The 119989-nt window shown below is 37.5% G+C and overlaps 16 protein-coding genes and 2 long non-coding RNA genes across 35 annotated transcripts; 10 read left to right on the plus strand and 8 right to left on the minus strand.

The window, feature by feature from the left end:
- Positions 1–1251: 1251 nt before the first annotated feature.
- On the minus strand, positions 1252–9838 carry LOC125499820. 6 transcript variants are annotated; one of them, XR_007276817.1, is made up of 4 exons: positions 9695–9836; positions 6571–9301; positions 2771–3037; positions 1252–2689 (listed from the first exon to the last, which is right to left on the minus strand). It is a non-coding gene; the product is annotated as an uncharacterized LOC125499820 (long non-coding RNA). The 6 variants fall into 6 exon arrangements; XR_007276816.1 differs by having other exon boundaries at positions 5198–9301; XR_007276813.1 differs by having other exon boundaries at positions 3454–9301.
- LOC105685763 (facilitated trehalose transporter Tret1-like) lies at positions 9808–19777 on the plus strand. The gene is made up of 2 exons (XM_012400148.3): positions 9808–10252; positions 17355–19777. Exon 2 carries the CDS (start codon positions 17400–17402, stop codon positions 18837–18839), a length of 1440 nt encoding a protein of 479 aa, XP_012255571.1. The 5' UTR covers positions 9808–10252; positions 17355–17399; the 3' UTR covers positions 18840–19777.
- On the plus strand, positions 11574–16716 carry LOC105685762 (facilitated trehalose transporter Tret1-like). The gene is made up of 2 exons (XM_012400146.3): positions 11574–12065; positions 14698–16716. The coding sequence occupies exon 2, from the start codon at positions 14758–14760 to the stop codon at positions 16207–16209; it is 1452 nt and encodes a 483-aa protein (XP_012255569.2). The 5' UTR covers positions 11574–12065; positions 14698–14757; the 3' UTR covers positions 16210–16716.
- On the minus strand, positions 19575–23325 carry LOC105685761 (sorting nexin-14-like). 2 transcript variants are annotated; one of them, XM_012400145.3, is made up of 9 exons: positions 23074–23325; positions 22751–22985; positions 22305–22688; positions 21920–22232; positions 21680–21835; positions 21473–21597; positions 21346–21410; positions 20417–21267; positions 19575–20341 (listed from the first exon to the last, which is right to left on the minus strand). In XM_012400145.3, the coding sequence occupies exons 1-9, from the start codon at positions 23157–23159 to the stop codon at positions 19920–19922; spliced, it is 2637 nt and encodes an 878-aa protein (XP_012255568.2). In that variant the 5' UTR covers positions 23160–23325; the 3' UTR covers positions 19575–19919. The 2 variants fall into 2 exon arrangements, with proteins under 2 accessions (XP_012255568.2, XP_048505459.1); XM_048649502.1 differs by lacking the exon at positions 23074–23325 and having other exon boundaries at positions 22305–22552; positions 22751–22941.
- A 99-nt stretch (positions 23326–23424) lies between these two features.
- Positions 23425–26125, plus strand: LOC105685820 (drebrin-like protein). Its single transcript, XM_012400251.3, has 6 exons — positions 23425–23688; positions 23905–24073; positions 24391–24623; positions 24717–24894; positions 24979–25791; positions 25866–26125. The coding sequence occupies exons 1-5, from the start codon at positions 23606–23608 to the stop codon at positions 25768–25770; spliced, it is 1455 nt and encodes a 484-aa protein (XP_012255674.1). The 5' UTR covers positions 23425–23605; the 3' UTR covers positions 25771–25791; positions 25866–26125.
- On the minus strand, positions 26035–27710 carry LOC105685821 (cleavage and polyadenylation specificity factor subunit 4). Its single transcript, XM_012400252.3, has 4 exons — positions 27466–27710; positions 26901–27104; positions 26621–26810; positions 26035–26526 (listed from the first exon to the last, which is right to left on the minus strand). The coding sequence occupies exons 1-4, from the start codon at positions 27566–27568 to the stop codon at positions 26145–26147; spliced, it is 879 nt and encodes a 292-aa protein (XP_012255675.1). The 5' UTR covers positions 27569–27710; the 3' UTR covers positions 26035–26144.
- Positions 27711–27831: 121 nt separating this feature from the next.
- Positions 27832–62462, plus strand: LOC105685750 (F-actin-monooxygenase Mical). Of its 7 annotated transcripts, none has more exons than XR_007276818.1 (27): positions 27832–28049; positions 43147–43500; positions 43563–43887; positions 43986–44344; positions 44435–44692; positions 44796–44995; positions 45086–45219; positions 45558–45805; positions 45893–46015; positions 46793–47026; positions 47695–47934; positions 48310–48451; positions 48518–48639; positions 48755–48958; positions 49365–49524; positions 49617–49780; positions 49836–50038; positions 50119–50300; positions 50383–50507; positions 53569–57144; positions 57232–57261; positions 58087–58231; positions 58397–58544; positions 58619–58728; positions 58818–58991; positions 59076–60659; positions 60991–62462. XR_007276818.1 is itself a non-coding variant. In XM_012400109.3 (27 exons), the coding sequence occupies exons 2-27, from the start codon at positions 43219–43221 to the stop codon at positions 61076–61078; spliced, it is 8091 nt and encodes a 2696-aa protein (XP_012255532.2). In that variant the 5' UTR covers positions 27833–28049; positions 43147–43218; the 3' UTR covers positions 61079–62462. The 7 variants fall into 7 exon arrangements, 2 of the variants coding, with proteins under 2 accessions (XP_048505471.1, XP_012255532.2); XR_007276819.1 differs by having other exon boundaries at positions 45570–45805; XM_012400109.3 differs by having other exon boundaries at positions 27833–28049; positions 59076–59190.
- A 63-nt stretch (positions 62463–62525) lies between these two features.
- On the minus strand, positions 62526–65120 carry LOC105685752 (integrator complex subunit 11). Its single transcript, XM_012400116.3, has 2 exons — positions 63142–65120; positions 62526–63067 (listed from the first exon to the last, which is right to left on the minus strand). Exons 1-2 carry the CDS (start codon positions 64636–64638, stop codon positions 62777–62779), a joined length of 1788 nt encoding a protein of 595 aa, XP_012255539.2. The 5' UTR covers positions 64639–65120; the 3' UTR covers positions 62526–62776.
- On the plus strand, positions 65050–71947 carry LOC105685751 (DNA repair protein RAD50). Of its 4 annotated transcripts, XM_012400115.3 has the most exons (20): positions 65158–65200; positions 65532–65589; positions 65804–66058; positions 66138–66287; positions 66369–66810; positions 66883–67037; positions 67139–67337; positions 67461–67684; positions 67853–68118; positions 68200–68299; positions 68380–68500; positions 68578–68947; positions 69038–69243; positions 69341–69672; positions 69762–70181; positions 70262–70387; positions 70511–70786; positions 70871–71004; positions 71099–71230; positions 71351–71947. In XM_012400115.3, exons 3-20 carry the CDS (start codon positions 65813–65815, stop codon positions 71550–71552), a joined length of 4101 nt encoding a protein of 1366 aa, XP_012255538.2. In that variant the 5' UTR covers positions 65158–65200; positions 65532–65589; positions 65804–65812; the 3' UTR covers positions 71553–71947. The 4 variants fall into 4 exon arrangements, with proteins under 4 accessions (XP_012255537.2, XP_012255538.2, XP_048505472.1 ...); XM_012400114.3 differs by lacking the exon at positions 65532–65589 and having other exon boundaries at positions 65050–65200; XM_048649515.1 differs by lacking the exon at positions 65158–65200 and having other exon boundaries at positions 65255–65589.
- Positions 71883–72338, minus strand: LOC125499821. The gene is made up of 2 exons (XR_007276823.1): positions 72204–72338; positions 71883–72115 (listed from the first exon to the last, which is right to left on the minus strand). It is a non-coding gene; the product is annotated as an uncharacterized LOC125499821 (long non-coding RNA).
- LOC105685753 (protein Tube) lies at positions 72240–74536 on the plus strand. 2 transcript variants are annotated; one of them, XM_012400117.3, is made up of 4 exons: positions 72240–72388; positions 72473–72746; positions 72829–72998; positions 73100–74536. In XM_012400117.3, the coding sequence occupies exons 2-4, from the start codon at positions 72583–72585 to the stop codon at positions 74320–74322; spliced, it is 1557 nt and encodes a 518-aa protein (XP_012255540.2). In that variant the 5' UTR covers positions 72240–72388; positions 72473–72582; the 3' UTR covers positions 74323–74536. The 2 variants fall into 2 exon arrangements, with proteins under 2 accessions (XP_012255540.2, XP_048505475.1); XM_048649518.1 differs by having other exon boundaries at positions 72258–72388; positions 72456–72746.
- LOC105685754 (rabenosyn-5) lies at positions 74440–77123 on the minus strand. 2 transcript variants are annotated; one of them, XM_012400118.3, is made up of 7 exons: positions 76849–77123; positions 76631–76765; positions 76365–76505; positions 76095–76256; positions 75664–76018; positions 75193–75586; positions 74440–75119 (listed from the first exon to the last, which is right to left on the minus strand). In XM_012400118.3, exons 1-7 carry the CDS (start codon positions 76982–76984, stop codon positions 74898–74900), a joined length of 1545 nt encoding a protein of 514 aa, XP_012255541.2. In that variant the 5' UTR covers positions 76985–77123; the 3' UTR covers positions 74440–74897. The 2 variants fall into 2 exon arrangements, with proteins under 2 accessions (XP_012255541.2, XP_048505474.1); XM_048649517.1 differs by having other exon boundaries at positions 76338–76505.
- Positions 77124–77617: 494 nt separating this feature from the next.
- On the plus strand, positions 77618–80340 carry LOC105685689 (radial spoke head 14 homolog). Its single transcript, XM_012400042.2, has 8 exons — positions 77618–77705; positions 77803–77942; positions 78043–78161; positions 78586–78797; positions 79048–79124; positions 79203–79433; positions 79515–79670; positions 80191–80340. The coding sequence occupies exons 1-8, from the start codon at positions 77618–77620 to the stop codon at positions 80338–80340; spliced, it is 1173 nt and encodes a 390-aa protein (XP_012255465.2).
- On the plus strand, positions 79530–82956 carry LOC125499682. Its single transcript, XM_048651242.1, has 5 exons — positions 79530–79670; positions 80191–81564; positions 82261–82324; positions 82420–82523; positions 82585–82956. The coding sequence occupies exons 2-5, from the start codon at positions 81524–81526 to the stop codon at positions 82832–82834; spliced, it is 459 nt and encodes a 152-aa protein (XP_048507199.1). The 5' UTR covers positions 79530–79670; positions 80191–81523; the 3' UTR covers positions 82835–82956.
- On the plus strand, positions 82874–86084 carry LOC105685742. Its single transcript, XM_048651241.1, has 3 exons — positions 82874–83152; positions 84371–84660; positions 84889–86084. The coding sequence occupies exons 1-3, from the start codon at positions 83003–83005 to the stop codon at positions 85922–85924; spliced, it is 1476 nt and encodes a 491-aa protein (XP_048507198.1). The 5' UTR covers positions 82874–83002; the 3' UTR covers positions 85925–86084.
- A 7564-nt stretch (positions 86085–93648) lies between these two features.
- On the plus strand, positions 93649–105660 carry LOC105685793 (leukocyte elastase inhibitor-like). The gene is made up of 6 exons (XM_012400208.3): positions 93649–94133; positions 101991–102262; positions 102664–102996; positions 103084–103340; positions 103480–103609; positions 103684–105660. Exons 2-6 carry the CDS (start codon positions 101993–101995, stop codon positions 104617–104619), a joined length of 1926 nt encoding a protein of 641 aa, XP_012255631.2. The 5' UTR covers positions 93649–94133; positions 101991–101992; the 3' UTR covers positions 104620–105660.
- Positions 105661–106260: 600 nt separating this feature from the next.
- LOC105685794 (MAM and LDL-receptor class A domain-containing protein 1-like) lies at positions 106261–109390 on the minus strand. Its single transcript, XM_048651376.1, has 8 exons — positions 109291–109390; positions 108971–109195; positions 108733–108903; positions 108515–108623; positions 108245–108401; positions 107971–108103; positions 106683–107012; positions 106261–106532 (listed from the first exon to the last, which is right to left on the minus strand). The coding sequence occupies exons 1-8, from the start codon at positions 109388–109390 to the stop codon at positions 106261–106263; spliced, it is 1497 nt and encodes a 498-aa protein (XP_048507333.1).
- Positions 109308–118981, minus strand: LOC105685738. The gene is made up of 12 exons (XM_012400097.2): positions 118377–118981; positions 118162–118245; positions 117883–117957; positions 117544–117604; positions 117053–117140; positions 116806–116970; positions 115906–116172; positions 115574–115806; positions 113052–115474; positions 112646–112690; positions 109694–112498; positions 109308–109449 (listed from the first exon to the last, which is right to left on the minus strand). The coding sequence occupies exons 1-11, from the start codon at positions 118503–118505 to the stop codon at positions 112409–112411; spliced, it is 3660 nt and encodes a 1219-aa protein (XP_012255520.2). The 5' UTR covers positions 118506–118981; the 3' UTR covers positions 109308–109449; positions 109694–112408.
- Between the last annotated feature and the right edge of the window lie 1008 nt (positions 118982–119989).

Raw genomic sequence — 119989 nt, forward strand, 5'->3', positions numbered from 1 at the left:
GTAGGTACGTACGTGCATGACATAGGTATTATACCCTACAGTAAATTGATAAAACCATATCATTTATTAATTATACTCGAAGAACCGCCAATCGGACAAAATTAAAAAAAAATATGTACATAAAAAACAATACCAAATAATATTATAAACCCATGAAAAAAAATGAAAAAATTCAATAACAGCGAAAAATTCATGGAGAATTATAATAATTGAGTTTGAGGGGGGCGGGGGACGCAGTACACGTATTAACGTATATCAGATTGTGGGTAAATATGTATCAATACGTGTATCACGTGTACACAATTCAATTACTTGCAATCATCCAAGATGAATGATTAAAATTATTCCATTACGTGTTGCGACACAAGCACACCTTATCACGTAATTGAAAATGAATGAAATTTGCAAACAAATAGAACAAACGTGGATGAAATAAAAGTCGTCAAAAAATAACACACAAAATATTCAAACTTGATCGCTGTATATAGAGCGCGTCGGAAATGGAAAACGAAAAAAAAACGGAAACCGATGAAACAATGATAAATAAAATGTGAACCGGAAGTAACTCAATGTCTTTCCTCATATAACTATAAAATTGGAAATTGATTTGAAGTAACACGAAAAATAAAATCTATACAAATACGCGCGGCGATCAACCGTTGAAATAAAAATGACATTGACACTAATTAGCTATCACGCGTTTAAATATTTAAATAAATATCGATATAAAAATACAGTGACGGATAAAAAAAATGAGATTTCTTGTTTTATCTACTTGTGAACGACTCTGATGAAGTTTCAAAATTTCGACAATAATCCCCCAGACAGGATGCGATGTATTAGAACAATGATAATCGCTATCCCGATCACAAATATCTGTTTCTCATATACGTATACAGATATCGTTATATATCATTACTTTTTATCTGGATCACTTGTCGTAAAGATTCTAAAAAAAAAAAAAAAAATCGAGATATCAACCGATACAAACTTATGCAATCAAATATCACGTGTTCACATACAACCCTTATATAATTTACATACAGTTATCCTTATTAATAGTAATAAATATCATAGATTATCAATGATCAATTAAAACGACGATAATTGAGAGATGAAGAAGAAAAACAATGGCACTTCAATCGCTCGCTAACGCCTCAGGAGCGTCAACCGGATAAACATATAAAATAAAAAAATAATAATATATATTACGTCTTAGATCGGTGAGGAATTACGTTATGGCTAGTAAAGGTAGATTAGACGGATTTATTCATAAAGTTAAACGAGCGAGCAAGCTGTCGACGACTTTACAAACTGCTCTCAGAGGACGGCTGTATAATAAGAGAAACGTGTTTAAGATTTGAGGTCACTGCAGTAATAGCCCCTATAACAGAGATCGGTAACAAGAGTAAACCTGCTATGGTTAAAATATGTAAAGATACGTACATTATATCGTAAAGATTCGACGAATAGGTGATAAATGAATTCATTTTTTGCCATCTTACTTAATCAACAGCTAAACTCAATGATTATAAGCTGCAAACCTATTCTTCATTCGTTTTTGTCCTATTTGTTTGTTTTTTGTTGTGTTAAATTTTTATCAATATCTATGAACGCGACCCTTCGAGAATTAATTTTTCCAGAAAAAAAGTAGGTCAGTGTCAAAAGTGAGAATATAGGCATGCATTTATATACGCATGAAAGAGAATATCTTAACGCATACTAGAGACACAGAGTTTTAATACCTATGAATGCCTACAACTACACAGTCAAGGCTTGATCTCTTGGTACGTACCTATACCATCTGTATAGTAAATGTGACATCGCCACTTTGCATATTAATTAATTACCTACATTTGTTACAATAGCATCCAGATTCCAACCATATAAGAACTTGTATCTTGTAAGATGAAGAAAAAAAAACATTATAATAATAACTAGAATAATGATGACAATAATTACAACAATCATGGTTACGCCAAGTGATTTTCCAGGGACATACGAACGTTGGAATCCCATGAAAGAATTAAATTCACCTCATTCATGATCTCCGGTAGTTGACCAGAGGAGAAATAATTAAATATAATTAATGAGTAACAACAATGACAAGTAAGATCTTGCCCCTTATTGTCAAGAATCTGAGACTATATCTAATTAATTGTATTCAAATCAAACTTTGATGTAGGAAAAAACAAATGTCTCATCGCTTATAAAATTTGCATATCACAGGTAGTATTTGCTTTAATTATTTTATTTATATTGTTTACTCTTCCGAATGTTGTGCCGGTTGTACCTCAATTCTGAGGGTCATTTCCGGTTAAATCGAACGGATAAATGATCTCTCCAGACAGCGCAAGAACGACCTTCGATGTCTTCGGTCTTTTGAGAAGAAGGAAAAAGCAGTTAAAAAAATGATAAACAAGATTTACGTATAGCCACCCATACATGAGCGTGAAATTGCGGAAGGGTATTTCGTACTTGAATAATTATAAACGGAAACTGGGTCGTCTCTCGACTTCCGGAATATTAATCGATAATAATAATATCAATAATAATAATCGGTCCTTAGAGGTCATTCTATTTATAAGTCGAAAACCTCACAATGCAGAATATACGTCTCATTTCATACTTCGAGTCAAGGTGGCGTCCAATTCATCTCCTTCTTCATCGGCATCCGGCAGCCTTTGATCTGTCGAAGGACGAAGAAACAAAAAAAAATTTAATTGATAGGCAAATTAAAATATCGACTAATTAATTCATGTAAGCGTACCTACGAATACATTGTTGCTGTAACGTACGTATATAGTTCTCAGTTTTTTTTTCTTCCATCGATATCAACGTTCCATAAGCGGATGCAAATTTAAAGTTGTTCGATAATACTGTTTCTTTTTTTTTTTCTTTTTTTGTCGTATTTTCTATTCCTTTGCCCAAATGAGTATATCGGAGAATTCTTTTTTTGCCTCCAAACAACTCCATTAGGCGCGCTGGCTCATTACGTTACATTTAAGATAATAGAGATCCCACTCATTGAACGTACCTGAAACGAATAGAGAACAAAATATACCTAACATATTACCAAATATTCTGGTTCACGTCAATATTGTGAGAACAATTATTATTCTAGTCTACTTCGTCTTGTTCCATTCTTCCTCCCGTATCCCATTATACCTTTGCACGGTTTAGTTATACAAATTACCGATTATTTTAATTACTACACATACTATTACATTTATTTTTTTTTTCGTTTTTTTGTTCTGCGGTAAATCATGATATAGCCACAATCGTCGTCATCATTACTGTTGGTACAATTGTTTTAAAATATCGAAATATTATTCTAGTAATTGTACGGTTCTATCGACAAACAATATGAAGTTATGTACTACGAGTAGGCGTGACAAGAGTCACAAAACTAAATGATTTATATTAAGTTTTTAACATGCATGCAACAATTACCGTTATCACATTCTGTCGCGGTATAAGACGAGATGAATTGATGATTTTATTAGTCTCGTACCAGTTCTTTGTACCCTTTAATTTGAAGTTCTAAAAATAAACTTAAGGAAAAATTTAAATAGATCTCTTTGTGTAATGTACGTAGCTGAAATTGCAAAACGTTGCCAGACGAATGCAAAATTTTATCATCATTTCGTCATCTCTGTATTTGAAATGCCTGTTTTGTATCCTTATGTACGAATTTTTCAAAACGAGTAACAAAAAAATTACGGATCTTTGCAAGTCGGTGAGCGTGTAGATCAATCGCCTAATAATCGACGTGACTTAAGTGGTCTTGTACGGTCATCAAAAAAGTGTTATCCGGCAGGATACAATTGGGCGATTCATTCGAATTCGAGAAGGCAACAAAATATTTCAGATGAATATCGCCGCACGAGCACCGAGGTACCTGTAAAAAAGTGCCACTAATTTTCGAATCGCATGATGATGAAAATTGCGCATTTCTAAAGGGAATTTTCAAGCTACAAAACCATTACGACGCCATTTTTGCGCAATTGTTTCGACGCAAGGTGCACATATGGTAGAAGAAAAGAAGGAGAACGCAAAATTGCTGCATTCATCGCTGCAAAGCTGTAAAACTGCAGAAAAAAACTGCGCAAAATTCAAATTCCGGATGACAGTTTCAAAGTCAAAGATTCAAGCTTCAAAACGCATTTTTTTCATCGCGATCCGTTCATTCTCGACGAAGTTACACTCGTTTGAAAATAGGTCTTTATTACGACCAAATTCGAGCGATCCTTCAATTGGTGCGAGCGCAGTGTAGGTATGTGGTTGATTTGACGTAAAATGTCCGACAGATGCACAGGTGTGAGAAATCGTTCGTACACGTAGATATGTAACGTATAGAAATATAAAACAATATTATTCACATCTTGATAAAAAGGTAATGAAATAGCCGACGTTTCTCGTATACAGTTCAAATAATTTACACCTACGACAACGAAATGTTTTTTGCGCGTCTCGACGTTTTACAAAATAACAGTAACAATAGTAATAATGTTGATAATAATGACAAATACAATAAAATAAAATCTCGAACACTCAAATTTTTATCATTTTTCATCAACAACCATTAGCATATCATTATTATCACATGTTTTCGATCATCAATCATTTTGATTTGATCATTTACTTTGATATTATTATACGTATAGGTAGTACAGGTGAATGTAATCCGTACGTGGATTATAATATATTTTATCTTATATTGCAACGACGTCGATATCTGTGTCAGTTCTAATTCCACTCTAAATAATTTAAAACGCAATGAGCTGCAGCATGAACGACGTATTCATATGTAGTTAGAATGCGGTTTTGCATTCCGAACAGAGTATATATGATCACTATACCTATATGTTACACGTATGTACATACGTATAAATACATTTATGTAGATCGTTATTGCTCGATTACAACATTCGACTAGTGAAGAAATATTATGGATAGGAAATTTGAAATTAGGTATATGATTTGCTACATTGGTATATAATTTGTACATGATTTTGATTATATTTATAACTTGAATATTAAATAATCGAAGTGAGGGGTGGGGGGCAAGGAAGAGAAGAATATATCAAGCGTTTGTGTTATACATATATTAAGATATAGTGAAAATATGGCAAACCAGGTTCGTCGCTATACGTAATAAGCAAGGTGTGAAAATATATTAATATATCTTTGAAACCTTGGACATCGATGGATAGAATATAATCGTCGTCGAATGCCCTGATCGATATAATTGTTTTCTCGATCAAAAGACACCGTGTAATGTTATATAATCTCGATCAATAAGAACGAAATGATTGCGGCTGATTATATTCTTCACTTTTCGCCAGCAAACTTTTTTTTGAATTCTTTGTTAAAAAAAAATATTTTTTACTAAAAGTACAGCGCAGAATCAATAATGTTAGATCGCGCTTATCGTCTGTACGTATCATCGAACAGCTCATCATTTACGAATTCTTTTATTTCAATTTGGTTTTTTCCTTCCCTTTTTTTCTCTACTTATTCAAGATAACATGTGAAAGAGAAAAATTCGATCGAGTAGGAAATTGCGCTTACTGGAAAATAAACATCTCAAGTATTGAGTCAACAAATCGAAGAATTATTTATCGACTATTGGATTAGTTTTTTAGAATATGTTTATTTTATTTAATTTTATTAACTGAATTCATTTATTTCTTTATTTATTTCTTTTTGTTCGTTGAAATACCGCAGAGATTTTATAAATCAATAATGATTTTTTCTTCATTTATCTCTATAGCTTCACTATTCAATCGCCTATCTCAATTTCATCTTTGATAGAAATACAGAAATAACGCGGAGTCGCGTCTGAACGTTTAAAATCGTACTGCTTTTTCTCTTTCTTCTCATACTCAAATCCGAGTATAAAATAAAATTTTTTTCCAACGAATTTTCTTTAGCGATGATAAGCATATCGCATAGCACTGGGGTGTAAATACATATAGGAGATACACAGTAGGTATCCCCATATAGATCTAGTTAAAATATTTGTTTGTAAACACGATTTCTTAAAATAGAATTTTTTTCACCGCAAATTTCCCGCGTGATGTTATGAAAGATTTGCATAGGTTTGATGTAAGTGACGGTAATTACGGTTTATTGGTGGCATATACGCGTGTGTCTTACAATATTTTTATGACTACGATTCATGTTATCACGTTATACTTTTTTGAAGATAAAGACAATAAAGAAATTGTAGATTAAATCTATCACGCAAGTATACACTCATGTTGTATCTATCAATATTATCGAAAGAGGATATCACAGTTAATGTCACAAGTTCATTTATCGGGTTAATAAAAAATTGAATTGCGTATAGCAAAGTCGCGGTCATCGGCGAACTATGTGATGATCGTGCAATCGATTTGAATCAAATATTATCCAGATAATAAGAACTGACTATAGAAAATTTACAAGGATTTGGATTTAATAATCCCAAGTGCTTAAAATTTCGGATAAGCCCAACACCAACCCACCGAAAACTCATAATCAGTACTTCTTTTTTGACTAATAGTATCTGCATTTTGGACATACACGTATCAGTACACGAGATAATGTTAAAGATCTTCAATCCTGCATAGAACTTCGGATTATGATTTTATCCTACTTCGCCTTCTGCTCTCGCAGTGGGTATACGATACGGTAAAAAGATGAATAAATGAAAACGGAAAATTATCAATATTATATGATAAAATTGCCAATTCACAATCATATGATCGCCTGGCAATCGTTACATCTTCGATACACAATTCAAAAAATTAGTTCAATTTCACGTATCGTTAATTGATTATAAAATAGGTAATTTGAAATCATAATCTCCGAGCAATCGTTCCGTATTAAACAAACAATTTTTAAAATTAGTTTAATTTCACGCATTGTTAATTAAATAATCATCCATTCATGCCATCTGTGTACATAATTATAAAATCCAAGGCAAGATTTATCCATTCCGTTTCAACGATCTATAATAATACTATAAGGTAAGTCGTAGGTATACGTAACTATAAGAGAAGTTAATCCTTACAGAAGTTCGAGTTTCCAATAGTAGGACGCGATATAGGTATACACATAATGCATGGACACGTGTTCCAGAGTTGAGGTCAACAGCTTTTAACGCGTAAGACTTTGTAAAAATGAATGAATAAATGAATAAATAAATCAAACAACATTCATAATAATGAGCAAATAATTATTATAACGAAACGTTGTAATCATTAATAATGTACGCTCCACATATCAGGAAGTCAAAGAAAATTGTTCCTGAATCACCCTGGAAGTAATGTACCTGTAATTAAAAAACACGGTATAAAATAATGGATGTACTGGTAAAAACAGGAAACGAATAAGAGAATAAACATCTGAATAGTAAGATTGCACTTGGGAAAAACATACCTTGAACATGATATTTGAGTGGCAAAAAAAAAAGGATGGGGTGAAATCGTGTGAACCACGAAAAAAAAAAAACAAGAAATAACGAAGATAAATAAATAAATAAATAAATAAATATTGATTGAATAAAAAACGAATTCTTTCCAATCTTCGTTTGAAATGTGCGTACGGGTAATAAGGACTTTGTTCTGTAGAGCAGTATGTTACATAACTAACTATCGCTACGCAAAAAGAAGCCATATTGTATACACAGATGTGAATCAATTTGTTCAATTAAAATTGTCAATTATTTCAAAACCTAGCATGTTTAAACTCCTATGTACATACATGTATGTACCAGACGTATTAGCAATTTATGTTTTTATGTGAATTGTGGTAATAGTCGAATATTCGAATCGGTAAAGTTACTTATCACAAATATCAATTGCAATATTGTTCAATGCGCTGCTGAGATTGTATAAACGCAATATCGTATCCTAGTTGAAATATCAACGTAAAAATTTCCACGATGATTAATGCATTAAGGAACTAAGTAGTCGTCGGACAAAAAGTTGAAGTGAATTTGAACAAACAGAAACTCATATAATAACAACAAAACCGACTACACGAGTCGATGCAGCAGCAACTTTAACTTTGGCATTAGTCTTTTTATTTAATAACTTTATTTTTTTCTTTTGGTTACATCGAAGTTTCTAGGTATGCGTCCCAATCATGTAAAGTCGATATATTGATAAATATTCTCGTGATTGATAACTATTATTCAGAAAAAAAAAACCAACACATCGGTTGTAGATGTACTCGTATGATATTATAGAAAAAAAAAATAAAAAATTGAATTTTTCAAAATCAATCAAAGCAAAAGTATAGAGAGAGTGAGCAAGTGCGACCTCTGACAAAGATAATCAATCTCAATAAGTCACGATGGTATTGCATTATTTTAATTATTATAATCCGAAGCATCTTGTCTTTTATTTTTCGAATATATCATTTGATCACTTCGAATTGTCTGGTTAGTCCGGCTGATAATTGTAGTATATAATAAATAATAAAATACGTTTTTTTTATTATGAAAAAATGTTGTAAAAAATAATTTTTCCAAACGATTTGCATACCTACAGGTTTTTCAACATTATATGCAAGAAATCTGATCGTACATGATCGAAGTCGATGGAATATCTGGTGTAGTACCATATCACGTATAGGTATACGTCACCATAGATGCATAAACTTTTATGATCTATACAACAATCACACGTGGTATGAGTATGTAACCATATACAGTACGTACATACCTGTAAGTACATAGAAATGGCACGCGACCGTGTAAACTTATCGATACAAAGATATAAGCCTTGATAAGAATATAAGCCGTGATAAGTTTGAAATGACGATCGATATATCAGCGTGTAATAATCATCATTTACTGATATGATACACTTGTACGAAAGGACGCAAAAAAAAAAAAATCAAAAAAGAATAAATCACCTTCCGTACGTATTGTAATAAATATAATTGATATTACTGTATCCTGAGACCTCAGAGTATGTTTGCAAAAATGAACGAAAGTACAAAAATTTGAAAATTCACCTCATAGAACCTTAATAACGACGATAAAAAATTTCAATTGTTCAAATTCATATCATCGTTATTGAAAATAATTATTTAACAGGCAACTTATTATCTTCACAAAAGGTATATCGATATGGAATAACGATAAATTTTTTCTTCGTTGTGTAATTACTGTAGTTATACAAGTATACCACTCCATATTTGAATAACCCACTACCAATTGAACATGAGCTTTGCGCACAGTCCGGCCTTCAACTTGTCAGTAATCGTTTGCTTGTATTTGCATTTATCGTATCTGGTGGAATACCTGAAATAAAAGAAAAAAAAAAGTGTTATCAAAATATCATATCTATATTTACTATAAATAAAGAAAGTTGCAATATATCTCGCCGTAATCCATTAGACATAAATAATCAACCATAAATATTCAATCTCCAAATCATTTGAAACAAGAACCAAATAAAAAAAAAAGGAAATAACACGAAGCATGCAATAAAATATGCAGATTATACCTATATGCGTTATAACTGAGCTAGATAATGTATGAAAAAAGAAAGAAAAAGCAATTTTTCACTATCTACGGCATAATTCTATAATGATCGAAATTATTGCCCCTACTTAGATAGTTCGTAATTATGCATTATAATATCGTTCAAGTAAGATGAGACAATGTCAGTTATATAAAACACACGTATCGTACCTCCCTACCATGCATATATTAATACTGCTTCCTGGAGGCCATTTGCGGGACACCAAGAGAGTTTTAAACTCCGCTCTTAAGACTATATTCCAGTCTTTAAACACCTCGCAATCCATCCGTTGACCACTGTCAGTTCGCACGGGTGTTCTCGTAGCAAAACGTACATAGGCATATACATACTTATATAGTACATACCTATATCGGTACGTCCCGCGTATAACTACACAGAGATAATTCATTTGAGTACTTATTAAAATTTCACGCTAAAAATTAATATCAATTAAAAATTATAATATTCAATATACTTTTTTTATACCTGTACCAAAGCTATGTACAGGATTCTTATATCTACGCGGAGTTTATACCTGTTATAATTACTTTGCACATATTAGATGTAAAAAATGAAAAAATAAATCGTGAAGCCAAAATACAAAACATTTAAAAAAGAAAAAAGCAAATTTGGATAATTTTGGATTAAATGAATGTAAAAAAACTGTTCGAAAGATAAACAAAAAAAAGAAATAAAAGGAAAAACATTCGGTGAAGTGACAATTGAACGTAAGATAAATATTATTACTACTACATCCAAAATGTTTTTAATATATTATTTTGTCCTCGGAAAAAAATGATAACGAAAATAGAAGATAGAAAATTTTATTCCCATACTTATACCATAGATATATTGTTCAATATATCTATGCTTATAATCTATAATAAGGTGTACAAAATACATGCTGCTTATGTACTCACCAATAATTCCCAGTATCCCTAATCAGGATATTTTGAATTTTTTTTATCATTAGGGTTTTCCATTCCTTCCCTTGTATGATAATAAAAAGAATTATTATAATTACGATAATAATGATGACAATTCAATACCCCGAAGAGTTGACCAAATGAGACTACATATCGGCATTGATGTGATATTAAGTTATTCGTCAGTACATGCAGATATGAGCGAACGCACTACCTCTCGAAAGTGCGAAAAAAATGAATAAATAAATGAGCGAATGAAAATACTGAAATGCATTTTTGCATTGAACATCATCGTCTTAGTTCTTGCAGGAAATCCGCGGGTGCGAGGAATTGCGATAATTACTCGAGCGAAATATAATCCATACATTTTTTTCTCTCAATTATCATTACTACCCCTTCGATACCACACTTTTTTTGTGCCCACTTGTTGCACACAGGCCTCCGATGCGTATTCGCACCTGTGTAATGGTACAATTTTCATTATTATTTGCTGTTGTTGTTATCAATAGTTTGTTTCAGTAAGATATGAGTCGATGTATGATAGATGATCGCGGGCTGGTATCCAACTATGCATATGAACCTATACTGGGGACTGGGGAGTGGGGGAGTGTAAGATATTTTATCAACAAATAGAGCAAATTGAATTGAAAAAAAAAAAAAAATCAACAAGAAAAATTCTTGTAGACGGATAAAGTATCAAGTATATTAAGAATATACATTAAGATATGATGTGACGTCATTATAATGGGTAGTTTGTGTTCTACAACTTTTTAACAGCGGCGCTTTTCTTTTAAATTATTTATTTTATTTCATTCTATTCAACTTTTCAGTTTACTTGATTTATTAATTTTTTCTCACTCGGTTCTTTATATCTTTTCATAATCTTCAGATCTGCAGCACTCGATCATTGGTATGTATGTACATATGTATATAACAATGTACCTATATAGTATGTACATGTATAGATAGGTAGTATAATATAGAGTAGATAGGGAATAACGAGGCAGACAAGCGCAATATAACATTATTATGTGGCTTGTGCATGCAGCAAAAGTTGAAGGTGGGGATCGAGAGATTTAAAACCAAGCGGAACACTGCGAATACAGCACAGTCCTCAAAACGCGCAATCTTCCCCATCAGCTCTAATAACTATTATGTATAATTAGTTCGCAAACGCAATCAAAAATATTTGTATTCGTTCGTTTTACTTATTTATTATTTTATTATTTATTTTTTATTTTTTTAAATTTATTTTTGCTACGGACAATGTTATTCTCAATGCAGAATGAAAAATAATAATAATAATTATAACAATAATAATAATAATAATATGCCCAAAAAGTTCCAGTATAAATCTTGTTTTCTTTTTATTTATTTATTTTTTTGTACATAATTTTACTGTGAGTACATGAAATAATTCACAACTCTGACGCGAAAAGGATAGAAAAAGAAAAAACTAAGAGAATCACCCCGTCTTTCTAAACAAACAAGAAAACAAAATAACAATAACGAAATATTAGTAAAAATAAAAAAGAACAAGTGGGCCTTCTGTCATCGACAGCTGAAATTCTTCCCAAACTGGTGACTTTGTGCTTTTACGCCTGTGAGCAAGCCTGTGAGTATGATGAAAGAATAAGTAAATAGGTAAATAATGAGATTCCGCTATTATAGAAAAAAGAGGAAAAAAACGTAACAAATGGAACATGACATTTTTTCTCTATCTATCGGAATGTTGTTTTTTTTTTTTTTTTTTTTTTTTCTTTTTGTTATGTTTCGTTCTAAATTGTGCTTATTCATTTTTTTTGCTCAATCGTAGTCTAGACATCATATTGGCAAATGTTGGTCTAGAGCCTTCGAATTAATTTTCAGCCTCGAGCTGTAAAATGTAAAAAAATTATAGTAATAATTCGATGTCGGTTTACCTATAGACTTCTATTGGATCAACATTTGTAGATTAAAAAAAGAAAATAAATTATTTTTGAATAGCAAATTTTGAAAGAGCTGCAACGTTTGGGAAAAAGAATTACGTTCAAATATCGTTTCACCACATATAATTAATTGTTACCGCATGATAATCAGTCAGGTATCTCATTCATTCATCAACTTCGTGCTTATATAATATGTTCAATATATCTATGCTTATACCTATTGTATTATAAATCTATGCGACAAAAACTATGGAACGCAAATGAACAAGAATTGCGAATCAATCCGAAAACAGAAAAGACAAATTTTTCATTTACCCCAGAGGTAAAAAAACCAAACAAACTCAAGATGGTTACCGTGATGTTATATCTATTTTTTACTCGTTGTTTAATTATTTCAGCAGCAATTTATATGTAATTTCAGTTACATATCTTGTAATAATATAGAAGTTGATCAAAATGATGTTACGAGTTACGTAAGTAACTGCGATAATTGACTGGTACTATAGATGTATTGAACTCTATGCTGGTAGCTACAGGATTGTATTAAAACCGGAAATAGGTGAACATGTGTGCTGCAAGAATGAAAATTTATCTTAATCGCTATCCGTACATCATCAACATCAGTATTATGTAAAAAAATCTGATGAATGACAACGTCATGTAATCGAATTGGTTGTTTGTTTGTTTTTTTTTACCGCACTAATGTCAGTATTCTAGACTGATTGCAGTTTTGTATCAATATCTTTTCAACGAAATATCCTTTTTTTAACGGTTGGAATAGTTACGTTAATTAATTTATATATACATATTTTTTGAATCATTTTTCATCTTTTGTAGTATGAAATGACACATTCGATAATGTTTCAAAGGAGGAATGGAGTTGAAAGATAATAGAATAAACATTCAGGATTTCTAAACTATCGGTAACTCAGATATGAGATGCGGACGTTAGTAAAGACAGTAAATTCTTCAAATATCATATAGCTGCCATAATGAAAAGAACAGAATTACAATTGCTGAAGAAAAAGAAAAAAGACGCTAGAACCCGAGAATGAATTTTTATGAATCCCTGATTATAATAGTTTTTTGATTATTGTCTAAACTACTGCATTACATCTGGATTCTTCGATTATTTCTACTGAAAAACCTCGTTAGAATTTTTTTGCTGCGAGCGCCTGATTATACGAAACTGGAATTGCATTGGAGGCTTCTGGCCTGCTGCATTTTATATGCATTTTATTTACGCGGTCGGTAATGCATTGCGCTATTATCGAGTGATTGCTGTTTACCTAAGGATGAAGAAATACTCCCTGGTCATTTCGGAAGTGACCGCAAGTTTTGTCAGACATGTAAATTGGAAGTCCTGACTCTGCGCCCAGGCTCGCAGCTGTTTAAAATTTCGAATACTACCGTGAAAACTGCTTATAAAAAACTATACACATGTGACAGCTGCTAGTTCTTGGAATAGACATCAGAGACTAATTTCGAATGGGTAATTAACGCGCGAAACACATACACCCATACCGAGTGAAGTTTATTTTGTTTTTGGATGCATAAAGAATATGAAGTCAAACGTATCTGAGGAAAAATAAGAAGTCTGCTGAAGAGATGAAAGAATGAACTGAAAGAAACGACAAACCGACTGTTCTCTTCTACCACTTGTTGAGACAAGTATTAAACTACATATCAGCTTCCACCGAATACTCAACTAGTTCACAACATAATATTCACTACGATATACAATTTTATAGTTTAACAGAATATAAGACAATACACCAACTTTAAAACATGGATCGTTATTATGATAGTGAAGACATGGCCACATCCAGCCAGGCCAATAACTGGGCGGTAGGTACAATTTGATACAAAGAAAAGGAATAGCTCTTCAAACGATTCCAATAATGGTGATAAGTGTACTAACTTTAACAAGGCACAATGGACTCTATTGCACCCGTCTGTGCAGCACAGACAAAAATCATACGCCCATTGCTATAATTATTATCATCATATTTGATAGCGTAGCTAATGGTTGTTTGATAAAAATTTATAAATATGATTTCGGTAATAATATTGAAAACTCTTCAAAATAATAATTCGTCTGAAAAATGAAAGTATTATCTCAATGGGTCAAACACAAACTATATCCAGTACCCGTGTACATAACTGTACTAAAAATGATTCATACTGTCTACATTCATGATTTGTTTGTGTCTAACATCGATTTAATTCTTTTGCTCATCCAATTCTGATACTTGGATCTTCTTTACTAAAATCTATGCTAAAATCAAACCGACATTGATTGAAATTTTTATCTTTCAGGCATCAGACAGAACTCCGTTACTAGGAGCGAGCCGTGGCAGCGGAAATATTATCAGCAATATGGGAGAAAAGAAAATAGGAATTTCTCAGCAGACCCTTGTCTCAACAGGAGGGTACAGCACCTCTGGTAAAAAACTTCCTCAATATATAGCAGCATTAGCAGCAACTCTTGGAGCCGTAGCATTCGGTACTGTTTTGGGATGGTCTAATGCAGCAGGAAAAGATGGTGTAACTTTAGCAGCTGAATACAAAATTCCGATAAGTACATCAGAGTTTTCATGGATTGGTTCAATAACTAACCTTGGAGCTGCGGCGATCTGTATTCCAATTGGTCTTCTGAGCGATATATTTGGCAGAAAGCCTAGCATGCTTATGTTGGTAGTTCCATTCACAATTGGCTGGGGTTTAACGATATGGGCAAACTCAGTGGTGATGTTTTACATTGGAAGATTTCTGGTTGGTGTAAGTGGAGGAGCATTTTGCGTTGCTGCACCCAATTACACATCTGAAATAGCAGAGACTGATGTCAGAGGAAAGTTAGGATCGTATTTTCAGCTGATGTTGACAATTGGTATATTATTATCGTACATCCTAGGGTCCTTTGTAAATATATTTACGCTGAGTTTGATCTCAGCTATATTTCCACTGATATTTTTTGCCGCGTTTATCTTCATGCCTGAAACACCAGGATATTATTTAATGAAAGATAAAGAAGATCAGGCAAAGGCGAGTCTCCTAAGACTTCGAGGTCCCAAATATGACGTTGATCAGGAGATACGGTTAAAAAAAGAAGCTATTGAAGAAAAGCGGAATAACCAAGGGTCTTTCATTTCCATTCTCAGATCAAAAGCTTCTATCAAAGCATTGATTATAGGATTTGGTTTGATGCTGTTTCAGCAACTGAGTGGAGTTAACGCCATAATATTCTATGTTGGTACACTATTTGGCAGTGGAAGCAGTATTCCTCCTGAGGTTTCAACAATCATTGTTGGAGTCATACAAGTTACTGCTGTGTTCTTTAGTACGCTTGTAGTAGACAGACTAGGGCGAAAAATCCTGCTTATTGCATCAAGTGTTTCAATGGCGATTGGCACGTTTACGCTAGGTATATATTTTTGCTTGAAGGAAAGAATGCACCTAGACGTATCCGCAATTACATGGCTCCCACTGGTAGCAACTTGTTTATTCCTCCTCATGTTCAACTTTGGTTTTGGTCCGCTACCATGGATGATGATGGGAGAGTTGTTTTCTCCACAGATAAAAGGCGTAGCCGCTAGTAGTGCGTGTCTTTTTAACTGGGTGATGGCTTTTTTGGTAACTCGATTTTACAGCGACCTTACGTTAAGTTTTGGAGTGGACGTTACATTTTGGATCTTCAGTGTGATTTGTGCACTAGCTTGCGTATTTGTAGTTTTCGTAGTTCCAGAAACGAAGGGAAAATCACTTGAGCAGATTCAAATAGAATTGGGCGGAAACCGATCCTCATCAACTGCAAGCACTGAAAAAGCTTAAGTTCTGTAAATTGTAAATAGCATTTATATTTCTCACTCAATGTCCAATAAAGAGAATGGCCTAATCTTCATGGATAACGGATAGTTTAGATAATTTTCCAATCGCGATAAAAGTAAGCGTATGTTATCTGAAGAAGCGCTCCTCCACCCTGTTATTCCGTCACAGAAAATCGAATGTATAGAACATAGAATGGAATAATTAATCGTCTTCAACGGTCTAGAGGAGTAACAATCGTTTTTTTGGAAATAGATTTAGGGATTATTAGCGCTTCAAATTTAATTTCGGCGTTTTTAAAATTGGAGTACTTAATAGTCTGAATATCAATCCTCCTATAAGACTGATTCTTTAGTAGATAATTAACCAGTCTCAGTTAAATGATACCATCCTGTTAAATTTAGTTCCGTGGCTCGTAATGTATTTTACTATTATATGTATAAAGAAAAACCTGTATCATAAATTGTTATGAGTATTGTAAATAAATTATTATTATAATTATTATTATCTTAACTATTATGTGTGTACGCATTATCTTCCTAGTCTCTAATTTATCCTCTATCAACATTCATATCGTTCCTAATATTTTTATTGCCCAAATAATGATATCCATCAGTTATTCCACACAGTATATAGCTCGACTCACGTCTCTTATCAGCCCCCAAAAAAAGTAAGATTATTGAAATAACTGAATATTGGCTTTGCGTAGAAGTAGAATGAAAAACAGAAATGCAGAAAAATAAATTACAGCAGAGGAAGATTAACGCGAGACTGGAGATTATATTATCATGCATTGCTATACTCGAAAAACCGAACCAATGTTTCTTAACAACAATAACGCAGCTGCCCTATCAATTAGTTTTGAACATAGATAGAAGGGTGATAGCCATAAATTGTTGGGGGCAAAGGAGTATCGCAAATAATTTTGGTTTCAATGAAATCAAAACTGAGTAACTGTTCTTTCATGCTGATCGTTACAAATGAAAAGTGTATATTATGGCTAGTCGAATAATTAAAGTACGTATAGAACCGCTAAAAAAAATATAAAAATATTTCCATGTACAAAATATTATGAAGCAAATGTTCGAGAATTCCCTGGAGTGTCATTTTTCAAAGTTTCATATTAAATAATTGTATTTCTCACCTTTCAGGTAACGGAGAGTACTCCGCTACTGCGAGAAGAAGAAGAGGGTGAGATGGATCAGCAAAAGAAGATTGCAGTATTTCCGCCGTCAACGGAAAGCTTCACCAAAGAGGGAAGAAAGCTGCCCCAATACTGTGCAGCTTTATCTGCTACACTCGGAGCTCTAGCATTTGGTTCAGCTCTTGGTTGGTCAACGGCTGCAGGTGACAATGGTGTAGATCTGATAGCAGAATATGGGGTTCCCATGAGCATTTCAGAGTTCTCATGGATGGGCTCAATAACAAACGTAGGAGCAGCATTGATGTGTCTTCCAATTGGGACTGTGATGGACCATCTAGGCCGCCGACCAAGCATGCTTCTTTTGGTAATTCCATTCACCATTGGCTGGGCATTGCTAATCTGGTCAAACTCAGTAGCGATGTTTTGCATTGGGAGGTTTTTGGTGGGTGTTGGCGGTGGAGCCTTCTGTGTCGCAATTCCAGTTTACACTGCAGAAATAGGTGAGACTAGTATCCGCGGAAGTCTCGGATCATACGTAGAGCTGATGCTTTGTGCAGGTGTTGTAATATCCTACTCATTGGGTGCTTTTGCAACAATATACCAGCTGTCACTGGTCTGTGCAATGATTCCACTGATATTCCTGGTTGTTTTTTACTTCATGCCGGAAAGTCCTATCTATTGTTTGATGAAGAACAGGGAAGACCTCGCAAGAGCAAGCCTCTTGTGGTTGCGAGGCCCTAACTATGACATAGAAAAAGAAATTAATATCCACAAAACAGCCTTGGAGGAAGAAGCAAGGAACAAGGGTTCATTCTTGGAAGGTATCAGGTCAAAAGCCGCCCAAAAAGGAATAGTAATTGCCTATGGTCTAATGATATTCCAGCAGCTGAGTGGCATAAATGCGATCGTATTTTACACTGGAACAGTATTCGGTAAAACCGGTAGTATATCCCCAGAAATATCGACGATTATTGTTGGCGCCTTGCAAGTACCGGCGGTCTTTATAAGTACTCTGCTAGTGGATAGAGCCGGTCGTAAGATCCTGCTTCTAATTTCCATAATTTCAATGAGTATTGGGACATTTGCAGTCGGCATTTATTTCTACCTAGAGCATATTAAGGCTGACGTGTCACAAATATGGTGGCTTCCGTTGATTGCAGTCAGCTTTTACATCTTCATGATCAGTATTGGTATTGGTCCGATCCCCTGGATGATGGTTGGAGAAATATTTAGCCCACAGATAAAAGGCATAGCTGGAAGTAGTGCTGGTTTTTTGAATTGGATGATGGCGTTTATCGTAACAAGGTTTTACAATGACCTTCTAGCAATTTTTGGGCAACACACAATGTTTTGGATCTTCAGTGTAATTTGTGCCATGGGTGCGGTGTTCGTTGTATTCATAGTACCAGAAACAAAAGGAAAATCTCTGGAACAGATTCAAATAGAACTAAGTGGAAAGCCTGTACCAGAGTGTGAAATAACAAAGGCTTGAATATGAAAAGTGACAACACAAAGACCAAACTTATTCCATTAATTGACTAGCAACGTGATAATCTGTTTTAATGTACTGTGCCAAATTTTACGGAGTGTACAGAAGTGCGGTCAGACGAGACATGTGATAATAAGTTTTTAATTTTTGAAGTATCGACGCTAATACCGCCATTTCTGCTCAGTAAAACCCTGAACTTTTCATCTAAGATAAAGTTTAGTCATGAAATAAATTTGTCTGCTTTTAAAATATAAACCATTAGAAAAAGAGTTGCACTATGCAATAACATAAACTAATGTCTCTGATAAACACATTGTTTATCATATGACATAATAACAACCCGAAGACTCGCCTTTCATACCATTGTCGTCGAATATTTCGTGCATTTAGAATAAAACTGTTGAGATGTTTTCGCAAAGCCTTTGGAACAAAAAAAATATTTGTGACTGAAAGTTGTCTCGTAAAAAGTTTTAGATTAGTATTTCTAGTGCAGCAAGGATCGTGACCAATAGGATAACAGATTAATGACGATAAGCCAAAAGTGCTCATATTGAAAAACTGATTGACGTTTATCAAACAGCAATGCAACTAATTAAGTCTTTTAATATTTCTTGTACGTAGCATACTTAAACGTCTGGGCCAAATATCGCAAGTAATACCATTTGCTCTCTCTTTGAAATGACAAGGAGAATATTAATTATAAGTTAAACTGCAAAAACTGGTTTGCTATTGCCTACATTTAAGATTATCAAATAAATACGTTTTATGCAATAATTTAATACAACGATCCTATCCCAGGAATAAAACGATATGTACAATGTGAGATTTGTACCATTCTTGTGATGAAACAGTGCCACACAGCATTATAAATATTGAGTATACACGATGATTGTATACATGTAAATTATGTACAATAAATACAACTATCCCCTCTGAAACAACCTGCTGCTGCTTATAGAAAGATTATTATTTTGCGTATAAACATCCCAACTAAGCATCTGTCAATATTTCAATAATTCTCTCATCTCAATGGTTGAAATTCTGATTCATCAAACTCGATCAGCCTTCATAATCTAGATCGCTTTATTGCTGAGGGATCTCAGGAAACAGATCAGCAACAATTTGATCTATAAGAGAATACGCCAAGTGTTTATTGAAGGCAGCATTTTGCAGCGGTTCGAACAACGACCGCATTAATTTATGCCAGGTCGAATGAAGTCCGAAAATCCACCAGGGAATCAGCGAACTTAAGCCCTCTAAAGCTCGCTCGCGTTTCTCACTCTCCGAAATCTCACTTTCAGAAATATCTTTTTCGTTTACTTTTGCTTCCATAATCGTTGCTTGCAATAACTTTACCACAAGAGCAGCTCTTCCGCCACTCAAAAGTTTTACCAGCGTTTCATTCAACACTTTATTCATTAACGGATCTAAACTCTGATAAGATAGAGAAGCTGCAAGCCAGTAAACACGTGCCAATGACGGAGGTACCTCCAGCAAACTGTCGACTACAGAAAACGATAATATTTTCAAGTCAACGGTAATAAACTTGATCAATGAAATAAAAGTTACTCAGAACTTACCAGCCTCGATGATACAATGAGTGGCGCCTGTGACATGTTGGGGTTGATTTGTCAGGACGAATTGAAAGTTCTGTAGTTTTGGTGGCAGATCAAGGTTGTTTTCAAATGGTCCTATATGGATCAAGTCCCGTCCTTTTTTTTGGGGGAGGCTCAGACTGTGTTCACTAGAAGGTTCAACTCCGACATCGGTGTGCTCATGTTTGATGATAACAGAGGTGAGGAAAGTATTCATGAATTTATCTAAATGCTGTCCCCGTTCTTTCCTCAATTTATGCGCAACATTTTGATAAAGCAGTCCAATATCAGGCGTGCTATAGCTGGAGTAGTGAGGCTCCATATCAGGAGCAGTAAGAAATGCGTGGAGCAATTCACTGCTCCTTAATTTTGGTTTAGCAAGTAGTTTCTGCAAAAAGTCTTGATACCTCTGTCTGTTCGTATTAAGAGATGGATGTTGATTTTTCCGAGCAGGGAGAGGTGAGTCGTTTAATTCTCTGTCACCGTGGAATTCAGCAAGTCGAGTTCTGAGATTATAAAAGTCAATATCTCTTCTTAAAACTGTCCAAGATTTTTCCTGGGACACGCTGTGAATCGCAATCATATAAAGAGGTTGAGCTCCACCCCCGTCGACATGTGGGACTGTAACTCGCCAAGCAGTGAGGTCTCGGCTGCCTCCTTCTTCACAAGAATTTGTAAGGCTGTGAAGTCTAGAAGAGCAATCAACTTCTTCGGCTTGGTACACGTTATCCGTTTGATAGGGAGATCCGTCTACTGCAGATGAACGTAATACTCTCTGAATTTTTCCTATTTGAGAGCTCAATCTACTACCTACACCTGTGGCAGCACCTTGAACACTTGAATATGAAAAAAGAAATATAGAAAATTTGTATCCAAAATACAAATGAGATTTTGGAGCCGAAATAGACACTTACTTATTCTGTTGAATTGACTTTGGCAAATGAGCCGGCACCTGTTGGCCACAGAGCAATGTGTACATCTGAAAATACCCAAGGAGTTTTTATTATTTCATTATAGCGGCAGGTAACAAAAATTCATTACCTGATAACTATGATGAAATGTCGGCAGACAAATTATTTCTAGAAGTGTATGAGCTTCCTGATGGGCCTGGTAAAGTGGACGTGAAGTTCTGAGTTCTTGAATTTTTCCTGGCCCCCCCTCAAGGACTTTTAATAAAAATAAAATATTTCTTGAAAGGATGATTAAGATTCATTAACATATGTTGATCAAGCATCAAAGTCTACTTACTTTTTTGTAATCCCTTCGATATGTGTAAAGGCAGGTATAAATAATTGGGACTATTTGGTATCAAGTAAGATGAATACAAACTCTGCGCAGCTGTATATAAATTTTCTTCAGTTTCAACTGTCATGTCTGGATTCAACATACGCTTGCTAAGGTCATCTGAAATAAATTATTTCCTATCATTGAGCAGACTGAACAAACCTATGAATTGAGCATCGAATTAATTATCTATGTATTACTGACCGATATCTAAGCAGAATTGTAGTAAATGGACTGGTCCAGTTTCTTTGATGTGTTGCATGAATAAGTACAGAAGCTGTGGGTTATTCAAGATTTCTTCCAAAGAGGGTTTCAAAGAATTAGGAAGCTTGTCGAAAAGTAGAGGAGGCATAGCCCAGGAATGTAATAGTGGAACGTTTACGGAATCTGTAGTCTGTGTAAACTCGCCTTCGTGATAAGTGGAAAGAATAATCAACGTATTTATATTATCCGGATCTGCAAGTGCATCGAGTGCAGGCAGCAAAACCCAGTTTGCTAAAATCTCTCTGAGAATAATCTATAAGAAAATTTTGAAAGTTTGTGGAAAAGAATAGAATCAACCATAGCTTTTTGGAAATAATGAAAATACCTTGTTATTGATGGAAAAATGAGTATTAGGTAGTAAATGTGGCATGAGTGTAGTAACCAAGCCTCTTAAATAGTTCAATTCTGCCTCTCGCGAATAAGCAGCAGGATGAATTCTGGAGCCAAGATAATCGGCAGCATAATCTGTTGGTCTTCCACCTTGATCTCGGGCGCGATTAACCAATACTCGCCAGTCCTGAGCATGTTGCAATGCTATAGGTACCAAGTGGTCAAAGATAACAGCTGCTGTATCTAAACGAAAAAGTCTTTGTGCTATGTTTCCAGTTGCTGTGGCTATAGAAGTTCTAAACTGATGAACAAAAGTTTCATCCACGGAGAATTCCGAGTACCAAGCAGAAACATATGTTTGTAAGAGTTGCTCGAGTAGCTGAAATGATGTAATAAACGAATCTAAGAGAGTTCTGATTATGAGTGAATATAATCACTCACATTTTCCAAGGCATCGTCGAAATCTTTTGGGACATTGACGCATGCAAAGTTCTTAGAAGGCCGATGACGTTTGCAGGCATTGCCTCCACACACCCCACAAGACTGTGGATCAACTGCTCTGGGACTCGACAAGCATGGAGCTTTATTGAAATTCAAACCCATATATCCCAGTGCTTTCAAACCCCATGACACACTGATGAAATATATTCCGCTTATCGTAACGATCCACGTTATGCTGTAAGAATTCATAATTAGCATTAAATCAAGCATTTGACAAATGAGTATTTACAAAAACCTATGTTGAGAATAACCTAGTATTTTACCTATCAAAAACTGCTAAAATTGCCGCAAATGTAAGCGCAATCAATGCCAGAGAACATTCGACTTTATCTCCAGACAATAATATCATTGTTCAAAGATTATTATTCAAATAATTGACCAAAAAATGATGCACCAAAAAAAAATTGCGGACATATTATATTTACGTAAAACAAGTTAAAATACACACAATCTGAATTGACAGTTCGCGCAGAGATTAGTTCGCGGTTGCAAACTGTCGAACAATTTCTTCGTCCATCGACTAATGCTCTAAGATCGACTACAAGACATGGGAGAGAGATGGGAGAGAGACTTCTTCCTGCGACCCCTAGGGACTGCATTTTTACCATACTGGTAGAATTCGGGCGTTGACATTCCGCTGACAGATGTAAAAAAGCACTTGTGTCAGAGATTCTGCTTGTGTACGCAATCTTCGTCCCTTGGTCGGTGTTGTATAAGGAAAATATAAATTGTTCTCAACGAGTTCTTATCATTGTTTATATATATTGTTGCTGTTGTTATGTGTTAATTATCAATATGTCAGTTAATCTGACCAAAAATAAAGACTCGCTTGTTGCCGCATGGCGAAGCGTCGTCGACGACAAATCATCCACCGATTGGTAAGCCATAAGTAATCGCTTACTTATCTTCTCAAAAGTTGATAATTTGAATTCATTGCCAAGATACTGACATTCCACCAACAGGCTCACATTTTCCTACAAACGATAACAATCTCGCAATTTCTTGTCTCATACAAACCATATATCTCTGGCTAGTTTGTATAAAATCTCTTGTTTATTCTAGGCTATAAAACTTTTTAAACAAATACATTTCAGGGCTGTATTCAGCTACGAAGGGCAGAGCAATGATTTGAAGGTAGTTGCTACAGGAGATGGAGGGCTTGAAGAAATGATTGAGGAACTTAACAGTGGAAAAATAATGTATGCCTTTTGTCGAGTCATCGACAAGAAAACAAGCCTTCCGAAATGTGTTCTAATCAATTGGGTGAGGTGTTAAACGAACGAATTGATCATATTACAATAAACTTCATATGATTAATGACAAACTCTAATTTCTAATCAATTACTGACAGAGATTTTATCTTGAAAAGGTTCTATTATTAAATCTCTTATCTTGTGTGGAACAAAGTGCTCAGAGAGGATGAGAGGAAACTCTCACATCCTGTGTAGACATGTAACTTCGTTATCTCAAATGTAATTCATTTGAAACCTCAGATAAAATGTTGTCAATGCAAGCAATGTTCGTTCAAATATTATTAGACTAATTTTTTGATTGCCTTTTTTTATTCTCCAATTCAACAGCAAGGTGAAGGGGCGCCGATAGTCAGAAAAGGAACATGTGCTAACCACATCAGGGATATAGAGAAATTGCTGAAAGGGGCTCACGTTACTGTAAATGCACGTACGGACGAGGAAGTCGAAGTTGACCTAATAATGGATAAATTAGCACGTGCCACAGGTTCTAGTTACAAGTTCAACGAACCAAGAGGTGAGAATGGTGGACAAATCGGCCCAGTGGGGACTACATACCGCAGGTTTGTTGATCTTTTATTTAAAATCAGTCGTTTTTATTTGTGTTCTGCCTTTTTTCTGATTTGATGGATTTATTATTCTTTTCCATTTTTCAGGGTAATACCTGAGCAAGAGATAAATGCCAGTGAGAGAGATCAGTTCTGGCAGCGAGAGGAACAGGAAGAAAAACTAAGATTGAAAGAAGAACGTTCGCGGCGAGAGCAAGAACGTCAAAAACTTGAACTTGAACGCCGTTCTAGAGAGGAAAAAGAGAGCCAATTCAGAGATGCCCAGGTGAATTGATTTCATTTGTATGATTTCATTTCGTTCCTTATTTTTGTTCAAAAGTTCTAAATAATTCATTTTGGTTGGGTGCAGGTCACGGCAAAGGAAAGTATGGTCTCAAAACACCGGCAGGCAGAATTGCGAGCTCAAGAGATAACGAATCTACGTAACCAGCAAAACACAGTGGTACAACAGAGCACGGATTCAGATGAAGAACGAAAATCACGTAGTGAGGAATTGCGTAGACAACGTAGTAAAGAAACTCAGCAGCTCATTGCTCAACGAACAATAAATGCAAGAGCTGTTTTTGAGCAAAACACCGCTGCCGGTCAAATGAAGAATTCGTTTGCTCAACAATCAGGACCGCAAAAGACGAACGATCCTGAAGTACCACTAGCAGAGTCTAATGGCAGTATTCAAGGGAACGAAACTTTGGCCAAAGTAAAAATCGAGCCGCAAATATCTGTCGAAGCTCCGAAAGAACAAGTCAAAGAAGAGGAATCGAAGATTGAGGATTCACAAGTCGATGCTCCTTCAACAGAATCTATTTCCTCTTCCCTGCAAAGTCAATCTAACAAAGAAAGTAAATCCAACACAGCTGAAGAATACCCTGCAGAAATCGCAGCACTAAACGACCAGGAGACTGAAAATGAACTTTACAATCAGCTTGAAGAAGGTTCCTACGTTTATTTTGACCCCAATAACGAGGGAATGAAAGCCCGGGCTCTGTACGATTACCAAGCTGCTGATAATACCGAAATTACTTTCGATCCTGGGGATATAATAACGCATATTGATGCAATAGATGAGGGTTGGTGGCAAGGCTTAGGACCCGATGGAACATATGGTCTATTTCCCGCGAATTATGTAGAAGTTATTGAGTAACTTTTCAGTTCGATTAAACGCGTAAGTAAGGCGTTAGCTTCTAACCTTACAGCTGTTCGGCAAAAAAACTTAACTCATGTATATTTATGCTTCAGGTATATTGAAGCCCGTTAGCAGCCTGCTGTCTCGAACAACCAGGCGTTGGTCGAGACGTAATAATTTTAAAATTATGTGGAGATAATTTGTCCCTCAGAGGTCTTGATTTCTCTAATGACATCTCTAGAGACAATTTGGTCTTTGGAGTGGATCATCGGTTACTACCAATATTATAATATAATTGTTTTATTCTTATTGTATTAATAGTATGATACCCAAGTGATTTTAAAGAATAAAATAATCATATTTCCAAACGAAAGACCTACTCAACAAAAAATTTATCGTCTGTAGCTAGGATTTTGACCAGCACCGGCCGCGGCTCCTCCTCCGGTGTGACTCAGGAATGCGAGATGTCCTTTCGGACATTTATTCGCATAATGACCTTTTGTTCCACATTTATAACACGTAACTTCTTCCAAAGGTTTTTGTGGCCCTCGTGGCGGGGGCCCACTATGTGAGTTCATGTGGTGATGTGGAGGGTGCGCTCCAGGCCCCCCACCCTCCAATTCCTGCCTTGCTTGCGCCTCTCGAATATCCGGTGGCATTTTGTTACAATAAATTGCCTTGTGACCCCCTTCGCCACAGAAATGACAAGTTATCATTACTTTCTTACCCTCCTTTGGCTGCATATCTTGGACGGCTGGAAGCTCAAACCTGGGGCTGCAATTAGTCGGAAATCGAGTGTTTTAAAGAATCTAATTTTCCATTGGGATAATAAATATGATAACATGCTGATATAGATTTGTAAACTTACTGCATGAATTTACAGATAGATCCGTCAGGACAAAATCCTGCGAGATATGCCATGCATAAAACTCTGCGAACGTGTCTATGCCTACAGAGTGGTCCATGTCTGCAAAATCCACGATCATACCATGGACAATCTCGAACTTTTGTTTCAGGGTCTATGTGGAGGAAAGGACACTCTTTGTTGTGGCATGCATCTGCAATTAACAAACAGAATATAAAAATTTTTTCAACTAAAAATGGTGAATAACAACGAAACTATCAGCAAAAAAGTAATCACATCTTACTAAATCGGGAGTAGAAGTAGCATTCTGGCATTTTTGTCATGTCATATTCGTGAAGGAATTCACACTGGTCTCCCTTTTTGCAAAGACCACGAAGCCAATGCTTGCAAACGATCGTTCTGTCTCCTCTGACATGCCTAAATGGGCAAGAACCTCCCTTGACACAGGTTCCTCGTGGGTAAAACTGGCAAACTGCGGCAATGGATTCTGTTAAAAAAATTAAATCAATGATTAATAGAAACTTCTCAGCAATTTCTTTTTTTTCCGTGATAAAGATCTATCGCGTACTTTATTTCAACTCATTTTCAACGTGTATTCACCCAAACTTTATTTACAAACTTCGGGGTTGGGGTTTGTTTACATCGCCGTATTCGGTTTGCATTCCAAATTTGTCAACAGTCATAACATAAATTGATCGTATTTAATCGATAGCTAATTGGAAAGATTTTAGATAAGCTTTTATAATAGCGAAATTGAATTTTTTCAATAGCCCTTGAGTATCGAAACCCAGAAGAAAAAATATACCATAACCTAAATCTGAATACAGTGTGAACATTCAAACACTTACTATCCATCCCCGTGAAGGGCAACGATAAAGCACCATATTGTTCGTCCAAGGCAATTTCAATGTCAAATCTCATGTGCTCGACATTAGCCACCATGCACTCCATCTTTTATTACCAAATATACCACAGATTATTATGTTCTGTCACTGAAAAATGTACTCACACTTCACAAAACGCGTCAAGGCGCTTCACGTCGATCGCGGTTGACGCCATGCTGAATTTCTTGATCTGACTGAATTGAATCGAATCCACTATCGAATCCATCGAATCTCGATATCGCGACCGAAGAGCTATCTATCGCATCCACGAGTAGTAGACGTACTATAATGTTCCAATCCCGGTTTAGTGATCAGTATTCATTCCATCGAAGTCAAGCCCAGATCGCGTGTCGTCAAGTTTAATTTGAATAGAATAAAATCGTAATGGTGGACGGCGTTCGGTGTATCGGGCGATATGTTATGCTAAAAATGATGTGATTAGTGGATCGGTGGTGATCTTCTAGTGTATAATTGTAAATAGTAACCTGTCAAGGAATCGTATTCGTTACACACTGGATACTGCCGTTGACGATCCTCTCTTATGAAATGTGAGTTATTAGATTTTACAGCAATTCCCTGATGATGTTTAAAATTTGCCCTTAAACTATGCCCTGTGTAAGCATTGAATTCGGTAAAATCCGTTTACCGTATCATATAAATTTTCCCATTTATTTTTTCTTCATTTCTGTTCTCACTCTGAGAACTCTCCGAGATGAACTTACTTTGTCTTCTTTTTTTTTACTTTAACCCCCACGAAGTTGTCTGCATTCCAAAACTATACACACCATACCTTACTATTTTATCTGCACATTTTACACCATACATAAAAAACAGTCATACCCCGCCTTATCAACTTTTGGGTACGTACGTACGTACCTATTTTATTTTCATGAATAACACCCGAAAATTCAAAGTTTTATACAATACAACAGCACACACCCAACTCTACATTCTCACGGTTATTTACATTGTAATTCATTCTTATTTGAGAATCACACGATTTGGGCAAACATTTAATTTACTCAAGCCATGTGTTTTCACAAAAACTACTAATCGCAACAAATATTACACATGCAAGAATCGTGACAGATCCGTATTTTCTACTTTGTTAACTAATTGTAAGATTTGAGTATTTCCTCGTGATGTGAAATACACATGGAAAAAATCTGATTAAGTCAAGTGTGGGCGATAAAATAAACGCAACACGATGACGATAAACTGAGCTTTATCTTTTTTACCACCTTATCATTGTCGATGCGGTCAAATTTTCGCCACAAGTATGAATCACATTCACACCCTGTCGCCAATTCTCATTCTTTGAAACGAAATCTAGAACAATGGATATCAATTCAATCGCCTTTCTCTTGCACCTCGTTAAATTGGGAATTCTTAGATGAAGACAAAATTTGCGAAGAAAAATCCTATTTCACACATCTTTAAAGGTGTAGAAACCATATATTTTTCACGCAAAAATCAGCTGTTCTCAGGTAAAGTTACATCTCTTTTCGAAGTCATTCGGATGAACTCTGTGTTTATATTTTTTGAACAATAATTTTTACAGGCTGAATTTCTGAAACGGAAATAAGTTTCATCGACAATGATTCTTTTTCTTCCCTTCCTTTTTACACGGCCTGATGTGGGTGTAACCGGAAACTGAAATATTGTGCTAGCGAGTAACTACGGCGTTAAAATCAAAAATCACTATCCGATGAAAATTTTTCTGCTGCGACATCATTTTCTTCATCAGAAATTCTTAATACTATACATCTCCCCTATCAGATCGCAGTATGTATAATGTATGGGATTCTTCATCGATGGGATGAATTATTCTATGGAATTTAAAAAACTCATCTCCAGACGTGAAATTGCAGTAATCTTCGAGTAAAAAAAAAAAAACCGATATTATTATGGCTGCGGAGGAATAATCACGTTGCATGTACGAACGAACGACACACGACTCTTTGTTTAGTTGAAGTTCTAACACTAACGATCGCTCCATGCGATTTTATACGTGTGCATACACACCTTTATGTGCGATGCATATTAGTAATACATGCACAGATAATATTGCACAAGTATATTTGCCTATCCGGGCTTTATTTTATACCTACTTCATAGAGGTATGTTAGTACCAGTACGTTTTGCCGCAGATAAAGGTAGTGTTACCCGATCAAAGTGAATTCTTTTTCATTCCAGTTTTTTCAACAGAGCACTGGTGCCCCAATGAAAGACGCTTGAATTACGCGCTCTTAACTAGAACATGATCACGATTTTGCAGCTCAAGTTCGCCTTTAAATATGGTCCTCGCAGATATCGTATACGTGTTAGCGGTTACACCTTGTTTTCTTTTTCCTTTGAAATTTACTATTATATCGATATTGCAAGGACGTCGTCCAAAATCCATACTACTTTTCCCAAGGATACTCATTATGCATAAATATGGTCTGCTGTTTCGATCGAAATAGTTAACTTCGAATTCTCTACTGTTTGAAATCCTCTATTCTTCGCACAAAACATCATTCGAAATTCCTACAATTCTGAATCATCGTAATAACCGCATTATATCATTCTTGCGTGGGCCGCAAACTCTGAGCCAACAACGTTTTATTCATGACTTGATTATCGTCTATTTATTATTTTTATTTTTCAAGTCGATCGTTACCGTTTGTCGTGATATTGCAAAGTCCAATATTCGGTGGGACCAGGAATTGCGCGAATTTGCAGACACCCTGAATATTTATCGTACATATCCGACTTATTTTCGCCGATTTACCACCTGCGTACGTGGGTATCATTTATGGACCGGACAGGATATTTCCATTTCTCCTTTTTAGCGACAAATCGGCGTGGGTGAACAGCTCCTTCCATATTAAAAACTAAATGCAGGCGTGGTTTGCCGATTTTTTCTTTTTTATTGTTGTATCTCCTACGCCCAAAGGGCAATGCTCTTTTTTCTTAAATCTTGTGCGCAACCTACCTCTCGTTTTTCGATTCGTCATTACGATTTTCTTCATCAAACAGAAAACTTTTGTTCCAGTCGGGTGCAATTTCATCGGATCTCACTGCAAATGATCCATAAAAAATTGCATAGGCTGCAGGCCAGCGTATCGTATGTTCATCTACATGCACATCAGGATTCATTTCCTAATAATATAATTTTTTGGAGCAACCAAAATTCTTCGAACTCGATAAATACGTATTCCTTAGTACGCTACTGGCCAGGTGCAATGTGGTACAGGGATTTTATACATCGGCTGGTTCAGCTGGTGATTCTTCAGACTTTCTTTGAGTTTGAACCTCAAATGGAGAGAATAGGAGGTATTACCTACCTTATTTCGCTTCGTTTCGCTTACTTTTCACAATAATTCTGAACGTTGAATTCATATTTTGAATTGAAAAGGATCCGAGTCGCGTTGTCCCCGAAGGTCCCAGCTTAAGATCTCCCACAATGTGCTGGACCGTACTTATACTTTACGTGCATCACTGGACTGCTAATCGCATCAAATTTTACTTCATTTTACACTCTGAATTTTAATCAACCCGCAACCAAAAAGTATTCGTGTGGTATAGGAAAATATCGAGCGAATAATTCGATCAATTTTTTATATTTCGGGGTACGCATGTGTTATCAAGTTTAATTGAATCGGGTACATTTTTCCAATTCGTCGTGAGAATTCAGTGGAAATTGACGAAATGTAGGGTCGACGACTCGTGAAGTGCAACGTTCATAGCCGTTACAAAGAGCGAGAATTTTTAGTTTGTATGAGAAAAAAAAACAAAATAATAATTTATATCGTTGAAACGACATGATCTCGTTGACGACGCGCGTCCCGGTATAATTACACCGATGATAATAAAATTAATAGAATGCAGTACAGCGGGCATTACAACAATCTCCGACGTATAATAAGCAAAACTATATCTTCATATTCTTCCTACTTGCGCGTTCCATAGCTAGAACCACTATCGAGTCGGCGTCCCGCCATCTAAATGGAAATTATTAGCCAACAATCGGTTGTCAGTCGATGAATCGTCCGAGTTCTAAAACTAGAACGTTCAATTGCAACGTACAAACTAATATACATATCGTGCGCACAGATATATGTTATAGGTAGACGTAGGTCGATGGATATCGGATTTTTACTGCCTTGGCAGTGCACCATTTTCCAATAGTTTTCAACACTTTTCAAGCCCAGAACAGAACCATTCGGTCATTTGCATCTTTCGGAGATGAGACGAATTTCGTCTGTGCACAGTGCAGGTTACGAAAGACGAAATACCGCGTATCATTTCAAAGGACATCCAATTATATACCTACGAGTACGCGACGATGGAATGTAAGGGTGAATTGTTATACAGCGTTAGAAACGACGCAGTGTACTCATATATATTTTGCGAAATTATCGTCGGAATTGGGTCGAATTTTATTGCGTCACCTAATATGTCGCGCACACCAAAGGATGTCAACGATTCGAGATGATCTCTTTTTGTTAACGAGAAGAGACGAAGAAGCGAGTTGAAAAATTAAACTCTGTACTCGTATGACGCCGTTAATCGCGCAGGTATATACGAGTTAGACTAAAAAAGTTTTTCAAATTTCGAACCCATCGTAAATTGAATCCAATTCATTTTGAATTTTTAACATTCCCCATTATATTCAAATTCAAAGGATTCGATGTACGGATAATGGTTATGCAAACTATCGAGTTTTCTAAAGTTTTTTTTGAATTTCGCGTCACAATATTGTATTCGAAGTGAGGCAGCTTCTAAATATAAATTTCACGAATTAAAAAAATAAAGACGAAGACCTCTGCCTGTCTTTTGTAATTTCAAAATTAACCGTGCTATGACGCGATAGACGTTGTACTCTGTACTAATGGTAAACTGAAGAAAAAAACAAACTAGTAGAAAAAAATTACCTCTACGTATAATTTCAATATTCTTATATAACCAGATCTGCAAAGTAATTATTATACTGCGCGAAGAATTGTTGTATTGATCATACCGGAATCCTGGTGCATGTATCCTTAGCTAGATATCAACAGTCGACCACATCTTAAATCCCATGTAACTATTATATTCGCATTATTCCATAAATTATGGCTCGCGTTGCATCATGGAATCCATAAGAGCCGAGCGTACGTTATTTATATTAATACTGCAGAGATCGTTTCGCACCGCTGCAGCACATTATATCCTCCAATCAGGTCTTGTTTACCCGCCAATTATTATCAATGCGATAATAAATATCGGCAATTAAAATAATCAGCGGATATCCCTGCAATAAATTTATACCTATGCTTTATTTCCCCAAATTTAAAATACACGCTACCGTTGTACCAGCGTTGTTCTTTATAATATTATTATGCGCACGGAGGCCAGTAATTATATATGTAATATCGATTTATTGATTTTAGCGCACGGACGTAATATGTCAATCGCACAATTAATTAACGCCGCATTAACTAATTATATGTATAGCCTCTTTACGAATCTATATTCATAGGTATAGGTGTACGATGGTACGCATGTATGAAGTTGAGACGAAAATGTTGTCAATCGGTAGATTGTTAAATAAAGAACCGTTTTTTCCGGAAATTTATTTGCCATTATCCACACCGCAGGTTTACACGACTCGGCTCTTCGTATAGTCGCGTTGGGTCGAACACGCGCCGATAAATGAATGCCTAATGGAAAGTCGTTGCTTCGGTCTCGAGTTTTCCTCGACTTTTACCAGGTTGGTATCGTCGAGGTTAAAACGGTGTAAGGGGTTAGATTAGATAAAAAGAGGATATCAGGTCGGGTTAGATTGGTAAAAGTCGTCGGAGATCTGGGTATAATATAATGTATAATTGTTTCGTTGTCCTCGCCGATGTCACAATAATGTAACATTATATGTATTATTATAGCCCCGATGTTTCTTGCACCGTGCAGAAATTTTACCTAATTATCCCAATTGAACTACACTGCAGCGTTATACATTTGACGAGCAATTTGCGCAGCAGTTAATTACATAGGTACGTACGTGTGTGTATAGAGGAACGCTCTCGTGCGCCATTTTATTCATTTAACTCTTTTGCCACGAGCTTTTTGCTTTCATTTTCTTTTTCAAACTGTTTTTTCAGAGATCCACCCCCAGCAGAAATTGAGGGGAAATGAATCGCTCCGTACAGCTGCTCGTACATGGGGATTATTCGTGGAATATAGGCAACCGTCTGATTAATAAGTCGCATTAGGTATACTTCGTTTCGACATAGACGCGCGTTCAACGACCACCAGCCCCACCGCGTAGCCACAGGGCCTTCGACGATGACTCCTCTCGTCGTTGGCTCTTCGGGGCTCGCATTTATGCGGTGCGTTGCTCTCCCGTAGGGTACTGTAATATTGCGGAGCAAATAAAAAGCGAGGGCGTCGAGAGAGTCTCGGCTACGATCATCTACGGTCGACGCCGCGCCGTCGGGTCAGCGTCGCGACGCCGCCTCGAAGTGGGAGACCAAAGTCTGCGTCATCCCTTGCGCCCAGTAGTCCTTTATTCGCAACTTTCGAAATGGAAAGCCGCACGACCGAAGGCACAGCCGCCGCGGAGCTGCTTTGTCCCGAAAGAATCCATACGCGAGGGGTGATTCACCTTCATTCCCTGCACCCTAGACTAGAACGCGAGGAAAATTTCAGACAAAAATCTCATCCGGACTCCGTGCTGTTTTGCTTTAGATTCCTCACGCTGTACGGTGTCTCTATTCGATTCAATCGTAAAACTATAAACTGCACCCCGTTCCGCATGGTGCGGAAAAACGGCGCCCGAGTCCCCGCTGGGAATTTGAGGGATGAGGGCGTCGATTCCCGTGCGGAGACGTACGTGATATCGAGCAGGTGCGGTTCGATTCTATCGCAGGTGTATTATAATATCCGCACATCGTACGTACAGGTATACACGCCGACACATACCTGTTGATTCACAGTTTTTGACCTTATATTCTTTGAATGAGTTACGATTGCGACATCGTATCGTCTGCGTCCAACGTAGGGATATTCAGTTCCGAGCGAGATACGCCGACACTCGATGCTTCCTCCTCGTCTGCAGGACGTACGTACGTATCTACTACGTGTAAGCACGTCGCCCTAGATGGTCTGAAAATAGGTGTTGCGCCTCTACCGTATCGAGTTTCCTCAACGGCAAGTGATCCTGCAAGTAGACGTTCCTCGTCCTATCTTTGAATTAAAATCTGAAAAAAAACTATATCGGTTACGATCGTAAACGTGGATTGTTTTTCAGAGATGCTACGTAATTCTTGACCACGCCGGAGGCGGACCGTGTGATTTCTTAGTCACGTATCGTGATCTGCGGTAACCGGATAAGCGCACCGATCTTTCCACGTGCTCAAGTCAGCTTCCGCTCGACTCGAGCGAACCGTGGATCGATTCGCTTCGTTCATTGATCATCCGTTCCCCGAGATCGAAATGCACGAGGAAGTATACCCGAATGTGGAATTGTGGATTTTCGAAAAAAGAAAAATAAAAAATGGTCTACACGGTCACGACTGATTGCAGCAAATGAAATCAAAGTGTAGACTGTACATACTTGTGCCATGCAAACGCGATCTGCGGCTGCCGCAGACCTTATCTGGTTCCCGACGCGCTGCTGCTGCTGCAGTTATGCCGCATGCTCAACGCCATAGCTGCGCTTTTTATTTCTACTCTTATTATCATTATTTTATTTACTCGGTTGATCGCCTTGTTTGCGTTTGCACACGTTATCTCCTTCGCTGTATTCCAAACACTGCGGATGCCCGGAGGGAAGAAACTTCGCCACAGCCGCGCATCTCTGCCGGGTACCCATATCCGCACTCGCTGTACAAAACGCTTCCTTGTCTCTCGCACGACGCGTATCAGTTTCTCTATCAAATTTTCGCCTCGCTAACTGCGACGATAATATATAAACTGATTTCTTCGCGCGCGTGCCGCAGCCGCGACTTAACAACGTGTGTAAAAGAGCGACCTGCAGTTCGAACGGCGCCTTTTCATGTCCGAGATAAGTTTTTCGGAGCATCGAGCTCGGGCAGCCTTTAAAAATGATTTTTAGTTGAGAAAATGGTAAAACGTACGGCGCTAGAATTGATCGCAGCAGTATATGCAGTTTCTCTATTTCCGTGTACCTGTGTCTATCTAATTATTTTTCCTAACCAACGGACGTCTTCTTATTCTTCTTCTATAATATCGTAATACAATAGAAGAAGCCCCGAGGTCTTTAGCCGTTCGTTCATTCGTTCGCGTGTGACAATCCTCCTCATGCAGCAGCCAAAGGTTTCGCCTCTATAGTATATAACGTGCGATCCCATCGCGTAAGACTCGAGCATCGTCGATCGCCGGCTATACGTGTACATCCAGCGATGTTCGTTTAGTCAGCGATAACCGATACCTGTATAAAGTGAACGATTATGCTGCAGGGGGTTGATCGCGAAAATATACCGCTCACCCCATAAATCGACGGTCGTGTACGGTGATTGCGGGTAGAGAAAAAAATGGCTCACTCTTCGGACACGAAATACAAATTCAATCGAACGTACATCTAATTTTTTTATTTTTCCTTCTCATTTCGAACGATGTACGCAAACTGAATTCATTTATCATTTTTATCAGCTATACACCGCGCAATGAATTGTAATCTACATACACGTATTCGTCTGTACGTGTATATATAATCATTTTTGTTCTTGTTTATCATCAAAATTTTCTAGCTTATATATATATATATGTATATCGTTCGATGATATACAGAGTTCTCGACAATGACGCATAAGCAACGGTAGACCATTTTTTTTTTTTTTTAATTTTTTTTTCGTTTTACTTCGAGATAATTTTTTGATAAAATTTTTTGCGTGACCACGAAAGTGAAAAAAAAGAATCCTCGAGATAAAAAAAATTGTTATAATTGTTACGCGGGTCGACGATCAACCGATCAACGCGTAACACGTGCTGTTTTACCTGTACCGCGTAATCCGTCGCAAAATCGAATTGATTTTTTTCTACTTTTTTCCACAGTTTCGAATAATTTTCGCCGTTTTCCCTTCGAAATCAATCTCTGCTCTATTTAACGCGCGAACCTCGACAATAACGCGTAACAACGCGGGACCGTATAACGTAACTAAGCATTTCCGGTGCAGCAAGGGCTTATTTACTGTTACAACTAAATCTGTATACATTTTACATTACGCACGCGTTGAATGACGATTATTTATTCATTTACCTTCCTTTTTCTAATTTCATTGCTCTCTTTTCCCCATTTTTTTTTCTTTTTCTCTCATTCACGCTGCTTTGTTCAACCTTTTTTGTTCCTTTTCATTTACAGTTATACATGGTCACCATCCCGCAGTTCCGCAATGCTCCAGAAGCGAATCACAGCTGATGCGTGTACATAATCTATGTACTGTCGATGAAGAATAAAAGAGTTAGAAAAGAAATATATCAGTTTAATTTTGCTTCATCATTGACATGGTAAAATTAGTCTACAGGTATAATGACCCAATGATTTTCTTTTTACATTGTTCTTCGCCGCTATACACCACTGCTGTCCAATTAGCAAAGAGATGCGACATAATAAGAGAAGTTAGACGGCCTCCAGACGATACGATGATATTTCTGTATATGTATAACAGTGGCTGTTGCACTGGAGGTTACGGACCTTACAATTAGTTTTTACAAATTTTATTTCATCTTCTTATCCGTAACGTTTGTTCGAGCCGAGGTCTTCGAACTGTACTATTGTAATACCGGGACTCCCGCATTTGCTCACTCTTTGTCAATTGCGCTCGATTATTTTGCACAACCTCTGCATATTTCGTTAATTTTTCCCCCGGACACTCATCGTTCTCACCGATATATATATACATAGGTATGAAAGAATAGAAAAATCAAAAAAGTAAAAAAAAATTTTTCAAAGAAGTTCACGATACGCAGATGCAGAGGGTCGAGAGTCTGTATTACACTCGCGCGTATAGACGAGGTTCATAGAAATTCGATCTCTCCATAGATTTTTCTTTTCTTTTTCCCTTTCTTTTTCTCTATGTTTTCACTTTCTTCTCATACATTTATACATTATCAGGTATATGCAAATAGCCGATGTTGTTTATCGGGGTACGCGTGTGTTGTATGCCGTTGTTGTTTTCACTAAGGTAAAAAAAGAATAATAATCGTAATTATGATCAAAGAAAAAGGAAAGAAAAAATAATTAAACGTAATTGCTTTGCAACGCGATTCGATTGTCGCGTGCCGTTCACCTGTTCAATATGTAGCTCACTCTGCTATTTTGATTCCAAGAGTAAAAATACCACATTGAAATCGAATAAAAATAAAAGGACAAATTCGTGTCTGACTATAGAATAATAGGGGGCGAAAATTATCCCGTTAACACAGAGTTGCAGATTTTAAAACCCGCAGTCCGCATCGGTCTCGAACGCGCGTTGTTCCAATTCTGAAAATAAAAGCTAGAATTAGTCGTCTGTTGTGCAGGTGCCAGAAGAAGAGAAACATACGCACATGTATTAATACACACGTGCGATTGGACGTTGCCCTCTAACTGTGCATTACGTATAACATCGTTGAGATTTTCTGTGTTTTTTTTATACACCATTTTTTATGTTATCAAATTATACGGTTCGATCAGATTCCACGCATATTCGTCGTCGTTATATTCAAGAATTTTATTCACACGTTCGTTGATCGCTCGCCTTTTCTCTTCTATTTCTGATAGCTCGCTGTCTAATCGGTGCGTATGAAATTTATTACTCCGAAAGCAGGTATTCGATCGCCAGTCATTTTTCAAGTATTTTAATCGCGCGTAGGTATAGCACGCGAACAAAATGCAATGCAGTTAGTGCCTGCGACGATCGAAATTTTTCTCTAATTGATACGTGTTGGGTAAATTATTTTGAAAAATCAGGCGGCTTATACGTATATCAGCACACCCGCACATTGTTCAGCGATTCAATTTGAATGTCCGGTATTTCTCGCCCACCTGCATCGTAGGTAGATTATCGAGAACCGTATTACGGTAGAGTATACGTATGTATATCTGCGGACGAAGAATATCGCTCTGATTCTTACGCGTTGCATCTCCGCGCCCACACTTTGCCGTATTTATAGAGACACAGTCATCCCGTATTTCTATGTATCCATAAGAGTATAATCATCTCATCGTTTAGACACTGGAACCTCTTTTACGATCTTCGCTTCAGATATTAGGTGACGACTGTCTAATATCTGGACGCCCGTGCACAAGCTTCCGAATGAATCAAAGCAGGAAATAAAAATTAAAGTGAAATATTCTTGCATAGATTATGCGAACATAAATGTGCAAGTGTTGAAAGGCTCGATTTCTTTCATTTTACGATTGAAGATCGGTGATCTTCATCGTGTCGCTACCGGAATAATCTTCGTAGTGCATTCGATTCGTTGAATCCATTATACATACAGATGAGGGATTCAACCCAAGCCGGAAATAGTAACTTGCGATCGTCCAATTAGCCAATTAGTCACGGCCCAGTGTCGGATGGTCTTTTGTTTCGGACCGCGAAAGCTCTCCTCGGCTTGTTAACGTTAGACTAGAGAGAATTAACGCGATAAATATGCATGTATTCGCCTATAAAAATATTTCACGTACGAGTATCCTGGTTACGGTTTTACAAGTCACCTAGAGATTGATGTTTGTCAAGTGGAAAGATTTTCAACCGACGTGCATTAATATAATCCGTCATATTTCATACTTCACGATAATCGATCGGATCGGTCAATCATTCCAACGATTGCGGCAATATTTATTTCAGGCAGTTCAATCTGATCTTATGAATACCGTGCAGTTATATTTCCCACAGTTGCAGCGTTATCAGTGCATGCCAATTATTGTGATTAATCAGACTATAAATGTAAATGTTGAATCGTCAAAATTAATTTAGCAATAAGTATGGCGCATGCAATTAGGGGACGGTTATAATTGATCCGGAAGTCCAAGCCATTCGAATTATCAATCGTTTTCTCAAAAATTATGTCCTCCAGCTGTTCTAAAAAGTTAATGACCAATCGAAAGTCGGAATATGATATTAAACGAGACGAACCATATAAAATTGATCGAACTATCGCCAATTTATCGATCCAAAAAGTGAAGAATCAAGGATATCTCGATGGGAAAGGTTCGTAGCTCAATTTAACCGATGGACTTGTGTTCCTGAGGTAAAATTACGTTAGAAAAATGCAATCGATTTTAAAAATTCTTCATTTTTGGCCCAAAAATTGAAAAAATCCAAAGGGGTACCCCTTGAAATTTTGTCGATTTTGGGTCAAATATTTTTTTTTTATTTTATATGCTATCCTTATGTATTTTGCCCTCAGGAATCTGAAATCACAAGTTAAATTAGTCTATCTATCAAATTAATCGAGTTATCGCCAATTTTTCACTTTTTGGAGCATAAATTTGGAGATATCTCGAAGGGAAAAAATCGTAGCTCAATTTGGACAACGGATTCGTGTTCCTGAGGTCAAAATACATAAGAAAAGTGCCATACGATCAATTTTAAAAAATAAAAATTTTTGGTCAAAATTTGAGATTTTTCCAAGGGGTACCCCTTACGATTTTTTCAAATTTTGGCCAAAAATTTTTATTTTTTAAAATTGATCGTATGGCACTTTTCTTATGTATTTTGACCTCAGAAACACGAATTCGTTGTCCAAATTGAGCTACGATTTTTTCCCTTCGAGATATCCTCCAATTTATGCCAAAAAGTGCCTAAAAATGGGGATAACTCGGTCATTTTTGCAGATAGATCAATTTTACTTCCAGATTCGGATTCCTGAGATCAAAATACACAAAGATAGACTAAAAAATCAATTTTTTATTTTTGAACCGAAAAAGCGAAAAATTGGCGATAACTCGGTCAATTTTAGAGATAGATCAATTTTTCTTCGTAATTTAGATTCCTGAGGTCAAAATACGTAAGAAAAGTGCCATACGGTCGATTTTCAATATACTTCATTTTTAGCCCAAAAATCTAAAAAATCTACAGGTACCCCTTGGAGTTTTTTCGATTTTGGGTTAAAAAATCGAAATTTTTTTTCATGGGTTTTATACATATAGTATTCCTATGTATTTTGATCTCAGGAATTCGAATCCGCAATCCAAATTGATTTCTCTATCAAATTGATCGAGTTATCGCCAATTTTTCACTTTTCGGAGATGAAAAATTGAGATATCTCGATGAGTAAAAGTAGTGGCTCAATTTACTTAACGGAATTACGGGACAAAAATTTAAACGATGAATAAAACGAAATATAGCGCGCGCGTGCAATGCTTGTATGATAAAATTCGCTATGATCTTTTTATTGGTGTTATCCATACTGATCTATGATTCATTAATCACATGTTTGCATTTGAACTTGCAGTCTGCAGATTACTTGACCCTTAGAAAGGAAAAACTTTTAATCTTTCGTTATCGTTGCAATAATAATTCAAAGCTCTTTGCGCGAATTCTCTACATTACTTGGAGTTAGGATCGATCGCAAAGTGGGGGCGGAAAATAAACGCCGTTGCAAAAATAGGTTGTTTTTAAACAGCATCACGAATGTTGAATGTTTCTATATGTATATCCAAAGTATCTGCGCAGCTGCTCGGAAAAACTAAGAGAAAAATCTGGAAATTCGTATGGATTTTCTTCTCTTCTCACTCTTACGTCAAAGAACTTGGTTTTTTTTTTTTTTTTTTCAAAACCGGCCAATTTCTTGTTCCTTCAATAAGCCGCGCCCCTATCCGTGGGTAAAGGCGCATTCGATTTTGAAAAGGGAAAATGAGAGGAAGAAAACCATTTCTTTTTTCATCAAACTAGGTGTGATCAAAAGCATAAAATAAATTCATGAGCATACACGTATAAGAGTGTGAATAATAGCAACAGAAGAAAGTAGAAATTTTTCTTTTTAAAAGAGGAATTATTACTTTTTTTTCTTTTGATTATGAACTGCCCAAATATAGTTGTACAAGTACGTACGATGCGTACATTTATATAAAACGTGTGCATATATTTATCGGCGTTACGATGGAATGTCGTGTACTGCAGAAATGCTACGTTATAATAATTATTGTTCAATTCGCGAGGTAGCAGCTAATTAGCGTGTCTAATAACTGGTTTCCACGTGGCCTAGCGCAATAAACGAAGACAATAGAAGTCGCTTTTGAGTCGCGTTACACTCCACGTAACTATTGTTATAGCTGTATGTGCGTAAACTTTTTCGTGTAAGAACCTGCGTTTCAAATTCGTTCGATCCAAAATTGACGAAAAACTTAATGATCTTGACAGAATCCCTAGGACGAGGTTTGGTAGAACTTTTATAGAAAGAATTTCGTGCGCCAGATTTGGATCGCGCCCAGCCAAACGCGATGATATTATAATATAATTAGTAATCGGCACGCGCAATTTTTTTTTTGTTCTTCTCTACCTCGCTGACGATGCAGCAGCAGGTATACGTATAGGTAGATTATAGCCAATAACGAATTCATGTCACGCTTTGTTCGTTCCCTAAGTTCAAACAGAACGACTCGTAAATATTAAGTTACGCGTTACACCTTACTACTGGGTTTAGCTAGACCACTTTTTCCCCATTTTCCCTGGAAATCATGAATTTTATGCATGTGATGTACAGATGGGATGCATCTGAATTATTTACACCGGTAGAAAGGAAATAGAAAACAACAAACGACTTCTGAATTGAGATGCCAAGATCGTTAGATATGAAAAAATAATTAATTACATCGATCGCGTAGCGTGTACCGTTCATTGTTCTAGTATTTAATTCACCTTTTCAAACCTTTGTGAGTCATACCTCGATCACGTGGAAATACGAATAACTTTATTGTAAACGTTTGCTGGTTTTTTATTTTCAATTCATACCGATAAGTGGTAGTAGATATTCATAGCACCAGGTGCAACGTTACCTAGTTCCTCTATCGGATTTAGATTTGAGGCATTTTGGTAGGTCAATGTTTTTGACCGCATGCCCTTCTGTCTCATCTTCGTTACAAAATTTAATGAAAAACTCCGTTCAAATTCTCTGAATTTTCCAATGAAATAAGCGAAGCAAGTTTATTTCAAGGAAAGTTTCTTCAACAGTCGCTTTTTTAAAAAAATAAAAGCAGAAAATTCGAAGCCAACATTTCAGTCGCTTTTTGCATAAAAACAAAGGCAGATGATCTTTGAGATTTTCTGCATCAAATAATTTATTTCGGTTTGAACGCAATACTGTATCAACATCTGTTAATAGATCAGCAATTGGCATTAACAGAGACTCAAAGATCAACTCCTTTATTTATGCCGATTGGGTTGAAGAAAGTCAAACTTCGCTGCGACTCTTGATCCAAATATATCTTTCTACTATGTTGAACGTTACCTGAAACAAATAACGTACCGCATTGGCTCTTGATCTGTGTATTTACGCCCTATGTAATGAGGAAGTAAATGCTCAAGATGCCATCAGGGTTCAACGTCACATGACATTTCTACTCTCATTTTTCAACGCTATTTTCATTCTAGAATGTACCGAGTGGTGCACATGTCAATTTTAATTTTGGAAAGCTCAGCTAATCATTCATTGTTCCGTTCTTTGTTACAGATTATGAGAGAATAACACCACCGCGCTTTTCATTAACCACTAGACAAGAGAAAGAATTGGAGTGGTTAGATAATGGATCATCAAACAGGACGAAAGCAAATAGCCTCGCCTGAAATTGCGCTAGCTAACGAGGTTTTTGATCAATTCTGCAATGCCTCTACTCTCAAGTCAATTCTTGGTCACTTTCGTCATTTATGCGACCTACTCAAGCTCAAGCCCAACAACATCAATCAATTTTATCCAAAGTTGAAATCAAAGTTAAGATCTTGGAAGGCGCAGGCTTTGTGGAAAAAATTTGATCAACGTGCCAACCACAAATGTTACAACAGGGGCAAAGCATGTCCAAATACAAGGGTAAGTCTGTGGAAAGACACGTGGATAACATCGTTTTTCAATGTCCGTATTTTTGCCAACAGGTTTTGATCATCGGTGGCGGTCCTTGCGGCCTGAGAACAGCGATAGAGGCGCAATTGTTAGGAGCGAAGGTTGTGGTTGTTGAAAAACGAGATCGTGTAACTAGGAATAATGTGCTCCATCTCTGGCCCTTCGTTATTCAAGATCTTCGCGGTCTAGGTGCGAAGAAATTTTTTGGAAAATTTTGCGCCGGAGCTATAGATCACATTAGTATTAGACAGCTGCAGTGTATTCTGCTCAAAGTTGCCTTGGTACTCGGAGTTGAATTCCATGAAAATGTCAGCTTCGAAGCTTTGGTACCACCCCCTGAAAACCAGGAGGACGGTAGTAAGTATAAATGAATTGTGTAAAATATTTTTATTGATGTCATGATCTAGTTTTCCGGTGATTGAAAATTTCTTTCCATCGCGACCGTGTGTTCACAGAAATTGGTTGGAGAGCGCAAATTACACCGGTAGAGCATCCCGTTTCTCAATATGAGTTTGATGTGCTCATTGGTGCCGATGGTAAACGAAATACTTTAGAAGGTTTCAAGCGAAAGGAATTTAGAGGAAAATTAGCCATTGCGATTACCGCTAATTTCATAAATAAGAAGACTGAAGCAGAAGCTCGAGTAGAGGAGATTAGTGGTGTTGCTTTTATTTTCAATCAAAAATTCTTTAAGGAATTGTATCAAGTAACGGGTATTGATTTGGAAAATATTGTCTACTACAAAGATGACACCCATTACTTCGTCATGACTGCCAAAAAACATAGCCTTATTGATAAGGGTGTTATTCTTCAGGTAAATTGTGAAAATTTAAACAATCTGTTAATGCCATCTCGTCTCTTTCATTACTTGCTATGAATCAGCCTTGGTATTTCACTTTTTTAGGATCATGCTGACACAGCTAAGCTTCTAGCGATGGAAAACGTTAACCGAGAAGCATTGATGCAGTACGCGAGCGAGGCTGCAGAGTTTTCCACGGAGTATCAGATGACTAACATGGAATTTGCAGTCAATCATTACGGGCAGCCGGATGTCGCGATGTTTGATTTTACGTCAATGTATGCTGCGGAAAATGCTAGCAGAGTTTTAGAGCAAAAAGGACATCGTTTGTTGACGATTTTGGTTGGAGACAGTTTATTAGAAGTGAGTCTTTCTGCTGAAATGTAATGTGGGAGAACCTGTGATGAAGAATTTACTCTAAATTAATGTTTAGGTACTGTCATTAACAGCTGTTCTTTATTTCCAGCCATTTTGGCCAACAGGATCTGGGTGCGCTCGAGGATTTCTCAGCTCTTTAGACGCCTGTTGGGCTATCAAAGGATGGAGCACCTTGACTCCTCTGGAAGTTTTAGCTGAACGAGAATCAATTTATAGACTCCTTGGGCAAACGACACCTGAGAACCTTAATCGAGACTATGCTGCTTACACGTTAGACCCACACACCAGGTTTGTTCATCTTATTTTTTTATTACTGTTGTTGTTTTATTTTTTCTAAGCCTTCATTATTCCAGCAAAGAATTTTTTCAATTTTTGTAGATACCCAAATCTGAACACCCGTTTAGTTACACCCATTCAAGTTCGAGGCCTTTTGGATACTGATGATCCTGATAATATTGAGCAACCTTCTATGCAGCCTGCCGTAGACATCCCTAAAAAGCGGCGCCGCAGGGGTAAACGAGATAGAATTCACTTTTCTACATGGATATTCTTGCACGTTAGATATTTGTTGAATTTCTATTCCACGGTAGACAGATATTTTAATTGATTAACTTCGAAAGCCTGACAAGGCTTGAGTTTTATAGTGTTATGAGTAAATTTGTCGGTCCTTTTTTGTTGATTTTATTTCCATCAAGATATGATACAGACATGAAATTAGTGTCAAATTCCCGTAACAATGTGGCTAAAATGTGACCCTATGCTTCTAACAAGTCCATTACAGAGTGAAATTTGTTCTAATATCTATTCAAATGATGCTCTGATGGCAATAGATATCAAATTTCTAACTTAGATATTGGAACAGACTCTCAGGTCCACCCAGACGTTCTTCTGCATTGGTTGCGAAAACAAGTGGCTCTCTATGATACGGTCCATATAGCTGATATGGGAAATTCATTCAAAGATGGTCTAGCTATCTGCGCTATCATTCACAGATACAGGCCGGATCTTATTGATTTTCACTCTCTGAAACCAGAAGACATTGAAAAAAATAATCAACTTGCATTCGACACACTGGAAAAGGAGTTAGGTATCACACCGGTAGGTCATCTTCACGTTTATTTCATTAATTGATCGATGACCACAATTTTCTTTTCGTGCTCACTAAAATCGGCGTTCTCTATGCAGGTATTTACTGGCGATGAAATGACATCTTGCGATGTGCCTGATAAACTGGCTATGTTCTCATATCTTACTCAGATATACGAAACGTTCAGAGGTGAAATTCCACACATTAAACATCCCAAACTGGTGAGTTAATCCGCTATATATTCTGTCTCTTAGTGCCATAAAACGGAATCACACCGGCCTACCTAAAAACATATCTAAATACTCCATTATTACTGACTGCAATTCTTCGTCCCATAACGCTCTATTCAAACATTTGGAATAACAGTCCCACAATTCAAGCATGAACTCGTTTTTGATGCCGTCCTTGTCTGTGGTGAACGGAGCTCTAATGAAGAGTTACAATCGATATCAGCTTAGCAATCATTCTCCAGACACATGCTGCTGTGATAGTTCATCTTCAACCCAAGATTTCACACACGTCCCTCAAACCATATCAAAGTTTGCAAAAACAATATCTTTTCAAAGTTTGATTAAAGTAGTGGACTAAAACAATAACAGATTAAATTGGAACAGAACAACGAAGTTACTTGAGAGCCTTGCACGGTTGGCCACTGTTCAGAACTTGCTGGAAAACAGTAGAAGGGTATCAACATTGAAAAACATGTTTGAACAAAATACCAAATGCAATTGTTACAAAAGGCATCGTCGATACAAGGATAACGAAGAAAGTCTTTATCAAACGATAATAGTAATTTGGCCTCTTATTATTTTTATGTATTTTTTTGGCACATATTTATCGCTCTTACTGGTACTCACTTCTTTTAAATCTCCACAGTTGTCACTATTTCCTTTCTGAATGCCAATTACTTTCTTTTGTTTGTTTTTTTTGTTATGGTTTTTTTATTTATCTTAAATTTCGATTTCACAGTTAATCTATTTCGGTTTTCTTTACCACAGGAACTTGAAAACGAAGATCGCCCAGCATTCACGAAACAGTTGAGCCAATTGACTCCCGAACAAAAAGCACAATTACTGGGTCGGATTACTAAACAAGATTCCACTGTTCGCGCTAGACACTCTCGTTCTAGGCATGGAACGGAACATGCTCAGCCAGCAGGGGATAAAAAAGTTGATTCAATGAGCCGGCGATCCAGAAAACGGCGTAGTACAGACAAAATGGGCGCTACAGTGGTGAGATTACTTTGAATATTTGATTATCATTAAATCAGTGGATCAATGTCGCAGCGATATCATTGACAAATAGTCAGTCAAACAACTGAATCTTTGGATTCAGTAGTTAATAATATTGGCCATGAATGAGACAAAATATCTCCTGCGTGCCACAACCAAATAGTTTGTTCCTATTTGGGGAAACGAATCACTTGAAATTTCGTACCTTGAAGTGAGTAATTCCTTATTCCACTGTTTCCCTCTGCTCTGTAGTCTCGGCAACGGAAATCTGCAGGTATCCTGTGTCACGGAACGTTAATATCGCTGGTTTTTATGTTTGTTGGACTCGTCCTTACAGCTATCAGGAAAGAAATAATCACACTTTCATACAGTGTCCAATAAGATTCTCTCGGAATATTAATACTAAAACAGCTACATTTTTGTAACTTGATTATTTTAAATATATTTGTGGCAACCTGAATTGACGTTTAATTTTTTGAAGATGTCTCGTAAATCATAATTTCATCGCTTTTTTAAATGACAAATCATTGAAACACAGTCGATTTCAAACGTTTCCAAGGAACTTCATTCCAAACAGCGAAGAAACCTTTGATTTAGGAAGTCAATATCTTTATTGATAAATATCAGGGTTTTAACTTCAATTAAATATTTATTTTTCGACCGTGAAGGAAGAAAGGCAGAAGAGACTGGAAGATATAGAAAAAAATCGAACTGAGCGAATGATGAAGCGTCAGTTTTTACGAAAAATGGCTACCCAGCAATTCTACAAAAGTATGCAGATGCTGCAGGCGAATGCAAAACGAGACAAAGACGAACCTTTTGAAGATTACTCAATATTTCTCTATCGACAAACTGCCCCCGATTTTAAAGATCGGGTGAAAGAATTAGAACAGAAAATACTCTATCCAGTAAGCGGATGATAGCGTGTGCAAAAAAAAAAAAAAAAATAACGTTGATGTTGTCGATGTTGAGTTTTAATATAGCCGCTTGATAACTGACTTTGATTTCTTTTCGTTGCAATTGATCATATGTTTGCGTTCATCGAAATTTAAAAATGGTTGATTTTACTACAATAATGGCGATTGATATTTCTTTATTTTGTTGTACGTTGAAATTAACACTACAATACTTAATACACTACTTCAGAGCCTGTTATGTATTGTATATATTGTTGAATTTTTCTACCTAACAACTTCAATCAACTTGTGCTGACAAAATGATGATTGGTCAAGTTATGTCGCGCATTACGGGTACCATTAAATCGGATTTTACATTATTTCTAGGATAGGGATCCAAGGGGTACTAGTAGCCAGCAAAGAGGCGGTGCTGATGAGGAATTTTCCGGCAGAATAAAAAATATCGAAGATAAATTAAGAGGTACAGCACCTACTGAAAAAAAGCCTAGAGATCTTCTACGTGCTATCGGTAAGCAGGTTTTTATGTAACGGAGAAATTTCCGATTGCCTCTGTTTTAACTTTTGTTTATTTTAGGTAAGATAGAGAGAAGCGATTGGAACGTTAAAGAAATAGAAAAGAAGATTGAAGAAAACAAAATGGGGCGCGGAGCTCGTCAACAGAAAGTAGAAAGAGTGCCTAAATGGAGTCGAGAGCAGGTTTGTTTGGAGAATGATTATTTCAGGTTTTCAAATCTTACACGTGATATATTAAATATCCTAACAATGTTGAATATAATTTATTATTATATTTTATGTTATTTCCTTTATCTAGTTTTTAGCTCGTCAGATAAAGATGGAGAAGAAGGGGCGAGATCCAAATGATTCAGATAGCAAGTATGCTGATATTGACAATACCCTCAAATGTATTGACAAGAAGATTAAGGAGGGTAACGTTCTTGGTCATAATAAAGTCTCTGCTATGGCGGAACAATTTTCGAATAAGAACCAAGAAGCTGAATCAAAAGTCCAGAGATCGGTAAATAAACAAATATCGTCAATTAGCTAGCAGAAATTAGACTAGAAGTCAGCAAAAAGCTCATTCTAGTTCTCGATAGATGAAATAACATTCTAATATCACTCATTTAACCATGGAGAAAGGTAAAAAAAAAATTCACAAGTCAGCTCAACTATATGTGATAATTTAAAGTATCCACAATGACTTGTAAATCCAATCTCTTAGTTTTACCATTTTTTTTACTCCTCGTACTTGGTATTTTTCATATGATGCCGTGTTGAGTCATTTATGTGGCCCCCAACATTAATTGTATTTGTCTGTCAATAACCAGGAACAAATTGTGCCGTGCTGGCTTTGCCCCCCTATACTGATATTTCAAATTGTACTTGATGAATTATTTTACAACAAATCAAATGTTTTTTTACAGAATTCTAAGGCAGCACTCGTTTTGCCTGCGAAGGGGGGCTCGGAGATGTGTCATTTTTGTAACAAGCGGGTTTATTTAATGGAAAGGCTTAGCGCTGAGGGCAAATTTTTTCATCGAGGTTGTTTCCGTTGCGAATATTGCTCTACCTCTCTCAGAATTGGTATGTTCCCATCATGCTTCACGCTTCTTGGTGAACCACTGATAAAATTTGACAAATCACTAATCCAAACCGAATTCTGAATTCTGATTCAGGAAGCCACATGTTTGACAGAGATAAAAATGGAGGGCGGTTCTACTGTACACAGCACTTTGGATTATCAGGCACTCTTAAAGCCAGGACGGAGAAGAAGAAGATATCTCTTATCAACAAAGAGAACATGCCTAATCTGACAGCAGCTTTAAAGACTCCAGAAAAAGTATGTATATTCGATAAGCGATTAGATGAGAGATTGAATATTCGTTTTATTTCAGCCCAAAACACCTTTGGAGGGAGTTGTAGGACTGGACTTGTTGGACCGAGGCCAAACGCCAGAGAGAATTGAATTTGAAAATTTGGCTGGATTGTCAGATGCAGAGGAAGCTCGTAGTCAAATGGATGAAGATGAATGGACGGATCGCAATTTCGGTGCATCCACTGCAGAAATGGGATCCAGTGATGAGATATTTGGCATGAGGTAATGCTGCATGTTTATTCCATAGTATAGTGAAAGATGAGGTCTTAATCTTTGACAATCGTTCGTTTTCCAAATTTTAGTGATTCCGACGATGACAATGAGGTTTTCGAAGAGGCGTTAGACCAACCGCTCACTACGGAAGGAACCTTAGAACTTGCGAAAAATTGGACTCTGCGCTACTCCCATCCACATGCCTCTGGACATCACTCAGACTCTGGAAGCAACGAGTATGAAGACTCAAGTGATGAATATACAACAGAAGGTAAATTACAGTGGTCAAAATTTATTTCGTAGTTTTTTGCTCTGTTTCGAACATAAATTTTCCTCTTTTGTCTGTTACTCAGAGGATGAAAGTGGTACGGCAACCGAAGATGAAGATGAGGTTCGTGCACGGGAATTGAGAAAGCAAGAAGTTTGGCTGGAAGTACCACCAGGAGGTTCAGACACTGATACCGGTTCAGATACAGAGGTGAAGCGACTTAAGCTCTCTCAAATTTTGTTAGATAACTTACCTGAAGAACCATCTTGTTCAAATGATGATACATATGTCGATGCTAGTCTCAATTTAGGTGTAGATTCTACAACGACTTTCGGTGATAGTCAAACCCGATTCTCAGGTATGACTGAAGATTCGAAAAACGTTAATCTAATTGTAAGTGAAGACGTGTTAAATACAAATGTGAGTGTGCCAGTTTTAGAAAACCCTATTATTCGTGAGGATAATGATGAAATTAGTCTGGATCCATGTGACGAAGTTTTAGCCCCAGTAAAGTTTACGAATTCCAATATTAGTCCACCTATGACTGGACAATTCATGAACCATGCAGAAGAAACTGAACTTCAAAGCAACGTACACTCAAATGAGATAATCAATAAAGTAGATCTGACTATAGATACGAAGCAATCAATTACGGATGGAGCTGGTGATGGAGTTGATCACATGGCAGAACTGAGTCAGAATCATGAAATATGTAACAATGAAATATCGGTAACGATACCAACCAGTGAATCAGACAAGCTACTTTCAAAGTCTGGACAGATGATTGAGTCAAATGATTTTATGATAGCATTACGATCGGATGTCAAAGTCGAGAATATTGAAGATGATCAAGCATTAATCATAACTGACGAACGAATCTTACCAGATGCCGTTTCAGATACAGAAGTGTCAAAAACAAAGGATTCTGAACAAGAAATTGAAATTAAAAAAGAGTTGAATGCTCTGAACGAAAATTTGCCAGATTTGATAACTTCTTCACCGAAATTAGATCGGCAAATAATCTCGCATCATTCGATTTCTGATCAAGCTTTTGAGACTGAGTATTCTGAACAATCATACCTCAATGACTCAAAAATACCGCAGCAAGAATTCGCGCAGACCACTATTCCGGAAATATTGGAAATCGCTGAAATATCTGGTGATCATCAAGAAAAAATCAAGAATCTTGATCCGCCCAATCTAATTGAGAAAAAAGACGGATTACTGAAAATCTCGTTAGACATTGAGAGGCCAATCGTTACAATAACTGCTCCGACACCAACGATAGAAAATCCACAAAATCAAATGGATTATCCAGAGATGTCGAAACTGACTATCCCAGATGATGATATTATCAAAATCGATAACACTCCAATCGAGACAGCCGTAAAACCGAACATTAAAAAGCCTAACAAGCAGAACGAGGAGGGAATCGGCTTGAGAACATTATCAAAAGAATACGCACAGCAAAAAATGAACAAGTATTTTGAGTCCACGAAGAAAAATGCGGTGAAAAACGTTCCCTCAAAAAGTGATGGCTCTCAAGATGAGGTCCAGTTGCCCGATGTTAGAATAATCGAGTTAAAAGTTAAGCCGAAGTTATCGGACAAAGTTGGCAGTCAGGATTTAAGGAAATATTTCACAAAATCATTCAGTCAGGATGGGGCTACTAGTAGTGCGGGTGAAAAGCAAAGAGATTCAAACGTGACCGACTATTCGAAAAGATTAAATATTGCGATTGGAAATCGAAATGCATTTGATGCCATTGATTTAGAAGTACTTGACGACGAGTTCATTGACACAGAACAGCAAAAAAGCAAGCATGGAACAGTTGAATCGAATGTCGATGGTGAAGTGTCTTTAAATAAGGTGTCGTTCCGTGTAACAGACTGTGAAAATAATAGTCTGTCAAGTAAAGATGACCATCCCACACTTTTAACCAAGTCTCAGAAACGCAAATCGAAACCCGTGCCATCAGCTACAAGTGAACGCAAATCTGATCTTCCATGTAAAGTGACTGTCACCCAGAAAAAAGTTGATCATTTGCAATCTGATATGGTTTCAGAAACTGTACAGCACATGCCCGAGACAAAGGCAGATACAATTTTGTCATGCTATAAAAAAATTGACGAAAAAACGACTGCTCTGAGCAACAAAGATGCAAGTGCTCAGGAAATTGAAAAAGTTACTGTAACAGAGAAAAGCGTTACTGCACCCGTAAAGGTAAAATTGAGTGAGCCTGGCGAAATCGGAATAAAATCTTCGAGGGATTTGCTGGGACCTCCCAAAAGACCTGATCGTAGACGTCTGTCTCCAGATTCTCATGCTTCGAATCAAATTATTTCTCCGGAGAGCTTGAAGAACTTAATACCGCCAGAAATACCTGTACGAAGGAAAACTAATACAAAAAAATCTGTACAAGTGCCTGGAAATTTAAGTGCAGAATCGTTACAGAGTTTAGATAATCTGAACATAGCTTCTGATATCCGTAGTTCAAAATCATCGGAAAAATTATTTGTAGAAAAATTTGATTCTGATAATGGTGGAAAAGATTCGTGCGTAGAGAATAAAAAATCGAATCCAGTCACTCGATTATTTGCCCAAAAATCTGATGCTCACGGCTCTGCAAAGTCTTTAAATACCTCAAATTCTGAAATAAATAAGAAGGATAAGTGTAGTATTTCGTAGTCTGATATGTACTAGGATTATAAGGACAACAAACTGATAGATTTAAAAAATTCCTCTAGCGTACATGCAGAGTATCAAAAGAATTCACTCAGCTGTGATTCTGTGTAGATGTTTTGAATTTTTTAGTTTATTTTCATCTAACAACAATGTTTGGAAAAAAAAAAAATTAATAAAGAGGATATCTATTATATAAAATATGGCTGATGGTGATGAGAGATTTTTTCAGAGAACCCAGAGGCTGATAACATAAGGTAAAAAATTTTGCTATAAGAGTGGAGTGTTGTCAAACTAATAATTGTTTAACACTGATTTATTAATCGTATGGATTTGCTTTTGACTAGTAGTGCTTTAGCTCACACCAGCACTTATACTCATACTGGTCTCTGTAGTAACTTCACCATTACCAACAGCCCATATTTTATTAATAATCTCTCTTACGATGTATACGTTGTACATATTACGAACGATATGTGTACATAATTTCACTAATTCTACTATAAGAGTGCCTCTTACCAAACTAAAATTCTTTTTTTATTCTCTAAAATTCTAAAAGAAATCTGTAGTAACGTTGAACTACTTCCAGGTTGCTTCGGACGACGACTCTGCCGAAGATAGCGATGACAATTCTGCCACGGAAATATCAACAGACTCGGAATTCGAACACGATGGCACAACACCCACTCAACACGAAATTCCAGAAATCACAATAAATGACTCCCACGTTCGAAAAAGCAGAGGCAACTATATCGAACCCAGAAGAGTGCAAGTAAAGAGTCACGTTATATCACCGGTGAATGGAAATTTGAAGGAAAACAAAACTTCAGGTGTAAAATTGGAATTCTCCAAACTTAAGGCTAGTGAAGAATCTGCTACTTCACCCAGTCCAACAAATTTGTACTCTGCGCAAGCTAGTCCAAAAGTAGCATCACCGAGTCCGCTCGTTAATCCCCGCAAAGGTGATTACCTGCTTAATCGGACTCATTCCACAGAAGGTATAGCCTCGAAGCTATCCTTGGAACTTAAGAAACGGTACTTACTCGGTAGTTCAGCATTTACTGGGTCTGTCATGAAGTCTGGATCCACATCAAATGTTGATACGAAATTGAGAAGCATCACGGATGTCATTTCTCAGCACCAAAAACTCCTGAATCCTGCTCCAGAACCAAGCCCAACTATGCAAGCATTTCTTCAAGGCACCAATAAACTCCATACCACCAACGTTCAACTCTCTCCTCTGTCACCAACAGCTTTATTTTCGAATTCACCTTTGAAAGGAGCTTCAATCGGTCAGTCGCAGAAAATACTCTCCGACATGAGGTTGAAGAAATTGGCTGATCTTTCAGATACGTCAAAAATACCATTGCCCGACTTATTGAAAGAAACGAGTATTATGAAGTCTAGAACAGATCCAAACATCGTTCATAAAGATTCGCAAAAAATTATAGACAGGAAATTGATAGAGCAAATAGTTCCTGAAAGTGATGGAAAATCCACAGCAATAGTATCAGAGGAAGCAAAAACCAATGAGGTAGCCACCGATGAAAATATCGACTGCAGGCCCAGGAGTCCATTGCATGAAACCTCTATCATTGTTCCAGAAGTTGATTGGCATAAATCTACTAAGGAAGTATGTAAGGAAACGGAAACATCGGAGGATTCAGAAATGGATAGCGATTCTTTATCGTCTAGTGAAACAGAATTAGAAGGAATAGTTGAGAAAGGTGAGCCTTTAGCTGCCAATTTATCGCCCCCGAGGTTACAAATTCATAGCACCAGTGGAGAATTGTTATTAGATGAAGAAACTGGCAGAGACAATGAGGCTGAGGTCGGTGTCACCTTTGAACCAGACTCAATTGAATGCATAAGAGTGCAAGATGCGCGTGTTTTACCTTTGGAAATGAGTGAAGCGTCTGAAAATCGTTCATTTGGCAATGTACAAACTGTGCTAACTGAAACCGAAAACATGAATAATAAATTGAATCAGTTGGAACCGAAAGATGAGGGGAGGAAAACTCCAAGCAATTGCAGCAGCCCAACGTCTGCTGGCTCTGGAACTTCGATTAAACAAGATGATTCAGAAGAAAATGACATCACTACAGCTGCTCTCACGGAAACTGAATTCTCAGAATGGGCCAGAGACGGGGAAGGTTTAGTTTCTGAGGATTTGCGTGACGTCGAGTTTAACATCAATCCAGAGTTTATAACTAAAAGAAGAAACAAGCTTTACAAACACGCTAATCTTTCTAATGACAATATTCCTGTTAGAATAGCCAAAGAAGAAGATTCCACAGACTTAGATTTTGATTACAATAGAATAAACAGAGGAATTGAACTCCCAGTTAATCACACCTCAAAGCTGCTTGCTAATGGTGAGAATATTGATTTCATGGATACCGATAATGAGTCTCTCCTGGACGACAGTCTTCAAGATACTACAAATACCGCATTATTAAAAAATAGAGGATACGTTGAATTTGTCAACGTCAAAGCGTTGCCGCCCATGAAAGTTCCAATTGATAGCAAGTCTGAGGCTCCTATTGCGGAAACGGAGTTTGACCATGAATCGTTTTCTGAGAATGAACAGTACAAAGACGAAAATGTCATTGAGATAAATCCTATAACGATGGATGACATCAAAGATAGATTGAATAGTGCCATCAATAAAAATGTCAAATTCGTGAACTATGAAAACTCTATTACTGGAATAAGTGAAAGTGAAGTATCTGGAGAAGCTGCTAAAAAGGAAGTTTGTCAATCAATGGATGAGGATAGTCTTTTAGTTGTGGAACCTGCTGAAGATACCACAACTAGTGAGATCATAACTGTTCTTGCGAGTCCCATAAATCCACAACCTTTGGCAGTTCCAAATCAGCCTGAATTGGTCAGCAATGAAGTTACAAAGCTCATCTCTTCGCAAGATGGGAGCAATCCCGATTATTTAGAGTATGTTAAACGTCTGCAGTCCAGAATCGCAGAGTTTAGTAATGCAAAGGATTCGATAGATGTAAGGAAAGCAAAAAGAAAGAGTTCCAAGGGTTCCGCACAGTTACGTTCACAAGAAATGATAGCAGAGGAAGTCAAAAGTCAAGAACTTCAAGCTAATAATAGTTTAAATTCTCCGGCAACATCTAGAAAACTAGAAGAGATCACAAGAGAACGATCTAAACAAAAAAATCTGATCCAAGATATATTAATGGACAAATTACAGGCTCATAAATTGAAGTCAGCTGAGAAAAAAGCCAAGAGAGCTGCTAGAACATCTTCTTTCAGTCCTGGTACTGCAATTTCTCCGGTCAAACCGTTTCAAACTCCCGGATCATCGCCAGCGCCACTGAAGTTTGTTCCAACGTCTATAATTACACCAACAAATAGCCCAGTGCACACCACTTTTGCCGAAGCACAAAAAACACTCGACATGGAAACACCGGCAATTAGCATTGTGCAAACCAGCAGAGCCGAACAACCAAACATCAGACCACCGGAAGAAGCGATGTTGAAGGTTGGTTCAGAGAAATCGGCTGGGTCAATCAGTTCTGATTTAATCCTTGCTGAGATTAATGCATCAAAAGGTTACGCTGATGAATTTAGAACTCCCAAAGCTCCGCCGAGAACCAAACATGAGGAAGCTAGGAGAACAGCAGAGAAAGCAAAGCAAGATGCAAGAGCACGTGCAAGGCTCAAAAGTGACGAGGACTTGGGATTAAGCCCAGAAGACAGGATAAAAGAACTGAGATTGAAAGTAGCAAGAACACAGCTTTCTATGGAAGAAAGAAGGAAAGCTAGCGAGAAAATAACACCGGAAATAAGACCCCGGCATTATAGTTTCAGCTCTGCGAGACCTGGACATAAATTGCAAACTAGTAAAAGTACAGACAATGTAAAAGCCTGTGCAAAGAAAGTCAACATTGAATCTAAATTGCCTGGAAATGCTAAGTCTATGGATGAATTAGTGCAGTCCTCGGAGATCGTGAACGAAGAAAGTCATGTTTCTGTGAATAAAAGAGAAAAGAAAAAATCAAAGGATCCGGAGAGAAGGAAGAGTATTATTCAAGCCGTTTCTGACTTTTTCAAGAAAAAAGATTCCTCCCCATCGCCACCAAACCAGAAGGAAAAGTTCTCAAGGTTCAGACTGACGCCCAAGTCCAAGGAAAAGGGAAAGGTAACTGAATAGAATGATCTTTTTGATATTGAGGAGTTCTCTTCGTTGACCTGGAATGATATAATATTGAACTTTTCCGTGTTTCAGTTGTATAAGTCATATTCGGATGGGTCAGATGTAAGCAATATATAATGACTAGTCACTCATATTATATTTCTTTACCTGCAATGTGTTCTTCTATATTATTTATTTATTGTCAGGTATATTTTTCTTCATTTTTATTTGCTTTTCATAAATTTTATACTGTGCTTTGTTATTTACCAACTGACAGATTGTACATGCGGTCATCTCGTATTTTGAACCAACAATCAAAATCTCACGTTCAATATGAAATGCTTGGTGGAACATTCATGTTAAGATTCCATTATTAGTAAAAAGAAACTCGTGTATGATCTATCATATTTTTTTTGTGTTACCGGCATGATTTTCGAGTTGAATTAACACTACTTGACAAAGTGATCAATTATTATTTATTGAAAGGCAACACATGATATAGAAAAAAACAATTTTTTTGTGGTACCAGAGAAAATTGTTTTCTCTGAATTATCGAAAAGTATAAACAAAAAAATTTGAATCGAGAGGTATTTGAGTTGATAGAATATGTTTGTTTCCAAAATTTGTTTAATACATTGTTAATTGTTTCACTACCCAATAGAAGCATAAATCCATGCAAAGAACACAGTAATATTTTCCTGTAAACTTGTCAATAGCTCATCCAGTAGGCTAGGTGTAGAAGAAGAATACAGAATCGAAAAAGTTATTGAAATATGAGTTTCATATGAGAATAATTTAATGTTTTAAACAGATGGTCTTACGTCAAACTTTTTTTGCATGAGTGTTCAATACAATGAGTGATTTGTATCATCCTGCTCTATTGTTCTACAAATCGATGATAATCAACAGCCATGATAGTCCTTGAAAAATTTTGTAAATGTGTTACAGCTCGATAAGGAACCTTCTCAGAAATTTGAGCACAGACCCAAGAGTGTTTGCGAAGGAATGTTGGTTGGAAGTTTCTTAGATGACGATCCACCACCCGTTCCACCTCCACCAATTGATTATGCTCTCAGCGCTTCCCAACTCTCAGGTGAGAAATACTCTGTGTTCCATAAGAAGGTGGATTTTGGCCATTATTATTATCGGGGTTTGTGGAGGGACTGAAATTCGTGATATGTGCATTATCCATTTATTATGAATGGTGAGGGCTGCTCGATGAAACTGGATTGTAGTAAAGCATGTATATTACAAACAGATGATACTTTATCCGAAGAAGATTCCAAGGCAGCACCTATGTCAGCTACGCAAGCACATAGAGCGTCATTGGCAGACGATTCGTGTAACAGCATGCAACGGAAAGAGAAATCGGCCAGAAGGCTAGCTAGGCAGACCCAACTGAAGAGGTGCGTGGTTCCCAAATAGGACTAAATATTTTCAAGTTTCGACTTGTCTACTGAATTATACATTCTTGCGATAGATTACGAATGGCTCAGGAGATACAGAGAAAATTGGAAGAAACCGAAGTCAAACAAAGAGAATTAGAGAGCAGAGGCGTCAGTGTGGAAAAAGCCCTCCGTGGTGAAGGAGGTACCTGTAAACAATTATTGTTGGAATTTTTTCCCCACGAATATGGTTCAACCCAAAATGAGGGATATTATATAACATTAAAATTCCAGAATGTTCAAACCGTGAAGAGGCCGATTTGCTCAGCGAATGGTTCGACTTGATGAGAGAACGAACAGAATTGCGAAGATATGAAAAAGAATTATTGGTACGGGCTCAGGAAGTTCAACTAGAAGATCGACATGAACGTTTACAGCAAGAACTGCGCGAACGCTTAGCTGACGACGGTAAGTCATGAGAGATTTATTTTCCCATTGCCTTAAACAAGGTTGTATTTTTCAATTGATTATTTTTCGATCTTCTTCATTCAGATGAGAAAAAGACCAGCGCCGATGTGAAAAAGGAGGGTGAAATCCTTACGGAAATGTTGGAGATTGTAGCAAAGAGAGACTCGTTGATTGCGCTACTAGAAGAGGAGCGACAAAGGTGGCGTAGACCCTCGTGCCCAACACTCACTGCACCTGCCACAGCCACTGTCACTCCTAATGGCACGACTAACAATCCTTCGATAAATCCAACAACCCCAATATCGTATACCTTCATCCTACTGGCTATTTTTATTGCCTATATGCTTTCGTTACATGTAGTAGAATTTTGCATCGGATTCCATAAAGAATCCTTAGTATTTTTTACCTGAATGTATTGTGAACTACATTCCAAAATTTGAATCACAAAAAATGTGTATGCTAGTTACGAGTGTAGTAAACTTTACTCGTAGTGTAGCTAACTTAGACTGTTTGAAAGACAGCATGAACATGATTTGCTTGAAAAATTTGTAATGCTTTCATTTGAGTAGTCTGCATGAGTATTATCGTAGCTCTTAGTATAAAACTCATTTGAATAATGTGACAATTTTGCTATGCGACCAGATTTGTAAGTAGTTTTATTCAAAAGTTAAATCCAAGCTTGAGACGATGCGGAACTAATACATCGCGTGTGCCTTTGTCCTACAGCTCCTGACAACGTTGTATGAGCCAGTATAGTATGTATATACTAATGACAAATATTGGATACAAAACTTTTTTCGTATGTGATGCGGTTGTTACAAATGGAAACTAAATACCTGGAGTTTTAAAGCTATGCTAATCTAATCGAATACTTTCATTAATTCCTAATCATGTACAATGGATCGTGACAGGCCCATTATTAGAACAGTTAATAATGCTTGGAAAATTTTATTTTATTAATTCATGTAGATCAAATCTCTCATGAATGTGATACCTTTATTTTTTATCATCAGCACTCGAAAGTTTATCATGGAATTTATTTATATAGACTAGAAAAAACACTGTTGATTATTTTTATTTTTAATTTCATGTTACTCGTAACTTATTTCGTCCGAGAAATGCGTTTGAATTCATTTTCAAACATCGATTCGCTGCCAGACAGGTGCACTAAGAAGATTATAATGGTGTGCGTTAACCCACAACTATTGATATATAAAATTTTCATGTTACTGCGAAACTAACTTGAGGTAGAAATTATAAAAATTATCAAAAAATTTTCGCAAATATTCAGTGAAAACTAATATGCTACACATCATGCCTACTCGTAACTTCATTTAAAATGCTACAGTAGTTTATTTCGAGCCGCAAACTGTTAAAATTTTCGCAAATCATCGCCTAGACAGACCTATGTGATTCCCATGATTCTTTTTGTTCCTCGTAATGACTTATACATAATCAGATAACATTACTGCCTATAAACAAATATTTTTCAATAACAAAATAAATTCAATTAACACAACTGACAACGAGTACATAATCACACTCACATGCGATAAAAAAGACAATGGGCAGAGGGTAGTAAGAATTCGGCACGTCTTGGCTTGATAAAAGAAAAAAAAAAAAAAATGAAAAAAAAAACCTGCACGTTGCATTTCAGACACAGATCTGGTAAGCTTTATGCACTATCAGACAAACCTGTCGTAATAGTTCTATTATTTCAGAATGTTGTTTGAACAGATAAATAGTTGAGTTTTGGAAAATCTAGCAAGGCTAAAAATAAACTTGTATCATTTCTAGACATTTCCCAGCTTGCTTGTTCTAATACACATAATACGATGTGTGTTCTGTTTCTAATAGATCGTACTTTACTTTTAAAAAATGTAAACGTTCTTTAACTCTCAGATATCGCATCATAATACTTGTATGCTTGTGATAAGCGCTGTCCAATTCATTAACATATGGTTCTAACCAATCTATGATTCTTTTTTTGTTATCCTAGGTACCAAGACGAAGATCGTGACCTTGAGGCTCAAATGTTGGCCAAGGGTCTGAGGTTGACCCCCATAAAAAAATCATCGTCACCTTGAGACTACACAGGCGCACGTACTCTGCTTTGTCTTTTCAGATGAAAGCGTTATTCCAAACATCATTCTCTAATTTTCATATCGCAATTCACTACTAATGTTGATGCTGAATTTATTTGCTTGTGACCACAAAATATTTTAACTGACAAAACTCAAACTATAATCATAGTTGAGGAAGTATGCTACGAATTTATAGAAAAAGATATGCAAGTTTTTTATTCCATTTTTGGAAAGAAAAAAAAAAGGAAGAACAGTGAAACGAAATCGTGATATGTATAATGCTAGAAATTAATAAGGCTTTGAAGATCTATTTTTTACGTTTTGAATAGACCGGAGTGATAGTTTAAATTGAAAAAGGAAGAAAAAAGAAGGAATGTTAACCGACCGTTAATATTAAATGTAAATAGGTCACAATTTATAGTCGAATTATCCTATTCGATAATTAAATAGCTCGGTTTATTTCCTTTTGAGAGAAATAATGCAGCGTATTTTAGATCAATTGATTGATTTGAATCAATAAACTACAAAACGACGATCTAATTTGTAGCACCAGCCATGAGTCAACGACTTCAAGACTCATTGCTTACAAGATATGTAATTCAAAGTAAAAAATGGTCCCGTTTTGAATAATCTAATACCAGTCGACAGGATTAAGCCATCCAAATTAAGTTAACCAGTATGAGTTATTCGACCGTATGAAGTTATAGCTCATATACCTGAATCATAAAACATTATACTTATGTCCAATAAATGTGTATTAATATGATACCAGGTACGATAGCATATGTGACGCTCAATGAAACAGAAGAAGAGAGACCCAAAACGCAGGAGAACCTAAATTTGTACAAGATTTGTCTACTGGTGAATCAATGTTGATGAATTTAATTATAATTTGTGATAGTAACACCTCAGAGAAATGGTATATTTTGTATGTCTAAATGAAATGTGTGCCTCGTATGTGGAATTAATATGACGAAAAAAAACTGTGAAACTTGAGCTTGCTTTTTACCTGGCATTATGCTGCGTGACGTAATTTTTATGACAACTTGTTTTTCCCGTATGCTTCTTCGAGTGGACTAACAATGGCCAGAGAAAGTTTCGCCGTTTGGAGTAATTCTATACAATATGATATGATTTGTAACTAGTCCTATTTGAAACGAGCCCGATTCATATTATGTGTAAATTTCTGCTACACCCTGCCTTGTATCCTCTGCGCAACGTTGATAATTTGTATTATTGATAGTATTAACGTATTGTATGAGCATGTATATATTTTCAGTACGATAAATGAATAATATGTATATTCTTTTATTCTTAATTTAACACTGCATTATTTAAGTTGCGTATTTCTGTACTAGATTATAATAAATGCTTTTATATTATTAAATTCTGAATATTTTATTCGCGATATTTTTCCACAAAATGTAATCCAAATTCAAAACACACGGACATTGTTTCACAATTTATTTACATTTTGTCGTGTACACATTATCACAAGAGGGAATGAGAATGTTGTACCTCATTGTCAGTCAGAAATCTCAATTCAACAAATGACTGAATTTTGACAGTTGTTAAAATTCTTATGTTAATGAAATTTTAAAAAGCACCTGAGATCTGTAGAGGATTAAACGGTTTATGAACAATGTTCTTTGGAAAAACTTACTGTAGAAAAGATTCGTACAAAAATCTTATTCACAGATATTAGTTGATCATTGTTTGCAAGAAACCAAGGATGTAACTTCCCAAATCCTCGTCTTGATTAGTCCAAGAAACATAGACACTCTTCAAATCATCATCATCTCCTTCAACTCTAACTAACACAGATTCTACAGATATGGACCCTTCGACCAGTTCGACCGTCCAGCCAGATAATCTTTCCTTTAATGGTTCCAGGAGTTTCAGAATCGTCGACTGTGCGGTGCCCACATCCCTCAGTTGGACAGTCGATGTGAAACGGACTATGTGTTTTATTATTCCCGCTGCTCTAGCAACCTGAAAATAATATTCATTTTACTCATATTTCGTTTGTGAATCAAATATTTATTGAGATATCAAATTCCTGTTACCTCATCGGCATCGACTAAGCACACACCGTCGTCCCGCAACATTAGGACGCTATGCAGCAGTCTTCTCCTCTTTGGGTCAGGTGGAAGTACAGAGTACCTTTTAGCCTCTGCTTTTAAAAGCGCAAGTGATGCATCAACTGGAACGTTTGCAGTAGTATAAATAACGCAGGTCTCTCCATTGGCAGGATTGTAACAGTTAGTTCCAAATTCCTGCCTGATTTTTTCTTTCAAGTATTCCATCTTTGCAGCTTCTCCATGGACGAGCATAACATTTTTTGGTTCACAATACTGAATCAGCTGCATAATACCTTTGGCGTCCGCATGAGCCGAAAAGGACATGTATTCAACAGCCATTTTCACTTCTACAATTTGTCTATTTTCGAATTCAATACGTTTTGATCCATTCAGAACTTTATGACCAACAGTGCCTTGTACACAAAACCCAGGCATGATTACCATGTTAGCTTCGTTCGGGGCCCACTTTTTAAATATCTGCAGAGACAGTCCTGCATGGAGCATTCCTGGTGTAGCAAAAACTACCATAGCACCTGGGTTATCGATGTAAGATTTATCGAATGGTTTGATATGCTTGAAGTCGAACATATTTCTTTGGACAAAAGTTTTTTTGATTTTTTGATTTGTCCATGTAATGAACATTTTATAATAATTGTTAGCTTTTTCTGTTAAACCCAGAGCAAAATATACAGGTACTTTGAGGTTCATCCTTTCCCAGTAAGTTTCTAATAATATACAAAGTTCCTGAGCACGACCAAGAGCAAAAACTGGTATCAGAACCTTACCACCTCTGTCGATACATTCGTGTACTTTTTTCAAAAAGTCTCTTTCCCTACATCTCTTTGAGTCTCGTATGGTAGTTGCATAAGTCGATTCTGATATGAGCAAATCAGGTCTACATTTGTCAATCCATGCTGCTCCCAAATGTCGATCTGGTGTCATGTTGTAGTCACCAGTATAGACAATGGATTGCGATCCCACTCGAACCCAGAACATAGCAGCACCGAGAACGTGCCCAGCATAGTAGGCTTTTATTTCTAATTCCGGATCAACCATCACCGATTGGTGCAGTGTTACAGCAACTACTTTTTTCATGCAATCTTTGATCATTTGAGAAGTGAAAAAGTTGCTTTCTCCTTTTCGTTCTACGGCTACTTTCCTCATGTCCTCCAATAAGATCGGGGCGATTGCTTTGGTGGGGTGCGTCATATAGATTGGACCGGTGTATCCTACCATCTCCGTGAAATATGGTAATGCTCCACAGTGGTCCAAATGGAAGTGAGATATGATGACACAGTCTATATAGCTCGTAGCAGGTCCTTCAGGTACAATGTATGAAAAATCAGGGAATCTCCTTTCATCGTTAAAACCCATGTGCATACCACAGTCGAGCATTATGTTTTTCCCACCCATAGTAACCAAAATGCAACTCCTACCAACGTCTTGGCCAGCTCCAAGAGGTGTAACTTTTATGTCAGGCATTGTTAAAGGCGATGGTATCAATTAATTGTCTTTCCAATCCTAATAGAGGTAGGTTTTTTCTTCACGGAAACGGAACCACACTTCGGCAACGAATTCAGAGTTGAATTCGTTGCTTAGGGTTAATGTTTGAAAAATTGTAAATTGAGCAACAACCAAACGAGCATATCGATAACTCGAAATTACTTTATCCTGCTATAGTTAATTGGTGTAGTATATTTCTTGATTTGATCCAACAAATCGCTGCGGTTTACTGACATTAAAACTGATTAAAACATTTCACCAAAACGCATATTGCCCACCGTGCATCGTGCTAGACTCTTGACCAACTCTTTCCAAAGGGTTTCAAGTGCTGCTAGTTCAAAAAACTGCTTGATGGGTCCAGTGAGAGGGCGTAAGCTCCCGAGACCTTGCGTGGACATATGTATGATCGTCAGCGTACCCTATCTATGCTCAATGCTTCGAGCAAGGCCCCAAGCTTTGACAGTACATGACAGCACAGTAGATGGCTAATCTCAAAGCTCGAAGTAGCAACACCGGCATTGTCTTACAATAGCGGATTCTCGTGAGCACTTTTAGTTTTTATAAATATCATAAAATTTAGGATTCGTCAACTAATGTTTGAGAAAAATTAAAGATTATAGTTTGATAAAGTTTTTATGCGAAAGAATTCCGAAAAGTTCTAGTTGCTAGAACACAAAGTTACATCGTTGACTGAAGATTTTTACATAGAGCGTTGTCGGGGTCTAGAGTAGTTTTCCCGCGTGTTCCAATCGCGAAATTGAGTTTATTCAAGAAATTTCGAGTAGATTCGTGCTAAGATAATCAACTGTCAAATTTTATATTGCTCCTCCTTGAAACTCAAACCCATTATTTTTTTTCTTTATTCGGTGCAGAATCTGCCAAAATTGCGTCTTTGTTCCAGCCGGTTTTGGCAACATTAAACGGTTTCAGGTATCAAACGTCTTCTTATCAAAATCCATGAATCTAGTCTGAGTACTCAGAACAGGCAGTTAACATCAAAAAAGCAATGTTATTTAAGTCGATACATACAAAGCCTTGATAGTTGTTTCTGGAATTGTCAAACTGATGTCTGTATCTGCATTTCAGTTTCAAGTCAAAATTTGTAGTAATCAACTTATCATATGAATTTCGGTCAATTACATAGAGCTGAAATATGTCGAGAATACGGAGGTTGGGAATTCGAGGAATTCGCAATTTTGGTCCAGGCGATGAGAAACAATTACAAACCATAGTATTCAGTCATCCGCTAACTCTGATACTGGGCCCAAATGGAACCGGGAAAACAACTATCATTGAATGCCTGAAATATGCAACAACTGGAGAATTCCCTCCAGGAAGTACTGGAGGTGGAAGAGCTAATTCGTTCATTCACGATCCGCTGCTCACCAACGAAAGCTCTGTAAATCAAATTGGATATGTAGTGCTCTATATTTTTATATGAATTGACTGAAATATTTAAACGATTATTTCATGTTCAGGTAAGGGCTCTAGTAAAAGCTGAAATAGTTGACATCAGAGGAGAGCAAGTGACAGTATCGCGTAGACTGGAGTGTACTCAGCAGAAGTATGGTAAAAAATTCCAAACACTAGACAGTGCACTGTCACGGATCGATCCAGCAACTGGAGAGGTGATTTGCATTTCTTGTAACGTGTAATACGTATTTGAATTTTGATCAGCTGTAAAAAAGTATTATGTTGTTTACTACTAGAAAATCGCAATCAGTCATCGCTGTGCAGACATAGACTCTGAAATGGAACTAGCCTTAGGAGTGTCAAAGCCGATTTTGAATTACGTCATTTTTTGTCATCAAGAGGAATCTACTTGGCCTTTGGAGGATGGAAAAAAACTGAAAGAACGATTTGATCAGATATTTGATTCTGAAAAATATAACAAAGCGTTGGAAAAAGCCAGGCAAATTAGTAAAAAATTACAAATTGAAATTCGCGTATCAAAAACTCAGGAAAAAAGCTTGAAAATCCTTCTTGAAGAGGCTACTGAAAAAAAGAAAAATTTAGCTAAAAATGAAAGGCGACTAGCTAATTCTGTTGCTAGAATTACAGAGATTTCATCAAAGATACAACCCATTGCTGAAGAACTATCTCAATTAAGAAATACTGAGGTATCTTACATGAAATTGCATACTGAAAAAGGTTAGTTAGAAATTCCGCAAAATCGTTATTCGAATTAGCATTTCAATAAATGTTATAATTATTCATTTGTAGAAACTAAAAAAACTGAGTTTGTACTATTGAAACAGCAGATTGCTGATTTGAAAAAAAACATTCAAACTCTTCACAAAGGTACACTGGAAGAATTGGAAAAGGAAATACTGGCATATGATTCAATACTGACTGAGATGGAAGCTGAATTGTCCACTGTAAGTTGATCGTAATATTTTATATAAATGACTCCAATATCAGTCAATTAATCATAATATTGCATATAAATAACACTGTGTGAACAAACAAATCATTCCAGTTGAAAGTGAATTTAAAACAAATTGATAAAGAAGAGAACAACTTGAAGCAGGTTATTGGTAAACAACAATTATCAATTGGCGAATTAAAGCAGCAAACTCAAGCTTTACAAACAAACATTATCACCCGAAACCAAAATCTTGAGGAAATGCTAACGAAATGGGGTATGGATGGAGTTGGTCCTGAAATAACTGAAACAGGTAAATTGGCATTATCGGTATTAGCCTAAAATTTGTAATGATGGAATTTTTAGAATGCATAACATTTTCTTGATGGCTTTCCGTTCAGACGTTTCAACGATTGTATGTTGAATTTTTTAACAGAGGCATCAACCTGTTTGGATCGATTGAAAGAAAAACTTCATGATATGGAAGCGGGTATTAAAGATACAGTTCTAGAGCAACAAAATATCGAACAACAATTACAAAAAGACTTGGATGAGCTGAGAGATAAAAAGTCTAAACTTGAATCAGGAATGAATTTGCTCAAAAAACAGATTGCCGAAAAACGGAAAGAGTGTGGTAAAATGCACGCCCTAATAGATGAGGTGTGACTTTTGTCATTGATTAATAACGTTCAATTCTCTATTCATTTTCAATAGATATTTTTGCAGTATGATAATTTGTTGAATATTCGAATCGAAACTAAATTTGCTTGATTCATCTTATCCATCTATAATCATTCCCTTGTTTAAAATATAACCTTCATGCACTAGGTGAACGTATTAGCGAGTAAACTGGACATCATTAATTCCAAATTACAAGAAGCAAATAAAAACGTCGACTGCCTGGCTGGAAGCCTCGACGTCAATATTGTGAAAAAAAATATACTGGATGCTATAAAAAACCGTGATGAAATGGAAATGAACTTGGATAAAATCAACAAGGAAGTAACGTTGCTTCAGCAACAAAGCTCATTAAATGGCGAACTCGATCTGCTCAAGTCTAATTTGTCTGCAAAAGAAAAGGACGTACAGAAACTGTGAGTATTATGACCATTAAACATACATCAAATAGCCATTGGTAAGCTCACAGAATTTGTAACTTGAATTATAATCTTTAGGAAGAACAAGCATGAAGATAACTTGAAGATGCTATTGAATGTCAAAGTCTTGCCAGATACCGATCTTAAACGTGCACTCAATCGTGTCCAGGACAGCTTGGTATGTTGAAATATTGATTCGATTAATCAAAATTACCAGCTTATAAATTGATATTCATGGAAATTATTGATTGATTTCAGACTGATCGCATAAGAGAATTGAATGAAGCTATGCAAAAACAACAACGTCAGTTATCTAGCTTAGAAACGACGAAAAAGTTCAAAGAACGTGAATTACAGGAAAAAAATAACGAATTAGAAAGTAATTATGTCTGTTTTTTATTTCCTCTCGTTCTACAATATTTAGTTCCATACTGCCATATACCATTTATTTTGCAGATATGCAAGATGAAATAGAAACAATGTGCCATGGTAAAGAATATAACGAAGTTTTGCTACTTGCTAAAAAAACTGTACAAGATTTACAAGACTCCAAAGGATTGTATGCTTATAAGAGTATAGCGTACAAAGATTATATACAAAAAACTGATTCGTGCTGTCCATTGTGTCATCGGAATTTTGAAAATCAACAAGATATTGAAGATTTCAAATCAGAGTTAACTGATGAAATAAATAAATATCCCAATCAGTTGAAAACGTGTGAAGAACAATTGATAATTCAGCAAAAACGGTACGACTCTTTGGTACAGCTGCAACCCCTTGTAAAAAAAGTCGTTGAGATGGAAAATGTCACGTTGAAGACCCTGAGGTAACGAACAAGACGTTGAATATAAAATCTATTCAGCATTCATGTTATTGAAATATAATTACAATATTCTTGTGCGATTTGTTTAATTAGGGAAGATCTCAGTAACATCAAGCAGAAGTTATCTGAATCACATACGCAGATTGAGAAATTGAGATTAGAACTAGCTGAACCGGAAAATAAACAAGCGCAGTGCAAAGATATTATTGGCGACATAGCCTTGTGGGATCAATATTCAGCAGAGGTAACAAAATTAGTTCAAGCGATAGCTCATGTTAAGAGCCGTCTGCCCGAACGAAGTAAGTCATGAAACTCTCAACAAATAGCTATGTATTTTCGAAGGATGATCTAAATGAGGCTTGTTCTCTATATTGTTTTGTTTAATAATATCGACAGCGGACGATAAATCGATGCAAGAAGTTCAAGGTGAACAAGAATCTGTGCGAAAAGAACTCAGTACAGTTCGCAAGCAAATTGAGAGCCTTCAATTGTCACTAAATAATTACAATGAAAAATTGCAAAACGCGAGAGAAACTAGAAATAAACTTGCCGAGGAGCAATTAAGGATTACATCAGAGGTTCAGAACCTTAAACAACTACAGGACAAGCTGAAAGACTTATCTGCGGAAGAAACGGCTCTTCAAGAAAGCGTTCAGGAGTCGCAAATCGAATTGGGACCTGTTAGTCAGCAACTCTTAGCTAAGGATCATCTCTTACAAAAAACGAAGGTAAATTTTAAATGCTGATTGATCATGAGAAATCCGAGGAATAAATGTTTTTGTTGTAAATTATTGACGAGTATTCTTATGCTTTATAGAAAGAACATCAGCAGTTCTTGGAAAAAGAAAGAGCTATTTTCGCTGAAAAATCTAGAAGTCTGCATGATTTGAATGCTGTTCAGTTGGCAATTGAAAAAAGCATTCGTCGTGGGGTAGTGGAAGCATTGAAAAGGGCTGAGGCTGTTATAACAAAGTACCAGAAGCAGGCAGATGAATTGGATTGGGAGAAGAGTGAAATATCTTCTAAAATGCATGATATAGTAAACAATATTTCCAAGCAAGAGACCTTAAAACGGGACATGAAAGATAACGTGGTGCTGAAACAAAAGACAATGGCAGCTAGAGAACTTGAACATCAAGTTTCTGAGCTCCGAGAGAAATTAGGTGACATGAATTATCGCCAGTTAATGGAACAAAAAACAAAATTGACCGAGGAACAAGAAGATCTATTCAGAGAAGTATGCCTTTGGAGCTTTTTATTTATTTGTGTTTGATGTGTGACAACCAATTATTTTTGTTTCATAATTATTCGTTTTAGAAAAACATTGAACGAGGAGGTCAGGATGAAATAGCACTCAACATTAAGAAATTGAAGAACGAGCTCGATAAAGAAATCTTTAGGATGGCACACAAAAATTACGTAAATAAATGTGCTGAAGTTTTGGTAAGTTGAACTTGTAATTCTAGAGTATGATCATTCTACAATTATCGAATTCACTAGGAGGTACAAAAAATTTTATCTCGGTTTTTTTGTGAAAATTATTCTTAACATATGATTCGTCACCAGGTGCAAGAGCAAACTGTGAAAGATATAACATTGTACATCACAGCTCTAGATCAGGCAATAATTGAGTATCACGAAGAGCGAATGGCTACGGTAAACAAAATCATACTTAATCTTTGGGAGCTAATCTATAAGGGCAAAGACACAACATCCATTCAGATTCACACTGAACGCACTGAAGGACAATCTGAGAAGAAAAGGGTTTATAATTACAAAGTTGTGCAAGAGAAACAGAAAGTTACCATGGACATGAAAGGACATTGCAGCGCTGGTCAGAAGGTTAGAAATAAACTCAAGTCAGTTTTGATGAAAAAATTATACTAAATTCTGAATAACAAATTGTTAAAATTCCATATTGTTTAGGTACTGGCTTCAATTATTATTAGAATGGCTCTTGCTGAAACATTTGCCAAAAATTGCGGTATATTTGCGTTGGATGAGCCAACAACAAACCTTGATGTCAGTAACATGGATAGTTTAGCTAAAGCACTTGCTACGTAAGTATCATTAAGTACAACACAGGAATAAAGAGCATTGTCGAGTAACGCTTGTGTTAATATTACTGTCATTATTATTATTATTTTTGTCTAGGATTGTTAATATTCGTTCAAAGCATCAGAAAAATTTCCAATTAATCGTTATCAGCCACGACGAATCTTTTGTGAAGCAATTGACCAGAGTGAACAGAATCAAGAGGGTGCACGAGCTCTATCGTAATGAAATGTGAGTACCTATGTTTAAGGGAATTTAATGAAATAGTAACTTTATGAACACAGTAAAAAATATAGTTACTCGTTGTTGCGGAATATTCCTCTCGAAACTTTCATAATTTTGTGATTCAAGTGGACTAACGCAGATTAAGACGTGGTGCGTTGATGTTACCGCAAGCGATGCCCCAGTTGATCCAGATTCCTCTGAAGAAGAGGAAGCCAAAGATACCGAGGCAGAAATCCGTTCACGTAAACGAAGAAGACTTGCAGAAGAAAGAAAACAGCTGGCTCTTACTGCGTCCCGTAAAAAGAAGATCGCAAGAATGGACATCTAACAAGGATAACAAATGACTGAATGATTTGAAAAGTGTATTTTGCAGGGAATCTTTGCCTTATTCCATATACTTAACCAGATATTTTATAAGTAGAATATTTCATCATATTGTTTACTAAGAATTTTCCTAACATTGATACTCAAGTTTAAGTATTAATATTTCAGTGTAGATCACTGTTCCATTTTGAAATCATTTTATCAATTTTAACTGTTATAGTTTTCATTGAAACGTTTTCTATGTTTTTGTATTGTTGCAAAGTTGAGGTATGTTTGTTTTTTGCGAATTTTCAGTACAAAAGTACGAATACCAAAGCAAAACAACGAATGATTGTTAAGGTACCAAAAAACCAAACTGTTTATTATTGAATTTAAATATAGTACGGGTATTCTTCATAATAATTTTTCTCAAGTTCCTCAGTTGTAGGTACCTATCCTACGTTACTTCTCTATTCTGGGTGTAGCTCTTTGGTATTTGCATCCAAACGTGCCTTGCTTCGAACTCTTCGTTATCTTCTCCCTTTCCATCCTTCTACTGTTGAGAGAACTCTTCTACCAGTTTTTTCACTAACGAATTCAGAGCTCTAAATTTGTTGTTTTTACCTCCTTAAAGCATATACATATAGTACAAAATATGCTCTAATTGTAAGTCTACCTCTCATCGATATTCATTCAAATAGAGACCCCTCCATTCTCAATATCCTCTATTTGTGACTTCAATCGAACTCCATTGGAGACACGTAATTGGAGATAACAGCACAGTGCCAACAAACAAATCTGTGATATTTACAAGTGTTTGACAGGTCATGGGCAAACCAGATAAATGGGACAAGAAATGATGTAAAAGTTAAAAAATATTTATAGTGCAATTAGAACAGTGATATAAACTCTGTAAATCTCTCGCCAGCTTTTTGCAATTATTAGGTTAAGATGGATTCGTTCTGAGTATTCCATGCAACAAAAATCGCTGTGTCTCTGGATGGATTGCTTTGCAGTGCTTCAGTAATTAGGTTTCTGACAGGCAAACACCCCTAATGACAGCAATGGATCCCAGTACTGAAATTCGTAAATTGAGGCCAACCGAACTCTACACACTTGCCAGGATTTTAAGTATTTCAGATTCATGGAAAGACTTGATGGCAGTTGTACCAAAGGAAGGAACTGAGAATGTACCTAAATTCAGTTCTGAACACTTTATGTGAGTCAATTATTTGTTTGAGTAAGATACTCTCTTGTTTGAAGAGCGATGAAATTCACAATTGCAATTAAATGATTACTAGATTCATTGAAAATGCCAGCTCCCAACAACGAAAGTCAGCAGCAGAAATATTCTTGGAAGAATGGAGTACGATGGGTAAACAAAGACCAACTTTACGATCAATTATAGAACTTCTTGTGAAAGCTGAGTTATTCAGAGCTGCTGATTACATTGCAGTTGATTTGCTCAAAGGTAATAGAAGGCTGGTGAAATCTCAAAGTCCCGCAAGTCAAAATTCATACCCTGATTTTTATTTTCAATTTATAATAATCATAACGTCTTAATATTTTCAGGATCACCTCCAGAAAGACCAAAATGTGGTCCGGCAGCCCCAATTGACATATCAGAAGAAGAGTTGAAAAAATTAATGGACCAAAACAATCCTGAGTTAGGGTTTCCTACATGTCCTTTAGATTCTATGGCATCTTTGGATAATGTTTTGGACGAAATGGCTTATCCGTCTCACCTCTCAGATGAAAGTCTGATCAATCAGCCGATAATGCTTCAACAAGTACAGCAACAATTGCTTGAAACTAATTTACAAAATCTCCAATTGGGTTGCAGTCAAGAAACCTACAATCAAAGACTGGAACAGAGTAACCAAAACCCTTCCAATTCCAATTTAATACAGTTTAGCAAAAGTGTATCAGAGGACTGTGCAAACAACGAGCCAAGTAATTGTCAACGTAGCAATTCTAATTTAATGATATTCAGTAGTGGTAGTGTTCAAGGCACAACTAACATAGACCAAGTCATTTCATCAAGACCAAATTCTTCCCAAATCAACGTTGTCCACAATACCCATAACAACGTTTTTCTAAATAAGAAAATTCCTTCAACTACCAATAGCTCCCCAAACTACCAGGACGAGTATAGCTCCAATATAGAACACAACATAAATGCTACTTCTGAAGAAAATAATTGCAATGAATTGGAACTTCAAACCAGTGAATTGCCGGCATTTGTCGCAGATATTGGTAGAGGATCGACATCTTTTGATAGCGAGTTGAAATCAAGTGAATTACCACAATTTGTAGTTGAAATCGCTCATCAGCGATCAAGGCTATCAGCTGGGTCAGAACGGCTTACTGAACCAATTTCGTCAAATGACTTCACCTCGTCAGGTACATCGTCGAACTACTCTATTAATACGACTGAGTTGATTAATACCGACACCAACATACCAATTTGTGTTAATGCTTTTGCACAAAGTTTTGACAATACTGAATTAGTTTCTGCGGAGCTGCCACAGTTTGTAGCCGACTTAGGACATGCAACAAATCACGTTACAACCCTAGATGTTCAACTTAGTAATTCGAAATCAAATCGATATCCAGAGGAATATTCCAGTAGTGTTGTTGGCGTAATTACCACAACTACTGATCAATATTCACAATTGAATTCCCAAGAATTACCACTGGTTGTTTCAGAATGTAATAAAATGCATAGCCAGTTGGAAAAAAGTCAAAGAGAATTGGTGTCTGCAGAATTGCCTCAGTGCGTTACAGAGTTATAAAATATTGCTGGAAAGCTTGGTTTGCAAGCTAATTGAGATCAAACTTTGGAAAAACCTCCAACAAAAATAGCTCTAAGTCCTGGGGAACTGACCATTCCTTTCTAAAGTAGTCTCATCGAAAGTTTATAACATTGTTATCTTAGTTATTAAATTATACAAATATTTATATATAAACTCTTGAAAATAAATAATACATATTTTATAATCTTATAAACATCAAATATCTTTCTCATTCTATGCAGTGAGATCAGTAGACTATGACCTGATCGACAAAGCACATCTCTTAAAAACTACATCGTTTTCACTGACAATGAATAATTTCATGTAGAGTCTATACATGATATCTGTAATAATTGTGAAATAGTGACAGACTGATTTGTGATATTAACGATAAATACCTAGACATCTCCGATTTGGGACAGTTGAGGAAATGGAACTGGCTATCGTATAAAGAATGACAATTAGCTCTGTTCAAATACTTAGCTAAAATATTGAGTATTATCATTCCTCGGCTACAAAATATTCATGTTCAGGTATTCAATATTCGTTCATTTAATTAATCTGATATAAATAACTTAACTGTCGCTGTTACTACTTTGTTTCATAGCAAAGTAAGCACTCTGGAGTTCTCGCAGGTTAGTTTCCAGAGTAGCAACTTCATCGTATTTGTGGGCGTCCCGCGCTTGTTTAATATATGCACGAAGATTATTCATTTGTTCTATAATCGGATCCATAGATGCTGTCAGCATTGGCGCGGCACTGGATGTACCCCATCCTTGGGATTGGTCAAGGACCAGCTGTAGAAATGTTAAAGGTTGATGACCTTTGTTACATCCCAACAACTTTTTCTCACTAAAATAAATTTGGTACCTGTTCACTTCTCGAACCAGGAATACTATCCGTACTTGCACCTTCTCTCTTCTGCAGCTCCCTACGTTTCTCTTTCTGAAGTTCTTCCAATTCCATTTGCCTTTCATATTCAATCCTAGCTTCAATTGCTTGTCTTCTCTTTTCTTTGAGCGCTATGTATTCTTCTTCAGTGGGCAACTGCTCCGCGTCTGGTAAATGCTCTTTTAAAAATATTGTAGCTGATGATCTGACCATCTGTTGCAACCTTAATACCTGGCCCTGAGGAGGATTATCAACATCTTTGATCCCCAATATTAATATTTTCTTACTGATCAGATCTATGTTTGCAGCTAGCTTTTCAATTCTCCCTTTTAAGACTTGTGCATCCTCAAGGTTGTATGTTGTTTCTCCTTTTCTGGATATTAGGGAAGAAAATGAACAAGAGCAAGTAAAATCGTAGTAAATTAAGTTGGCACGGCTCATAGTTCTTACCGTAATGAATTGCACATTTTGTTGTACATCATTGAATGTTCGTTAGCCTCATCTATGTAAGAACGCATTTTTTCATAAAACTGGCATATGATTGGTTTCGATAGTTTTGTTTCTTTCAATCGTTCCCTAGAACTCAACAGTTCCTCGCAGTGTACACAAAGTCTAAAGTGTTGTTCACCATTAGAAGAGTCATTAACCAGTGAGAGTACGCTGTTCAAACTTCCACTGGATGGTGATCTTGCCAATTTTGATAATCCTATCCCAGCGCGTATAAAGCGACCAGCTATCGGGGAGCCACTGGATGTTGGAGATATTGCAGAATCATCTTGTACCAATGTGGGATTAATCATTTTTCCTGAAAAGAAGTTTTGGTGGTTCAAGAGGACTGAATATACGATAAAATTGTGCAGAAAATTGGATATGCTTCTTACTTGCGTCTGCTAAACTCAGGAACATTGTACAATCATGGCACATCACTGCTCCACAAAGCCTGCAATGATGTTTTCTACGAGCGACGTGGAAACTTTTAGCACAATTTGGACACAACTTGACGGATTTATCATCTATCCATGGAACGATGGCTTGCTCATGAGCTGTAACTCAGAAAAACTACATTTTTTTACACAGGATGAGAATACATAGCATTGATACCTTAATTGGGAAAGGATAACAACTATCAGCTACTGCATATCGTTGACAACCTCGTCTGCTGATGGGATCCGAAGGCAACTCATTCAACAGCTTGTCTAATCGTATCAGAAGCTTATTGGTTTCAGTGGAATATCTTTCTAGTCTTACATTTCGGATTTCTGTGAAGTACCTTGTGTAAGATCTCGTTTCACCTGTAACAGGAGAAGAAAATACTTGAAGAAATAGGATAAGATGTCAAAGTAATATCAGCTCCAATATAACGTTTGACAAGTATCTCAAGAATAAAGAATATGATGTAATTGGAGATTATAGATACCTAATTCCTGTGGCTCCCAAACTCTGTAATACAAATCTAGACTAGACTCCTGATTTTTTTGTATCACAGGAGGGGTGAATCCTTCTGAAATGTCATCATGTTTCAACATTTTCTTCTTCGCTTTGCCATAAAGTTCTGAAAGAATCACAGTACAGTAGTTATTAGTAAAAAACTGGAAGAAAATAAGAGATCTTATGATCGTAGTTTGAAAAAAGCACCTTTGAGGGTCTTCAATATCTCTGGGTTATCATTGTGAAATTCTTCAAAGTGTTTAGTCAGTTGATGCGGTGTTTTTAAATCGGTTAGGCATATAGAGCACAAAAAACCTTCAAGCACCTGTCCACTTTCAGCCATTTTAACGAAATGCAAGCAATTTTATAAAATATTAAATTATTCTTTTATCTTATCAACATCAATGAAAATGTTTCGCCACCCGGGGGGTGTTCGTTTGACGTTTGATCAAAAGCGTGCACCATCAGTGGCCATTTTCAATATATCAGCTGTCGCTGCGAGCTTTTGCATCGATTGTCGACGAGGAAGCTGGAGGCGGGAAAACTGACATTCGAATTTCCCCACCATAAACTGCCATAAATGAAACAAATTATTCAAAAAATTTGTGTAAGTTATGAATACGATGTAGCAATAAACCACATCATAGTTATGAAATGGCAGGTTTAGATAGTATGAATGACTCCATAACACTTGGAAATACTTGTCTCTAATTGTGGAACAAAAAATTCGAAGCTGTCATGTGTCAAAGATATAAAATTTCTGGATTAATTAGTTTCGTAAATTTCTGAAATCGTGCGCCTGTTTTCCTTCCAGGTAGGCAGCATACATTTCGTCGATGTAAATTCTTTTGCCAACGATCACTTTGTATACATATCTGCATTCGCTTTTTTCAAATCGGTAGTTTAACAGCTATCAAGTTTCTGACATTTGTCTCCTATATTTAAACTGTCACACCCAATTGACATAATTTCCAGGATGTATCCCAACCCGATGCTTCACAGTTACTACCAAAGATGTCAAAGCACTATTCCCCGGAGAGCTATGAACCGAATGATAGACCAAGGTATGATTCTACCCTTGATCTACATTGATCATTCTTTGCGATCATTCGGTGATATTCTTTGATATTATAAATAATACACATTGATCCTTATTTGAAGCGATGCTTAAAGAATCGGATTGCCGAGAGCTAGATCCTCCGATCCTCAGACTGAGGTCAATGAATCCACAATGCTACGCTCCTCACGTGGATGTAACACGTGCCCGATGTTCCTACGGCAGGTTGGCTCTCCCGAAATTGGTGAACAATTTTCTTCCCTGTACACCTCTCTTTTTTTCCTCTATTTTTGACGCATATCATATTATACTCAATACAGTAACCCTGTTGAAATTATTTTCAGAGAAAGGAACTGCGCAGCGGACATCCCCTAATCGTGAGGCAAGCGGTCAACACTATTTCCGATCTGATCCGGGATCCCGAAAACGCTATGGAAGCGATAAAACATCGAATACCCGACAGGTTGTTGCAAAATTGATAAACACATATATTAGTGAATGCCAAATCAATTTTTTTACCCAGGTTTTGCGGGTTCCAATTTGTGGAGCATTATTACAATCGACAAAGCGTCAAATAAAATATTGCAAATTAAATTATTTCCGGCTGCTCCGAAAGATAAATACGAATTAATTGTCTTATCTACTTCCTCATTGATATGTTATTATAGCAACGCACATCGTCTAATCAATGCGACGAAAATTAATAGTACGAAAATTAATTGCCCCAGTAATCTTTTTCAAGCTTTTACGATGTAGATTCAAGGTCATTCGAGTAAATCTAACTAATTATAAATCATACGCATGTAGTATTTCGTTTTTATTCTAATCATCATTTTATCATAGCAATGATATTTTTTTAATATAGTATAGTTCATGTTTTTTTTCAGACTCGCAGATCTTTTGGTTAGCGATGATTCGTTTCTTCGCGAAAGAGTAACGATGATTTTCACTTCGTTGGCAAGCCATTCTGGCGGTGGAGAAGCAATTACTGAAAATCCATTGATAATTTTCAACCTTGTGAAAAATTTGACCGATCGTCATAATTGCATCAGATTAAGAGCGGCCGAGGCTATAGAAATGCTGTCTAGAGATTGGAGAAGTAACATGAAAGAATGAGATATTTTTGATTTAGAACTGATTCAAACTGATAGCTTTGATACGAAGACAGAATATATTGAATAATTTATCGGTTTCGGACTGGTTGGAAGTACTAGTTCTGGATTCGTAAAAAATATAATTGAAATTACTGTTTAAGATTTTTGAATTGATTCAATGAGAAAAATATGCAGCTTTATTCGAGTAATATGGACAGAAAATCCAACTATAATATTTATACCTGTTTGTTTCAGCTGCAGAGGTTCTTTGTGTCTATGGGTTTGTCGATTTAATCATTGATCGCATAACGCTAGAAACGAAAGACGTTCTAGTGAGTTTTCTGTACCCTTCATTATTTAAAAATAAGTTCTCGCGGTGCTTTCATTTTTATCATCATTATTTTCTGAAGGTACATTTTCTGGAAACTCTGAAATCCCTCCTGAACAGGGATAACGTCAAGGTCCACGCAATTGAGATCGGTACAATGGAGAAACTCGTTATTCTGCTACAGCGAAGGGACGAAGAAGTTTTGGCGGGTTGCCTCGAATGCCTAAGAATTTTATGCGGCGAACCGATTGGCAAACAAAAATCAATCGACATGGATCTGTTGGTTATACTGAAACCATTTATCGAAGACGAGGTGCAACAAATACGCATAATGTGACGATTGTTCAATCCATTTATTCATACAATGCATATTTTTGATACTGAAAAATTATAGCGGAGAGCTGTTCACGCTAAAGCGGCAGGCGTGGTCGCATTTTCCACAATAACAACACAAGGAAAATTGCGAGCATTAGATCTGCACATGATTGGTCGCCTCTTGGAATTAGCTGCTGATTTTCACTGCAGAGAACTTCAGATAATGGCCTTCAAGGTAGGTAGAGTGGGTAGGATATACCATGAGTTGTGACAACCATAATTCACCCATTTACAATATACGTATACATATATTGAAGTATGCAATAGATTTTAGATTACCAGGCAAAGATAATAATCGCTGTATATGTATTTCTTACTCTTCAACAGTTTTCCCATTCACAATTATTTATGGGCTTTTATAATACAAACATAGAAACTACGAAATCAAGAGTTAACGGTACAATATGAGCGTTAGAGAAAAAAAATAATTTTTCAGTTTCTTGCAATGATAAAGATTAATCAAACATTGCGGTCTGATTGTACATAATATTTATTTATTCAAACATCCAACAAATTGACAAGTAACATAATTATGACATCACGATCGATATTTGCGAGTTTTCTCGCCCGTTGTAAGGTTCCTTCGCATTGCATCTAAATTTTAAGCAATTATATGATACATACATATAAGTACACGGATAAAATTTGCACGCCGATATCCAGATGCCTAAAAAAATCCTTTTATGCTCTTTCAGGCATTGACGAATATTGCTGAAGTACCCAAAGGACGATGTATGATGTTCAGGTGCCATAAAATCTTCATCGAAAACATTGATACGTGCAAAGATGAAACCACTCAAAGGCACAAAGAAATTTTGCTAAAAACTATTGACTGGCAACCCTGAATTATTGAACCCTGCGTCAAATGTATCATTATGTTTGCAGATTACTGATTCTTATCTGCAATGATAACGATTTTTTATTTCCATGACATTATTTCAAAATCTTTTATTATCCTACTATTCCAGACCATTTTCACGCAAGTCTTGCGCATCAAAAGATGGTGTAAATTTTCATCTACTTGGAGAAGAATGATTATCTTTTTCGTAATTACGAGATTGCATGCTGCATTTTTTTAGATCACATAATGCGCCGATATGCTGTCCACCAAAGGAAATAGAAATCAATCATTTAGATAGACAAATGGACACGAATATGCCACCAGTTTGAATTATACACCTTCCTAATGTCTGCAGTTGCGTGGGCTTTTGTGAAATTCTTAGTATGTACCGATCGATCGAGATGGATATAGCTATCTACAGAACAAATGATATCGATGGTGTTTGACAGCCTTCTGGTTTCCACCCATCACGGCTAGCAAAATTAATTAAAAATAACTAATTAATATCTGCGGTGCTGTTTCTGACGAAACAGTCTTAAATAAAATCCTTAATTATCAATAATTCAAATTATACGATGACAATCGCACAAAGTTGACGCAGTTTTTGCAGAGGAACGAGTGACGTAAAATTGCAAAATAAAACTCGTTAACAGTAATTATACAGGTTAGAAAATTACATAGGTTACTATACAGTTATATTATTTTGACGGTAAATTTTTGAACAGCCAAAGAAAATTGCACACCTCCAAAAATGTAGGCGCTAAGGCTGTTCTTCGATTTTTATTTCTCTAAACTTGACCGTGGGAAACTTTGGAATAAAAAAGTTGCGATGATCTGAATCATGTCCGCATTTCATCCAACTTAATAATTGATTCCAAGAAAGAAATATACAACAGCCCCTGCAGGATCATGATCGATGTATCACCTCGGTTTCAGATTTGAACTTCCTCGTACTGCTTTTCATCGACTGTCATACTTGAGAATATTTTCCTATTTAGTACGCAGAATTAAAAAGTATAGAGCGAATCGAATATCAGACCTATAAAACCCCTTGCATTTACTCAGAATTATACAGTGCCCTCGTCATCGATAATTGTTGATCTGGAGTCTGAGATAACGTAGAGAACAATACGTTTCGCGTCTTCGAGGATCATCAGGCACAGATAAAATCATCCCACAGCAATATCATGAATGGTCAATATTTTCCCCGAGTTCCGGTTAACCCAAGGTAATCATTTATTTATATTTCTTGCGTAATGCACTTCATTATTATAATCTAAATGCCAAGTATTGATCGTGCTGACGGCGGTATCAGTTGTATGTTGTTAAAAAAATAAATAACTATTAACTCATGCCAAAAATCATGACGAGATGTATTATCACAGCCGACCCATCGAGGACTGCATCTCTATATTTATTAATCATTAGTCCCGAACAGAAATTGTTCGTGATTCGCGAAGAGAAAGGAAATCCGATATTAATTTACTGGATGAATATATTTATGACCTCCATCGTCGAATTTGGGGGATCAAAGGGCAAGCACGGATTTTGATGAAACGTGATGATTGTATTTGTGTGGCCTGTAAAAAAAATATGAGTCATATACGATGAGAAAAAATTTCGCTGAATTGCTGCATTGTATGAAAAGGACTTATTGTTAGATACTTTTTGGTATAACCACAGTTGACTTTTCATTCGGATTATAATCAAATTTTTTCACAACGTGTTCAACGAAAAATTAAAAAACAAGCGGATAAATCGTGTACGGAATATTTTAGCTAGGCAACTGTAGTTTTCAAAATAAGTTCCTTTCGTAAGAATCGCAAATGAAACGCAAAGAACATGAAATTCGAACTTCCAAAGTTTGATCCCATATTAATGGTTAATATTCCTAATTTCTCACGATAAACACGAACGGGTGAAGACTGGAATTTGGGGTACCTTTGAATTACGTTTGTCCGAAGGGTCGTTTGCATCAGGGTCTCCAGGTATTCAACTTGAAACACAATTTTTTGAAAAAATTACTATACACAGACGAAGTTCTGCCTGATATGATGTAAGATCTGAATGTTTTTTTTTTCAGGATCTATTTTTGAAAGCTTATCTGAGCATCGAGGGTGACGATCTACAGGATCATTCGATTAGAGAATCATCTGGAATTCTCCTAAATGTATTAAACGCGTTGAGGTGAGAAATCATCATTCGCTTTCATACGAAGAGAAGAATTCTTGTTAACCTTTCTTCGCAGACCTGGTCAAAAAGGACAGGGAAGTGTCGAGGATAGAATTTTATTGAAATCAAAATTAGAATGTGGAAAATGGATTCTCGCTGCCCAGACGCCTCCAGGCGCGCCATTGTGGTTGCTACGTCATTTTCTGGGCTGTCTTCCGCGTCCTCTTTTGAACGAAGGACAATGGGGATCGATAGCTATTTCCTGTAAAACGGGCTTGAAAAACGATCGTCGAAAAATGGAAGTTTCGAACACCATTTTAGGGTAGATATTATCGTAATAACGCTCCGCAGCGGCTGCTGACGGAAAAAAAGCTCAGTTTTTGAAACAATTATTCTTTACTTCTAGAGCTCTGGGGTGTTTAGCTAAGGAAAATTATTCCATCTTATCAGCCTTGGTTAATTTGATACGAAATCTCAGCGTGAAAGAGAATACAATGGCGACATTAAACTTTAAAACTGAAGTTGTAATTGCTGGTGCGCATGCAGGTGACACGATATTTTACGAAGAGGCTATCAAAGCACTCAGCCAGTACTTCACTCCTGCTATTATCTCTCGGCCTTACAGACCAGGTCTTTACACCATGGTAAGATTGAAGTACGTCGTTTGAACAACGATTAACAATAGCGGCAATAATTGACTCCGACAAGGAGAGCGGTAAAATAAAGTAGTCAGTAGCCTTGCTATTTACATGATACATTGATTAGGCATAGATCATTGTTACAGGAAGGCGAGGTGAATTATCCTTACCGTAAATCTCGATTTATTTTTATTTATTTTTTTTTTTAAGACATGGTAACGGCGTCACTCGTAACGTTAAAAGAAAAAAAGAACGACTTTTGTCTACGGTTTATCAAATTTCAATCGAACAATGAATTCAAATTATTGATTCGCAAACCGGAAACGTGGGCAGAAAAATCACGACGATTACTTCACAGTTGCGGGAAATTTCATACTCAACCGGATTCATAGACCCTCCGCGATCGATCAAAAGGATAAATTATCGTTTCATAAAACGAGGGGATTTTCTCCGCTGTCATGAAAAAATTTTACCGTGTGATGACCCTATTTTCTCTCGCGGTTTATTCAAACTTATCAAGTAATTCTTGATATTCTCATTATTATTATCACGTGCTGCATGATATGTGCCAGAAGATTGTGAGCCTTTATGGGATATGATAAACCGCAAAGGGCTAGACGTATTTCAACATCCACGAAGAATAAAAAAAAGTGTAATACGGTACATACGAGACGATCTATTTTTTATTTCTTTCAAACTGATTCCCTTGTGAGAAGCTGTGGCGAAAGCAACGCACCCCACTCTGAATACGGGTGGGATCAACGATCGATTATCCCCGAAATATATCACCCGACCTAAAGTAGCACACGCGCTGTCATTAGAAATTAACGGGAAAAACCGAGTTCTCATCGCGTGTCTTGTTTGACAATTTTCGTTTACAAGCTAATATCAATCAGCTAATGTTTAATCCAAGGTTTTTACGTACGCCATTCGTATTCAAATCTCAAGTCAATTCTCATTCTCCCCATGTACGTATAGTCGATATGCGAACTGCGGATATATATCTTTTAAATTTGGTATCGAAAAAAACGAAAAAATAAACGAGGAATGCGGTAAAAAGAAACCTTCCATAGACTTCTTCGCTGACTTGTCGAGGAATGATATTTTTTGAGTGTCGTATGCATGTATAGTTTTTTTTAAACACTCGCGGATTAGCTTTCTCACCGAATCTGGGAAAATCTGATTAATAATGATCCGTTTGTTTAACTAAATTGCCAAATTCAGCTGGACGAAGAGCATGAGCCCCTGTTGATCTTCCTCTGTAAATACTGGGTGGAATTGGAAAACCATGATATTCAGGAACTTGGTAGGAGAAATTGTGGAATTTCCCATCGCCACAGCATAAGCACGCGCAGGAGTAACCCGCGATACGAATTCGCCGCTGGCACCGTAGATAACGCCGTTGATGTTGACCTTCGAACATTTTGCATAAAAGGTCATTATTTGGCCACTGCAAATGCCGAGGATATCGATCGCCTTCTTTCGGTTAACATCGAACCCGAGAATCCGAGGAGGTAAACGTTTCATTGCTACTCATATGTAATCACGCGTATAGGAAATAGAAAATCCGCAGGAAGTAAAATTTGGTTATCTTAGTCAGTGATGACGCTATCCGGAAAACCACATTATAGTGTGCATGAACTTGCCAGCGCTTTCATACTCTTTTATTCATTGCGTCAATCTCGACGTTGTTCTCGCGATCTTTTTGTTGAAATCATTTCAATTAGAGCAATGCCTTTCAGAAAATCTGATCTTCGAGGATCACTGACTGAAAATCTCCAAATTCCAAACATCGTCGATGCACCTATAGAGATTCGCACTCCCGAAGGCGTCTACTTGGTCTCATTTTTGAAACAAGAAAAGACAACCGAGAAACTTCAAGATGATTCCAAAATACTTAAAACTTGTGATGCGGATAAATCGAGCGACGATCCATCGAAGAACGAACTCCCCCATAATTATCATCGTCCGAAACCGGAAAGAATTAACGGATCACAAGAATGTTCTCCAAACCTTCGCAAAGTCGAGCGCGAAAGAGTTCTCAGTCGAAGGGTGAACGACGACCAGCTGAAAGTCATCGTGAAGGTCGAGGGGACGCAAACGTTTGAATGTGACTTTTCCGAGGATTATCATCGATCGTTGGCAAGCAGAGATAAGGTGACAAGTCTTCGTGAAAGTAACGGACCTCGCGAGCAGAAGGTGGACGTAAATTGCATTCGTAAATCGGTGGTTACTGAAAAGTCTTCCAAAACAGAGGAAAAATGCGCGAAAATACCTCTGACAAAGTCAACGGCATCGATGTTAAAAAATCATCTTGCGCTCCGTAAGGATATCGTTTGCTTTCCACGCGCAGCCATGATCAAGTTGGACGAATTAGTGCCGAGCACAAAAAACCCCGAAGGCCTGAAAAAGGAGAGCATTGAGAACTCTTCGATTTCTACAAGTTCCGCGAACGAAGTGCAAAAGACCTCGAAGAACTCTTTCAAAGTTGCCGTTTCTCGCAACGATTTTGTGTCAGAGTTGAAAGAGATGTTTATCCAAGGTCGCAGAAGGCCTTCGGATCACGTCAAGATCGTGTCATCGCATGTCGCAGTTTCCGAACACGATGTAAAAAATGAAAGTAGTTTCAATACGTCCGGAAGACACACTGCCCCAAGGTTGTCTTCAGAAAACTTTGGTTTCTTAGCCGACGGTCAAACGGTTGCCTTGAAATCAAATTCCAAAGAAGATGTACCGGAGAAAAATTGTGTGATCAGTTTATCTGCGAATTCAATATGAATCCTCCTTACTTCGAGGAACAATGCATCTGAATGACATGTTCACTTCTAATATAGTTTCAACATCCGCATTTTATAATCCGGATCTTTGGACTTGACAATGCTGTTGATTTGCACTAAAGTTGCGCAAACTTAGCCGGAAAATAATGGTCGTGTATCATTTGTCGCTGCAATACTATTATGAAAATATATCGGAAAAGATTCGAATATTTCTTAAGAACAATGCGGTACATTATTTATAATATAAATATTTACTTTCTTATGCGTCCTGCGGTTTCATTTATCTTGAACTTCGCGTGTACTTTATTCAGTCGGTATCTATATTAAAAAATTCGTCCTCGAAAACGATTCTGGTCAGACAAAAGATATAGACATAATGTCGATGAAAAGTTTACCCGCGTATGCATTGTAAATTTATAAATAAAATCGCTGGTGATTGTGACGATTCGGCAGGACAAGGTATGCAAAAGAGGGGTACAAAAAAAAACAGTGAAAAACTCGAGTGAGCGACACATCCGGGGGCACTGAGGTTGTATTAGATCATCCCATCGAATGAATTCTAACAATTAGTCGTGTTTTGCACACTTGGCGAACTCCTCATTGACCAACATTGAACAATGACCGTAATTTTATTCTTCTTTTCGTTTATTTTATTTATTTATTTTTTTGTTGCCGCAGCGTTACTTGTTTTTATTATCCACGCAGATCACTGTTCCGGATAAGCAACGAGGCAGTGCGAGGCTGCAAGGAATTCGAAATGTCCAAGAATATCCGAATAGATATATGAGCTACATTTTCTATAACAAACATGAGCGACTGGTGAGGAATAATATCCTGCCCGAGTTATGAATTTTTTAAACATCGAGGATCGATAAGACATAACAAAAGTGGGACAAGCCGCAGTTATACGTGGAAGCTATGAAAAATAATACTACAGTGTCCGTTCTACAGAAGTGTTGGAAAATTACGTCCTGTTCGAATGATGGCTTGAAAAAAATTCGTGAAAAAGCTATCCTATGATTATATCGTTTGTAATAACTCAAATAGTTAGAAGGTTTTCGAAACACGTTGGAACATCTGGTTACTTCCGGCGCTGAGATAATAATGAGCCTACACTTATATCTATTGTTGTGTTAGTTTTTCAAAACCAAGCACAAAAGAAGCACCAGCTTTTGGGATCAATTTTTGGAAAGCAAAAAGTAATTATTTTCATTCCCATTATCCTTGCGAAAAACCGACGACAGCTTGATCGATTCAATATGGTAGCAGATCTCCAGAGCAATCGTGAGTTGTCTATTTCGTGGTAAACTTTTAATCGATATGACGCTGAGGAGGGTTTTACGAACGTTGAAATGGATAGCGTAACTCACAACCTTAACAAAGACCGGACAGTACGAAGAATATTCATCAAAAAGTTGACGACAAAACGCACTTAATACATTAGTAGTCCGAACGGAAGGCAATGGTAGGCGTGACGGTAAAAAAAAAAATAAATAAAACTAAAAAAAAAAAATAGAGAAGCGATGAACGATTCAGTTACGGAATGACGAAGAGTCGTGCATGTCTTCTTCGAACAAGATTAACGATTCAGAACTCTAATGGACTAATTTTGTTGGCCAAATAACATCCCGTCGTTTGCATATTATAAAAATAACCCATTCAGTCACCTAGCTTTTGTCACCCGCGGTTCCATTCATTTGTATAAATGACGGGACGGCCAAGTGTAAAGGTATTATCGGTGTATTAAAATGTATGTGACCGGAGGATGTCGACGTGAAAATGTGCGCGAACCCTCGAGTTGGTCATTCATGTGTCATTCAACGTAAAGAAGATTCAGATGAATTCAAAAAAAGGTCGTTAAAAATGTAAATTCTAGGAGTTGAAAGACGGGGCAATGATCGCTGCGAGTTTTTCGAACTTCCTTTTCATATTTCATTACTTTCATCACTTTACTATGAGAAGGCATAAACTAAAGTTATGGCACGATCTAACGCAGTCGATGCGATAATCTTGGGAATCGCTAGATTCTAATCAAGGCTATCATTCATTTGGTTATTTTTTTTTTCTCTCTCGAATCGATCCATCTTCTTCGTTTTCGTATCTCAGTATTTTTCGTTGCGAAGACGATCTCCACGGTTTTATCTGCTTCGACTAAATTCAATATTTTTAGTAATTGTTACTCCGGAGTTGAAGATAATAACGTATTCGTACAGAAAAATGTACATCGTGACTTGATATCATCGGGCATCGCGGTGAAAGGATTAAAAAGTAAGAATCGTATAGAAGCACGTTTCAGAATATATCTATTTCGACATTATATACCTGTGAGATTTTACGGTGAAATCTTCTACACGCTCGCCCGTACACCTATATGTATTTGATTATATTTTCAGAGCAATAAACTATATTCGTATAAGTACGAAAGTTGAGTTCGCAATGAAGCAAATTTTGTTGAATTTCAATTAATTAGGTCGAATTACGAAATTTCGGCAAGAGTACAGATTCTGGACTACGGTAATTCAGCTTTTGTTTTCAATAAATTAAAGCCGTCAGTCTGATCTGGGCTTTTAACTCGAGGTCGTTAATTCGGATCGGTGTAGATAGGAATCGTTAAGTCATCGATCTAGCCACTTCTTACAGTGTACGTATTCCTACACCGAGTATCGATTGAAACTTCGATCAAAAAATTGCCTCACATGATTTAGCAAACATGTTATTACAGCCAAAATTAGCAGACAATTTTTTTGTCAAAAAGGTGCGACGCTCTGAATATTTCGGATAAGTGTTTTTCGATTGTTATTCTCCCCTCGTGGAATGGGTATTTTTTATTATTTCGTAAAAAAACATTCGATGTAAGCCAGTAGGTGAGCAGATAGAGATTCTTATCACGTGATTTATACTTATTTTATAAACGAAATTTTACTCGCCTTTGGCAACGTGTGAATTTCTTAGGTGCACATTAACGTGTAACAATAGTTTACGAAGAATTAAGATCCACGTTGATAAGTAACATGGTTCTACGATTAAAAAAAAAGTAATCTCCAGCGTCGTAAAATCGTTGAATAATTGAGAATTTTGGTTGATGAAAAAGTGCACGAGGAACGAATGAAAAAAATAAACTTTTCAGTCATCACCAAGACCCGAATCGCACATTCATTCCTTATTTATCCTTCTCTGATTCTAATTCCGCGAAAATATTGAGTCGACTTTACGGTTGGTCTTTGACGAGGGTCTCAACACTAAATTTCAACACTACCGGTTAATACTCAAAAACGTCAGCACAATGGGAATTAGGACAATTAGGGTGGTAAAATAAATTCCACGTGGGCGTAAGACAATGTGCCACCAGTAAACATATTGTACTCAACGAATCATGCCTCTTCCCCCTCCCCCTATGGAAAATCCTGGGAATATAAAAGTGGGTTTTTTCTGTATTTTTTTTTTCTTCTGCTTTTGGGGTGTGCAGCAAATTGTAAATGGATTCAGCCCTGTCTGTCTTCAGGAAAGTTAACCCCCCTCGGAACAGGTATTCCCAGGGGACTCCCCCCCGAAGGTGCGGACGCTACAGGTCACGGTATATTATACCCTGCAAAGGATCAGCCGCGATTCTTCCCAATTTACCACAGGAATCTCCCATGTATCCTGCGAGAGACCGGTAAAATAAAACACAGAATTAAGGAACGTGAGGGCACCGTCGGGACTCCGTTAAAAAAAATTCCGTAAACGGGTTTTTTTTATTTCAAATTTTTTTTCTTACTGCGATTCCATCGGATCGAGTCATACGGGAAGGCGATACGCAACTCCTCTTTGCGGAAGATAAAAATTAACGCGACGAAATACTTTGCGATAATTTTGCGCGAGTTTGAAGGAAATACACGTTAAAAAAAACTAAAGAGGAAGATGCAGCTCTCGATGCAGCTCGTATGTTTGTTATCTATCGTTATTAACTGGGGAATTTCTATACCCGATACATAATTCTTTGTTTGTTATGTCATCGGAAAAAAATGTGCGTGCGGTGGTGAAGATAAATAAATAAATGGGTACCGCGTGTGTGGGAAACGAGAGAAAAACCGAAAGAAGGAAGAAGAGAAAAAAAATTGTGTGGAAAATCAAGCTGCATCACGTACTGTTTAACATTTCATCGCAATCGCCTACGTGTACCTAACCATATGAGTTGTAAACCCGCATCTGCGGCATGATACGGTTTTTTTTTTCAAGGAAATATTTAAAATTAATTAAAATTTATATTTCGGATGAACGCTGAGATTCTGCGGGCTCAATTTGTCAAATTTCGAGTAATCGTTCGCTCGAGTTAAATTCCATTTTTTTGACGGCTCATTTCGGCGATAATTTTTTACAAAATTTCGTTCAACATGCAACCGCGGAATTTAAAATTACGCCGAAAAATGAAAAAACGATTCATGATTTCGGAGACCACAGTTGAGACGGGGAAGAGAAGAGGGAGAGAAAGTAGGAATTTGTAAAAAATTAACTTATATTTCTAACTGGCGTTTCCAAATTTCCTAGATCAATCTACATGTATGTAACATATCTAATAATTATTTCGCATTATGTAGCGGATGTAGTGAGTCACTCGCATCATAATCCTATCAATATTGTTGATCTAACAAGATTACAACACATTCACGAGTCGGTAATGTAGAAAACATCGTCTTCATTGGCGAACGCGTGCAATTTGGCATTTGTACGTACACGTATACACAATAGGTGATTTTCATTTTTAATTTATTTATCATTTGTAGAAAACAGTTTGTGTAATTATTGCAAATTTATTCTCATTTCTAATGCACATACACACATCGTATGTACAGAGATCGTTTAGTTTTGATTATTATCTACTCAATTAATCGACCTGCGATCTACAAGTAGATTAATTCAATTGAGAAATTAATCGTTCGATTCGTAATTTTTCATGGACCTTAAAAGAATCAAAATTTTCGCAACTGCTCAATTTCACTTTGAATCGCACAGTTGTACGTCTATATTTTTCGTAAATGATTTCATTAGATAATGAATATTTTATTACAGCAACTACACACTCAGAGTGCATGCAGGTTTATTTTCTGACAAGTATAAGGTATGTACGAGGGCGATAATTAAGCTGCTCAAATTACACAATCATGCGCCCTTCACCTCAATTAATATCTCTTGACAATTATTGCCCCATTTTTCTTTTTTTGATATCTAATTGTCTGTCTTCTTTTATCTTCTTCATTTCGATTTCTCGCGTTCTCACGTTTACTTTTAATCAATAATGAATCACGTGTGCGTGAAATTCTCTATAATCGAATCGTCATACCATGGACAATTTCAGTTTTTCTCAATTTTATCTCTCAGTCATCGGAATCGAGCGTAAAATTTTTAGGATCATACGCAGGCACGCACGGGACTTTCGCGCGAACAATTATCAACAGCAGACCCGTATATATATTTATTATCTCACCGTAGCGAAGATTACTGCACTCGGTACATCTGTATGGGTATACATCTAACGTAAGTAGGTGTAAGTTTTACCGTGTAAAATGACGTCAGCAACGCGTGCGGGTCCCCATCAGATTGTAAAATCTGTGGAAAACCCATAATATACACGCGTGTTGGAACTCCCGACAATCGCTGGCCGCCCATCCGTTTCTGCGTTCCGCATACAGTTTATCATCACTTTTTGACTATTTCCGGATAATAATTACAACGATACACATCGCACGGTCATTTATTGTCTACGTTTCTGATCGTCACCCTTTTTCTTTTTTTTTTTTTTCATTTCCATCGTTCGTTCATTCGGTTTTTTCTTTTTTTTTTTTTGCAAGCGTATATCATCCGTTGCAAAGATTGTTCGCGGTTTTCAAACGCAGCTGTTATTTGAGCAAAAAATGGAAATGTTTTTAGAAAAAAAAAAAAAGTAACAATGGCAGTAAAAATTAATGTTAGATTGTAAATCCTTTTTCTTCTCATTTAATTACAATCGTAATGTCACCAAACAATATTGCTTCATACCTAACATAATGGGAACGTGTCGGCGGCAACCTATTTGGGCTAAGGTACTAAAAAATCTGGGTAATCTTATCTCGATTTGAATGGCTTAATTGTCTGGCGTGTTACCGGTTGCTATGAAAAATTTGAATGGAATCGTAGCTTCGAAAATTGTTTGAATTAATTTGACGAAAAATTGCCTTCGAATTTAATTTGAAAAATTTCGTACGTCGTGGCTAGTTTATAACTGCATGAAGTGGCTGCGAGTGAAAATTGTTTCTCTTTGTTCTTCTTTTGAACGTATTTTTTATAAATTATCGAATCAGGATACCGGTGTTATCATAATTGTCTTACGCATTGGTAAATTTGATTAATTTTAAGCGATTCTCGTTGGCCGGATATTACAGCATCTTATATAATATAATATTATCGTAAACTCATGACTTAGGATTGTAATGTACGTACACGATATCACGATTAGTAATGCGCGTTACCGAGGACACCCAGTACCGAGTATTTTGAGCTATGGTCAAATATTTGTCAACTATATACCTACACTACACCCGATTTTGCAATCATATTTCCCGTAACGATCGGTAAGCGAGTAATTTACTATGTTATACGAATGATCGAAGCTGGTCAAACCCAAAATTTGGAATTCATATGGCAAGGTCGCATGCGTTAGCGCACGATCAGAAATACCGTATTCTTTTTTCGAAATATATTAATTTGAAGTAAATGTGAAATAGTGAATTTTGCAGTTTGGATTTAAAATTACATAACATTGTCCAGCGACGGAGTTACTTCCGGATTTTTTCATTTCAAAACTGAGATTCCGTATTCCTTGTCGACAAGCATGAGAAATTCGAAATTTCGAATTACTTTTTTAAAAATTCAGACCGCCGATTCCTTCTTTGATGCAATGAATTCCGAAATTCCTGCGGGACATTGACACGGTGACCGAAAATTCGTAATTCGAGTCAAGAAATGTAAGCAGGCGCATTTGCATCCCGAGATTGCATCTCGACAAGCCACATCACAGAGCGCCTTGCCGCATAATTATCATTCATAATTAGAAACTTTAGTGCCCAAGCATTTGTAATTGTCATTCGAGTAGACTCCGGGGTTTTCCTGCAACATCATATAATGCCCATATCCATATCCATTTCCATAACGTTCACCTGCATTCCTGATTTATCATACATGAAATTCATCGCACACGAGAACCGTCCTTATCACTCGAGTTGTGCACACAAGAATTACAAATTACAAATAATCCTCTTCACCCCGAGTATAGTAAGTCACTATTTTACTACCGCTGAATCATCCGGCGTTTGCGTTGTACTCGAAATTTTTCAAATCACGCCAGTAATTGCGGATATTGACGAATCTCGATTTTTTTCTTCTTCTCTTCAATCTGCTAAAAACCAGGTTCTTTCAAAGAAATCTGGACTTCTTTTAAACTCTTTAAATTTCGGTTTTTCAAATGTAATCCCTCCTCAGGTCTTCGTGATCCTGATTCTGCGCATCGGTGGACATCTTGTCGGACGATACGGAAATAACGAACGATTCAATTCGAGGAATATGTGCTATCGATAGATAAATCTACTAGACAAATATGTAGCAAACATGTGGGATGAGGAGACATAACAGTGAGACATATAATAATAAGGTGGTTTTATCATGGTGGGGGAAAATGGTTGGCAGTGAACGCGGTAAATACAACTAGCAGTCGATACGGCCGCCAGTTGTGTGCAAGAGTTGTTCGGGAGAGAAACGGGTTTCTTTTCTCAGCAATTTTCATCAGGAGAGAAAGAGAGAAGGATAAAAATCAAAAACAAGAATTTCGCGCTCCATTTCTATTTTGCTTGACGATCGTAATTTCTTGGATCGTTATTCGGCTTCGACTGCAAAATGTACTGTCCTCTCAAAATAATCTACAAAACTGAAACGATCCACACCTAACGTTTGAATTTCTACACATTTTACATTTTACCCAAAAGTGAACTGGTGCACTGTGAAGTGATTTTGAAAATTGACAATCGCGTCCCACCCGATAATTATAATTTTTTAATTTGAACATTTTTTTCGAAGCAATGTCGAGACTTGTCTAACAATAAGTAATATATGTACATAGATATTTGAAAGAACAAATAATTTGGGGTATTTTTTTGATATTAAATCTTTGAAGAAGACACGACACATCTGACATCTCGTCGGTAAGCATTTGTAAAAATTTGCGCTACTTTACTTTGATTTTATTTCATTCATTTTTGCTCCTCTGGTCATCACAAAACCGCGGGAGTTTATCATATAATATCAATATTTCATCAGATGCGTGGAATATTCACAGGTCTCGAAAAGTAGACTTGGCAAGTTTTATTCTGATGCTTGAATTTGATGAATGCACGTTTTGGGTGTATACTTATGTAATTTTAACTCCCACGTATTTTTTTTTTACGAAAATTTCATCTCTAGTGAATAAAATAAACATCAAAATAATCAATGGAACGATTCAAATATTGATTTTGACCAAACGTTGAGCTAGCCGATTGCGAAAAATCGATCAAAAACCGATACGCTAATTCGCATATGTGATCAAATATACCTACTCACGTATACTATGCAAATGAATATCTTATTATACAGATGAAAGAGTCGCCAGATTTTTTGTTTTTAAATAACACAACTTTAATGCCTCGGATCAATTAGCATACCGTGCGTAATAGCCGATGTGTATAAAAATCATCGCGACGATTAATCATGAGCGGTATGATGATCGCGTTCCCTGTAAAATTTTATTTTCTTACCCAAATCAAAGTTATTCCATAACCGACGAACCGGACCGGCATTGAAATCACCGATTATTTGCGGTGCATCGGTAAAAGGAGATCGCTGTCGTACCTACTGTCTTTTACGTTTGTTCGTTGCTTCCAATTCCTCGAGTATGGGGAGCCGATACAAAGTTTTTTCAGTTCACGTGAGACGTTGAGATTTTTGTTCTCTCTTTTTTTTTTTTTAATAGATATCAAACGTGGTGGTTGACCCTCTGTCTCCCCAATTTTCTGCTCCGCAAAACGTGCTCGTATTTTGACGTGGGAATTTGGATATCCGATTGTCGGGGATCGCAGGTGTATTCGTATCCTCTGCGTCGTGTAAAATGTCATCGGGATAAACGAGTGCTTTTTTAGAGGGGGATTTTCTCGATTCAATCTGGGACTTGAACAGAATTACCGGGTAATAGGTCACGGCTGATGCGAACGACGCGAAAGAAGACGGATATTGCAATGTTTCGGTGAATCTTTGCTTCGCTTACGCATCCGCGACTTCGGATACATGAGTTTCTACTTCTCGATTAATTCACGGCGGGGTTTTTGACCGCGTTTCTTTTTTTTTTCCGTTGGTCAAAAATCACAAACTTTTTGTTTTTCCAAAGATCTACATTTTCCCCCGTCGTTAACATGGCTGACAAGCACGATCGATCGATCGCAAAAAAGTCTCGTACAGTTCACACATATTTTAGAAATTGAATATTTCTTTAGGCGATCTTTGAAATTTTAGAAGAATTTAGAATTTCCTTTCTTCTCCATTATGTCACAACGTGAACGTACACCATTATCGGATAGATGAAACTGCGATACCCAATAAATTGTTTCCTCACTCGTAGCGTTTTTAGCGCCCGGGGAATTTTCTTCTATGAGCATAACAGCTTACGTGCATAAGATATTCTACGGTATCTCGTACACGTATTGTGTCATCTATTAATTATAAATTAACGAGGTACGCTAATTATGGGATAACAGGTCGGAAATTTTTTAAAGCATGCGGTACAAATGAAACATGCGGGTGAAATTATACCTAATGAGAATTCCCGCAACCGCGACAAATACCATACACTTATGTACCGTAATGTTTTCTGGGGGGAAAATTCGCGGTTTTGTACGTGCCGGTGTTCCTCGCAAAAACGAAGAGCGCCATGTATTTTGTTTGTTCCTGTATAATTCCTTCTTTTTTTTTTCATCGTGATCTCGTACGGCGATGTGAAAATATGATTGCGATGACGAGGCGCCAGCTGCAGATTTAGAAAAACCTGCTGAAGAAGATCTCGGTGTGCTGATTGTGCAGAACCGTTCACTTCGTAACTGTGCTAGAATTTATTCTAAATGCCAAGAACTAAGAACATCCTCGCATTTGCCCAATATTCACCGGGTGTCCGATTTGAAATTATTCCGCTCATACGAATTGACTGAAAAACTGATGTTGTCGGACGTGCGGTCTCTATCGTCTGCTTAAATTTGTACGAGATCTTTGCGACTCCATTTTTTTTTTTTTAAGATTCCTTCGATGACGACTCTCGGCTTTTTTCACGTTCAACTCAAATGGGACACCTCGTATATATATATACAGAAGACACAATTAGCGCGCCTCCAGCATCGCTATAGCTCACGTTGTCATAATAATTTAACCCTTTCAGCCGCTGCGCTAATTATCCTTGCGGCGTTAGGTATAAAATAATTGCAATCTCAAAGGATTGACACTGTCTCTAACCACCCCGTATTTACACCGCGCGTGTGCATTATATGGATATTACGAAACTTGGCGCGGTGATTAAGAATACCGCCAGACAATAGAAATTTCGGAATCTTTGTTTAACGTACAGGTAGGTATGCACAGAGAGACCTAGGTCTTAGACAGGGTGATTCGAAAGTATCGACCGCAAATGTTATCGATAAATGAACAAATTAATTTTGTCGGTCTGCTGGGAACGAGAGAATTTTTCTATTCACAGATTCTTACCATACGTAAAATGAAGACTTTGAAAAAAGTTCCGAAAGAATAACGGAATCAAATCGTTCTTTTATACAATTTCACGGGGGCGTTTATTGAACACATGCAGTATACATATTAGGGACACTAACTGCTTTCTCTTTCCCTATAGATTACACGAAGATCGTGATGATCGTGACGATTTTTATCATCGATCGGTCATCGTGTATCCGATCGAATTTTCTGAACGATTTTTTCGAATTATGATCACGATTAGAATAATCGTAATATTTTTCAATTGGTATAAAAAAAATCGATTTATTTTTTATTTTCATTTTTTTTCTTCGTAACGTTCGATGTTTGGTTTTTAAATTGAGATACATTTAAATTGCTAAAATTGAATTACATTCAAGTGGCCATACCCACAAATAATTGCGTCACTGAATACTGAACGCGAAGGACACCGAAACTCGTTTTGCGATGGGATATGATATCTCGACGATGACGATGATCGTCGCGTCGCTAAAAGGTGTTACTTATAACCACCTCTCTCCGCGATTACCGTTCGACTCGAGAAATTCACGCGATGATAAAATCCACGCGTTCCACTCTCATGCGTATAAGCGTGTACACATGTACCTACACCCGTACGTACGCACGAACGTAAACACGGTGCAGGAATTATTTCGCGCTCGTCTCCTTATCGCGTATAGAAAATGCGCGAATGTGTAAAAAGTGGGGCACAACCTCCGAATTAATAAGCGACTTTTGCGGTACACCTGTGTGACTTTTCGAGAAGCGAATTGCTGCACTTCGCATTTTTTTTTTTTTTCATTTATTTTTCCTCGTTGTCAAACTTCTACCGGAATTTTTTTCCCTCTTCGTAATTGCAGGTGTCGTGACCTGGTCCAATTATCCTCGCGGTAGTCTTTGGCATTTTAATTAACTCCGAGAAAATGATGATCATGATGATGACGATGATGATGATGAGGATAGTTTTCGGACTCGGACGCACAGATTCTACCTGTTTTATAGTTTATGTATTTGAAAAAAACTTGTGATCCTTCACGGACAAATAGTTATGTAAAAGAAATTATAGACTTTATACGGTCGACTGGTCATCGACGTTGACAATTTGACTGAACATGTAAAATTGGAACTTAACAAAAATCATTTCCTGCGATAATTGTTACCCTTGAAATATAAAGTCACTTAAACGGAGTGAAACCTTGAATGAAAATGATTATTTCATGCGTGCCTCGTATATATATATGGCATATCCTGGTCAACGAACTTGCACCTTCTGTAACCCACCGACCGCTTTTCAATGTCGTCTGCAGGAGATCGATGAACGAAAAAAAAGAGAAAAAAAAAAAAATCAGGAAATGACCACAAGGTCGCTTCGGTCGATCTATATACGGAACGATGACAATTTTTTGTTCAACGAATACTCCAAAAGGATGAAATGAAATGAAATGAAAAAAAATAATAATCTCAGTTAAAAAAAGAAATCTTCACTTTCTCACATAATTACCTACTAAAGATAATCGTTTCTACCACTGAAGAGAAAAACGAAATTCAGGATTATTCATACACGTTTAAGTAAAGATTTTAATTTGCGCAATTTCCTCTTCATTATACTTCCGAAATGATACTTCGCGACCGTGGCCTATTTTCATTTCTTCAATTCCTTCTTCAACCACCTGCGTTACCGCAGTATCATAGAATTCATGCCCAAACCGACTGACAATAGCTGATCGATGCTTTGCGTAAAGCGCTTTTGATCGTGATTAATTTATTTCTCCGTCCGATCTCGCTGATCCGAAGTCAATTGACGCTATCCGTAACATAGGATTATAAAATTGCCGCTTTTTTCATACATTTTACCATTTGCATCTGCCAAGGTTATAAATATTAAACCAGAATAGCTGATCCGCCATATAAAAGAAAAATTAATCAGCCGTTGGTACACCCGCTCAATTATAACATGCGCGTGTCCGATCGATCGTTACAAATCGGGACGAACGACGAAGGCAAAAAAGGAGAAAAAAAAACAAACAAAAAGAAGGAGAAGGATTATTGAAAAAAAAATAAAAAAACCGAATAATAATGTCCGCGGAAATAATGAGGAAGAAAAAAAAAAAGAATCGTGTCATTCGAGCTTGTTAACACGACACAGGTGACCGCTGAAGTTGGATCGGTCCGAGGATCGTCTCGTACAGGTGTATGCGTGTGCGTGTGAAGCTGCGCACAATTATACCGTACATCTAGATATACGGATAGAATATATAAACGATAAATTATGCAATTCTCTATAATAATTGTGAGTAGTCGCGTGACATGGTTATAATCTATTATAAAGTTGTTGTACATATCCCGCAATAGCACGCGACACTCTATACTTATCTTATAAACGGATCTATAAATAGATCTGTAGTATAGATCTAACTCGTGTGTCGTCGACGTATCGACTCATTGTCGGTATATACATGAGAGTGACAGGTGTGTGTGTAGGTGTGGGGCGTTTCGCGTCGATTTAAAAAACGTCAAAATTGAGTGTACGAATTCGTAGCGAGAGAGAGACAAAAAAAAAAAAAATATGTATGAAATAATCTTCGTCGATGAAATATAGTTTCGCGAAATCACAGTCTGATATTTTGAAAAATTTTCAAAATGCTGCGGCGTTGATGGGGCCAAAAGATCCGAATTTCTGTTACGGAATAATGTACGCTCACGACAGTCGATGTGCTCAAGAGTGATATAACGAATTTTTTGAAAAATTGAAAAAAAAAGAAACAGAAGAGACGAATCTCGCAATCGTCAGAGCGTTTCTTTTATCGGTACTTATGCACACGTAGGTACAATAAGTTGAAGACTAATGACCTCGCATACATTATGAAGTCACAGTTTAATTGACGTTTGACGAACGGCGTAGTATAGGTATGCGTACGACATCGTATACGAGCAATATTACGTTACGTGTATTATAAGAATATCCCAAGCTTTGTTAGATTTCTTTCCATCCACATCATACATCCATACTCGGTGCGGGTATATAGCTTGTCATTCAAAAAACTTTCTAATCAAGCACTTGGTCACTACAGCGTGTATATAAAAATAGATAATTACCTATGTAATGTGCAAAATGTCATCGCGCGTTCGTTACGCTCTTCGGTATTTAGTTCCGATGAATTTTCAACTCTGCGGAATAATATGCGACGGATTCACAGGAGTCGCGCAGGTGTTTGTGAAAAAAATTATCGCTTCTCGACGAAAATTCGAAGCAAAAATATAATAATCTCGGTCCATTCAGCGTCCATAATTGCGCGTTACATGTAGCCTGTGGTTTGACCCACATTATTTATTTATTTTTTTCTTTTTTTGCGATTAGCTTCTTCGAATTCGGGAGCGAAAAAAATTCCGTTATTTTATAACGGATGATCTCTTTCTGCTCAAAAAAAACTGATAACGGAAGGACAGAGAAAAAAAAAAAAAATGATATTTTCCGGTACCCGCGTTCGATCATCCTGGTGGTTTGTCTAGCGTATGAATAAACTGGCCTTAAGGAGTGCGAAGATCCGAAGGTAACCGTAAATCAGTCCCGAAGGTCGCAGGTGTTTCGAGTTAAATCTCATCAGGTGCGGGTATAGTTTTTTTTTTTTTTTCACGATACAAATGCATTTCATATTATCATTGTACGTATATCTCCGTTCCATTTGTAAGGTACACCCGCACGAGCAAAAAACGGGAGGAAGAAAAAAAATCATTGAATAACGAACGAAGATGAAAGAAATCAAATAAAAACGAACGATTGATGAAACTATAGATATCCCAAACGCTGATGTCACACGAGTGTAGGCGAAAAAAGAAATTTAATTAGAAGGAAAACGAAATGGAATTTTTAATCGCATAAAAACGGAACGAATTAGAAAGTGTTCTCAGATTCTTCAGGGATATTTTTCACCCCCCAATTTTTATTACATTTCAACGATTTCTTCTCACTGCGTTAAGTATGTGGAAGGAGGTATCGAACAAAGTGTCAAACTCGACGCGGATCGTGTGTGCTCGTTAACGCTAACGAGATTCCTTTTATAGTTTTGATCAAAGATACGGGGATGTTCATCGCGGTTTGTAAAGTGATCGTTAATCAGTTATTGGAAGTCGATAATTTATCGCGTGTATGATGTACGTACGCGGTGTTCACTGACGATCATTATCGCGTTACATAGCCGTAAATGACGCGCCGTTGCATCTGCACGTCTCGCTTTTCGAATCGGACAATACCGTTTAACTTTACAACTGTGCGGAGATATCACGCGATGAAAATTCACAATTATATAAAGTAAGAGAGACGCTATCGTCGTCGAATGATGAACTCATGATCGAGGTTGAAATTCCACAACTAACGGCACGTTAACTCGCAGAAGATACAGTCCCGAATAGATCGAACAAAAAGATCAACCGATCTCGTGCCTACATGGCTGTGAGAAACGTTGGGATAACGCCTTCGTCGTAAGGTAATTGTTTATAACGAATGTATGTGTACCGCCTGTAGTATTCCCACCTTGAAATTTATAATGCGGCGACGATCAATATCGCTCCTGTGAATATAAATGATCGGAGCAATTAATGACCTGGGTAATCAGACCTTTTATTTTACACACGATCTCTGTAATAATGTATGCCCATTATACGAATTGCGTAATTTGTTGTGTTTAGCAATTTGTCGATGTGTAGCGTTGTTTGTCGTTGGTGTTAGCGCTTTTTTTTTTTTTTTCTTTTTGCCAACCAAGAGTCGTCAATGACGTGGTTGACATTTTCGATGACTCCCGTAAAACAATGTGTGTAAAAATTATGTATACGGGCCCGGGTAACTGCGGTGAAAGCTGAAATCACCGAGAGAAATGTCTTGTCAAAATAAGAAAAAAAAGAGAGAAATGAAAAATATCTCACGCGATTATCGGATGATTATAAAATATATTGCGGTGAGGATAATGTAAAAATTTATTACCTTCTCACGTTATCTAACCGAAAATCTAAAAATAGAAATAGAATAAATTGATGCGTAAAAATTTACGAGCAGAGAAAATACAGTTTTTGAATTCTTGACGATGAAATATAACCGATTCGATCGGTAACGCGATATAACAGGTTTTTAGTTTCCTATAAAAACTCTACCTCTGCGACGACGGTATCGATTAACCGGAGCCCGAAATGTGGCGGCGATATTGAAACAATAGCCTGATCGTTGTAAACTTGTCTACCGAAATAAAGGATTTAGTTTTATATTTTTTCATTGTTTGTTGCAGAAATGAAGTCGGTTTTTATACTGGTCACTCTGGCCTCTTGGTCAACGGGGCAGCTAATTTATCCCGATCAATTCGAATCGATGGTAGCTGCTACACCAAAGACACAAAATATTCAGCAATCGGATCCCACGCAGTTCAACAATTTCGTCGATAATGGCCGCGTCAGCGGCTTCGCCGCACCAATTTCACCCTCACCTCCTCTGGCGTCGAATTCCGTTTACGCACCACGAGCACCGCCACGTGATACTTTGGATCCGATGTGGAATGCCAGGGTAAGATAATCAAAAAAATGGTAGAAACGGAGCCGAATTATTTTTCCAAAATTTTTTGTTCTTCATTTTGGACGCTCGAATTCCTCCGTAAGAATTCTGTGACGGACGGATGATGGGTCGTCTGACATTTTTCAAGCGATTTTTACGGTCAGAAAAAATGACCGTAAAAGTTGGGGAAAATGCGTGATGCGGGTATCACGGATAGCTAACTATAAATCTGATCGCTAATTCTCGATTTCTAGTCTGGCGCCTACCTTTATTATCATCTTCGACCGCCCACCGAAACTATTTGACAATTCATTTCCATTACCGAGAAGTTTTATTCACGAGTATCAGGTTTTTTTCGCTTGAGTAATTTTTGTTTTTTTTTTTCACACGCTTTTACAATTTATTGATTTCAGGCGAACGACGTTATTTCCAAGGGTATAATGAGGTTTGCGTTGAATATGGACAACGCGGTCTCGACTTCTCGGGCTCGTTATTTTCCCGGGTCCCGTGAAAACACCGTTTTCTCCCCGTTGAGCATCGCCGTTGCCCTATCTCTCGTTCTGCTCGGTTCAGCTGGAAAAACTCACGAAGAGGTCGCGAATATTTTGGGCCTAAACGCTGGCGTTGACGTGTCCAGAAATTCGGAAGTCGTTCATCAAATGTTCGGTGTCCTCCTCGACTCGGTTTCCAATAAACCGGGAACATCGGGAACCGAGTTGTCGTTCGCTAGCGGAATATTCGTCAAGGTAAGGGTAGTTTGTTTCACGAACGTGATTTGATAGCCGGTGAATTTTTTAGGAGAAATTTCGCCATTCGTTTCCTTCTTTTTTCAGGATGGTTTCCCCATCAGAAACGAGTACAGAGCGGTCAGTCAGAATGTTTATAAGAGCGAGGTGTTTAATTTGGACTTTGCTAGCGGTCGGGGCCGCCCTGAGGCTGTAGTTAACAGATGGGTGCAAGAAAAGACTCGTGGAAAAATTCCAACGATCTTAAACGGTCCGCCACCAGCGGAAACGAGCGTTATCATTGCATCTGCTTTGTATTTCAACGGGGAATGGAATCAATTTTTCATCGACGGCGCGACTAGAAGGTAAGATCCCGTTGATCGGCGTATTACGAAATGTACCACGGTTCGTCGCATCGCGAGCGATAAATTCAAGGTCGGATGTTCGATTTATCGTCAAAAGGCCTTGGAACATTGTTTGAAAATATATCACTTTTACTTGTAGAAAAACCTTCACCGTCGCTCCCGGCGAGACCGTCGAAGTTGACATGATGTACAACGGCGGTGAATTCCCCTTCTTCGAGGACAGAAAACTGAAAGCTAAAATTCTAGGTCTTCCCTACAAAGGGAGAGAGGTGAATATCCCTTTCCGTGTCTGTAACGTTGGCTCAGAAGTATGGAAATAAAAAACCACCCTTATTCCCCCCAGGTCACAATGTACGTCGTCCTTCCAACCGATCGCAGTCCCGACGCGATACGTACTCTGGAGCGCAATCTGGATGTCAACACGTTGGAGACCTTGATAAGGAGTGTACGTAACGAAACTTGTATAATCGGTCTACCTCGTATGAAGTTATCGAGTACATTGAGCCTGCGAGATTCCCTCCAAGCTCTGGGTCTGAATTCTTTATTCGATCCCGCCACCGCCGATTTGAGTCTCTTATCCCCGGGTTACACCGGCGATTCTTCGGCTACGAGACAACCGACCCAGAGGCCACCCAACAGGGGAACGGACAACGTCGTTTTCCCGACGAGATTCGGTGAAAATGACGACGGCGACAAAACAACACCACCAGTGAGCAAGAACTATTTGAAACCGAATTACTTCACGTACGACGACAAGGCGCGCGGTTATCGCATCGAGCAATGGGCGACCGGATTCTCCATCGGCAGAATCCCGGGTAGAAGAAGTCGCAGAAATATCTCAATGGGTAGATGGTTGGCGAAACGTAGGGGCGATATGGAAAATTCGAAGAGCCTCCGTGAGAGCGTACCATCGTCATCCGGAGTACGACGCGAGAGGCGACAAGTCAGACCGATGAATCCTGACTTCGTGAATTACATGGGATATCAAAATCAGCCGTCGTACGGGCTCGACGATCTTCGTCGCAGCGGTAATTTGGCGAATCCGGGTATTTACGCGGACGATGTTTTGCACCGAGTGGAAATCGATATTTCTGAAAAAGGTACCGTGGCCGCGGCAGCTACCGGGGTTGTCATCACCAAAGATGGCAACCAGAAACGATTTGTGGCCGATCGTCCTTTCCTATTTCTCATCAGGGACGAGCCCACGGGACTTGTATCGTTCTGGGGTACCGTTTACAAACCCACGCCCAATTATCCCGTCCAATCGCCCGCGCCTTAAATCGCTTGTCGATTTTTAAGAGTTTCATCGACGAGATTTTCTCTGGCAGAGGTAAGACGATTCGGAGAATAAATTAATGATCGTTATTGTGGGAATATCTATAGATAATTTACATGAAAAAAAAAAAAAAAAAAAACATCAGATCGCCGTTTGAAAATCCTCATTTTTTTTTTATCTCTCTCTCTCTCTCTCTCCGTCTCTCTCTTTTTCTCCACTTTGATACATATTCTCGGTCATGCTTATCAAATAATGACCATAACAATTTCACCATCGTTTCCTGATCGCTGTAACTAGAGTGAAATCGATTTTTAATTGAAGGAATTTCATGTGAATATGTGCGAGTACACCAAATTCGGACGACAGTAAGACAATGAAAAGTTGAACGAAAAAGTTACTGCAGGAGTGCTATGAAACCAATTATGAAAAATCCCAATAATTTATTTTGCGTACATATATATTTTTCTTTCAAATTACATGCAATCCTAACGACCACTGCAGTATTCCAGTTTTCTATACTATATCTATACACCTGCAATTTTATCATACATATTTAAATTATTATTATTAGCCTGAAGAATGAATCAAATTATTCCAAGGGGCACAAATTTGGAAACATACACGATGACGAATATAATAATAATAGCAATATTAGTGTAGTACCCATAATTAGATTAATAACATAATTATGAAAATTATTATCACGTTATGGACGCCGGACAGTTAATTTTTATCATGGTACCTGAGAAAATGTATAATAATCAGGTATAGATCGACGATATTTTAAACTAGGCGCTGGATGCCTTGTAACGACAATTTAAATAATTCGAATTCATCGGAATTTCCATGTCTGTATAAATAAGACATAAATAACCTACCGAAGTAAATTACCGAAAATAAACAACACGGTAGCAAAAATACGTAAAAAATTGAAAAAGAAAACAAAAAAAAAAAACAAAAAAAAAAAAAAAATAGGAACAGAAAAAGCACAAGAGTTTTGTGATATTGCAGCACTTTATTTATTTAATAAACTATGATATTAGATCTTCCGACTTTTTATACTTCATCCATTTGTTTTATCCTTTCTTCAAAAAAAAAAAAAATGCCTCAGAAAAATCATCGACTTAATCTATTCACGTGGTTTGTAATGGTTCATCGAATTTCGCGAGTATGAAATGTTGATATACCAGTTCCGAATCGAGTAGATATCCGATGATATCGCATCACCACGACTGAAAACTTCTTGTACGAAAACTAGAAATAATTACTGAACTATGAATTCTCTTATCTTTAGGTAATAATAACCTAATAACAACTATCTAAAACCAAGCTACGTATTAAATATTATATATTTATCTATCATCAATGAAGTACATTATAATCGTGTTTCAGCGATGTGAAACAAGCTCATCCGTGATCACGGCGAGAAATATCTGTCGGTTTGAAAATTTGGGATACAATTCTTTCGGATCGGTGATATTTTCTCTTGTTTGAGAAAATGGGATTTCCGATCAGGTGACGTGATAAATCATTGTACGTCGGAAAAAAAATCACACCCAACAATGATTTTTTCATCCAAACCGTTTTTGATTGCATATATGTATATCTTTCAAAAATAAGTGACCTATATAACTTTTCGATACATTACATGACTTCCATGTCTTCGGGTTTCGCCAGGTTGAAATCCAATATCTCGTCGGAGGTAAGAAATCTCACGTCACTGTCTTCCGAGAGGGCCGATTTCCCAGCGCCGTTTTTGTAATTCTGACGCTTTTGTAAAACTCTGTAAACTATCCCTCCCATTACCGCGACACCCACTATCGCTCCGACCACTATTCCGATCGCTCCCGGTAGCGTAACTTTCACAGGCTCACGACTTGATTTGTGGGCATCCGTTTCCGTCTGTTTATTCGTATCTGCAAAACAAAAAAACAAATTCCTTCTCTATTTTCTTCACATCTGTGAAGCGCCCGACGAATTTCTCATCCAAATCCATCCGTCCCAAGATGGAAGTGAAAAACGAAATGAATAAACGATGCTGATAAATAATGTAGAAGGATAATCACCGATTATTGGCTTGTCGAAATCTCGCGTGATCGTTGCACTTCCGGAATCCGTAGGAACGACATTGCTCACCGTTGTTCGTTTCGGGCCAGGTTCAGAGGTGATTACTTCGAACGGTGTTTTTTTTGTCGTAGTTTTCGGGGGTTTAGGGTAAAAATCCGATGGGACTCCGGTAGTGGGAGTATTCGAGGGAATCGCAGGCCTGGAAACGAAAGGATCGATGTCGTCTTTGGGACTTATCGGAATGGGAAGTCGGTCTGGAATTATAGGCGGTATAAAAATTGACTCGGTCGGATTCTCCGAGTAGTCCGAGGTGAAGTCTGTACCGTCATCTGGAACGGATATTACATCCAAATTGAGGCGTTGGTTTTCAAAACAAAATAATAAATATATATATCTTTTCTTTTCGCTAATAATGATAATTTTTCATTCAACTGACTTGCGTAGATGCAGTAGGCCGGGTAGTCCGGGCAGCAGTTGTGATTCTCGTAACAATACGAATCGCATTGGCACAATTGCGGGTTCTCCAAGTCCCTCGGTGTAGTCGATATGGAATACGAACACCTTCCTCGACAAGTCTGCATGGCGTTGACGATTTCAACTTGATCTGCAGACGAGACGATACGCGATTACGATCGCCCGGCGTTGGCGGTTCCAAAAATATTCGAGGGGGCGAGAAAAACAAAAAAAAATTGAGAAATAAACGAGTCGGCGCGAAGGACCGAGGAAGCCCGGTCGAGTCGAGAAGGTTGCGATCGCGACGTTGATTTCAACTCGTGATTATAAATTGCGCAGCGTGTTCGCCAAATTTTGCGTTCCACATGTGGTTCGCAGTAAATTACTCGATTCAAAAGTGCAGATTGTTGATGGCCTTGACGTCGTAGCTGATATCGGTGTAATCGACAGGAACTTAGAAAAAAAAAAAAAAAAAACAATGTGACGTATATCCTCCGTTGGACATGTGAGATGACGATGATGTGGTCTCGTTACAAACGCCGCGATCGTGGGCGCAGTGGAATCGTATGAGTCACTAAATTTACCGGTTTCAATAATCAACTCTCTCAATTACGGATAAAAAGAGTTCGAAAAATATCGTCCAACGATCAACTGTGAATATATCGAGATAAATACACGACGAGCGAATCAATGGAGTCGGAATATTTTCGATGAAAATAGTCATCGGTCCCGATCATCGGTCTCTACTCCTATACGCGATGTGTGGTAGAATCGGTGAATGAGATTTTTATATTATTTTTCCCCACCCCCGAACTTGGAGGATGTTTGTCTTACCGTCGTCACCAGTCGGGAGAATAATTGTCGTGGTATCTCCATCCGGCATACATTCAGTTCCCTGCAAAATCGCTACGTCGTCTACGGCAATATCGCTGATATACCCCGCCCCGCGTACTCCTTCCATAATTAACTGCCATGACAGAAATGAATGGACTGATAAGTTATGCAAAACAAACGATGGACCGATTTCAGAATTTTTTTCTACGACTATCTGCTTGGAATTTTCCAGCTAAAATCCGTATACGATTGTCGAGGACTGAGCCGATCATACCTGGAAGCTGGTATTCTCCCTGGGCAGATGAAAGAAACCGTGCCACCACTGGTTACCCTGATTACCACTTTTCGTGAACATCAATTTTCGGTCAGCCTCCCCTTCAGCTTTGAAATAGACGTTCAACGTGCCGATCGTTGTTCCGTACATGTGGTACCTGATTACAGCCATAAAAATACGAAGAAGAATTAGAAAAAAGAAGAAATCGCCGTCGAATCGATTCCCAAGATTCCGATATTTTCAATATCTTATCAGGTCCTAGTTTATTACCAGAAGGAAAAACATCCCTCTGCGGTCAAGTTGGCGCTGTAAAGAGGCGACATCAGTCTCGCTGTGCTATTTTCGATTTTGTCTGTGGCCTCGATGTACATGTAATAGCCTGAAACAGGAACATTTATCGATCAGTGCACGTTCCTCAGCCGAGGGAGCACGGAATACAAAAACAAAAAAAATAGAAAAAAAACAACAACATTCAAGAAAACCCCCACCGTTGTTTCCCGCGCCAAGAGTGTGGTCGTGAGAAGGTCCGGTTCCGATATTCCAGCTTGGGGTATTGAAATTGTGTCTGATCCAGTCGAAATCATGGAGAGGGTCTTGTTCCCACCGGCATAAATCAGGGCTTTCGAAATCGCAACTCGTTGGAACCATGTTAGTCGTACCTCGAATCATAGAAAATTGATCGATCAAGCACGACGGTGAATACGGTGAAAGAAAATGTTGAATTACAAAATTCGTCTGAACTATCGACAGGACAAATCGTATGCATATAAACGAATAACAATGTACTTCTGCAAACAGGTGCAGTTTCATTCCAGCATTTCCCGTTGCAGTAGATCTCCGCAGGACCGTTATGTTCGTAGCCCGGTTCACAGACAACCATTACGACAGCACCGTCGTATTTTTTAACCAAGATGGAATGTTCCGGTTTCTCGAACGGGGGGCATCTCGTGTCTGGTTTGAAGGAAAGCGAACAATTTTTCAAAAATAATGTACGTTCGTTACAAAATTTATTGCGCTACAAATACGCGATGTTGTTCTATACTTACTGACGCAGACAGGAGGTAGCGTGTCCCATTTGGTTTTTATGCAAGTGGCGTATCTATTTCCCACAAGAATAAACCCAGGAAGACAATTGAACCTTAACATCCTCCCCCTAGACCTCTGGCGGACCCTACCATTCGGGAGTTTGACCGAAGGGCATCGGGCTGAAGGTATTTACTTTTGATTAATTAACGATTCGCGACAATTCGATCATTCATCTCTGATTGCCAGAAAACAATGCTTGATTTTAATTTGCGAAAATCAATTTCACTTGTACCGAATTTTCTGTATCATTTAACGATTAATTTCGAAATTTATCAACAACAACAACAACAACAACAGAGAATAAAAATATCGAGGTATGATAACAACAACAACAACAACAACAATAATAATAATAATACTCACGCGGCAGATGCGACTGTACCATTGAGGAAGATTCCGTTGCGTAGAATCCAAGGAGGGAAATGAAAAGGGTAAAACAAATCACCGAACACTTCATTGTCCCACAGTTTTATCGGCTATCACTTTTGGAACACATAACACGTTTGATTGTATCAGAAATTTTCACCTCCGATTAGCGGCGATATCCGATTATTTTTTCCAACGATGGGAAAAAAACAAAAAAATTATTCAAGTCCACGAAGCCGTTGAAATGAAAAAATCAAATCCTCCGCGTCGTGTTCCTGGGCGCTTGAAGAATATGATTACGAGACCCTTTATTTTTAAAGTGACACAAACGCGTGCTGGTGACGGTCGTTTCTTAAAGTTAGATTGTAAGTATAGTTATTAGGGCTGTAATTGAGTAATCGTACGATACATATAGTAATACCCGTAGCACACAATGAGCCTGTAACTCTTTTTCTCAACTGTAATATTACGTGACGTTTAAAATTGGCTCTTTGTAAACCGTACAAGTAACGGACCATGAATGACTCGAATCCCTCAAAGATGAATCTTATGATTTAAATGTAGGCGGGTTTGAGGCTTCCGGTTGTGTGCGGCGCGACAGCGATTCGTTCCTATCTCTTTCCGGTTTCTTATCTCATTGTCAGCTCGCAACCCCAGCCATATCAACCACTCTTAGGATTCTATATATATACAATCGTTCACGGGAAAGAAGAAAAAACAAAAATAAAAATAAAAAAATAAAAAAATGATAAAATTGTCCTTTTACCACAAATTTCCTTTAATGGCTCTATGAGGGTTCTAAGATTTTTACAGCCCTAATCGCTTCCGGGCGAGTGACCATTTTCCGTCGAAATATTGAACGATACTTTTATTCGTTTCCCTTTCGACTTCTTGTGTAATTTTTTGGTCGTTTTTCATTTTGCCTTCGAAGAACTTGCGACGCAGTGATCGCACATGGTTATTCCGGAGAAAACCAAAAACCTTAAATATTTAATACAATTATTACCGCTGAGATGGGCAGTTTGAATTTTTTAAATGAATTGCAGATTTTCTAGATTCGTTCCAAGTTTACGGCAGATTCTGAAAATTGGGACGTATATTGTTTCTCATATTTCAAACTTATATTTCCAAACTACGTGGGAATTAAATTATCCTCATTTTATTCCACATGTCGCGACAGTGATAGAAAATCAATTTCACGCACACCTGTATGTTTCACGTTCCCTGCAAACGATACGCACACTCGTGTGTGAGATCGTAAAATTGCCGTAACATTTCACGTCGTAAAATTGTACACAAGGGTTGGAATCCTGCAGATTCGCGATGTACATGCATTATTATTCCACCTACATCAACAAACTCGATTCAATTATACTCGCCAACTCAACGAATCTAAGATCGAGTAGGTTTTCATTTATTTTTTTCTCTTTCATTCGGAAATATCGGAAATTTCAAATGGAGATGAGACAAAAAATTTCAGCGGGGAGAGAGAAAGAAAAAAAGAATTCAGGAAATGAATAGTCGAACAAAGCCCCGCTCGACTCGATATGAATTTTCTCTCCATTTATTATATACCCGATTCATTTCCTTTATTTTGTGAGTTTTATTTTTTTTTTTTATTCTTTTTTTTGGTTTTCTTTTTTACACTAGTTGGTGGGTTACGTAGATATATATATACATACATACATATATATAGGGTGAGTAATTAATCGAACGGTAGAATTTAGCGCTAGGTCGAAATTGGAACGCGGCTGAACAGAAATAAATTGGAGGAAATAGCGAGTCAGATGCGAGGGAGTTATAAAAGGAACGAAAACTCGGCAGAATTTTGAATTTCTAAACGAAGGGGGTCCGACTTTTAAACTTTATATCGGTAGCGATGAATATATAGGGAAAGTTCGATAAGCTGTGATTTTCGGAGTGTCTTTGGTGAATTCTAGACAATTTGAACAGAATATTGAGATTCGTCCCGTAAAATACTAAGAGACCGGAAATCTTTGTCAGAAAAAATTCCAAACATTTGTAGCTCGTTGAACTAAACTTTCAATTTCCGAGTGATTTTCTTCATCACTCCGAATACACGTGGGGGAAGAGAGGGGAAAGAGGGAGAGGGGCGAACGGAAAAAAATACCATGGAAATGAAAGCAGCTGAGAAGCAGGGTTTTAATGAGGGACCAATCGTATCGACGTACATCCATTGAACGGTAGAACATTATATATTATCGTAACGATATACAAAAAAAAAAAAAACAAAAAGAGTACATTATTTCAAATAAAATTCCAAGTGACTCGAACATTGTAATACATTTTTCTTTTTACCATTTTATGAATATTGATATATTTTTATTGTTTTACGTATTTCGCTTACTTTCATCTCACAAACAGCTTGACAATTCGAAAAGTATTCGAAAATCCCGACGTTGGAGTATCTGAACACTACGTAATATCGAAGTAGAAAATAAAAGTTTATTCTTGATCCATCACTTATGCGTATTATGAGTATATTAGTATGATTTGTCAACGAGCAATAATGGTATAGTCTCAAAAAGTAAAACTGAAAAATGATGCACTTTCGAAGATTCGATTTTTCGTTTGTTTGTTTGTTTAATTTATCGTTTCTTTCAGATAAATTTAATAAACCATCGGGTTGATGACAATAATTAGATACACGTAATCATTATGCCGATCTGTATTATACTCTGGACTTATGATCTAAGGTTTGGTTGAACAATGATCGCAAAGGGGTGCGGATCGCTGGTGCGTTGTTCCAGGGTGATTGTAGACATCGGTCACGTTGTAATTCTGATCAAGGGAAAGAATAAAAAAAATGAACGAAATACAAATGGCGATATCAGAACGTTATGGTTTTATCGCACGACATATGCCGTGTACAATTCTACGCGATTCAGTCAGAATGAATTAGTCATCGCTAACGACAACTATACCTACCGGCTGTATAACGTGCTGACGAACCTGCCCAACGGTTTCATTGAACTGAAACAAAAACGGAATATTATCGCGCGACGAAATAATTCAAATGAGGGTCTTGAAATCATCTTTGAAGCGATTTCCCAATTCGTCAAAATATATTCATGATTATTTTGCCCGGTCCGATTTTTCATTTCATCTCAATTTGAACACCCGCTATGCGGATTCCTCCCTTAAATTATAAAAAATTAACAACGACACGCCATCTTTCAGCGAGCTTTTCAACTCGGGATACCAGAGGGTAACGACAGAGGAGGCTCGAGGTCGTTTTACGACCTTACAGCACTCCAATTTTCAACCCCTTTAATAACCGGGTTGAGGTGAACTGAATCGAAAAAACAAATTGAAAAAAAGTGTCTCAACTCACCTGTAAATTCCGTTGGTATTCAGCCTGCGGACACCTGGGATCGATATGGTAGCTATAACTGCATTTTTTATCATCTTCTATCATTACTCCGTTCCATTGAAGTTGACTAGGGTTTTGATACCACGAGTTGTGTTCGTTATTGGTCTGTAGGATAAAACCTATTCTTCCGTCCATCAATTGTACGGGTTTGGGTTCGGTAATGGTTGTAGTTTCGATTTTCGGATTCAAATTGCCGCCGGCACAATGAGCCGATACAAAAGTCGCGGGTATTTGAACAGCAGAGACCGCCGGCGCGGTATGAGGGAACTGCGAATTAATCTTCTGGGAAGTTGACACATCGAAACTTCCCCGATGATTCGGCTGGGGAATCACATGCTGGAAGCGATTCGGAAACCCAGGATTATCCCGCAGGTTTACACTTCCGTATATTCTTCCTGCATCTTGTCGATAAACGATTCTTGGCTGCAATTGCACATCGGTAGTGGTATTGGGGTAGGAATATCGAGCCGCTTCCTGAGGGCATTCGGAATTTCCGTGGTAAGGATAAACTTCGGGTATCTGGAATTGCTGCTGCGATGTCTGCTGCTGTCGAATATCCCGAACTTGATGAAGATGGAGAGGAATGATCTCGGCGGTTTCCAAACCTCGTCCGGAAAAGTTCTTGTTCTCGCATATTTGCCGATGGCGATCTCGGGGGTCTGATCTTTTCAGCAAGTTCGGGTTATGAATTATTATGACCTTGGTCTGACTTCCGTTACCCTGGAACGCTGCGGGTGCTTGCCCTTGGACGCACTCTTCGGAATAGCGTTTATCTTGATGACCTCCCGTTGGGAGTTTGTTCTTGCGTTTCAGGTAAATAGGAAACCTCTGGCATTCCTCGTCCGGCGCCCCCGACATGGCCAGCGCTTTTTCGCGTTCCGCGGTGATCTTATGGAGTGTAGCGGCGTCCATGAAGTTCAATGGATTTTCCGAATCCCGGACGGGTCGTATTTCCTGACGGGCATTTTGTCCCAAAAAATTCGGGGCTCGGATTCCTGCGTTCGGTTCCCCGTTCGGTACGACTTGCCGAGATTTAGCGTTCATGAAGTTGCGTTTCGCCTTCAGAATCCCTTCGGTACGATCAAAAATCCCGTTAATAACGGTCGGTGTTTGCAGTTGGGGTTCTTGCAAAACGGCGAATGTCCCTCCTTGGGATATTTTGGTGGGTATATCGGGGCACTCGGAGCGATCAGAGTTTCGAATAACGTTAGGAAACGATTCCTGATTTTTAGAGAAGAGAGCTTCGCTCAATTTCTTCTCGAAAATAGGCGATTTCTGATTGGGACTCCATTTACGAATTCCCCGTAAGGCGTCTCTGGCCGTTAGCGTGAAATTATCTCCTGGGGTTTCTTTGGTAAAATTCTTGACATTGTTAGGCTGAGGTTTTCGTAAAATTGCAGGCACGTGTTTTTCAGCTTTCACAGCCCTGCACATGGGGAACATTTTTCTCTGCCGATTACCGATAGAATCCCGCTTCGGATTATTCCCCACATCTCCAGCGAATTTCGGTAACAGATCCGGCGAAAATACTTCGTTTGCCTTTTTAAGGCCACGAATATACTGCGCTGGCATTTTATCCCGATTCGACGGAATCTGCAGTGTGAACGAGGGCGAGGCGCTCTCTAAATTCGGGATTTCCAATATCCCTGCTCTTCTTTCGATTTTCGCCTGACCCCCGAGGTCCAACTTTAAACGCGTCCCACCGCTGTCGCGACTCACGTCCGACGAATTCGATTTTTTCTCTAATGAAACTGGTGTGAAACTTTTGTCCTTTTTTACGCCGATCATTTGGTGCCTTCTTAACGGGTCGCCAAGGTAACGTTTTTGAATCTCGATGTTGCTGTCGGACAACGGGGCAACGGATACCCCGGGAGGAAATATCGGCGACTTGAGTACCTCATTTCCCTCCGATTTCGCAGAACTTCTAAGCTCCTTCAAATACCGTAGCATGATTTTTCTCCTGTCCGTTGGAATTTCAGTCACCGTTGGAAAATTTCTTTCCATTTCTCGAGTTTTTGAATATCCCGGACTTTCTCCGAAATTCGCTAATGACCGTTCATAATTAACCTCTGGAAAAGTTTTTTCCGGAGAATAAGGTGGGTGGCATGCTTTTCTCGCTGTATTGTTTCCTTGAAAAACATTTTTGTTTCTTTTAATATCTTCCACCCTCATCGTTTCTGCCGCGGTAACCTTCCTCCTCGGGGGAACGCTTCTGTCTAAGAAAGTTTCCGCAGTCTTTTCCAGATGAGAGCATCCGACGGGGCGTCGTTCGACGCTTCCTGACGTCACAGTTGCCGCCCTTTCTTTTTCAAAATTCAAACGATTATGGCGTTGGGCCGCTACGTAGCAATCGATCAGCGACTTTTTCACCTTTTTCAATGGATCTGAACAGAAACGAAACAAAGATATTGGCCCATGGAGCGACGTTTGACGATTAGAAAAAAAAAATCGACAGCGAGATAACCGTGGATCTCGAAACTCACCAACGTGCGGAATATTCCGGAGACAGTTCTCGAAATTTTCGGCGCACACCATACCGCAAAGTTCCCCATATCTGGTGGCGACCATTCTTCCGAGTTTCGTATGTTTGAAAAGCGCTCTGTTATCATTTTCTATCGGTGTATTTTTCTCAGATTCAGGGACGCTAACGGCGAACGGCATCGCACGTTTTGTCGAATTGGTTTTAACCTTGGGCCGTCCGATTCTCGGTGAGAACCTGAAATCGATAAAGGAACAAGGATATTAGCTGGGCAACCGCGCTAAATAATGCAGTGTTAGGAACGTTCGTTTTCATTCATATATCGATGTCTGTTACCTCAATTCCTCAAAACGTGTGTCTCGATCACGTATGGAACCGGGCTCTGGCTCCGCCTCCTCAACATTTCGAAATAAACATCGCTTCCCTTTTTCTTCAACGAGATAACCAGTTTTTTTCTTCTCCGATTCCACAAAGTTATTATTACATTCAACGTCGACTGTGGCTCGTTTCTCATCCGATTTCTTGGTCGCAACTGGTAGCAAAACTTTTTTCACACTTTCATCATCCGACTCGTCGGACGTCTCCGGCTTCCTTTTGCCTGCACTGACATATATTTTAATTCTCATATCATATCACGTTTCGAGACTGGTTCACCATTTGTGTGAAAAGCACTCTATCGGTGTACCATTTTTGATTTCCTACTATTCGACTAGTTAATGATTCATACAATAATTAAAAATGATTCGCGTGACTCGTTTTCCTCTCGTTCAAAATTTTCAGAAGTATTACCTTTTGAAAATCTTTTCCGATTCATTTTCTACATCATCTTCCTTTTTTCGAATCCCATTATGAGCATTAAATGTATGTACACTGAGATTTGAGTAGGAAAAAAAAAATCTGTCCCTCTTGATGCTTCAGCTCGATTCGTAAGTATACTCTTCCTAATTGACGACGAAAGTTCAAGGTTCGTTCAATTTTACCCCGAGGTTACGGATAAATGTCGCTATACAAATGTATGAGGCTTGAACGCAATTTTTTTTTTTTTTCTAAATAACCTCTTCAGCGTATGAAATGTTACCCAAATTATTATATCGTTTTATCAACTCTGCCGTAAGGGGGGAAAAGATTAACAACAACGGCTAGATATCAACCCAGAAAAATCACGTGTCGAGTGGATGTAGAATTGTCTACTCGGTTTTCCACTTATTATATAATAAATTCATTGGTAATTCTCACTTTTGTCTCTCATATTCGTAATGTATTTCAGGTTCGATTTTAACTTGGCCCAGCCTTTCGAAATTCGCGATTTTTGGCTCCTCTTCGCAAACGGCCGTATGACTCGCGAGTGGAGGTTTGTTGAGATATTTGATCAGTGCTTCAGATGCAGAAGTTTCTCTAGTTCTGAAATATAATTATTCTCGTCACATAGGATGACCAATAAAATGAAAATAATCGTTATAATCAGTCATGATGTTACGCTTACTTCGGCTTTTTTTGCATCCCGTTACATAAAACTTTTTGAAGATCACCTTCAAAACGCGCCATATCTATTTCGTTCAACTCTGGATTACCTGCGTGCAAAAGAAAAATAATATTTTTCATATTTTTTTCTCTTTTTTCATTAGCAGTCATTCTGGAGTTGATTCGATTCCAATTTAATTAACATTTAATTATCGTTCAGTTCGCTTAAAAACCTGCACCTTACTTATTGAGTAAATAAAATGCTTCGTTTATTTTTATTTCAGTTTTTTTTTTTTTTGCTTTCTTCGACGAATCGTTCGGTGACTATTTTTGTTTCGTCCAAATTCGTGAGAGGGTAGTTGGAGTTGAATAAGATAAAATGAATAATTGAATGAATGAAAATAAACAAATAAGATCGATGGAGGACCTCTGAATGTCAGATAAATATCTTGCGATGTGAGAAAACCAGGTAATTCTTCGGGGTGGGGCAAAGTATTCATATGTTGTTCGTACCTCTTTTTATTTCAGCACCTTTCGAACCATTTGCAAAAATTCCAACTTGTGGCTTTCTCGACTGCAGCAAACCCCACCATTTACCGCAATTAGCATTTAATGAATGAAAGAGAAATTTCCATATTAAAATTACAATATAAAGAAAAAAAAAAAAAAGAAGAGAAATAGTAGCTGGTTGAACGAAGGGCCAGTAATTGTTCGCTCGCTTTCGCAGAATCATTTATTTTTTTTTTTTGCGACTTTATCAAAGTGCCGATGAAAATGGCGGTCATAATGAAGTGCACTTTATTTCTTTGGTTATGGCATACACGAGATTTTTTTCCATCACAATTTACTCACGGGAAGTAATCGATTGCACATCCTTTTTACACCCGCCCTTCTGCCCTTGTCGTCGAATCCTTGGTTCTTGTTGTCCTATCAATTAATTCATTTCAATATTTATCGATAAGATGGAGGGTGTGAAAATTTCTTGCAGTGAAAAAAAAACTGACGTTTCGCTTTTAAATATTCAGCCCAAATTATATTCGCGGTCAAATCGCCGTTTGAACCACGGTTTTCTTCAAATCTTCAGACAGACTTCAGACTTGAAAATAAATTATGGGAAAAGATATATCTTACGTTTTTTTGTCTCTGATCAGCGAAATTGTTGAGTATTTTGTTGAAGGTAGACACATGTGGCTTCGGCGGTGCAGTTTCATCGCGCTGTCAAAGTGGAAAGTACAAAAAATGAATAATGGATGGAGTTACGAATTAAATATGGTCACTGATCCGTCGAGACCAGTGAACGTCGCAGAAATTGAATACGATTTTTAAAATAACAGTTCTTTACGGACCAGCTTTCGTTTTGCTTCTAAGACATTTTTTCTCAACTGATCGAGTTGCTTCTTGCGTTTTTTCCTCTTCCTATTTACCACTTGATGATCGTTAGTTAACTTCTCTCCGCCATTAACAACTTTTTCCATTATGATAACAAAGAAATCTTAAAAAAAGGCAACGAGTGGCACGAACGAAAAACAAAAAAAAAAACCATCAACCGTAATAGCAGAACGATTGAAGAAAACTTCCATCCCCTGTAATATTCCTCGGGGAGAATATAAAATTATAAACGTCCACAGTTCAGGCTGTAGAACTGCAGAAATACCACGACGGAATAGGCACCAGCTGAGCAGCAACTAGTGCCACATATTTCTCCATATTTATCAACAATTGAAACCAATTTTAATCTTTCACTCGCCTATTTAAACAGCGTATGTTATTGTCGGATGATTTGAGAAAGTATCAACTCCGTCGATACCAATAACTATCAATAACAATAATAGAGACTAGTCGATCATCGCAATTCACTAATTCGATTGAAGGACCTTTTTTTTTTTTTGTCTTCTACTTTCCTCGACAATTTACGCGTTAGCCAAACGCGAGCGGAGGACTTCGTCGACTGGTATCGCTGTCGTCCGCTAGTTTCTGCGGCCGCAGTCTTCGGCGTCGAGCGCTATCGAGTGACCAAATTTCGTTCGTCGTTTACTTCTGATCTACCGGGCAAATTAATTCTCAGTAATAGAGCGGCGGTGAAACGAGTGAGCGGTGTCGCGAGAGCGGTGTTTCCCTTTTTCCGCACGTGTTTTCAAACGAGTGATTACAAACGCTAGAAAAATGGTGTAGCGTTCACCCTTCGGTTGACCTTTCGCGCGGTACGCCCGGCGACGCTCGACCGCTGACACACACGCGGAGAAGAAAATTCACCTTTTGCGACGTACGAAAGTGAGGAGGGGAGCGCGGAACATTCCGGTGAGTAATCCAAGCAGGGTTTTACCCCGCACTAATTCATAATTCGAATGCCGTTGAATAACGTCGATTGATCGCTGCTTAATCGTGTTTGCGTAGAAGACCGCTTAGCCGAGCGTCTGATCGCTAATCAGTCTTTCTGTGTACGCCGGTAACCGATTTGAACCTACGCTCTCATCAATTACCAATCAATAGCCGATGCAATCACGAATAGGCCAGTATAGAGGCAATCGGCCATGTTGTATTCCAGGCTCAAAGGATTAAACGGATCAATACCGATTTTCGAAAGTTTCGCTCACTTTTTATTTGTCTGTCCGGTTTTGAACGTCAGGGTCGTTTGGACGGACTCTCGTGCTCATCCGATCGCATATAATTACAGAGACGGAAATTTTCACCGAAATTCGAAACTACTAATTTCCATTTCGGCACCCCGTGCGCCCTTAACATGCGAAGCAACATTCGCTATACCGGTATACACCTAGGTATTCTGAGGGGGGGTGGGGGGTTGTTCGCATACTGTACGGTATAAAAAGAACCTCCATATGCGATGCCTGGTTTGGTATATTATATTTACCTAAACCCCATAGGAAGCTTTATTTGCTCACATGTGGGGCGGAAAAGAAGTCAAATCAGGCATAAACGACCCTCGAGGTATTATATAGGT

Source organism: Athalia rosae, chromosome 2, assembly GCF_917208135.1.
Source record: "Athalia rosae chromosome 2, iyAthRosa1.1, whole genome shotgun sequence".
NCBI classification, from domain to species: Eukaryota; Metazoa; Arthropoda; class Insecta; order Hymenoptera; family Athaliidae; genus Athalia; species Athalia rosae.

Bases quoted from the DNA above. Each gene is read 5' to 3' on its own strand.
- LOC105685762 (XM_012400146.3), top strand. From the start codon at position 14,758: ATGGGAGAAAAGAAAATAGGAATTTCTCAGCAGACCCTTGTCTCAACA.
- LOC105685763 (XM_012400148.3), top strand. From the start codon at position 17,400: ATGGATCAGCAAAAGAAGATTGCAGTATTTCCGCCGTCAACGGAAAGC.
- LOC105685761 (XM_012400145.3), bottom strand. From the start codon at position 23,159: ATGATATTATTGTCTGGAGATAAAGTCGAATGTTCTCTGGCATTGATT. The intron at 22,233-22,304 runs GTATTTTCATTA...ATTTTCTTATAG, and splicing joins ATTTTTCCATCAATAACAAG to ATTATTCTCAGAGAGATTTT. The intron at 21,268-21,345 runs GTAAGTGTCTAT...TTCATATTCAAG, and splicing joins AAGTCAATTCAACAGAATAA to TGTTCAAGGTGCTGCCACAG.
- LOC105685820 (XM_012400251.3), top strand. From the start codon at position 23,606: ATGTCAGTTAATCTGACCAAAAATAAAGACTCGCTTGTTGCCGCATGG. The intron at 24,074-24,390 runs GTGAGGTGTTAA...CCAATTCAACAG, and splicing joins AATGTGTTCTAATCAATTGG to CAAGGTGAAGGGGCGCCGAT. The intron at 24,895-24,978 runs GTGAATTGATTT...GGTTGGGTGCAG, and splicing joins GCCAATTCAGAGATGCCCAG to GTCACGGCAAAGGAAAGTAT.
- LOC105685821 (XM_012400252.3), bottom strand. From the start codon at position 27,568: ATGGAGTGCATGGTGGCTAATGTCGAGCACATGAGATTTGACATTGAA. The intron at 26,811-26,900 runs GTAAGATGTGAT...TGTTAATTGCAG, and splicing joins CTACTTCTACTCCCGATTTA to ATGCATGCCACAACAAAGAG. The intron at 26,527-26,620 runs GTAAGTTTACAA...GACTAATTGCAG, and splicing joins TCTATCTGTAAATTCATGCA to CCCCAGGTTTGAGCTTCCAG.
- LOC105685750 (XM_048649514.1), top strand. From the start codon at position 43,219: ATGGATCATCAAACAGGACGAAAGCAAATAGCCTCGCCTGAAATTGCG. The intron at 44,693-44,795 runs GTGAGTCTTTCT...CTTTATTTCCAG, and splicing joins TTGGAGACAGTTTATTAGAA to CCATTTTGGCCAACAGGATC. The intron at 50,301-50,382 runs GTAAATTACAGT...TCTGTTACTCAG, and splicing joins TGATGAATATACAACAGAAG to AGGATGAAAGTGGTACGGCA.
- LOC105685752 (XM_012400116.3), bottom strand. From the start codon at position 64,638: ATGCCTGACATAAAAGTTACACCTCTTGGAGCTGGCCAAGACGTTGGT. The intron at 63,068-63,141 runs GTAACAGGAATT...TATTATTTTCAG, and splicing joins GCTTAGTCGATGCCGATGAG to GTTGCTAGAGCAGCGGGAAT.
- LOC105685751 (XM_012400114.3), top strand. From the start codon at position 65,813: ATGTCGAGAATACGGAGGTTGGGAATTCGAGGAATTCGCAATTTTGGT. The intron at 68,501-68,577 runs GTAATTATGTCT...TTTATTTTGCAG, and splicing joins AAAAAATAACGAATTAGAAA to ATATGCAAGATGAAATAGAA. The intron at 68,948-69,037 runs GTAACGAACAAG...TTGTTTAATTAG, and splicing joins GTCACGTTGAAGACCCTGAG to GGAAGATCTCAGTAACATCA.
- LOC105685753 (XM_012400117.3), top strand. From the start codon at position 72,583: ATGACAGCAATGGATCCCAGTACTGAAATTCGTAAATTGAGGCCAACC. The intron at 72,747-72,828 runs GTGAGTCAATTA...AATGATTACTAG, and splicing joins TTCAGTTCTGAACACTTTAT to ATTCATTGAAAATGCCAGCT. The intron at 72,999-73,099 runs GTAATAGAAGGC...TAATATTTTCAG, and splicing joins TGCAGTTGATTTGCTCAAAG to GATCACCTCCAGAAAGACCA.
- LOC105685754 (XM_048649517.1), bottom strand. From the start codon at position 76,984: ATGGCTGAAAGTGGACAGGTGCTTGAAGGTTTTTTGTGCTCTATATGC. The intron at 76,506-76,630 runs GTATCTATAATC...CTCCTGTTACAG, and splicing joins TTGGGAGCCACAGGAATTAG to GTGAAACGAGATCTTACACA. The intron at 76,257-76,337 runs GTTGTTATCCTT...TCTGAGTTACAG, and splicing joins ACGATATGCAGTAGCTGATA to CTCATGAGCAAGCCATCGTT.
- LOC105685689 (XM_012400042.2), top strand. From the start codon at position 77,618: ATGTATCCCAACCCGATGCTTCACAGTTACTACCAAAGATGTCAAAGC. The intron at 77,943-78,042 runs GTGAACAATTTT...AATTATTTTCAG, and splicing joins GGTTGGCTCTCCCGAAATTG to AGAAAGGAACTGCGCAGCGG. The intron at 79,671-80,190 runs GTAGGTAGAGTG...ATGCTCTTTCAG, and splicing joins TTCAGATAATGGCCTTCAAG to GCATTGACGAATATTGCTGA.
- LOC125499682 (XM_048651242.1), top strand. From the start codon at position 81,524: ATGAATGGTCAATATTTTCCCCGAGTTCCGGTTAACCCAAG. The intron at 81,565-82,260 runs GTAATCATTTAT...GAACGGGTGAAG, and splicing joins CGAGTTCCGGTTAACCCAAG to ACTGGAATTTGGGGTACCTT. The intron at 82,325-82,419 runs GTATTCAACTTG...TTTTTTTTTCAG, and splicing joins GTTTGCATCAGGGTCTCCAG to GATCTATTTTTGAAAGCTTA.
- LOC105685742 (XM_048651241.1), top strand. From the start codon at position 83,003: ATGGCGACATTAAACTTTAAAACTGAAGTTGTAATTGCTGGTGCGCAT. The intron at 83,153-84,370 runs GTAAGATTGAAG...TGCCAAATTCAG, and splicing joins GACCAGGTCTTTACACCATG to CTGGACGAAGAGCATGAGCC. The intron at 84,661-84,888 runs GTAAACGTTTCA...AATGCCTTTCAG, and splicing joins GAACCCGAGAATCCGAGGAG to AAAATCTGATCTTCGAGGAT.
- LOC105685793 (XM_012400208.3), top strand. From the start codon at position 101,993: ATGAAGTCGGTTTTTATACTGGTCACTCTGGCCTCTTGGTCAACGGGG. The intron at 102,263-102,663 runs GTAAGATAATCA...TATTGATTTCAG, and splicing joins ATCCGATGTGGAATGCCAGG to GCGAACGACGTTATTTCCAA. The intron at 103,610-103,683 runs GTGAATATCCCT...TATTCCCCCCAG, and splicing joins TTCCCTACAAAGGGAGAGAG to GTCACAATGTACGTCGTCCT.
- LOC105685794 (XM_048651376.1), bottom strand. From the start codon at position 109,390: ATGTTAAGGTTCAATTGTCTTCCTGGGTTTATTCTTGTGGGAAATAGA. The intron at 108,624-108,732 runs GTGGGGGTTTTC...TTCCTGTTTCAG, and splicing joins TCTTGGCGCGGGAAACAACG to GCTATTACATGTACATCGAG. The intron at 108,402-108,514 runs GTAATAAACTAG...GGCTGTAATCAG, and splicing joins GAGGGATGTTTTTCCTTCTG to GTACCACATGTACGGAACAA.
- LOC105685738 (XM_012400097.2), bottom strand. From the start codon at position 118,505: ATGGAAAAAGTTGTTAATGGCGGAGAGAAGTTAACTAACGATCATCAA. The intron at 117,605-117,882 runs GTGAGTAAATTG...GGTTTGCTGCAG, and splicing joins TGTGCAATCGATTACTTCCC to TCGAGAAAGCCACAAGTTGG. The intron at 115,807-115,905 runs GTAACAGACATC...TATCGATTTCAG, and splicing joins ACACGTTTTGAGGAATTGAG to GTTCTCACCGAGAATCGGAC.